Genomic DNA, 144,179 nt, shown 5'->3' on the forward strand with positions numbered 1-144,179 from the left:
AGGAAGAGGAGATGTAGAGGAGCAATAGGAGGAGGAAGAGGGGGAGGAGGAGATGTAGAGGAGCAATAGGAGGAGGAGGAGGAGATGTAGAAGAGCAATAGGAGGTGGAAGAGGAGATGTAGAGGAGCAATAGGAGGAGGAAGAAGAGATGTAGAGGAGCAATAGGAGGAGGAAGAGGAGATGTAGAGGAGCAATAGGAGGTGGAATAGGAGAAGTAGAGGAGCAATAGGAGGAGGAAGAGGAGATGTAGAGGAGCAATAGGAGGTGGAAGAGGAGGAGGAGGAGATGTAGAGGAGCAAAAGGAGGAGGAAGAGGGGGAGGAGTAGATGTAGAGGAGCAATAGGAGGAGGAAGAGGAGATGTAGAGGAGCAATAGGAGGAGGAAGAGGAGATGTAGAGGAGCAATAGGAGGTGGAATAGGAGAGGTAGAGGAGCAATAGGAGGAGGAAGAGGAGATGTAGAGGAGCAATAGGAGGAGGAAGAGGGGGAGGAGGAGATGTAGAGGAGCAATAGGAGGAGGAAGAGGAGATGTAGAGGAGCAATAGGAGGAGGAAGAGGAGGAAGAGGAGATGTAGAGGAGCAATAGGAGGTGGAAGAGGAGGAGGAGGAGATGTAGAGGAGCAATAGGAGGTGGAAGAGGAGGAGGAGGAGATGTAGAGGAGCAATAGGAGGAGGAAGAGGGGGAGGAGGAGATGTAGAGGAGCAATAGGAGGAGGAAGAGGAGATGTAGAGGAGCAATAGGAGGTGGAAGAGGAGGAGGAGGAGGAGATGTAGAGGAGCAATAGGAGGAGGAAGAGGAGGTGTAGAGGAGCAATAGGAGGAGGAGGAGGAGATGTAGAGGAGCAATAGGAGGAGGAAGAGGAGGTGTAGAGGAGCAATAGGAGGAGGAAGAGGAGATATAGAGGAGCAATAGGAGGAGGAAGAGGAGGAGGAGATGTAGAGGAGCAATAGGAGGAGGAAGAGGAGGAGGAGGAGATGTAGAGGAGCAATAGGAGGAGGAAGAGGAGGAAGAGGAGATGTAGAGGAGCAATAGGAGGAGGAAGAGGAGGAAGAGGAGATGTAGAGGAGCAATAGGAGGAGGAAGAGGAGGAGGAGGAGATGTAGAGGAGCAATAGGAGGAGGAAGAGGAGATGTAGAGGAGCAATAGGAGGTGGAATAGGAGAAGTAGAGGAGCAATAGGAGGAGGAAGAGGAGGAAGAGGAGATGTAGAGGAGCAATAGGAGGTGGAAGAGGAGGAAGAGGAGATGTAGAGGAGCAATAGGAGGAGGAAGAGGAGGAAGAGGAGATGTAGAGGAGCAATAGGAGGAGGAAGAGGAGGAAGAGGAGATGTAGAGGAGCAATAGGAGGAGGAAGAGGAGATGTAGAGGAGCAATAGGAGGTGGAAGAGGAGGAGGAGGAGATGTAGAGGAGCAATAGGAGGAGGAAGAGGAGGAAGAGGAGATGTAGAGGAGCAATAGGAGGAGGAAGAGGAGGAGGAGGAGATGTAGAGGAGCAACAGGAGGAGGAAGAGGTGGAAGAGGAGATGTAGAGGAGCAATAGGAGGAGGAAGAGGAGGAGGAGGAGATGTAGAGGAGCAATAGGAGGAGGAAGAGGTGGAAGAGGAGATGTAGAGGAGCAATAGGAGGAGGAAGAGGAGGAGATGTAGAGGAGCAATAGGAGGAGGAAGAGGAGATGTAGAGGAGCAATAGGAGGTGGAAGAGGAGATGTAGAGGAGCAATAGGAGGTGGAAGAGGAGGAAGAGGAGATGTAGAGGAGCAATAGGAGGAGGAAGAGGAGATGTAGAGGAGCAATAGGAGGAGGAAGAGGGGGAGGAGGAGATGTAGAGGAGCAATAGGAGGAGGAAGAGGAGGAAGAGGAGATGTAGAGGAGCAATAGGAGGAGGAAGAGGAGATGTAGAGGAGCAATAGGAGGTGGAATAGGAGAAGTAGAGGAGCAATAGGAGGTGGAAGAGGAGGAGGAGGAGATGTAGAGGAGCAATAGGAGGAGGAAGAGGAGGAAGAGGAGATGTAGAGGAGCAATAGGAGGAGGAAGAGGGGGAGGAGGAGATGTAGAGGAGCAATAGGAGGAGGAGGAGGAGATGTAGAGGAGCAATAGGAGGTGGAAGAGGAGATGTAGAGGAGCAATAGGAGGAGGAAGAGGAGATGTAGAGGAGCAATAGGAGGAGGAAGAGGAGGAAGAGGAGATGTAGAGGAGCAATAGGAGGAGGAAGAGGGGGAGGAGGAGATGTACAGGAGCAAAAGGAGGAGGAAGAGGAGATGTAGAGGAGCAATAGGAGGTGGAATAGGAGAAGTAGAGGAGCAATAGGAGGAGGAAGAGGAGATGTAGAGGAGCAATAGGAGGTGGAAGAGGAGGAGGAGGATATGTAGAGGAGCAATAGGAGGAGGAAGAGGGGGAGGAGGAGATGTAGAGGAGCAATAGGAGGAGGAAGAGGAGATGTAGAGGAGCAATAGGAGGTGGAAAAGGACGATGAGGAGATGTAGAGGAGCAATAGGAGGCGGAAGAGGAGGTGTAGAGGAGCAATAGGAGGTGGAAGAGGAGGAAGAGGAGATATAGAGGAGCAATAGGAGGAGGAAGAGGAGGAGGAGGAGATGTAGAGGAGCAATAGGAGGAGGAAGAGGGGGAGGAGGAGATGTAGAGGAGCAATAGGAGGAGGAGGAGGAGATGTAGAAGAGCAATAGGAGGTGGAAGAGGAGATGTAGAGGAGCAATAGGAGGAGGAAGAGGAGATGTAGAGGAGCAATAGGAGGAGGAAGAGGAGGAAGAGCAGATGTAGAGGAGCAATAGGAGGAGGAAGAGGGGGAGGAGGAGATGTAGAGGAGCAATAGGAGGTGGAATAGGAGAAGTAGAGGAGCAAAAGGAGGAGGAAGAGGGGATGTAGAGGAGCAATAGGAGGAGGAAGAGGAGATGTAGAGGAGCAATAGGAGGAGGAAGAGGAGGAGGAGGAGATGTAGAGGAGCAATAGGAGGAGGAAGAGGAGGAGGAGGAGATGTAGAGGAGCAATAGGAGGAGGAAGAGGAGATGTAGAGGAGCAATAGGAGGTGGAAGAGGAGATGTAGAGGAGCAATAGGAGGTGGAAGAGGAGGAAGAGGAGATGTAGAGGAGCAATAGGAGGAGGAAGAGGAGGAAGAGGAGATGTAGAGGAGCAATAGGAGGTGGAAGAGGAGATGTAGAAGAGCAATAGGAGGTGGAAGAGGAGATGTAGAGGAGCAATATGAGGAGGAAGAGGAGGAGGAGGAGATGTAGAGGAGCAATAGGAGGAGGAAGAGGAGGAGGAGGAGATGTAGAGGAGCAATAGGAGGAGGAAGAGGAGGAGGAGGAGATGTAGAGGAGCAATAGGAGGAGGAAGAGGAGGAGGAGGAGATGTAGAGGAGCAATACGAGGAGGAAGAGGAGGAGGAGGAGATGTAGAGGAGCAATACGATGAGGAAGAGGAGATGTAGAGGAGCAATAGGAGGAGGAAGAGGGGGGAGGAGGAGATGTAGGGGAGCAATAGGAGGAGGAGGAGGAGATGTAGAGGAGCAATAGGAGGAGGAAGAGGAGGAGGAGGAGATGTAGAGGAGCAATAGGAGGAGGAAGAGGAGGAGGAGGAGATGTAGAGGAGCAATAGGAGGAGGAAGAGGAGGAGGAGGAGATGTAGAGGAGCAATAGGAGGAGGAAGAGGAGATGTAGAGGAGCAATAGGAGGTGGAATAGGAGAAGTAGAGGAGCAATAGGAGGTGGAAGAGGAGGAAGAGGAGATGTAGAGGAGCAATAGGAGGAGGAAGAGGAGATGTAGAGGAGCAATAGGAGGAGGAAGAGGGGGAGGAGGAGATGTAGAGGAGCAATAGGAGGAGGAAGAGGGGGAGGAGGAGATGTAGAGGAGCAATAGGAGGAGGAAGAGGGGGAAGAGGAGATGTAGAGGAGCAATAGGAGGTGGAAGAGGAGATGTAGAGGAGCAATAGGAGGAGGAAGAGGGGGAGGAGGAGATGTAGAGGAGCAATAGGAGGAGGAAGAGGAGGAAGAGGAGATGTAGAGGAGCAATAGGAGGTGGAAGAGGAGATGTAGAGGAGCAATACGGAGGAGGAAGAGGAGGAGGAGGGATGTAGAGGAGCAATACGATGAGGAAGAGGAGATGTAGAGGAGCAATAGGAGGAGGAAGAGGAGGAGGAGGAGATGTAGAGGAGCAATAGGAGGAGGAAGAGGGGGGAGGAGGAGATGTAGGGGAGCAATAGGAGGAGGAGGAGGAGATGTAGAGGAGCAATAGGAGGAGGAAGAGGAGGAGGAGGAGATGTAGAGGAGCAATAGGAGGAGGAAGAGGAGGAGGAGGAGATGTAGAGGAGCAATAGGAGGAGGAAGAGGAGGAGGAGGAGATGTAGAGGAGCAATAGGAGGAGGAAGAGGAGATGTAGAGGAGCAATAGGAGGTGGAATAGGAGAAGTAGAGGAGCAATAGGAGGTGGAAGAGGAGGAAGAGGAGATGTAGAGGAGCAATAGGAGGAGGAAGAGGGGGGAGGAGGAGATGTAGGGGAGCAATAGGAGGAGGAGGAGGAGATGTAGAGGAGCAATAGGAGGAGGAAGAGGAGGAGGAGGAGATGTAGAGGAGCAATAGGAGGAGGAAGAGGAGGAGGAGGAGATGTAGAGGAGCAATAGGAGGAGGAAGAGGAGATGTAGAGGAGCAATAGGAGGTGGAATAGGAGAAGTAGAGGAGCAATAGGAGGTGGAAGAGGAGGAAGAGGAGATGTAGAGGAGCAATAGGAGGAGGAAGAGGAGATGTAGAGGAGCAATAGGAGGAGGAAGAGGGGGAGGAGGAGATGTAGAGGAGCAATAGGAGGAGGAAGAGGGGGAGGAGGAGATGTAGAGGAGCAATAGGAGGAGGAAGAGGGGGAAGAGGAGATGTAGAGGAGCAATAGGAGGTGGAAGAGGAGATGTAGAGGAGCAATAGGAGGAGGAAGAGGGGGAGGAGGAGATGTAGAGGAGCAATAGGAGGAGGAAGAGGAGGAAGAGGAGATGTAGAGGAGCAATAGGAGGTGGAAGAGGAGATGTAGAGGAGCAATACGAGGAGGAAGAGGAGGAGGAGGAGATGTAGAGGAGCAATACGATGAGGAAGAGGAGATGTAGAGGAGCAATAGGAGGAGGAAGAGGAGGAGGAGGAGATGTAGAGGAGCAATAGGAGGAGGAAGAGGGGGGAGGAGGAGATGTAGGGGAGCAATAGGAGGAGGAGGAGGAGATGTAGAGGAGCAATAGGAGGAGGAAGAGGAGGAGGAGGAGATGTAGAGGAGCAATAGGAGGAGGAAGAGGAGGAGGAGGAGATGTAGAGGAGCAATAGGAGGAGGAAGAGGAGGAGGAGGAGATGTAGAGGAGCAATAGGAGGAGGAAGAGGAGATGTAGAGGAGCAATAGGAGGTGGAATAGGAGAAGTAGAGGAGCAATAGGAGGTGGAAGAGGAGGAAGAGGAGATGTAGAGGAGCAATAGGAGGAGGAAGAGGAGATGTAGAGGAGCAATAGGAGGAGGAAGAGGGGGAGGAGGAGATGTAGAGGAGCAATAGGAGGAGGAAGAGGGGGAAGAGGAGATGTAGAGGAGCACTAGGAGGAGGAAGAGGAGATGTAGAGGAGCAATAGGAGGTGGAAGAGGAGATGTAGAGGAGCAATAGGAGGTGGAAGAGGAGATGTAGAGGAGCAATAGGAGGTGGAAGAGGAGATGTAGAGGAGCAATAGGAGGAGGAAGAGGAGATGTAGAGGAGCAATAGGAGGTGGAAGAGGAGGAGGAGGAGATGTAGAGGAGCAATAGGAGGTGGAAGAGGAGGAGGAGGAGATGTAGAGGAGCAATAGGAGGAGGAAGAGGAGGAAGAGGAGATGTAGAGGAGCAATAGGAGGAGGAAGAGGAGGAGGAGGAGATGTAGAGGAGCAATAGGAGGAGGAAGAGGAGGAGGAAGAGATGTAGAGGAGCAATACGAGGAGGAAGAGGAGGAAGAGGAGATGTAGAGGAGCGATAGGAGGTGGAAGAGGAGATGTAGAGGAGCAATAGGAGGAGGAAGAGGAGGAGGAGGAGATGTAGAGGAGCAATAGGAGGAGGAAGAGGAGGAGGAGGAGATGTAGAGGAGCAATAGGAGGAGGAAGAGGAGGAGATGTAGAGGAGCAATAGGAGGAGGAAGAGGAGGAGGAAGAGATGTAGAGGAGCAATACGAGGAGGAAGAGGAGGAAGAGGAGATGTAGAGGAGCAATAGGAGGAGGAAGAGGAGGAGGAGGAGATGTAGAAGAGCAATAGGAGGTGGAAGAGGAGATGTAGAGGAGCAATAGGAGGAGGAAGAGGAGGAGGAGGAGATGTAGAGGAGCAATAGGAGGAGGAAGAGGAGGAGGAAGACATGTAGAGGAGCAATACGAGGAGGAAGAGGAGGAGGAGGAGATGTAGAGGAGCAATACGAGGAGGAAGAGGAGATGTAGAGGAGCAATAGGAGGAGGAAGAGGAGGAGGAGGAGATGTAGAGGAGCAATAGGAGGAGGAAGAGGAGATGTAGAGGAGCAATAGGAGGTGGAAGAGGAGGAGGAGGAGATGTAGAGGAGCAATACGAGGAGGAAGAGGAGATGTAGAGGAGCAATAGGAGGAGGAAGAGGAGGAGGAGGAGATGTAGAGGAGCAATACGAGGAGGAAGAGGAGATGTAGAGGAGCAATAGGAGGAGGAAGAGGGGGAGGAGGAGATGTAGAGGAGCAATAGGAGGAGGAAGAGGAGAAGTAGAGGAGCAATAGGAGGAGGAAGAGGAGGAGGAGGAGATGTAGAGGAGCAATACGAGGAGGAAGAGGAGATGTAGAGGAGCAATAGGAGGAGGAAGAGGAGGAGGAGGAGATGTAGAGGAGCAATACGAGGAGGAAGAGGAGATGTAGAGGAGCAATAGGAGGAGGAAGAGGGGGAGGAGGAGATGTAGAGGAGCAATAGGAGGAGGAAGAGGAGATGTAGAGGAGCAATAGGAGGTGGAAGAGGAGGAAGAGGAGATGTAGAGGAGCAATAGGAGGAGGAAGAGGGGGAGGAGGAGATGTAGAGGAGCAATAGGAGGAGGAGTAGGAGATGTAGAAGAGCAATAGGAGGTGGAAGAGGAGATGTAGAGGAGCAATAGGAGGAGGAAGAGGAGATGTAGAGGAGCAATAGGAGGTGGAAGAGGAGGAGGAGGAGATGTAGAGGAGCAATAGGAGGAGGAATAGGAGGTGTAGAGGAGCAATAGGAGGAGGAAGAGGAGATGTAGAGGAGCAATAGGAGGTGGAAGAGGAGGAAGAGGAGATATAGAGGAGCAATAGGAGGAGGAAGAGGAGGAGGAGGACATGTAGAGGAGCAATAGGAGGAGGAAGAGGAGGAAGAGGAGATGTAGAGGAGCAATAGGAGGAGGAAGAGGAGGAGGAGGAGATGTAGAGGAGCAATAGGAGGTGGAATAGGAGAAGTAGAGGAGCAATAGGAGGAGGAAGAGGAGATGTAGAGGAGCAATAGGAGGTGGAAGAGGAGATGTAGAGGAGCAATAGGAGGTGGAAGAGGAGGAAGAGGAGATGTAGAGGAGCAATAGGAGGAGGAAGAGGAGGAGGAGGAGATGTAGAGGAGCAATAGGAGGTGGAAGAGGAGATGTAGAGGAGGAATAGGAGGAGGAAGAGGAGGAGGAGGAGATGTAGAGGAGCAATAGGAGGAGGAAGAGGAGGAGGAGGAGATGTAGAGGAGCAATAGGAGGAGGAAGAGGAGGAGGAGGAGATGTAGAGGAGCAATAGGAGGAGGAAGAGGTGGAGGAAGAGATGTAGAGGAGCAATACGAGGAGGAAGAGGAGGAAGAGGAGATGTAGAGGAGCAATAGGAGGAGGAAGAGGAGGAGGAGGAGATGTAGAAGAACAATAGGAGGTGGAAGAGGAGATGTAGAGGAGCAATAGGAGGAGGAAGAGGAGATGTAGAGGAGCAATAGGAGGTGGAAGAGGAGATGTAGAGGAGCAATAGGAGGTGGAAGAGGAGGAAGAGGAGATGTAGAGGAGCAATAGGAGGAGGAAGAGGAGATGTAGAGGAGCAATAGGAGGATGGAAGAGGGGGAGGAGGAGATGTAGAGGAGCAATAGGAGGAGGAAGAGGAGATGTAGAGGAGCAATAGGAGGAGGAAGAGGAGATGTAGAGGAGCAATAGGAGGTGGAATAGGAGAAGTAGAGGAGCAATAGGAGGTGGAAGAGGAGGAGGAGGAGATGTAGAGGAGCAATAGGAGGAGGAAGAGGAGATGTAGAGGAGCAATAGGAGGAGGAAGAGGGGGAGGAGGAGATGTAGAGGAGCAATAGGAGGAGGAGGAGGAGATGTAGAGGAGCAATAGGAGGAGGAAGAGGAGATGTAGAGGAGCAATAGGAGGAGGAAGAGGGGGAGGAGGAGATGTACAGGAGCAAAAGGAGGAGGAAGAGGAGATGTAGAGGAGCAATAGGAGGTGGAATAGGAGAAGTAGAGGAGCAATAGTAGGAGGAAGAGGAGATGTAGAGGAGCAATAGGAGGTGGAAGAGGAGGAGGAGGAGATGTAGAGGAGCAATAGGAGGAGGAAGAGGGGGAGGAGGAGATGTAGAGGAGCAATAGGAGGAGGAAGAGGAGGAGGAGCAGATGTAGAGGAGCAATAGGAGGAGGAAGAGGGGGAGGAGGAGATGTAGAGGAGCAATAGGAGGAGGAAGAGGAGATGTAGAGGAGCAATAGGAGGTGGAAGAGGAGGAAGAGGAGATGTAGAGGAGCAATAGGAGGAGGAAGAGGAGATGTAGAGGAGCAATAGGAGGATGGAAGAGGGGGAGGAGGAGATGTAGAGGAGCAATAGGAGGAGGAAGAGGAGGAAGAGGAGATGTAGAGGAGCAATAGGAGGAGGAAGAGGAGATGTAGAGGAGCAATAGGAGGTGGAATAGGAGAAGTAGAGGAGCAATAGGAGGTGGAAGAGGAGGAGGAGGAGATGCAAAGGAGCAATAGGAGGAGGAAGAGGAGGAAGAGGAGATGTAGAGGAGCAATAGGAGGAGGAAGAGGGGGAGGAGGAGATGTAGAGGAGCAATAGGAGGAGGAGGAGGAGATGTAGAAGAGCAATAGGAGGTGGAAGAGGAGATGTAGAGGAGCAATAGGAGGAGGAAGAGGAGATGTAGAGGAGCAATAGGAGGAGGAAGAGGGGGAGGAGGAGATGTACAGGAGCAAAAGGAGGAGGAAGAGGAGATGTAGAGGAGCAATAGGAGGTGGAATAGGAGAAGTAGAGGAGCAATAGTAGGAGGAAGAGGAGATGTAGAGGAGCAATAGGAGGTGGAAGAGGAGGAGGAGGAGATGTAGAGGAGCAATAGGAGGAGGAAGAGGGGGAGGAGGAGATGTAGAGGAGCAATAGGAGGAGGAAGAGGAGATGTAGAGGAGCAATAGGAGGTGGAAAAGGACGATGAGGAGATGTAGAGGAGCAATAGGAGGCGGAAGAGGAGGTGTAGAGGAGCAATAGGAGGAGGAAGAGGAGATGTAGAGGAGCAATAGGAGGTGGAAGAGGAGATGTAGAGGAGCAATAGGAGGTGGAAGAGGAGGAAGAGGAGATGTAGAGGAGCAATAGGAGGAGGAAGAGGTGGAAGAGAAGATGTAGAGGAGCAATAGGAGGAGGAAGAGGAGGAAGAGGAGATGTAGAGGAGCAATAGGAGGTGGAAGAGGAGGAGGAGGAGATGTAGAGGAGCAATAGGAGGAGGAAGAGGAGGAAGAGGAGATGTAGAGGAGTATTAGGAGGAGGAAGAGGAGGAGGAGGAGATGTAGAGGAGCAATAGGAGGAGGAAGAGGTGGAAGAGGAGATGTACAGGAGCAATAGGAGGAGGAAGAGGAGGAGGAGGAGATGTAGAGGAGCAATAGGAGGAGGAGGAGGAGATGTAGAGGAGCAATAGGAGGAGGAAAAGGAGGAGGAGGAGATGTAGAGGAGCAATACGAGGAGGAAGAGGAGGAGGAGGAGATGTTGAGGAGCAATACGAGGAGGAAGAGGAGATGTAGAGGAGCAATAGGAGGAGGAAGAGGAGGAGGAGGAGATGTAGAGGAACAATAGGAGGAGGAAGAGGAGGAGGAGGAGATGTAGAGGAGCAATAGGAGGAGGAAGAGGTGGAAGAGGAGATGTAGAGGAGCAATAGGAGGAGGAAGAGGAGGAGGAGGAGATGTAGAGGAGCAATAGGAGGAGGAAGAGGAGGAAGAGGAGATGTAGAGGAGCAATAGGAGGAGGAAGAGGAGGAGGAGGAGATGTAGAGGAGCAATAGGAGGACGAAGAGGAGGAAGAGGAGATGTAGAGGAGCAATAGGAGGAGGAAGAGGAGGAGGAGGAGATGTAGAGGAGCAATAGGAGGAGGAAGAGGTGGAAGAGGAGATGTAGAGGAGCAATAGGAGGAGGAAGAGGAGGAGGAGGAGATGTAGAGGAGCAATAGGAGGAGGAAGAGGAGGAAGAGGAGATGTAGAGGAGCAATAGGAGGAGGAAGAGGTGGAAGAGGAGATGTAGAGGAGCAATAGGAGGAGGAAGAGGAGGAAGAGGAGATGTAGAGGAGCAATAGGAGGTGGAAGAGGAGGAGGAGGAGATGTAGAGGAGCAATAGGAGGAGGAAGAGGAGGTGTAGAGGAGCAATAGGAGGAGGAAGAGGAGATGTAGAGGAGCAATAGGAGGTGGAAGAGGAGGAAGAGGAGATGTAGAGGAGCAATAGGAGGAGGAAGAGGAGATGTAGAGGAGCAATAGGAGGAGGAAGAGGAGGAGGAGGAGATGTAGAGGAGCAATAGGAGGAGGAAGAGGAGGAAGAGGAGATGTAGAGGAGCAATAGGAGGAGGAAGAGGTGGAAGAGGAGATGTAGAGGAGCAATAGGAGGAGGAAGAGGAGATGTAGAGGAGCAATAGGAGGAGGAAGAGGAGGAGGAGGAGATGTAGAGGAGCAATAGGAGGACGAAGAGGAGGAAGAGGAGATGTAGAGGAGCAATAGGAGGAGGAAGAGGAGATGTAGAGGAGTAATAGGAGGAGGAAGAGGTGGAAGAGGAGATGTAGAGGAGCAATAGGAGGAGGAAGAGGAGGAGGAGGAGATGTAGAGGAGCAATAGGAGGAGGAAGAGGTGGAAGAGGAGATGTAGAGGAGCAATAGGAGGAGGAAAAGGAGGAGGAGGAGATTTAGAGGAGCAATAGGAGGAGGAAGAGGTGGAAGAGGAGATGTAGAGGAGCAATAGGAGGAGGAAGAGGAGGAAGAGGAGATGTAGAGGAGCAATAGGAGGAGGAAGAGGAGGAGGAGGAGATGTAGAGGAGCAATAGGAGGAGGAAGAGGTGGAAGAGGAGATGTAGAGGAGCAATAGGAGGAGGAAAAGGAGGAGGAGGAGATTTAGAGGAGCAATAGGAGGAGGAAGAGGTGGAAGAGGAGATGTAGAGGAGCAATAGGAGGAGCAATAGGAGGAGGAGGAGGAGATGTAGAGGAGCAATAGGAGGAGGAAAAGGAGGAGGAGGAGATGTAGAGGAGCAATACGAGGAGGAAGAGGAGGAGGAGGAGATGTAGAGGAGCAATAGGAGGAGGAAGAGGAGGAGGAGGAGATGTAGAGGAGCAATAGGAGGAGGAAGAGGAGATGTAGAGGAGCAATAGGAGGAGGAAGAGGAGGAGGAGGAGATGTAGAGGAGCAATACGAGGAGGAAGAGGAGATGTAGAGGAGCAATAGGAGGAGGAAGAGGAGGAGATGTAGAGGAGCAATAGGAGGAGGAAGAGGAGGAGGAGGAGATGTAGAGGAGCAAGAGGAGAAGGAAGAGGAGATGTAGAGGAGCAATAGGAGGAGGAAGAGGAGGAGGAGGAGATGTAGAGGAGCAATAGGAGGAGGAAGAGGGGGAGGAGGAGATGTAGAGGAGCAATAGGAGGAGGAAGAGGAGGAGGAGGAGATGTAGAGGAGCAATAGGAGGAGTAAAAGGAGGAGGAGGAGATGTAGAGGAGCAATAGGAGGAGGAAGAGGAGGAGGAGGAGATGTAGAGGAGCAATACGAGGAGGAAGAGGAGATGTAGAGGAGCAATAGGAGGAGGAAGAGGAGGAGGAGGAGATGTAGAGGAGCAATAGGAGGAGGAAGAGGGGGAGGAGGAGATGTAGAGGAGCAATAGGAGGAGGAAGAGGGGGAGGAGGAGATGTAGAGGAGCAATAGGAGGAGGAAGAGGAGGAAGAGGAGATGTAGAGGAGCAATAGGAGGAGGAAGAGGAGATGTAGAGGAGCAATAGGAGGTGGAATAGGAGAAGTAGAGGAGCAATAGGAGGAGGAAGAGGAGATGTAGAGGAGCAATAGGAGGTGGAAGAGGAGATGTAGAGGAGCAATAGGAGGTGGAAGAGGAGATGTAGAGGAGCAATAGGAGGAGGAAGAGGAGATGTAGAGGAGCAATAGGAGGTGGAAGAGGAGGAGGAGGAGATGTAGAGGAGCAATAGGAGGTGGAAGAGGAGATGTAGAGGAGCAATAGGAGGAGGAAGAGGAGATGTAGAGGAGCAATAGGAGGAGGAAGAGGAGGAAGAGGAGATGTAGAGGAGCAATAGGAGGTGGAAGAGGAGGAGGAGGAGATGTAGAAGAGCAATAGGAGGTGGAAGAGGAGATGTAGAGGAGCAATAGGAGGAGGAAGAGGAGATGTAGAGGAGCAATAGGAGGAGGAAGAGGAGGAAGAGGAGATGTAGAGGAGCAATAGGAGGAGGAAGAGGAGAAGTAGAGGAGCAATAGGAGGAGGAAGAGGAGATGTAGAGGAGCAATAGGAGGTGGAAGAGGAGGAGGAGGAGATGTAAAGGAGCAATAGGAGGAGGAAGAGGGGGAGGAGGAGATGTAGAGGAGCAATAGGAGGAGGAAGAGGAGGAAGAGGAGATGTAGAGGAGCAATAGGAGGTGGAAGAGGAGGAGGAGGAGATGTACAGGAGCAAAAGGAGGAGGAAGAGGAGATGTAGAGGAGCAATAGGAGGTGGAATAGGAGAAGTAGAGGAGCAATAGGAGGAGGAAGAGGAGATGTAGAGGAGCAATAGGAGGTGGAAGAGGAGGAGGAGGAGATGTAAAGGAGCAATAGGAGGAGGAAGAGGGGGAGGAGGAGATGTAGAGGAGCAATAGGAGGAGGAAGAGGAGGAAGAGGAGATGTAGAGGAGCAATAGGAGGTGGAAGAGGAGGAGGAGGAGATGTAGAGGAGCAATAGGAGGAGGAAGAGGAGGTGTAGAGGAGCAATAGGAGGAGGAAGAGGAGATGTAGAGGAGCAATAGGAGGTGGAAGAGGAGGAAGAGGAGATGTAGAGGAGCAAAAGGAGGAGGAAGAGGAGGAGGAGGAGATGTAGAGGAGCAATAGGAGGAGGAAGAGGAGGAGGAGGAGATGTAGAGGAGCAATAGGAGGAGGAAGAGGAGGAAGAGGAGATGTAGAGGAGCAATAGGAGGAGGAAGAGGAGGAGGAGGAGATGTAGAGGAGCAATAGGAGGAGGAAGAGGAGGAGGAGGAGATGTAGAGGAGCAATAGGAGGAGGAAGAGGAGGAGGAGGAGATGTAGAGGAGCAATACGAGGAGGAAGAGGAGATGTAGAGGAGCAATACGAGGAGGAAGAGGAGATGTAGAGGAGCAATAGGAGGAGGAAGAGGAGGAGGAGGAGATGTAGAGGAGCAATAGGAGGAGGAAGAGGGGGAGGAGGAGATGTAGAGGAGCAATAGGAGGAGGAAGAGGAGATGTAGAGGAGCAATAGGAGGTGGAAGAGGAGATGTAGAGGAGCAATAGGAGGAGGAAGAGTAGGAAGAGGAGATGTAGAGGAGCAATAGGAGGAGGAAGAGGAGATGTAGAAGAGCAATAGGAGGAGGAAGAGGAGATGTAGAGGAACAATAGGAGGAGGAAGAGGAGGAGGAGGAGATGTAGAGGAACAATAGGAGGAGGAAGAGGAGGAGGAGGAGATGTAGAGGAACAATAGGAGGAGGAAGAGGAGGAAGAGGAGATGTAGAGGAGCAATAGGAGGAGGAAGAGGAGATGTAGAGGAGCAATAGGAGGAGGAAGAGGAGATGTAGAGGAGCAATAGGAGGTGGAAGAGGAGAAGTAGAGGAGCAATAGGAGGAGGAAGAGGAGGTGTAGAGGAGCAATAGGAGGAGGAAGAGGAGATGTAGAGGAGCAATAGGAGGAGGAAGAGGAGATGTAGAGGAGCAATAGGAGGTGGAAGAGGGGGAGGAGGAGATGTAGTGGAGCAATAGGAGGAGGAAGAGGAGATGTAGAGGAGCAATAGGAGGTGGAAGAGGAGGAGGAGGAGATGTAGAGGAGCAATAGGAGGAGGAAGAGGAGGTGTAGAGGAGCAATAGGAGGAGGAAGAGGAGATGTAGAGGAGCAATAGGAGGAGGAAGAGGAGGAGGAGGAGATGTAGAGGAGCAATAGGAGGAGGAAGAGGAGGAGGAGGAGATGTAGAGGAGCAATAGGAGGAGGAAGAGGAGGAGGAGGAGATGTAGAGGAGCAATACGAGGAGGAAGAGGAGGAGGAGGAGATGTAGAGGAGCAATAGGAGGAGGAAGAGGAGATGTAGAGGAGCAAAAGGAGGAGGAAGAGGAGGAGGAAGAGGAGGAGATGTAGAGGAGCAATAGGAGGAAGAAGAGGAGGAGGAGGAGATGTAGAGGAGCAATACGAGGAGGAAGAGGAGGAGGAGGAGATGTAGAGGAGCAATAAGAGGAGGAAGAGGAGATGTAGAGGAGCATTAGGAGGAGGAAGAGGAGGAGGAGGAGATGTAGAGGAGCAATAGGAGGAGGAAGAGGAGGAAGAGGAGATGTAGGGGAACAATAGGAGGAGGAAGAGGAGATGTAGAGGAGCAATAGGAGGAGGAGGAGGAGGAAGAGGAGATGTAGAGGAGCAATAGGAGGTGGAAGAGGAGATGTAGAGGAGCAATAGGAGGTGGAAGAGGAGGAAGAGGAGATGTAGAGGAGCAATAGGAGGTGGAAGAGGAGGAAGAGGAGATGTAGAGGAGCAATAGGAGGAGGAAGAGGAGATGTAGAGGAGTAATAGGAGGAGGAAGAGGGGGAGGAGGAGATGTAGAGGAGCAATAGGAGGAGGAAGAGGAGGAAGAGGAGATGTAGAGGAACAATAGGAGGTGGAAGAGGAGAAGTAGAGGAGCAATAGGAGGAGGAAGAGGAGGTGTAGAGGAGCAATAGGAGGAGGAAGAGGAGATGTAGAGGAGCAATAGGAGGTGGAAGAGGAGAAGTAGAGGAGCAATAGGAGGAGGAAGAGGGGGAGGAGGAGATGTAGAGGAGCAATAGGAGGAGGAAGAGGGGGAGGAGGAGGTGTAGAGGAGCAATAGGAGGTGGAAGAGGAGATGTAGAGGAGCAATAGGAGGAGGAAGAGGAGATGTAGAGGAGCAATAGGAGGTGGAAGAGGAGGAGGAGGAGATGTAGAGGAGCAATAGGAGGAGGAAGAGGGGGAGGAGGAGATGTAGAGGAGAAATAGGAGGAGGAAGAGGAGGAGGAGGAGATGTAGAGGAGCAATAGGAGGTGGAAGAGGAGGAGGAGGAGATGTAGATGAGCAATAGGAGGAGGAAAAGGAGGTGTAGAGGAGCAATAGGAGGAGGAAGAGGAGATGTAGAGGAGCAATAGGAGGTGGAAGAGGAGGAAGAGGAGATGTAGAGGAGCAATAGGAGGAGGAAGAGGAGATGTGGAGGAGCAATAGGAGGAGGAAGAGGAGATGTAGAGGAGCAATAGGAGGTGGAAGAGGAGAAGTAGAGGAGCAATAGGAGGAGGAAGAGGAGGAAGAGGAGGTGTAGAGGAGCAATAGGAGGAGGAAGAGGAGATGTAGAGGAGCAATAGGAGGAGGAAGAGGAGGAGGAGGAGATGTAGAGGAGCAATAGGAGGAGGAAGAGGAGGAGGAGGAGATGTAGAGGAGCAATAGGAGGAGGAAGAGGAGGAAGAGGAGATGTAGAGGAGCAATAGGAGGAGGAAGAGGAGGAGGAAGAGGAGGAGATGTAGAGGAGCAATAGGAGGAGGAAGAGGAGGAGGAGGAGATGTAGAGGAGCAATACGAGGAGGAAGAGGAGGAGGAGGAGATGTAGAGGAGCAATAGGAGGAGGAAGAGGAGATGTAGAGGAGCAAAAGGAGGAGGAAGAGGAGGAGATGTAGAGGAGCAATAGGAGGAAGAAGAGGAGGAGGAGGAGATGTAGAGGAGCAATACGAGGAGGAAGAGGAGATGTAGAGGAGCAATAGGAGGAGGAAGAGGAGGAGGAGGAGATGTAGAGGAGCAATAGGAGGAGGAAGAGGGGGAGGAGGAGATGTAGAGGAGCAATAGGAGGAGGAAGAGGAGATGTAGAGGAGCAATAGGAGGTGGAAGAGGAGATGTAGAGGAGCAATAGGAGGTGGAAGAGGAGGAAGAGGAGATGTAGAGGAGCAATAGGAGGAGGAAGAGGAGATGTAGAGGAGCAATAGGAGGAGGAAGAGGAGGAAGAGGAGATGTAGAGGAGCAATAGGAGGAGGAAGAGGAGGAAGAGAAGATGTAGAGGAGCAATAGGAGGAGGAAGAGGAGGAAGAGGAGATGTAGAGGAGCAATAGGAGGAAGAGGAGATGTAGAGGAGCAATAGGAGGTGGAAGAGGAGGAAGAGGAGATGTAGAGGAGCAATAGGAGGAGGAAGAGATGTAGAGGAGCAATAGGAGGAGGAAGAGGAGGAGGAGGAGATGTAGAGGAGCAACAGGAGGAGGAAGAGGAGATGTAGAGGAGCAATAGGAGGTGGAAGAGGAGGAAGAGGAGATGTAGAGGAGCAATAGGAGGAGGAAGAGGAGGAGGAGGAGAAGATGTAAAGGAGCAACAGGAGGAGGAAGAGGAGATGTAGAGGAGCAATAGGAGGTGGAAGAGGAGGAGGAGGAGATGTAGAGGAGCAATAGGAGGTGGAATAGGAGATGTAGAGGAGCAATAGGAGGAGGAAGAGGAGGAAGAGGAGATGTAGAGGAGCAATAGGAGGTGGAAGAGGAGATGTAGAGGAGCAATAGGAGGAGGAAGAGGAGGAGGAGGAGATGTAGAGGAGCAACAGGAGGAGGAAGAGGAGATGTAGAGGAGCAATAGGAGGTGGAAGAGGAGGAGGAGGAGATGTAGAGGAGCAATAGGAGGTGGAATAGGAGATGTAGAGGAGCAATAGGAGGAGGAAGAGGAGATGTAGAGGAGCAATAGGAGGTGGAAGAGGAGATGTAGAGGAGCAATAGGAGGTGGAAGAGGAGGAAGAGGAGATGTAGAGGAGCAATAGGAGGAGGAAGAGGAGATGTAGAGGAGCAATAGGAGGAGGAAGAGGAGATGTAGAGGAGCAATAGGAGGTGGAAGAGGAGAAGTAGAGGAGCAATAGGAGGAGGAAGAGGAGATGTAGAGGAGCAATAGGAGGAGGAAGAGGAGATGTAGAGGAGCAATAGGAGGAGGAAGAGGGGGAGGAGGAGATGTAGAGGAGCAATAGGAGGAGGAAGAGGAGATGTAGAGGAGCAATAGGAGGAGGAAGAGGAGATGTAGAGGAGCAATAGGAGGAGGAAGAGGAGATGTAGAGGAGCAATAGGAGGAGGAAGAGGGGGAGGAGGAGATGTAGAGGAGCAATAGGAGGTGGAAGAGGAGATGTAGAGGCGCAATAGGAGGAGGAAGAGGAGATGTAGAGGCGCAATAGGAGGAGGAAGAGGAGATGTAGAGGAGCAATAGGAGGTGGAAGAGGAGAAGTAGAGGAGCAATAGGAGGAGGAAGAGGGGGAGGAGGAGATGTAGAGGAGCAATAGGAGGTGGAAGAGGAGATGTAGAGGCGCAATAGGAGGAGGAAGAGGAGATGTAGAGGCGCAATAGGAGGAGGAAGAGGAGATGTAGAGGAGCAATAGGAGGTGGAAGAGGAGAAGTAGAGGAGCAATAGGAGGAGGAAGAGGGGGAGGAGGAGATGTAGAGGAGCAATAGGAGGAGGAAGAGGGGGAGGAGGAGATGTAGAGGAGCAATAGGAGGAGGAAGAGGAGATGTAGAGGAGCAATAGGAGGTGGAAGAGGAGGAGGAGGAGATGTAGAGGAGCAATAGGAGGAGGAAGAGGAGGTGTAGAGGAGCAATAGGAGGAGGAAGAGGAGATGTAGAGGAGCAATAGGAGGAGGAAGAGGAGGAGGAGGAGATGTACAGGAGCAATAGGAGGAGGAAGAGGGGGAGGAGGAGATGTAGAGGAGCAATAGGAGGAGGAGGAGGAGATGTAGAGGAGCAATAGGAGGAGGAAGAGGAGATGTAGAGGAGCAATAGGAGGTGGAAGAGGAGAAGTAGAGGAGCAATAGGAGGAGGAAGAGGAGGAAGAGGAGGTGTAGAGTAGCAATAGGAGGAGGAAGAGGAGATGTAGAGGAGTAATAGGAGGTGGAATAGGAGAAGTAGAGGAGCAATAGGAGGTGGAAGAGGAGGAAGAGGAGATGTAGAGGAGCAATAGGAGGTGGAAGAGGAGGAAGAGAAGATGTAGAGGAGCAATAGGAGGAGGAAGAGGAGATGTAGAGGAGCAATAGGAGGAGGAAGAGGAGATGTAGAGGAGCAATAGGAGGAGGAAGAGGAGGAGGAAGAGGAGATGTAGAGTAGCAATAGGAGGAGGAAGAGGAGATGTAGAGGAGCAATAGGAGGAGGAAGAGGAGATGTAGAGGAGCAATACGAGGAGGAGGAAGAGGAGATGTAGAGGAGCAATAGGAGGAGGAAGAGGAGGAGGAGGAGATGTAGAGGAGCAATAGGAGGAGGAAGAGGAGGAAGAGGAGATGTAGAGGAGCAATAGGAGGAGGAAGAGGAGATGTAGAGGAGCAATAGGAGGTGGAAGAGGAGATGTAGAGGAGCAATAGGAGGAGGAAGAGGAGGAAGAGAAGATGTAGAGGAGCAATAGGAGGAGGAAGAGGAGATGTAGAGGAGCAAAAGGAGGAGGAAGAGGAGATGTAGAGGAGCAATAGGAGGAGGAAGAGGAGATGTAGAGGAGCAATAGGAGGAGGAAGAGGAGGAGGAGGAGATGTAGAGGAGCAAAAGGAGGAGGAAGAGGAGGAGGAGGAGATGTAGAGGAGCAATGGGAGGAGGAAGAGGAGATGTAGAGGAGCAATAGGAGGAGGAAGAGTAGATGTAGAGGTGCAATAGGAGGAGGAAGAGGAGGAGGAGGAGATGTAGAGGAGCAATAGGAGGAGGAAGAGGAGGAGGAGGAGATGTAGAGGAGCAATAGGAGGAGGAAGAGGAGATGTAGAGGAGCAATAGGAGGAGGAGGAGATGTAGAGGAGCAATAGGAGGAGGAAGAGGAGGAGGAGGAGATGTAGAGGAGCAATAGGAGGAGGAAGAGGAGGAGGAGGAGATGTAGAGGAGCAATAGGAGGAGGAAGAGGAGGAGGAGGAGATGTAGAGGAGCAATAGGAGGAGGAAGAGGAGATGTAGAGGAGCAATAGGAGGAGGAGGAGATGTAGAGGAGCAATAGGAGGAGGAAGAGGAGGAGGAGGAGATGTAGAGGAGCAATAGGAGGAGGAAGAGGAGATGTAGAGGAGCAATAGGAGGAGGAAGAGGAGGAGGAGGAGATGTAGAGGAGCAATAGGAGGAGGAAGAGGAGATGTAGAGGAGCAATAGGAGGAGGAAGAGGAGATGTAGAGGAGCAATAGGAGGAGGAAGAGGAGGAAGAGGAGATGTAGAGGAGCAATAGGAGGAGGAAGAGGAGGAGGAGGAGATGTAGAGGAGCAATAGGAGGAGGAAGAGGAGGAGATGTAGAGGAGCAATAGGAGGAGGAGGAGGAGATGTAGAGGAGCAATAGGAGGAGGAAGAGGAGATGTAGAGGAGCAATAGGAGATGGAATACGAGGAGGAGGAGATGTAGAGGAGCAATAGGAGGTGGAAGAGGAGGAGGAGGAGATGTAGAGGAGCAATAGGAGGAGGAAGAGGAGGTGTAGAGGAGCAATAGGAGGGGGAGGAGGAGATGTAGAGGAGCAATAGGAGGAGGAAGAGGAGATGTAGAGGAGCAATAGGAGGAGGAAGAGGAGGAGGAGGAGATGTAGAGGAGCAATAGGAGGAGGAGGAGGAGATTGTAGAGGAGCAATAGGAGGAGGAAGAGGAGGAAGAGGAGATGTAGAGGAGCAATAGGAGGAGGAAGAGGAGGAAGAGGAGATGTAGAGGAGCAATAGGAGGAGGAAGAGGAGGAAGAGGAGATGTAGAGGAGCAATAGGAGGAGGAAGAGATGTAGAGGAGCAATAGGAGGAGGAAGAGGAGGAGGAGGAGAAGATGTAGAGGAGCAACAGGAGGAGGAAGAGGAGATGTAGAGGAGCAATAGGAGGTGGAAGAGGAGGAGGAGGAGATGTAGAGGAGCAATAGGAGGTGGAATAGGAGATGTAGAGGAGCAATAGGAGGAGGAAGAGGAGGAAGAGGAGATGTAGAGGAGCAATAGGAGGTGGAAGAGGAGATGTAGAGGAGCAATAGGAGGAGGAAGAGGAGGAGGAGGAGATGTAGAGGAGCAACAGGAGGAGGAAGAGGAGATGTAGAGGAGCAATAGGAGGTGGAAGAGGAGGAGGAGGAGATGTAGAGGAGCAAAAGGAGGAGGAAGAGGAGGAGGAGGAGATGTAGAGGAGCAATGGGAGGAGGAAGAGGAGATGTAGAGGAGCAATAGGAGGAGGAAGAGTAGATGTAGAGGTGCAATAGGAGGAGGAAGAGGAGGAGGAGGAGATGTAGAGGAGCAATAGGAGGAGGAAGAGGAGGAGGAGGAGATGTAGAGGAGCAATAGGAGGAGGAAGAGGAGATGTAGAGGAGCAATAGGAGGAGGAGGAGGAGATGTAGAGGAGCAATAGGAGGAGGAAGAGGAGGAGGAGGAGATGTAGAGGAGCAATAGGAGGAGGAAGAGGAGGAGGAGGAGATGTAGAGGAGCAATAGGAGGAGGAAGAGGAGGAGGAGGAGATGTAGAGGAGCAATAGGAGGAGGAAGAGGAGATGTAGAGGAGCAATAGGAGGAGGAGGAGATGTAGAGGAGCAATAGGAGGAGGAAGAGGAGGAGGAGGAGATGTAGAGGAGCAATAGGAGGAGGAAGAGGAGATGTAGAGGAGCAATAGGAGGAGGAAGAGGAGGAGGAGGAGATGTAGAGGAGCAATAGGAGGAGGAAGAGGAGATGTAGAGGAGCAATAGGAGGAGGAAGAGGAGATGTAGAGGAGCAATAGGAGGAGGAAGAGGAGGAAGAGGAGATGTAGAGGAGCAATAGGAGGAGGAAGAGGAGGAGGAGGAGATGTAGAGGAGCAATAGGAGGAGGAAGAGGAGGAGATGTAGAGGAGCAATAGGAGGAGGAGGAGGAGATGTAGAGGAGCAATAGGAGGAGGAAGAGGAGATGTAGAGGAGCAATAGGAGGTGGAATACGAGGAGGAGGAGATGTAGAGGAGCAATAGGAGGTGGAAGAGGAGGAGGAGGAGATGTAGAGGAGCAATAGGAGGAGGAAGAGGAGGTGTAGAGGAGCAATAGGAGGAGGAGGAGGAGATGTAGAGGAGCAATAGGAGGAGGAAGAGGAGGAAGAGGAGCAATAGGAGGAGGAAGAGGAGGAGGAGGAGATGTAGAGGAGCAATAGGAGGAGGAGGAGGAGATTGTAGAGGAGCAATAGGAGGAGGAAGAGGAGGAAGAGGAGATGTAGAGGAGCAATAGGAGGAGGAAGAGGAGGAAGAGGAGATGTAGAGGAGCAATAGGAGGAGGAAGAGGAGGAAGAGGAGATGTAGAGGAGCAATAGGAGGAGGAAGAGATGTAGAGGAGCAATAGGAGGAGGAAGAGGAGGAGGAGGAGAAGATGTAGAGGAGCAACAGGAGGAGGAAGAGGAGATGTAGAGGAGCAATAGGAGGTGGAAGAGGAGGAGGAGGAGATGTAGAGGAGCAATAGGAGGTGGAATAGGAGATGTAGAGGAGCAATAGGAGGAGGAAGAGGAGGAAGAGGAGATGTAGAGGAGCAATAGGAGGTGGAAGAGGAGATGTAGAGGAGCAATAGGAGGAGGAAGAGGAGGAGGAGGAGATGTAGAGGAGCAACAGGAGGAGGAAGAGGAGATGAAGAGGAGCAATAGGAGGTGGAAGAGGAGGAGGAGGAGATGTAGAGGAGCAATAGGAGGTGGAATAGGAGATGTAGAGGAGCAATAGGAGGAGGAAGAGGAGGAAGAGGAGATGTAGAGGAGCAATAGGAGGTGGAAGAGGAGGAAGAGGAGATGTAGAGGAGCAATAGGAGGAGGAAGAGGAGATGTAGAGGAGCAATAGGAGGAGGAAGAGGAGATGTAGAGGAGCAATAGGAGGTGGAAGAGGAGAAGTAGAGGAGCAATAGGAGGAGGAAGAGGAGATGTAGAGGAGCAATAGGAGGAGGAAGAGGAGATGTAGAGGAGCAATAGGAGGAGGAAGAGGGGGAGGAGGAGATGTAGAGGAGCAATAGGAGGAGGAAGAGGAGATGTAGAGGAGCAATAGGAGGAGGAAGAGGAGATGTAGAGGAGCAATAGGAGGAGGAAGAGGAGATGTAGAGGAGCAATAGGAGGAGGAAGAGGGGGAGGAGGAGATGTAGAGGAGCAATAGGAGGTGGAAGAGGAGAAGTAGAGGAGCAATAGGAGGAGGAAGAGGAGATGTAGAGGCGCAATAGGAGGAGGAAGAGGAGATGTAGAGGAGCAATAGGAGGTGGAAGAGGAGAAGTAGAGGAGCAATAGGAGGAGGAAGAGGGGGAGGAGGAGATGTAGAGGAGCAATAGGAGGAGGAAGAGGAGATGTAGAGGAGCAATAGGAGGTGGAAGAGGAGGAGGAGGAGATGTAGAGGAGCAATAGGAGGTGGAAGAGGAGGTGTAGAGGAGCAATAGGAGGAGGAAGAGGAGGTGTAGAGGAGCAATAGGAGGAGGAAGAGGAGATGTAGAGGAGCAATAGGAGGAGGAAGAGGAGATGTAGAGGAGCAATAGGAGGAGGAAGAGGAGGAGGAGGAGATGTACAGGAGCAATAGGAGGAGGAAGAGGGGGAGGAGGAGATGTAGAGGAGCAATAGGAGGAGGAGGAGGAGATGTAGAGGAGCAATAGGAGGAGGAAGAGGAGATGTAGAGGAGCAATAGGAGGTGGAAGAGGAGAAGTAGAGGAGCAATAGGAGGAGGAAGAGGAGGAAGAGGAGGTGTAGAGTAGCAATAGGAGGAGGAAGAGGAGATGTAGAGGAGCAATAAGTGGAGGAAGAGGAGATGTAGAGGAGTAATAGGAGGTGGAATAGGAGAAGTAGAGGAGCAATAGGAGGTGGAAGAGGAGGAAGAGGAGATGTAGAGGAGCAATAGGAGGTGGAAGAGGAGGAAGAGAAGATGTAGAGGAGCAATAGGAGGAGGAAGAGGAGATGTAGAGGAGCAATAGGAGGAGGAAGAGGAGATGTAGAGGAGCAATAGGAGGAGGAAGAGGAGATGTAGAGGAGCAATAGGAGGAGGAGGAGATGTAGAGGAGCAATACGAGGAGGAGGAAGAGGAGATGTAGAGGAGCAATAGGAGGAGGAAGAGGAGGAAGAGGAGATGTAGAGGAGCAATAGGAGGAGGAAGAGATGTAGAGGAGCAATAGGAGGAGGAAGAGGAGGAGGAGGAGAAGATGTAGAGGAGCAACAGGAGGAGGAAGAGGAGATGTAGAGGAGCAATAGGAGGTGGAAGAGGAGGAGGAGGAGATGTAGAGGAGCAATAGGAGGTGGAATAGGAGATGTAGAGGAGCAATAGGAGGAGGAAGAGGAGGAAGAGGAGATGTAGAGGAGCAATAGGAGGTGGAAGAGGAGATGTAGAGGAGCAATAGGAGGAGGAAGAGGAGGAGGAGGAGATGTAGAGGAGCAACAGGAGGAGGAAGAGGAGATGTAGAGGAGCAATAGGAGGTGGAAGAGGAGGAGGAGGAGATGTAGAGGAGCAATAGGAGGTGGAATAGGAGATGTAGAGGAGCAATAGGAGGAGGAAGAGGAGGAAGAGGAGATGTAGAGGAGCAATAGGAGGTGGAAGAGGAGGAAGAGGAGATGTAGAGGAGCAATAGGAGGAGGAAGAGGAGATGTAGAGGAGCAATAGGAGGAGGAAGAGGAGATGTAGAGGAGCAATAGGAGGTGGAAGAGGAGAAGTAGAGGAGCAATAGGAGGAGGAAGAGGAGATGTAGAGGAGCAATAGGAGGAGGAAGAGGAGATGTAGAGGAGCAATAGGAGGAGGAAGAGGGGGAGGAGGAGATGTAGAGGAGCAATAGGAGGAGGAAGAGGAGATGTAGAGGAGCAATAGGAGGAGGAAGAGGAGATGTAGAGGAGCAATAGGAGGAGGAAGAGGAGATGTAGAGGAGCAATAGGAGGAGGAAGAGGGGGAGGAGGAGATGTAGAGGAGCAATAGGAGGTGGAAGAGGAGAAGTAGAGGAGCAATAGGAGGAGGAAGAGGAGGTGTAGAGGAGCAATAGGAGGAGGAAGAGGAGATGTAGAGGAGCAATAGGAGGAGGAAGAGGAGATGTAGAGGAGCAATAGGAGGAGGAAGAGGAGGAGGAGGAGATGTACAGGAGCAATAGGAGGAGGAAGAGGGGGAGGAGGAGATGTAGAGGAGCAATAGGAGGAGGAGGAGGAGATGTAGAGGAGCAATAGGAGGAGGAAGAGGAGATGTAGAGGAGCAATAGGAGGTGGAAGAGGAGAAGTAGAGGAGCAATAGGAGGAGGAAGAGGAGGAAGAGGAGGTGTAGAGTAGCAATAGGAGGAGGAAGAGGAGATGTAGAGGAGCAATAAGTGGAGGAAGAGGAGATGTAGAGGAGTAATAGGAGGTGGAATAGGAGAAGTAGAGGAGCAATAGGAGGTGGAAGAGGAGGAAGAGGAGATGTAGAGGAGCAATAGGAGGTGGAAGAGGAGGAAGAGAAGATGTAGAGGAGCAATAGGAGGAGGAAGAGGAGATGTAGAGGAGCAATAGGAGGAGGAAGAGGAGATGTAGAGGAGCAATAGGAGGAGGAAGAGGAGATGTAGAGGAGCAATAGGAGGAGGAGGAGATGTAGAGGAGATGTAGAGGAGCAATAGGAGGAGGAAGAGATGTAGAGGAGCAATAGGAGGAGGAAGAGGAGGAGGAGGAGAAGATGTAGAGGAGCAACAGGAGGAGGAAGAGGAGATGTAGAGGAGCAATAGGAGGTGGAAGAGGAGGAGGAGGAGATGTAGAGGAGCAATAGGAGGTGGAATAGGAGATGTAGAGGAGCAATAGGAGGAGGAAGAGGAGATGTAGAGGAGCAATAGGAGGTGGAAGAGGAGGAGGAGGAGATGTAGAGGAGCAATAGGAGGTGGAAGAGGAGAAGTAGAGGAGCAATAGGAGGAGGAAGAGGAGATGTAGAGGAGCAATAGGAGGAGGAAGAGGAGATGTAGAGGAGCAATAGGAGGAGGAAGAGGGGGAGGAGGAGATGTAGAGGAGCAATAGGAGGAGGAAGAGGAGATGTAGAGGAGCAATAGGAGGAGGAAGAGGAGATGTAGAGGAGCAATAGGAGGAGGAAGAGGAGATGTAGAGGAGCAATAGGAGGAGGAAGAGGGGGAGGAGGAGATGTAGAGGAGCAATAGGAGGTGGAAGAGGAGAAGTAGAGGAGCAATAGGAGGAGGAAGAGGAGATGTAGAGGCGCAATAGGAGGAGGAAGAGGAGATGTAGAGGAGCAATAGGAGGTGGAAGAGGAGAAGTAGAGGAGCAATAGGAGGAGGAAGAGGGGGAGGAGGAGATGTAGAGGAGCAATAGGAGGAGGAAGAGGAGATGTAGAGGAGCAATAGGAGGTGGAAGAGGAGGAGATGTAGAGGAGCAATAGGAGGTGGAAGAGGAGGTGTAGAGGAGCAATAGGAGGAGGAAGAGGAGGTGTAGAGGAGCAATAGGAGGAGGAAGAGGAGATGTAGAGGAGCAATAGGAGGAGGAAGAGGAGATGTAGAGGAGCAATAGGAGGAGGAAGAGGAGGAGGAGGAGATGTACAGGAGCAATAGGAGGAGGAAGAGGGGGAGGAGGAGATGTAGAGGAGCAATAGGAGGAGGAGGAGGAGATGTAGAGGAGCAATAGGAGGAGGAAGAGGAGATGTAGAGGAGCAATAGGAGGTGGAAGAGGAGAAGTAGAGGAGCAATAGGAGGAGGAAGAGGAGGAAGAGGAGGTGTAGAGTAGCAATAGGAGGAGGAAGAGGAGATGTAGAGGAGCAATAAGTGGAGGAAGAGGAGATGTAGAGGAGTAATAGGAGGTGGAATAGGAGAAGTAGAGGAGCAATAGGAGGTGGAAGAGGAGGAAGAGGAGATGTAGAGGAGCAATAGGAGGTGGAAGAGGAGGAAGAGAAGATGTAGAGGAGCAATAGGAGGAGGAAGAGGAGATGTAGAGGAGCAATAGGAGGAGGAAGAGGAGATGTAGAGGAGCAATAGGAGGAGGAAGAGGAGATGTAGAGGAGCAATAGGAGGAGGAGGAGATGTAGAGGAGCAATACGAGGAGGAGGAAGAGGAGATGTAGAGGAGCAATAGGAGGAGGAAGAGATGTAGAGGAGCAATAGGAGGAGGAAGAGGAGGAGGAGGAGAAGATGTAGAGGAGCAACAGGAGGAGGAAGAGGAGATGTAGAGGAGCAATAGGAGGTGGAAGAGGAGGAGGAGGAGATGTAGAGGAGCAATAGGAGGTGGAATAGGAGATGTAGAGGAGCAATAGGAGGAGGAAGAGGAGATGTAGAGGAGCAATAGGAGGTGGAAGAGGAGATGTAGAGGAGCAATAGGAGGAGGAAGAGGAGGAGGAGGAGATGTAGAGGAGCAACAGGAGGAGGAAGAGGAGATGTAGAGGAGCAATAGGAGGTGGAAGAGGAGGAGGAGGAGATGTAGAGGAGCAATAGGAGGTGGAATAGGAGATGTAGAGGAGCAATAGGAGGAGGAAGAGGAGGAAGAGGAGATGTAGAGGAGCAATAGGAGGTGGAAGAGGAGGAAGAGGAGATGTAGAGGAGCAATAGGAGGAGGAAGAGGAGATGTAGAGGAGCAATAGGAGGAGGAAGAGGAGATGTAGAGGAGCAATAGGAGGTGGAAGAGGAGAAGTAGAGGAGCAATAGGAGGAGGAAGAGGAGATGTAGAGGAGCAATAGGAGGAGGAAGAGGAGATGTAGAGGAGCAATAGGAGGAGGAAGAGGGGGAGGAGGAGATGTAGAGGAGCAATAGGAGGAGGAAGAGGAGATGTAGAGGAGCAATAGGAGGAGGAAGAGGGGGAGGAGGAGATGTAGAGGAGCAATAGGAGGAGGAAGAGGAGATGTAGAGGAGCAATAGGAGGAGGAAGAGGAGATGTAGAGGAGCAATAGGAGGAGGAAGAGGAGATGTAGAGGAGCAATAGGAGGAGGAAGAGGAGATGTAGAGGAGCAATAGGAGGAGGAAGAGGGGGAGGAGGAGATGTAGAGGAGCAATAGGAGGTGGAAGAGGAGAAGTAGAGGAGCAATAGGAGGAGGAAGAGGAGATGTAGAGGCGCAATAGGAGGAGGAAGAGGAGATGTAGAGGAGCAATAGGAGGTGGAAGAGGAGAAGTAGAGGAGCAATAGGAGGAGGAAGAGGGGGAGGAGGAGATGTAGAGGAGCAATAGGAGGAGGAAGAGGAGATGTAGAGGAGCAATAGGAGGTGGAAGAGGAGGAGGAGGAGATGTAGAGGAGCAATAGGAGGTGGAAGAGGAGGTGTAGAGGAGCAATAGGAGGAGGAAGAGGAGGTGTAGAGGAGCAATAGGAGGAGGAAGAGGAGATGTAGAGGAGCAATAGGAGGAGGAAGAGGAGATGTAGAGGAGCAATAGGAGGAGGAAGAGGAGGAGGAGGAGATGTACAGGAGCAATAGGAGGAGGAAGAGGGGGAGGAGGAGATGTAGAGGAGCAATAGGAGGAGGAGGAGGAGATGTAGAGGAGCAATAGGAGGAGGAAGAGGAGATGTAGAGGAGCAATAGGAGGTGGAAGAGGAGAAGTAGAGGAGCAATAGGAGGAGGAAGAGGAGGAAGAGGAGGTGTAGAGTAGCAATAGGAGGAGGAAGAGGAGATGTAGAGGAGCAATAAGTGGAGGAAGAGGAGATGTAGAGGAGTAATAGGAGGTGGAATAGGAGAAGTAGAGGAGCAATAGGAGGTGGAAGAGGAGGAAGAGGAGATGTAGAGGAGCAATAGGAGGTGGAAGAGGAGGAAGAGAAGATGTAGAGGAGCAATAGGAGGAGGAAGAGGAGATGTAGAGGAGCAATAGGAGGAGGAAGAGGAGATGTAGAGGAGCAATAGGAGGAGGAAGAGGAGATGTAGAGGAGCAATAGGAGGAGGAGGAGATGTAGAGGAGCAATACGAGGAGGAGGAAGAGGAGATGTAGAGGAGCAATAGGAGGAGGAAGAGGAGGAGGAGGAGATGTAGAGGAGCAATAGGAGGAGGAAGAGGAGGAAGAGGAGATGTAGAGGAGCAATAGGAGGAGGAAGAGGAGATGTAGAGGAGCAATAGGAGGAGGAAGAGGAGGAAGAGAAGATGTAGAGGAGCAATAGGAGGAGGAAGAGGAGATGTAGAGGAGCAAAAGGAGGAGGAAGAGGAGATGTAGAGGAGCAATAGGAGGAGGAAGAGGAGATGTAGAGGAGCAATAGGAGGAGGAAGAGGAGGAGGAGGAGATGTAGAGGAGCAATACGAGGAGGAGGAAGAGGAGATGTAGAGGAGCAATAGGAGGAGGAAGAGGAGGAGGAGGAGATGTAGAGGAGCAATAGGAGGAGGAAGAGGAGGAGGAGGAGATGTAGAGGAGCAATAGGAGGAGGAAGAGGAGATGTAGAGGAGCAATAGGAGGAGGAAGAGGAGATGTAGAGGAGCAATAGGAGGAGGAGGAGATGTAGAGGAGCAATAGGAGGAGGAAGAGGAGGAGGAGGAGATGTAGAGGAGCAATAGGAGGAGGAAGAGGTGGAAGAGGAGATGTAGAGGAGCAATAGGAGGAGGAAGAGGAGATGTAGAGGAGCAATAGGAGGAGGAAGAGGAGATGTAGAGGAGCAATAGGAGGAGGAAGAGGAGATGTAGAGGAGCAATAGGAGGAGGAGGAGATGTAGAGGAGCAATAGGAGGAGGAAGAGGAGGAGGAGGAGATGTAGAGGAGCAATAGGAGGAGGAAGAGGAGATGTAGAGGAGCAATAGGAGGAGGAAGAGGAGGAGGAGGAGATGTAGAGGAGCAATAGGAGGAGGAAGAGGAGATGTAGAGGAGCAATAGGAGGAGGAAGAGGAGGAAGAGGAGATGTAGAGGAGCAATAGGAGGAGGAAGAGGAGGAGGAGGAGATGTAGAGGAGCAATAGGAGGAGGAAGAGGAGGAGATGTAGAGGAGCAATAGGAGGAGGAGGAGGAGATGTAGAGGAGCAATAGGAGGAGGAAGAGGAGATGTAGAGGAGCAATAGGAGGTGGAAGAGGAGGAGGAGGAGATGTAGAGGAGCAATAGGAGGAGGAAGAGGAGGTGTAGAGGAGCAATAGGAGGAGGAAGAGGAGGAGGAGGAGATGTAGAGGAGCAATAGGAGGAGGAGGAGGAGGAAGAGGAGGAGTTTGTATTTTCTCCTGTAATGAGGAAAAATGACGAAGATGATTTTTCAGATTTTATTTCTTCGTGAACAAACAGAATCCAGAAAACGTTGCGACTAAATTCCAGATTATTTCTCCCCTCCGGAAACCTCCGGTGGTTTGATTCCCACAGTGACTGTAACCAACGGATCAGCAGGAGTCCTTCCTGTGTGGGATGAAAGGGTTAAAACGCAGCGTCATGCTCCTTACAGAGGACACGCCCAGCCAGGAGGTTGCCGTGACGACAGTTCCCTCTGTACTTCATCGCATTAAAATAAAATGAACCTTCCAGCAGGGGGCGACGTGGAGAAGGCGGAAACCTTTGTCTTCTCACCGTGGCGGCCGGCGCGCCGCCTTCAGGGTCACCGGAGAGGAAGTTTCCGGACGCCGTGTCCAAGTCGCCTCACGGTGCTGTCAGGGTCCGCTGAGCCGTTCCTGAGCCGAGCAGACGGATCGCCGACACCCCCCAGCCAGCAGGGTCACTCGTTACCATGGTGATGCAGCTGGAGATCAAACTAGACCAGTTCTTAGACCAGTCCTCAGACCAGTTCTTAGACCAGTCCTCAGACCAGTCCTTAAACCAGTCCTCAGACCAGTCCTTAAACCAGTCCTCAGACCAGTCCTTAGACCAGTCCTCAGACCAGTCCTTAGACCAGTCCTCAGACCAGTTCTTAGACCAGTCCTCAGACCAGTCCTCAGACCAGTCCTCAGACCAGTCCTCAGACCAGTCCTTAGACCAGTCCTTAGACCAGTCCTCAGACCAGTCCTTAGACCAGTCCTTAAACCAGTCCTTAGACCAGTCCTTAAACCAGTCCTCAGACCAGTTCTTAGACCAGTCCTCAGACCAATCCTTAGACCAGTCCTCAGACCAGTCCTCAGACCAGTTCTTAGACCAGTCCTCAGACCAGTTCTTAGACCATTTCTTAGACCATTTCTTAGACCAGTCCTCAGACCAGTCCTTAAACCAGTCCTTAGACCAGTCCTCAGACCAGTTCTCAGACCAGTTCTTAGACCAGTTCTCAGACCAGTTCTCAGACCAGTCCCTAGACCAGTTCTTAGACCAGTTCTTAGACCAGTCCTCAGACCAGTTCTTAGACCAGTCCTCAGACCAGTTCTCAGACCATTTCTTAGACCAGTCCTCAGACCAGTTCTTAGACCAGTTCTTAGACCAGTCCTCAGACCAGTTCTCAGACCATTTCTTAGACCAGTTCTCAGACCAGTCCCTAGACCAGTTCTTAGACCAGTCCTCAGACCAGTTCTTAGACCAGTCCTCAGACCAGTTCTTAGACCAGTTCTTAGACCAGTCCTCAGACCAGTCCTCAGACCAGTTCTCAGACCAGTCCTCAGACCAGTTCTTAGACCAGTTGTTAGACCAGTCCTCAGACCAGTTCTTAGACCATTTCTTAGACCAGTTCTCAGACCAGTTCTTAGACCAGTTCTTAGACCAGTTCTCAGACCAGTTCTTAGACCAGTCCCACATCAAACTTAGCATAAAGTGCACAACGAGGTGGTTTTTCTCTCACGGCGTCAGACCAGCTGAAGCTCCAGGAAAACCAGAAAGCAAGGAGCAGACGATCAGTCCGGCAGGATTAATGGCTCCCGATCACCACCGGCTCGTAGCCTCCGGCAGACACCCTGAAAGACGCCACAGGAAGTGGTTTACTGCTCGTTTTGTGGTTATTTTCTAAACAAACAGGAAGTGGCGCTGACGAGGTAACGAGGCTCCGTCAGGACAGGCTGCCATGGCAACCACGCCAAACACCGGATTTCTGATCGACACATTGATGGCAGCGAGGGATGCTGTTTTGTCACCTCATTTCTTTTGTTTCTGGTTTTCACATGAAACAAGGAACAATAAAACGGGCGGATATATGTTCGCTCCAACTTCTTTCACACACTGTTCAGGAAAATAAACATAAACTCATGAAGGATTTCATGAAGGAAAAAATAGGAAATAAATACAAACATTATAGTTAAAAAAGGAACATTTTAATGATGTAAATTCCAAAGCAACATCCTAAAATGAGGTAAGATCAAAGTTTTAAGGTGAGTTGCTGGAGTTCTGTGATCATTTGATCGGCTGTTATGTGATTAATTGATAAACAAACGAATGTTGAGCTATAAATCCAAGTTGATGGGTTTTTTTTTATTAAAAAAAAAACATATTTAGTTTAAAAAATGAATGACAAATAAAGTCATGAAAGACTGAAGCGTTTCACGTCTTACCTGCTCCCCAGCCGGATGCCGCTCAGCGCCGTGCTTCCGTCTCTGCTGACAAACAGACGAAGGTTGCTGTCTGAAAAGCAGCAAACAGAGACGGCTTCACATGAGGACGTCCACACTCTGGAAATGTCCAGACTGCCTGCGTGTCGCCTGCAAACGTTTTCAGTTGGAACCGCGGCGAACGAAGCGCTTCGCGCTAAACATAAAGACGAGCCGCCGTTCGCCCAGACGTCTGCAAAACCTCCAGCTGATTTCTAGTAAAGCACAGAAACTCCACCATCCTGCAGGTTTTAGATGTATCCCTGCTCCAACACACTTGAATCGGACGAAGCTCTGCTGAGCAGGACTCTACAGATTCAGGCGTTTTGGACAAGAGATGCAGGATAGCAGATCTCCAGGACTAGATTCAGTCTTCAACCGCATCTACTTAATTACATCTGAGCCAGGTGTGCTTGAGCAGGGAAACACTGAAAAGCTTCAGGAGTGAACAGAGTAGCCCTGGTCTAAGACAACGTCATCTTGTTCTGTTACTGTTTGTCGACGCGGGTGATGAATAAACCCGTTGGATCGGTGACAACCGGTTTCCATGCCGGTGTGTGTTTATGGCTCCAACAGTTAAAGTGAATGAAACTCAGACAACATGGAAACAGAAGTGAACCTCCTACAACGATTAGCTTTCAACTGTAAGCTAACATTAGCATGCTATAGTGAGGCTTTGTTTCCCTGCTGCAACACACCTGTCTCAAATAGAGGTGGTCATCATGATGGAAGAGCTGCTGGGAAAAGGTTTCATTTGAATCAGGTGTGTTGCAGCATCTAACACCTGCTGGATCTGGAGTTGGTGGTCCCAGTTCTAGACCAGGAAACTGGAAACTAGACCATGAAACTGGGTTCTAGACCAGGAGACTGGGTTCTAGACCAGGAGACTGGGTTTTAGACCAGGAGACTGGGTTCTAGACCAGGAAGCTGGGTTCTAGACCAGGAGGCTAGGTTCTTAGACCAGGAGGCTAGGTTCTTAGACCAGGAGGCTGGTTTTTAGACCAGAAGACTGGGTTTTATACCAGGAGACTGGGTTCTAGACCAGGAGACTGGGTTCTAGACCAGGAGACTGGGTTCTTAGACCAGGAGACTGGGTTCTAGACCAGGAGACTGGGTTTTAGACCAGGAAACTGGGTTCTAGACCAGGAGACTGGGTTTTAGACCAGGAAACTGGGTTCTAGACCAGGAGACTGGGTTTTAGACCAGGAAACTGGGTTTTAGACCAGGAAACTGGGTTTTAGACCAGGAAACTGGGTTTTATACCAGGAGACTGGGTTCTAGACCAGGAGACTGGGTTCTAGACCAGGAAACTGGGTTCTAGACCAGGAGACTGGGTTCTAGACCAGGAGACTGGGTTCTTAGACCAGGAGACTGGGTTCTTAGACCAGGAGACTGGGTTCTAGACCAGGAGACTGGGTTCTAGACCAGGAGACTGGGTTCTTAGACCAGGAGACTGGGTTCTAGACCAGGAGACTGGGTTTTAGACCAGGAAACTGGGTTCTAGACCAGGAGACTGGGTTCTTAGACCAGGAGACTGGGTTCTAGACCAGGAGACTGGGTTTTAGACCAGGAAACTGGGTTCTAGACCAGGAGACTGGGTTTTAGACCAGGAAACTGGGTTCTAGACCAGGAGACTGGGTTTTAGACCAGGAAACTGGGTTTTAGACCAGGAAACTGGGTTCTAGACCAGGAAACTGGGTTATAGACTGGAATAAGTTCTGAGTATCACACAGCTGAACTGGAACGTTTTCACTGACCGACCGATGCCACAAGGTGGCGCTGTAAGACATCACGTAGTGGTTTTAGTTAAGCTGTGCAGACCACAAACAGCTGCTGAGGTCAAACCTCATTTCCTCTGAAATCACTTAAGATTCCCGGAGAGGAAAGCGAAGCCGTTTGAATCACATCCATTCCTACAATCTGACAGCCGACAGATTTGCAGCAGGAAGTGCAGTGTGCACGTTCTCTTGTTCACTTTCAGCTGGAACGACGTCCACGCTCTCGCCAGCGAAGCCTTCGCCGTTCCGTGTGATGTAATAACATCCAGCAGGTTTTCACCTTCCGTGTTGTGGATATCTTCAAAGTTTTGGCTTTGGACTATTTTCTCCACTATGTCGTCTGCATCCATGCGGGTGTCGTTTACCCAGGAGGGGTGGTTCTCCACCATCTTTTGCTTCCGCCTGAAAATAGGAACAAACAAATTTGTCAATAAATCTGTGAAACCGTCCCAGAAGCAGCCTCAGATGTGTACCTGGGAGGCCTGTTAGGGGGCAGCACAGGCCGCGGGGGTCGAGGCGGTCTTTCTGGGCGCCCAGCATCCTTGTCGCCTTCGGGAGGTGTGTCAGCAGAGAAAGCCAGGCCTCCTGAGGTGCTGCTCCCCGTGGAGGTGTTCCTGCGATGCGTGAGGTCGGACAGGCTGGAGGAGCGCGAGTGTTCGGTGCTGTAGCCTGCAGGACAGCAGTGATACCACGTCAGCTGACACCTTGCCTCGCTGACACCGAGGCGACTGCAAGGCGACGGCAAGGCAAGGCCGTGAAGAGGCGTTGGATAGGTGACACCAAGGCGACACCGAGGAAATGGAGAGGCGTCGGAGTGGTGACTCATAGGAAATGGAGAGGCGTCAGATAGGCGACACCGAGGAAATGGAGAGGCATCGGAGTGTAGACACCAAGGAAATGGAGAGGCATCGGAGTGTAGACACCGAGGAAATGGAGAGGCATCGGAGTGTAGACACCGAGGAAATGGAGAGGCGTCAGATAGGCGACACCGAGGAAATGGAGAGGCATCGGAGTGTAGACACCGAGGAAATGGAGAGGCGTCGGAGTGGCGACACCAAGGAAATGGAGAGGCGTCAGATAGGCGACACCGAGGAAATGGAGAGGTGTCAGATAGGCGACACCGAGGAAATGGAGAGGTGTCAGATAGGCGACACCGAGGAAATGGAGAGGCGTCAGATAGGCGACACCGAGGAAATGGAGAGGCGTCAGATAGGCGACACCGAGGAAATGGAGAGGTGTCAGATAGGCGACACCGAGGAAATGGAGAGGCGTCAGATAGGCGACACCAAGGAAATGGAGAGGTGTCGGATAGGCGACACCGAGGAAATGGAGAGGCGTCAGATAGGCGACACCGAGGAAATGGAGAGGTGTCGGATAGGCGACACCGAGGAAATGGAGAGGCGTCAGATAGGCGACACCGAGGAAAATGGAGAGGTGTCGGACAGGCGACACCGAGGAAATGGAGAGGCGTCGGAGTGGTGACACCGAGGAAATGGAGAGGTGTCGGAGTGTAGACACCGAGGAAATGGCGAGGCGTCGGAGAGGTGACACCGAGGCGACACCAGAGCGACACTGCTGATGATGGCAGTGCGATACCAGAGTGTCGGCGGCGAAGCGACATGATTCAAACATAAAAGCCAAAGAAAGAAAAGTGTTTCCTCGCCGTCATGTAACAGGAAAACGCCACGTGGACGCAGGATGACACAAACCTGATATCTGGCTGTGCTGGCTGGCGTAGCTGGAGTTACGAGAATGACCCGACTGGAAGGCTTCTGCAGGACCGGACTGGTTCTGTCTCACATCCTGTTCTTCCAGGAGACCTGAAGGAAACACAAGAGAATAGTGTAATGAGCAGCGATGGCGTCTGCCTCCGACAGCTGCACTTCCTTTCAGATCAGTTCAGGTTCAGATAGAAGTCATCATCATGGAAGCTTCATCTTCTCCTCCACCCTCAAGGAAACCAGCCTCCCCCCAGCTCTGAGCGACGTCCAACCCAACCACATGCCTCGTACCCGAGCTGAAGATGGAAGGTCGAGGCTTCGGGGCTCGTCCCAGGGAAACACCTGCAGCTGGCACCGTTCCCTCCCCCTTACAGTCCAGCTGCAGGGTGGGCTCTTGTCCCGGGATGGAGATGGACTTGGCTGTGCTCGGAGGCCTGCAGGGACATTAAAACAAAACCAGATTAACCAGACTAAATCAGATTAAACAAGACTAAACGGGACTAAACACGACTAAACCAGACTAAACGGGACTAAATCAGATTAAACCAGATTAAACAAGACTAAACACGACTGAAAAAGACCAAACCAGACTAAATCAGATTAAACCAGACTAAACGGGACTAAACACAACTAAACCAGACTAAATCAGACTAAACGGGACTAAACAAGACTAAATCACATTAAACCAGACTAAACAAGACTAAACACGACTGAACAAGACTAAACCAGACTAAATCAGATTAAACCAGACTGAACGGGACTAAACACGACAAAACAAGACTAAATCAGATTAAACCAGACTAAACAAGACTAAACACGACTGAACAAGACGAAACTAGACTAAATCAGATTAAACCAGACTAAACGGGACTAAACACAACTAAAGCAAACTAAATCAGACTAAACGGGACTAAACAAGACTAAATCAGATTAAACCAGACTAAACACGACTGAACAAGACTAAACAAGACTAAACAAGACTAAATCAGATTAAACCAGACTAAACATGACTGAACAAGACTAAACCAGACTAAATCAGATTAAACCAGACTAAACAGGACTAAACAAGACTAAACCGGACTAAACCAGACTAACCAGGACTAAAGACTAAATAACACTAAATCAGATAAAACCAGACTAAACAGGACTAAAGACTAAATAAGACTAAACCAGACTAAATCAGATTAAACCAGACTAAACAGGACTAAAGACTAAATAAGAGTAAACCAGACTAAATCAGACTAAACCAGACTAAACAGGACTAAACAAGACTAAACCAGACTAAATCAGATTAAACCAGACTAAACAGGACTAATGACTAAACATGACTAAACAAGACTAAATCAGATTAAACCAGACTAAACCAGACTAAACACGACTGAGCAAGACTAAACCAGACTAAATCAGATAAAACCAGACTAAACAGGACTAATGACTAAACACGACTAAACAAGACTAAATCAGATTAAACCAGACTAAACCAGACTAAACACGACTGAACAAGACTAAACCAGACAAAATCATATTAAACCAGACTAAACAGGACTAAACAAGACTAAACCAGACTAAATCAGATTAAACCAGACTAAACAAGAGTATACCAGACTAAACCAGACCAAACAGGACTAAACAAGACTAAACCAGACTAAATCAGATTAAACCAGACTAAACAGCACTAAACAAGACTAAACCAGACGAAATGAGATTAAACCAGACTAAACAGCTCTAAACAAGACTAAACCAGAATAAACAGGACTAAACGAGAAAAAAAGCCTAAATCAGATTAAACCAGACTAAACCAAACTAAACTGGACTAAGCAAGACCAAACCAGATTAAACAAAACTAAACCAGACTAAACCAACTGAAAAAAGACTAAAACAGACTAAACAAGCTTAAACAAGAGTATACGTGACTAAACAAGACTAAATCGGGCTAAATCAGATGAAACAGGACTAAACAAGACTAAACAAGACTAAATCAGATGAAACAAGACTAAACTGTATTAAACAATACTAAACCAGGACTAAACCAGATTAAACCAGACTATACCAGATTAAACCAGACTAAATCAGCCTAAACCAGATTAAACCAGACTAAATCAGATTAAATAAGACTAAATCAGCCTAAACCAGATTAAACCAGCCTAAACCAGATTAAACAACACTAAACCAGACTAAATCAGACTAAACCAGGCTAAACCAGACTAAACAAGACTGGACCACACTAAACCAAGTTAAACCAGACTAAACAGTACTAAACAAGACTAAACATGACTAAACCAGACTAAACAGGACTAAACCAGACTAAACAGGACTAAACCAGATTAAACCAGACTAAACCAGATTAAACAACACTAAACCAGAATAAATCAGACTAAACCAAATTAAACCAGGCTAAACCAGATCAAACCAGACTAAACCAGACTAAATTAGATTAAACCAGATTAAATAAAACTATATCAGCCTAAACCAGATTAAAACAGACTAGACCAGATTAAACATTAAACCAGACTAAATCCAACTAAACCAGTTTAAACCAGACAAAACCAGATTAAACAACACTAAACAAGACTAAATCAGACTAAACCAGATCAAACAAGACTAAACCAGATCAACAAAGACTAAACCATCTTAAACAAGACTAAACCAGACTAAACAGGACGGAACAAGACTAAACAAGACTAAACCAGACTAAATGAGATTAAACCAGACTAAACAGGACTGAATGAGACAAAACCAGACAAAACCGGATTAAACAACACTAAACCAGATTAAATCAGACTAAACAAGACTAAATCAGATTAAACCAGACTAAACAGGACTAAACAAGAATAAACCAGACTAATCCAGACTAAACAACACTAAATAAGATTAAACCAGACTAACTTGACTAAATCAGGCAAAACCAGATCAAACAAGACTAAACCAGATTAAACTAGACTAAACCAGATTAAACCAGACTAAACAGGACTGAACAAGACTAAAACAGACTAAAGAAGACTAAATGAGATTAAACCAGACTAACCAGGACTAAATGGGACAAAACCAGACAAAACTGGATTAAACGAGACAAAAAAAGACTAAATCAGGCTAAACCAGATCAAACAAGACTAAATCAGATTAAACAGGACTAAACCAGACTAAACTGGACTAAACTAGATTAAACAAAACTAAACAAGACTAAACCAAATGAAAAAAGACAAAACTAGACTAAAACCATCTTAAACAAGAGTGAAGATGAATAAACAAGACTAAATCAGGCTAAATCAGACTAAACAAGACTAAACTGTATTAAACCAGACTAAACAACACTAAACCAGATTAATCCAGACTAAACCAGATTAAACCAGACTAAACCAGATTAAACAAGACTAAACCAGATTAAAGCAAATTAAACCAGACTAAATCAGCCTAAACCAGATTAAACCACATTAAACCAGACTAAACCAGATTAAACCATATTAAATAGGACTAAATCAGCCTAAACCAGATTAAATAAGACTAAACCAGATTAAACAACACTAAACCAGACTAAATCAGACTAAACCAGATTAAACCAGACTAAACCAGATTAACCAACACGAAACCAGACGAAATCAGACTAAACCAGATTAAACCAGACTAAACCAGACTAAATCAGCCTAAACCAGATGAAACAAGACTAAATCAGACTAAGACTAAACCAGCTGAGACAGGAGACATACATGTTAATGATGCAACACTGTTATGGGGGGGGGGGGGGGGGGGGGGGGATGTCCCTCAGCAGTCTAAACCTATAGCAGCATAACTAAGGGATGCTAACCATCCCTAGCTATAGGACTTATCAAAAAGATAAGTCTTCAGCCTAGTCTTAAAGGTGGGGAGGGTGTCTGCTTCCCTAACACTAACTGGGAGCTTATTCCATAAGAGAGGGGCCTGATAACCAAAGGCTCTGCCTCCTGCTCGGCTCTTTGAGACTCTAGGAACCACAAGTAAGCCTGCAGTCTGCGAACGAAGTACTCTACTTGGTATATAAGGAACAATGAGGTCTTTGATATATAGTGGTGCCTGGCTGTGGAGGGCTTCATATGTAAGGAGAAGGATTTTAAATTCTATTCTAGATTCAACAGGCAGCCAATGAAGAGAGGCTAAAACTGGAGAAATATGATCTCTCCTGCTGGTTCTGGTCAGGACTCTGGCTGCAGAATTCTGGATCAGCTGAAGGCTTTTCAGGGCATATTTAGGACAGCCCAGTAATAGAGAGTTACAGTAATCTAGTCTCGAAGTAACAAAAGCGTGAACCAGTTTTTCTGCATCACTCTGAGACAGAATGTCCCTAATTTTGGCTATATTACGTAAATGAAAGAAGGCTGTTTTAGTAACCTGCTTAATATGCGGACCAAAGGACAGGTCAGGGTCAAATATTACTCCAAGGTTTCTCACTGTAGCACTGGAAGCTAAAGTAATGCCATCCAGGTTCATTACAAAACCGGAAAATTTAGCTCTGAGTTTTTCAGATCCAACGAGAATTACTTCAGTCTTATCTGAGTTTAAGAGGAGAAAATTTCTAGACATCCAAGTCTTTATGTCTATGAGACAATTTTGTAGCCTATTGGGCTGATTTGTTTCATCTGGTTTAAAGGATAAGTATAGTTGAGTATCATCTGCATAACAATGAAAGTTTATTCCATGCTGTCTAATAATTTTGCCTAAAGGGAGCATATATAGTGTGAAGAGTATTGGTCCAAGTACAGAACCTTGAGGAACTCCATGACTTACTGTAGTTTGGGAGGAGGACTTGTCATTTACATGAACAAACTGAAGTCTATCAGATAAATATGATTTAAACCAGCTTAACGCTGTACCTGTAATTCCAATCACCTGTTCTAGTCTCTGTAACAGAATGTTATGATCGACTGTATCAAATGCAGCACTAAGATCAAGCAAGATAAGTACGGACACAAGTCCTTTGTCTGAGGCCATAAGAAGGTCATTAGTAACTTTCACCAATGCCGTCTCAGTGCTATGATGAGCTCTAAATCCTGACTGAAACTCTTCAAATAAATTATTTCTGCTCAGGTGGGCATGTAGCTGAGCTGAAACTATTTTCTCCAGAATTTTGGACATAAACGGGAGGTTAGATAGAGGTCTATAATTTGCTATCACCTCTGGATCCAGAGATTGCTTTTTAAGTAAAGGCTTGATTACAGCAGTTTTAAATGATTGTGGTACATATCCTGTCACTAAAGACATATTGATAAGACTTAGTAGTGATGTATTAATTAAAGGGAAAATGTCCTTAAAGAGGCTCGTTGGGAGAGGGTCTAAGATACAGGTGGACGGTTTAGATGAAGCTATTATTTTAGTTAATTCAGAGGGTTGGACAGGACAGAAACTATTTAGACACAAGTCAGATCCTGGTTCTAAGGATGCTTCGGAGACCACAACAGGCTCAACATTATAGGTAGAAGGAAGAATATTGTGGATTTGATCTCTAATAGTGTCAATTTTATTCCTGAAAAAATACATGAAATCATCACAGCTAAGTGAGAAAGGAATACATGGCTCAACAGCGCTCTGACTCCTAGTAAGCCTGGCTACAGTGCTGAAAAGAAACCGAGGGTTGTTTTTGTTTTCCTCTATCAATGATGAATAATAAGCTGTTCTTGCCGTACGTAAGGCTTTTCTGTATACGATTAAACTTTCTTTCCAGGTTAAGTGAGACTCCTCTAGTCCTGATGAACGCCATCTGTTTTCCAAACGCCTTGATGCCTGTTTTAGAGCTCGAAGCTGGGAATTAAACCAGGGAGCCTTCATAATCTTACCTAATTTCTTCTTCTTTAGGGGAGCAACATTATCCAAGGTTGTACGCATTGAAGCTGTTATAGTATCAGCATGTTGATCAATCTGAGCAGGAGTAAGGCTTAAAGGGGGACTCTCGGTTATGCTAACACATGGTAGATGTGAAAAAATTGATTCAATTGATTGTTTAAATTTTGTAATATTATTGTCTGATAAACATCTACTATAGTAGAAATTATTTTTGGTCAGTGAGTAATCAAATAAAGTGAATTCAAAGGTTAATAAGAAGTGATTGGACAAGACAGGGTTTTGAGGAAATACTTTGAGGTTATCAGTCTCAATACCAGATGTTAGAACAAGATCAAGAGTATGACCATGAGAGTGAGCGGCTCCATGGACATTTTGTGAAAACCCAATTGAGTTTAGAATAGAGCTAAAGGAAATGTTTAAACTATCATTTTCATGGTCAACATGAATATTAAAATCACCTAGTACAATGACCTTATCAGTAGTCAGCACTAACTCAGACAAGAGATCAGAGAATTGGGTCAGAAACTCGGAGTAAGGTCCAGGTGGGCGATACACTAATGCTAAAAGGAGCGGTTTCTCTGAATTCCATTTTGGATGAGATAAATTTAATGTCAGGAATTCAAAGGATTTATAATTAGTTTTGTGCTTAGGATTAATTAATAATTCTGACTGAAAAATAGCTGCAACACCTCCTCCTCTGCCTGTAGTTCTAGGAATGTGAAAGTTTAAATAGTTAGCTGTCGTAGCTTCATTAATACTAACATAATCCTCTTGCTGTAACCAGGTTTCCGTAAGACAGAATAAATCAATGTGGTGATCACTTATCAAGTCATTGACTAATAAAGACTTATTTGGGAGGGATCTAATATTCAGTAGGCCACACTTTATTGTCTTATTTTCAGATTTTATTAGATCCATTGTTTTTATTTTTATGAGGTTCTCACGATTAACCCGAGGAGTGTTTTTGTGTTGTTTAATTCTTACTGCTGGGGAGTTGTATAAGGTTGGAAAAAAGACTAAACCAGACTAAACCATCTTAAACAAGAGTGAACATGACTAAACAAGACAAAATCAGGCTAAATCAGATTAAACAGGACTAAACAAGACTGAACCACACTAAACCAGACTAAACACGACTAAACAAGACTAAACAAGACTAAATCAGATTAAACAAGACTAAACCAGACTAAACAGGACTAAACAAGAGTAAACCAGACTAAACCAGATTAAACAACACTAAACCAAACTAAATCAGACAAAACCAGATCAAACTAGACTAAACCAGATTAAACCAGACTAAATCAGATTAAACAAGACTAAATTAGGAAAAGAGATTAAATCAGACTACCCCAGCAGGTCTGCTTGGGGAGATTGTCTTTACTGACCAAAGAGGAAAATGAGTCACTGAGACGACATGAGCGGTGTTTCCATCAGTTTGTCACTAAATGAAAACATTTCTAACATTTCCAAAGGACTGTGACGTCCATGGCGGCGCCTGGAGGGAAATCTGCTGACTGCCAGGATTTCTACTCATTATTTAACTTACGTTTTAAAACACGGATCTCCAGACAGAAGAGTCATTCCGATGATCACCTGAAAGACGAAGAGAGACTATTAATGTCCACTTTGTGTCTGGAGGTCATGTTCCAGCCATTCTACAGCCATGTTCCAGTCATTCTACAGCCATGTTCCAGCCATTCTACAGCCATGTTCCAGCCCCTCTACAGCCATGTTCCAGCCATTCTACAGCCATGTTCCAGCCACTCTACAGCCATGTTCCAGCCATTCTACAGCCATGTTCCAGTCATTCTACAGCCATGTTCCAGTCATTCTACAGCCATGTTCCAGCCATTCTACAGCCATGTTCCAGCCACTCTACAGCCATGTTCCAGTCATTCTACAGCCATGTTCCAGCCATTCTACAGCCATGTTCCAGCCACTCTACAGCCATGTTCCAGCCATTCTACAGCCATGTTCCAGTCATTCTACAGCCATGTTCCAGTCATTCTACAGCCATGTTCCAGCCATTCTACAGCCATGTTCCAGTCATTCTACAGCCATGTTCCAGCCATTCTACAGCCATGTTCCAGTCATTCTACAGCCATGTTCCAGCCATTCTACAGCCATGTTCCAGTCATTCTACAGCCATGTTCCTGCCATTCTACAGCCATGTTCCAGCCACTCTACAGCCATGTTCCAGCCACTCTACAGCCATGTTCCAGTCATTCTACAGCCATGTTCCAGGCATTCTACAGCCATGTTCCAGTCATTCTACAGCCATGTTCCAGTCATTCTACAGCCAGATTCCAGTCATTCTACAGCCATGTTCCAGTCATTCTACAGCCATGTTCCAGCCACTCTACAGCCATGTTCCAGCCATTCTACAGCCATGTTCCAGTCATTCTACAGCCATGTTCCAGTCATTCTACAGCCATGTTCCAGTCATTCTACAGCCATGTTCCAGTCATTCTACAGCCATGTTCCAGCCATTCTACAGCCATGTTCCAGCCATTCTACAGCCATGTTCCAGCCACTCTACAGCCATGTTCCAGCCATTCTACAGCCATGTTCCAGTCATTCTACAGCCATGTTCCAGTCATTCTACAGCCATGTTCCAGCCATTCTACAGCCATGTTCCAGCCACTCTACAGCCATGTTCCAGCCACTCTACAGCCATGTTCCAGTCATTCTACAGCCATGTTCCAGGCATTCTACAGCCATGTTCCAGTCATTCTACAGCCATGTTCCAGTCATTCTACAGCCAGATTCCAGTCATTCTACAGCCATGTTCCAGTCATTCTACAGCCATGTTCCAGCCACTCTACAGCCATGTTCCAGTCATTCTACAGCCATGTTCCAGTCATTCTACAGCCATGTTCCAGGCATTCTACAGCCATGTTCCAGTCATTCTACAGCCATGTTCCAGTCATTCTACAGCCAGATTCCAGTCATTCTACAGCCATGTTCCAGTCATTCTACAGCCATGTTCCAGTCATTCTACAGCCATGTTCCAGCCATTCTACGGCCATGTTCCAGCCATTCTACAGCCAGATTCCAGTCATTCTACAGCCAGATTCCAGCCACTCTACAGCCATGTTCCAGTCATTCTACAGCCATGTTCCAGTCATTCTACAGCCATGTTCCAGCCATTCTACAGCCATGTTCCAGCCACTCTACAGCCATGTTCCAGCCATTCTACAGCCATGTTCCAGTCATTCTACGGCCATGTTCCAGCCATTCTACAGCCAGATTCCAGTCATTCTACAGCCATGTTCCAGCCATTCTACAGCCATGTTCCAGCCATTCTACAGCCATGTTCCAGTCATTCTACAGCCATGTTCCAGCCACTCTACAGCCATGTTCCAGCCATTCTACAGCCATGTTCCAGCCATTCTACAGCCATGTTCCAGTCATTCTACAGCCAGATTCCAGCCATTCTACAGCCATGTTCCAGCCATTCTACAGCCATGTTCCAGTCATTCTACAGCCAGATTCCAGTCATTCTACAGCCAGATTCCAGCCATTCTACAGCCATGTTCCAGCCATTCTACAGCCATGTTCCAGTCATTCTACGGCCATGTTCCAGCCATTCTACAGCCAGATTCCAGTCATTCTACAGCCATGTTCCAGCCATTCTACAGCCATGTTCCAGCCACTCTACAGCCATGTTCCAGCCATTCTACAGCCAGATTCCAGTCATTCTACAGCCATGTTCCAGTCATTCTACAGCCATGTTCCAGCCATTCTACAGCCATGTTCCAGCCATTCTACAGCCATGTTCCAGCCATTCTACAGCCATGTTCCAGCCATTCTACAGCCATGTTCCAGCCATTCTACAGCCAGATTCCAGTCATTCTACAGCCATGTTCCAGTCATTCTACAGCCATGTTCCAGCCATTCTACAGCCATGTTCCAGCCATTCTACAGCCAGATTCCAGTCATTCTACAGCCATGTTCCAGCCATTCTACAGCCATGTTCCAATCATTCTACAGCCATGTTCCAGTCATTCTACAGCCATGTTCCAGTCATTCTACAGCCATGTTCCAGTCATTCTACAGCCATGTTCCAGTCATTCTGCAGCCATGTTCCAGCCACTCTACAGCCATGTTCCAGCCATTCTACAGCCATGTTCCAGCCATTCTACAGCCAGATTCCAGCCATTCTACAGCCATGTTCCAGCCACTCTACAGCCATGTTCCAGCCACTCTACAGCCATGTTCCAGTCATTCTACAGCCATGTTCCAGCCATTCTACAGCCATGTTCCAGCCATTCTACAGCCATGTTCCAGTCATTCTACAGCCATGTTCCAGTCATTCTACAGCCATGTTCCAGTCATTCTGCAGCCATGTTCCAGTCATTCTACAGCCATGTTCCAGTCATTCTGCAGCCATGTTCCAGCCACTCTACAGCCATGTTCCAGCCATTCTACAGCCATGTTCCAGCCATTCTACAGCCATGTTCCAGTCATTCTACAGCCATGTTCCAGCCATTCTACAGCCAGATTCCAGTCATTCTACAGCCATGTTCCAGCCAGTCTACGGCCATGTTCCAGCCATTCTACAGCCATGTTCCAGCCATTCTACGGTCATGTTCCAGTCATTCTACGGCCATGTTCCAGCCATTCTACGGCCATGTTCCAGTCATTCTACGGCCATGTTCCAGCCATTCTACAGCCATGTTCCAGCCATTCTACAGCCATGTTCCAGTCATTCTACGGCCATGTTCCAGCCATTCTACAGCCATGTTCCAGCCATTCTACAGCCAGATTCCAGTCATTCTACAGCCATGTTCCAGCCACTCTACAGCCATGTTCCAGTCATTCTACAGCCATGTTCCAGTCATTCTACAGCCATGTTCCAGTCATTCTACTGACATGTTCCAGTCATTCTACAGCCATGTTCCAGTCATTCTACAGCCATGTTCCAGTCATTCTACAGCCATGTTCCAGTCAGCCATGTTCCAGTCATTCTACAGCCATGTTCCAGGCATTCTACAGCCATGTTCCAGTCATTCTACAGCCATGTTCCAGTCATTCTACAGCCATGTTCCAGGCATTCTACAGCCATGTTCCAGTCATTCTACAGCCATGTTCCAGTCATTCTACAGCCATGTTCCAGCCATTCTACAGCCATGTTCCAGCCATTCTACAGCCATGTTCCACTCATTCTACAGCCATGTTCCAGTCATTCTACAGCCATGTTCCAGTCATTCTACAGCCATGTTTCAGTCATTCTACAGCCAGATTCCAGTCATTCTACAGCCATGTTCCAGCCATTCTACAGCCATGTTCCAGTCATTCTACAGCCATGTTCCAGCCATTCTACAGCCATGTTCCAGTCATTCTACAGCCATGTTCCAGTCATTCTACAGCCATGTTCCAGTCATTCTACAGCCATGTTCCAGCCATTCTACAGCCAGATTCCAGCCATTCTACAGCCATGTTCCAGTCATTCTACAGCCAGATTCCAGTCATTCTACAGCCATGTTCCAGCCATTCTACAGCCAGATTCCAGTCATTCTACAGCCGTGTTCCAGCCATTCTACAGCCAGATTCCAGTCATTCTACAGCCATGTTCCAGCCATTCTACAGCCATGTTCCAGTCATTCTACAGCCAGATTCCAGTCATTCTACGGCCATGTTCCAGCCATTCTACAGCCATGTTCCAGCCATTCTACAGCCAGATTCCAGTCATTCTACAGCCATGTTCCAGTCATTCTACAGCCAGATTCCAGCCATTCTACAGCCAGATTCCAGTCATTCTACAGCCATGTTCCAGCCATTCTACAGCCAGATTCCAGTCATTCTACAGCCAGATTCCAGTCATTCTACAGCCATGTTCCAGCCATTCTACAGCCAGATTCCAGCCATTCTACAGCCAGATTCCAGCCATTCTACAGCCAGATTCCAGTCATTCTACAGCCAGATTCCAGTCATTCTACAGCCATGTTCCAGCCACTCTACAGCCATGTTCCAGTCATTCTACGGCCATGTTCCAGTCATTCTGCAGCCATGTTCCAGTCATTCTGCAGCCATGTTCCAGTCATTCTACAGCCAGATTCCAGTCATTCTACAGCCATGTTCCAGCCATTCTACAGCCATGTTCCAGCCATTCTACAGCCATGTTCCAGTCATTCTACAGCCGTGTTCCAGCCATTCTACGGCCATGTTCCAGGCATTCTACAGCCAGATTCCAGTCATTCTACAGCCATGTTCCAGCCATTCTACAGCCATGTTCCAGTCATTCTACAGCCAGATTCCAGTCATTCTACAGCCAGATTCCAGCCATTCTACAGCCATGTTCCAGCCATTCTACAGCCATGTTCCAGCCATTCTACAGCCATGTTCCAGTCATTCTACAGCCATGTTCCAGTCATTCTACAGCCGTGTTCCAGTCATTCTACAGCCGTGTTCCAGCCATTCTACAGCCATGTTCCAGCCATTCTACAGCCATGTTCCAGCCATTCTACAGCCATGTTCCAGCCATTCTACAGCCATGTTCCAGCCATTCTACAGCCATGTTCCAGCCATTGTACAGCCATGTTCCAGTCATTCTACAGCCATGTTCCAGCCATTGTACAGCCATGTTCCAGCCATTGTACAGCCATGTTCCAGTCATTCTACAGCCATGTTCCAGCCATTCTACAGCCATGTTCCAGCCATTCTACAGCCATGTTCCAGCCATTCTACAGCCATGTTCCAGCCATTCTACAGCCATGTTCCAGCCATTCTACAGCCATGTTCCAGCCATTCTACAGCCATGTTCCAGCCATTCTACAGCCATGTTCCAGCCATTCTACAGCCATGTTCCAGTCATTCTACAGCCATGTTCCAGCCATTCTACAGCCATGTTCCAGTCATTCTACAGCCATGTTCCAGTCATTCTACAGCCATGTTCCAGTCATTCTACAGCCAGATTCCAGTCATTCTACAGCCATGTTCCAGTCATTCTACAGCCATGTTCCAGTCATTCTACAGCCATGTTCCAGTCATTCTACAGCCATGTTCCAGTCATTCTACAGCCATGTTCCAGCCATTCTACAGCCATGTTCCAGCCATTCTACAGCCATGTTCCAGTCATTCTACAGCCGTGTTCCAGCCACTCTACAGCCATGTTCCAGCCATTCTACAGCCATGTTCCAGCCATTCTACAGCCATGTTCCAGTCATTCTACAGCCATGTTCCAGTCATTCTACAGCCAGATTCCAGTCATTCTACAGCCATGTTCCAGACATTCTACAGCCATGTTCCAGCCACTCTACAGCCAGATTCCAGTCATTCTACAGCCATGTTCCAGTCATTCTACAGCCATGTTCCAGTCATTCTACAGCCATGTTCCAGTCATTCTACAGCCATGTTCCAGTCATTCTGCAGCCATGTTCCAGTCATTCTACAGCCAGATTCCAGTCATTCTACAGCCATGTTCCAGCCATTCTACAGCCATGTTCCAGCCATTCTACAGCCATGTTCCAGCCATTCTACAGCCATGTTCCAGCCACTCTACAGCCATGTTCCAGCCATTCTACAGCCATGTTCCAGCCATTCTACAGCCATGTTCCAGTCATTCTACAGCCATGTTCCAGTCATTCTACAGCCAGATTCCAGTCATTCTACAGCCATGTTCCAGTCATTCTACAGCCATGTTCCAGCCACTCTACAGCCAGATTCCAGTCATTCTACAGCCATGTTCCAGTCATTCTACAGCCATGTTCCAGCCATTCTACAGCCATGTTCCAGTCATTCTACAGCCATGTTCCAGCCACTCTACAGCCAGATTCCAGTCATTCTACAGCCATGTTCCAGTCATTCTACAGCCATGTTCCAGCTATTCTACAGCCATGTTCCAGCCATTCTACAGCCATGTTCCAGTCATTCTACAGCCATGTTCCAGCCATTCTACAGCCATGTTCCAGCCATTCTACAGCCATGTTCCAGTCATTCTACAGCCATGTTCCAGTCATTCTACAGCCAGATTCCAGTCATTCTACAGCCATGTTCCAGTCATTCTACAGCCATGTTCCAGCCACTCTACAGCCAGATTCCAGTCATTCTACAGCCATGTTCCAGTCATTCTACAGCCAGATTCCAGTCATTCTACAGCCATGTTCCAGTCATTCTACAGCCATGTTCCAGCCACTCTACAGCCAGATTCCAGTCATTCTACAGCCATGTTCCAGCCACTCTACAGCCAGATTCCAGTCATTCTACAGCCATGTTCCAGTCATTCTACAGCCATGTTCCAGCCACTCTACAGCCAGATTCCAGTCATTCTACAGCCATGTTCCAGTCATTCTACAGCCAGATTCCAGTCATTCTACAGCCATGCTCCAGCCATTCTACAGCCATGTTCCAGCCATTCTACAGCCAGATTCCAGCCATTCTACAGCCAGATTCCAGTCATTCTACAGCCAGATTCCAGTCATTCTACAGCCATGTTCCAGTCATTCTACAGCCATGTTCCAGCCACTCTACAGCCAGATTCCAGTCATTCTACAGCCATGTTCCAGCCACTCTACAGCCAGATTCCAGTCATTCTACAGCCATGTTCCAGTCATTCTACAGCCAGATTCCAGTCATTCTACAGCCATGTTCCAGTCATTCTACAGCCATGTTCCAGTCATTCTACAGCCATGTTCCAGTCATTCTACAGTAATTCTACGGCCATCTTCCAGCCAGATCCCAGTCTGGGTTCAGATCCCAGTCAGAGTTCAGATCAGAGTCTGGGTTCAGATCCCAGTCCTACTCCCTCTCTGCCTTTAAGACCCAGCTGAATACCTCCCTGTGACACATCCCATAGTGGGAGGGGGGGGTTTATCCGTCTCTTAGCAACGCTGACAGGCTCAGACTGCTGAGGAACGTCCCATGATGCTCGTCCTCTTCACTTCTCTTCTCCTCATCCTCCATGTAGAAACATGTGACAGCATCATCAACATGTTTCTCCTCTTTCTGCAGGACTTCCTGGATAAAAGCTGCTTCATGCTGGTCTCTCTCATCTCCTCTCCACCCAGACCGGACCAGACCGATGGCCGTCCTCACTGAGCCGGTTCAGTCTGAGCCGGGTTTTACCTGAGAAGTTTCTGCCTGAGCCCGGTTGTACCTGAGCCGGGTTCTGCCTGAGCCCGGTTTTACCTGAACCGGGTCTGCCTGAGCCCGGTTGTACCTGAGCCGGGTTCTGCCTGAGCCCGGTTTTACCTGAACCGGGTTCTGCCTGAGCTGGGTTGTACCTGAGCCGGGTTCTGCCTGAGCCCGGTTTTACCTGAACCGGGTCTGCCTGAGCCCGGTTGTACCTGAGCCGGGTTCTGCCTGAGCCCGGTTTTACCTGAGCCGGTTCTGTCTGAGGTTTTTCCTTCCCACTGTCGCCTCATGCAGCTCAGAATGGAGGACTGGATCCAAGTCCAGATTCCATGCAGTCTGCTGGTTTTACTGATCTAGACTATTGATTAGGAATTGGCTGGTACTGATTAGGAATTGGCTGGTACTGATTAGGGATTGGCTGGTATTGATTAGGGATTGGCTGGTACTAATTAGGAATTGGTTGGTATTGATTAGGGATTGGCTGGTATTGATTAGGGATTGGCTGGTACTAATTAGGAATTGGTTGGTATTGATTAGGGATTGGCTGGTATTGATGTGTGAAGGCCTGAGACGTGGGATTCCAGCTTGTGCTGTTTTGCCAACATTATTTACAGATTACCAAAAGAAACAATGACAAAGCCAAACTGCTTCCTTTGTTCTCTTCTTTAATGAGAGCCATGTGACACATCTGGACCGTGTTGACTGTAACTGCTGCTTTATTTTCCATTTCATCTGTTGTTCTTGGTAAAACTGGCACCACAAACCATTCAGACACAAACTGAGCCCAGTCTGGGAGGTTTAGAGCTGTTATCAGCTCTAAAAACTGTGTTGACTGAACCAAAACACTAAAGCACAAGCCTCATCATCATCATCATCAGTGGCCAAATTCAAACGTCACGGGTCAAAGTGCAACGTTAATGATAAAACTGGCCTCAAACGCAGCAGGAACCTACAACGGTTTGCCGGATGAAGCTTTCATCGAGCCCTATTTTTGCCTCATTTCTTGCCTTTAGGATGGAGTTGTCCTGCCGCGTGTTCTTGGTGTCGTATCCCTCCAGCAGACAGCATCGCACGGTGGAGCCAGAACCCGCAAACTCCGCCATGTTGAGGTCTGTGAAGCCCAGCTGAGGAGGAAGAGGAGTTAAAACACACTTCATACCAGATTTACTGATGAAAGGCTTCACTGCTGGGTATTTTTGGAGCATGTTTAGAAAAGAGAGACGCCCATCACTAAACGCTACTAACATCAGCAGCTTCTACGGCAGGAGAACTGCAGGTCAGGCCGGATTGTTAAAGTGGCTTGGATGAAGCATTGCTGGTACCTGCTGACACGGTGAGCTTCGGTCACCCTGCCGAGGTTGCATACAGCTGCAGGTCCATTCACCGCTAAGAAATGTTTTAGTATCAGATCACTGGGTTTAACACGAAGCATGATGAGCACAATGTGACTATTTATTCTTTCTTTAGTGGAGGAGCTGCTGAATAAAGACCTGAATGGTCCGGACCAGAATCCATTGAGGATGGTTTGTTATGAACTAAGCAGACGCTCAGCTCATCAGGACCGGACCCACTTCCTGGACTCAGAGTTGGATCTAACCCTGATTCGGCGTACAGACAAACGTCTGATAGTTGGGACTTCACAGCAAGCATGTCTGTCTCCTACTGAACAAAACACGATGAAATCTTAGTTATGTGGTTCCGATCAAGCTGGATGTTTTGTTCTTGCAGAACGTGACTCTTGCAGCAGTCTCTGACCTCTGAAGTGGAGGTCAGGAACGCCATTCCAGCGGCGTTCCCTTCCCTGGTAGTAACAGCGCTTTGTCTTCTGGTAAATAAAGGCAGTGCTTTCTTCCCCAGGCTTCCCTTGCTTCTGTTTTTACAGGTTAGAGGAAAACAACGTGTAGGAGGAAGCAGAGGAGGACTATATTTAGCTTGGGGAAATCTAAATTGAGGACGGGGGAAACAAGAGGAAATGGTTCCTGTCAGGTGACACGGCCGTTTGACCTTGTAGCTTCATTCACGAGACGTGACTCATCCGTCCTGGAGATGTTGCCATGACGGTTCCAGAAGTGGATGTTTTCCAGGAAAGCATGAACACCGGCTGGATGTTAGCACCGAGCGGGAAGCATGCTAATATTTACAAGACGGAGCGTTACGCTTCCCAGAAGCTCATCTGCTAAGGTTGCTGTGGTTACAAGTGACTTCTTACCTTCATATACGCCTTTCCTCCTTTCAGTTCCTGCAAAGAAGACAAGAGGCCAGAGGTCAGACACATATCAGCCTGCAGACCTGGACCCTGCGGACCTGGACCCTACAGACCTAGACGCAACAGACCTGGACCCTGCAGACCTGGACCCTGCAGACCTAGACGCAACAGACCTGGATCCTGCAGACCTGGACCGTATAGACTTAGATGCCACAGACCTGGTCCTTACAGACCTGGACCCTACAGACCTAGACGCAACAGACCTGGACCCTGCAGACCTGGACCGTATAGACTTAGATGCCACAGACCTGGACCCTACAAACCTGGACCCTGCAGACCTGGACCCTACAAACCTGGAGCCTGCAGACCTAGACGCCACAGACCTGGTCCTTACAGACCTGGTCCCACAGATCTGGACCCTGCAGACTTGGTCCTTAAAGACCTTGGTCCTTAAAGACCTACAGATCTGGACCTGTTGGTGGAAAATGGACTAAAGGTTCATAGTTTCAACTAAAATCTTTATTTTCTATTATTACTGATGAATTTGAGGTAAAACAAGAGATTAAAGCCAGTTTAGGTAATGTTGGGGAGCCAGCAACACCCTGTCATGACTCCTCCCCCTGTCGGGCCCCCTCCCCCTACATGGCCCCTCCCCTATCTGAGCTCCTCCCCTTGTCTTGGCCCCTCCCCCTCCGGTTCTGCTCCTTGCGTGATCCGAGGTTTTTTTATCCGCAGCTTTTTCCACCAACGATTTTCTCTTTCTCAGCTGTTTAGCAGGAGGAGGCAAATAAACCGAGCCGGGTCAGGAAATCCTTCCTGCATTTTCTCAGCCATGTTTTCCTTCCGAGTTTCTTCTTCTCTACTTTGTATTTTCATCCTAACATGCTGTTTATATGCAGGGTGTGGCTATCAGGTATGTGCTGCTGGAGGGGGAGGAGGGGAGCCGGGAGAAGAAGCTACGAAATATAAGAAATGAACAACTCCATTTGGGTCAGAACGTTTGGATTGGTCAGAGTTTTTACAGATTTACAGTAAACTGAGAGGTCTAACTATATTTCTTATTGTTCATGATTACAGAATGTATAGACTACTATCAGGACGAGGAACCACTTCCCCCAGTGGAACATGTCTCTGAGCAACATTACCTAGTAGGACTTTAACAGGTAATCTGACTATCAAAGACATTTTTCCAGGTAAAATAATGTTTTCTAACACCAGAAAGGATCAAGTGCATTTTACCTCTGCTGAAGACGTTAGGTGGTTGCTTTGGGTGTGTTTCTAAGCAGTCTGATTAATTTATTTTTCCAAAGAGAAAAGACGCAAAGAGGGTTTTATTCCAGAAGAAAAGATTGTATGATCTTTTACTGTCATGTGATTGACTGAGAAGATAATAATGAAGCTGTCTGGGCAGAGTAACCAACAAACCCAATATTTAAAGATGGTGAACAGCCCAGATAAACACGTTGGTGCCGGTTTGCAGCATTAAGAGGAGCCTTTGGGAGTCGTACCTTCCTGACCGACACCCTGCAGACAGATGGATCCAGGACTCCAGTGTGAGGGTTGGCGCTCATTTTGGACACAAAGGTAAACCTCTTCCTCCAGCGGACACAGTTCTCCTGAACCTCCTCTCTGAAAGAACAAAGAACCAGGAGACAGTCTGAGTGATGGTGTATGAGGTGGTGGACGGTCTGGGTGATGCATGAGGTGAGACACAGTCTGGGTGATGGTGTATGAGGTGAGAGACGGTCTGGGTGATGGTGTATTGGGTGGTGGACATAGGGATAATATTTTTATTTATCCAAAGTACTTGGAAATGGTTTGATTGAATCCAAGCTTAAGCCTCGCTATGCTGCATTAGCCTCGTGCCACAGATTAGCTACAGTTGCTAACTGTTCAGCCGGTGTGATGGAAATGTGTAGGTCTCTCCTGGATATCAGGATTTGCATGTCTTGGGCTCCCTAATGGTCAAATCGCAGTGGAACAAGAATCTAACTGCCTCCACTGTCTGCACACCAGGAAGTTCCAGAGTTCCAGGATTTTCCAGGTTTCCACCTGCTTGACGTGTAGAGGCAGCAGAAAGTTCCTGGCGCAACGTCAGCCATTTCAGCTGGATTCCTTCACGCTGTAAAACACATGCTAGCACAAGGTTGAAGCGGTGAGTCAAATCACTATTTAATTCATGCATCTTGATGTCACACGTGCCAATTCAGTGTCAATTCATAAATGTTCAATACTGATTATTTTTAATAATTAATTGACCGGTCCATCCCCTAAAGTGTCCGGGCAGAAAACAGGAAAAAAAACAGAGATAGCAGGAAGCTAGCAGCAAGCCTTGGAGCCACTGTTACTGAGTGTGAGATTTCCTCATTACAGGGGAACGTTTAAGGACAATATGAAAAGTATGATTTATTTCTGGTTTCCTCATAAATAAATGATGGTGGATAAAATGTGTTGTCATGGAAACTGGACAGAAATAGTTGTATCAAGGAGCCATGGAGTGAGAAATAAAACTCTTGAATGGGAAAAAGAAGCATAAAAATCCTGATAATCATGTAATATTTGAATGACAGGAATGTGAATCTAATGGTGAGGCACATCCTGCAAAGTAGACGCTGGGAGCTACCGTGAAGCTTGCAGTGGAGTTGACAAGTTTCGCCAATCCCTCTTCAGAACCCGAACAATGCTTTTGATTAAGTTAGTCAGCTATAAAACACCTGAAACATGCAGCTATGTGCATTTTATTCTCCAAGGCAGGAAGTTTTAAGTTGCTTTTTAATGCAGAAAATAAAGACTTGAAACTTGTTGAGAACTTATTTTACTACATATATTTAGCATTTTATGTGGCGTATAAATAGATTAGTTTGTAGTCTTGCAGCATCCCTGACACATTACTGGTAAATGTGAGCCTGCATGGGGGTCAACTAATAACACAACCATGCATACTGACACGTAGTAGCTGACGCCAGATGCACTCCGCCGCCACTTTGATGAGTACCTGCACCGGTATCTGGCGCTGCAGCGACTCAGGTTTTTGGCAATGCCGTCTAGATGCTGTGCAGCTGAGTGTGATTAGAAAGGAAATCCTGATATTTCTTTCTATTGATCACCAAAAGAAGAAAAACGTCAGAGATTGTTTCAGCCATTGGGATGGCTAACTGTACGCTGACTTCAGGTAGCATCAGCCATCGGGATGGCTAACTGTACGCTGACTTCAGGTAGCATCTGCCATTGGGATGGCTAACTGTACGCTGACTTCAGGTAGCATCTGCCATTGGGATGGCTAACTGTACGCTGACTTCAGGTAGCATCAGCCATCGGGATGGCTAACAGTACGCCGACCGCAGGTAGCATCAGCCATCGGGATGGCTAACAGTACGCTGACTTCAGGTAGCATCAGCCATCGGGATGGCTAACTGTACGCTGACTTCAGGTAGCATCTGCCATTGGGATGGCAAACTGTACGCCGACCGCAGGTAGCATCTGCCATTGGGATGGCTAACTGTACACCGACCGCAGGTAGCATCAGCCATCGGGATGGCTAACTGTACACCGACCGCAGGTAGCATCAGCCATCGGGATGGCTAACTGTACGCCGACCGCAAGTAGCATCTGCCATCGGGATGGCTAACTGTACGCCGACTTCAGGTAGCATCAGCCATCGGGATGGCTAACTGTACGCCGACTTCAGGTAGCATCAGCCATCAGGATGGCTAACTGTACGCCGACTTCAGGTAGCATCAGCCATCGGGATGGCTAACTGTACGCCGACCGCAGGTAGCATCTGCCATCGGGAAGGCTAACTGTACGCCGACCGCAGGTAGCATCAGCCATTGGGATGGCTAACTGTACGCCGACTTCAGGTAGCATCAGCCATCGGGATGGCTAACTGTACGCCGACCGCAGGTAGCATCAGCCATCGGGAAGGCTAACTGTACGCCGACCGCAGGTAGCATCAGCCATCGGGATGGCTAACTGTACGCCGACCGCAGGTAGCATCAGCCATTGGGATGGCTAACTGTACGCCGACCTCAGGTAGCATCAGCCATCGGGATGGCTAACTGTACGCCGACCGCAGGTAGCATCAGCCATCGGGATGGCTAACTGTACGCCGACCGCAGGTAGCATCTGCCATCGGGAAGGCTAACTGTACGCCGACCGCAGGTAGCATCAGCCATCGGGATGGCTAACTGTACGCCGACTTCAGGTAGCATCAGCCATCGGGATGGCTAACTGTACGCCGACTTCAGGTAGCATCAGCCATCGGGATGGCTAACTGTACGCCGACTTCAGGTAGCATCAGCCATCGGGATGGCTAACTGTACGCCGACTTCAGGTAGCATCAGCCATCGGGATGGCTAACTGTACGCCGACTTCAGGTAGCATCTGCCATCGGGATGGCTAACTGTACGCTGACTTCAGGTAGCATCAGCCATCGGGATGGCTAACTGTACGCTGACTTCAGGTAGCATCAGCCATCGGGATGGCTAACTGTACGCCGAGTTCAGGTAGCATCTGCACTTATCAGGTGGGTTTCAGCGCACATTGGAATTGCTAGCTTTAGCTGCTGCTAACTGAATTTGTTGTCTTGTACAAATATTTCAGAAAATTCAGTGATCAGAGTGAATCTTATTGGACACCTTGTTTGACAACCACACCTGTTAGCATTTAATATGAAAATCTTGCAACAGAGACAGCAGCTGTTAGCGTAGCTTAGCTGTTGGTCGACAACACAAACGTTTCTCATCCTTCAGATAAATCTTGTCGGGTCAATGGGCTGAAACGGCGATAAGCATTGTGCTTTTGAAGCTTTCAGACTTTCTCCTGTGCACGAAGACGAAGGCTTGTCAGTGAAAGTTCGCTGTTGGAAAACGTCTGCAGGGACTCTGTACGGATCGGAACAGCTTAACTTCTTTAACTTCTTGTGGATGAAAAGGAGAATTATCCAGTTTCCTTACGTTGCAACAGCCTCACTGAAGCTGCATTCCGCTCAGAGAGGATCAGAGTTTGGTTCTCGCAGTGAACTGGAGTGTAAGGCGGAATGACAGCATAGTCCTGAAGGGCATAGATACACAACAGCAGCAGCTGCTCGCATTCCCATCCCCCTCCTAACTATTCCCACCACTTCACTCCTTCCCTCCTCTTCGCTTGAGTTTAGCTTCTCTTGCAGCTCCGCAGCGAATGAAAAGAAGGATTTTTAGCTTCCTAGTCAGTGTTGCCAGCGGCCTGTTGCCAAGGAAGACGTATGGAGCTCTAAGTGATGAAGAGTCAGCTGCTGTTATTAGAAACAGCAGAAGTCATCTTCAGCTGAAGACACCAGAAACATTAAGCTGACCTGAAGCGCTGGGAGGCTTCAACCTTTAACAACCAGCGGTTTAACTGGTTGAGGCCTCCCAGTTAAAGTGCTAGGAGGTTAAAATGTCTTCATGTGGGACAAAACGAGCCAGGTTCTTCCAAGCGGAGGAGAAGAGCGAACGGATCTTATCAGGAACCCCTCCTCCTCGGTCCCTGTCAGCGTTCCCACATTCCTGAACCCAGATGGCTTTGTTCTGTCTCCAAGGAAACCTCACCCTGAAACCCAGCGGAGAGCTGACGGCGGAGACGCTCGCACGCCGTTCCACCCGCCGTCTGACCTGAATGGGTCTGATGGAGGGACAGATACTCCCCAGAACCAGGACCTTCTTGTTTGGATCATAATAAAAACGCATATTTTTTAACTTTAAACCTTTAAGCCTGACTGTTCTCCACTGCTCATCACAGGAGCATCACTGGTTTGATGATCCCCTTCATATTCTGGATTATTATTTTATTTCCCCATTTATTTTGCATAATTGTAATACAGAGTTTGTACTGCTGGACGGGACGGGAGAAGATAGAAGAGACATAGAAAGGGAAAGAAGAGGCCTAAGCTATCGACTGTCTGAACTAAATTCATTCTTACTTATGCCACTTTGGCCGTTTCCCTCCACCGAGAACGGCTTTAGGAGGCAGCAGGTTCTGCTGCTTGGAGGAGCTGGAATTTGTGTCTGTAAAGTTACAGGAATAAGATTTGTTCAGCTCAAACTGCCGAGAGCGAGGAGAAGCTGGACCTACAGAACAAAGGCACACTCTCCAGCACCACCAGGCAGCACAAGAAACAAAAACTCAGCCGTCCACAATGTCCAGCCCCCCCCGCGGACTCCCGCACTGGATACGTCAACATGGCATCTGATCTGATCTCTGATTCTAGCGGCCCCTAAAGGCCACGGCCCGGCCGGGCCCCATTCTGGTACAACATGGCCACCTTCATAGCTGCATACATTATTGCATTTAATGGGATCCCTACTGGACGTTTGCACAACGGTCCAGTTCACCTCACAGTTGACACCCAGCTCTGCAGCAGCTGTGATGTCGGGCGGATTGCGTCGCGGACAGCGGGAACTGTCCCAGTAAGGGTCTCAGTCCTACATGGTGGTCTCGGCAGCAGCAAACTGAACTGACCTTCAACACATCCCAGAACCACCGAACTGGCAGGAAGTTCCCTCTGATTACCTGGTCAGACAGCAGCAGAATAATAATCCCAGCCACCCCCCCTCACCTTCCCTCACATCCCAACAAAACGCTAACGGATGGAAAAGTTTGATAAAAACAGGAAACAGCTGCTGGTTCCAGTTGATTTCTGACAAACTGGTTCAGTCGTTGACTCCTTCCTGCATCCTTCCCGTGTCTCAAAGGTCCGTCTAGCACAACACAGAAAACTCGGACACTGATGCAACTGCTGGTACGAAGCGGATCTCAAAAGGCTTTCATGACCCTCAGAAATCAGAAGAAGTGAGTGACTGTCACCATCAGAGGTCTGACCAGAAGAGACAAACCACAACAAGACTCTTTTCCTTGTGTCTGGTCCATCATGGCAGCAGCAGAACGAAGGTCTGGTCGCTGTTCTGCTGAGAACGTTCTGCCAAGAGGAGCTTTATGGATATAATGTTCTCCTTCATATTCTGGATTCTTCTTTTATTTCTCTATTGATTGTGTAGAATTTATTTGTATCACAGAGTTTTCCTGCTGGACCGGACCGGACTGGACTGGACCGGCCCAGACTGGACTGGACCAGACCGGACCAGACTGGACTGGACTGGACTGGAGACCGGACCAGACCATACCATACCATACCATACCATACCATACCAGACCAGACCGGACCGGCCCAGACCATACCATACCATACCATACCAGACCAGACCAGACCGGACCAGACTGGACTGGACTGGACCGGCCCAGACTGGACTGGACCAGACCGGACCAGACTGGACTGGACTGGACTGGAGACCGGACCAGACCATACCATACCATACCAGAGCAGACCAGACCGGACCGGCCCAGACCATACCATACCATACCAGACCAGACCAGACCGGCCCAGACGATACCATACCATACCATACCATACCAGACCAGACCGGCCCAGACCATACCATACCATACCAGACCAGACCAGACCGGCCCAGACCATACCATACCATACCATACCATACCAGACCGGCCCAGACCATACCATACCATACCATACCAGACCAGACCGGCACAGACCATACCATACCATACCATACCAGACCAGACCGGCCCAGACCATACCATACCATACCATACCATACCAGACCAGACCGGCCCATACCATACCAGACCAGACCGGCCCATACCATACCAGACCAGACCGGCCCAGACCATACCATACCATACCATACCAGACCAGACCAGACCAGACCATACCATACCAGACCAGACCAGACCGGCCCAGACCATACCATACCATACCAGACAAGACCAGACCGGCCCAGACCATACCATACCATACCAGCCCAGACCATACCATACCATACCAGACCAGACCGGCCCAGACCATACCATACCATACCAGACCAGACCGGCCCAGACCATACCATACCATACCATACCAGACCAGACCGGCCCAGACCATACCATACCATACCAGACCAGACCGGCCCAGACCATACCATACCATACCATACCAGACCAGACCGGCCCAGACAATACCATACCATACCATACCAGACCAGACCGGCCCAGACCATACCATACCATACCAGACCAGACCAGACCGGCCCAGACCATACCATACCATACCAGACCAGACCAGACCAGACCAGACCGGCCCAGACCATACCATACCATACCATACCATACCATACCATACCAGACCAGACCAGACCGGCCCAGACCATACCATACCATACCAGACCAGACCAGACCGGCCCAGACCATACCATACCATACCATACCATACCAGACCGGCCCAGACCATACCATACCATACCAGACCAGACCGGCCCAGACCAGACCAGACCATACCATACCATACCATACCATACCAGACCAGACCAGACCGGCCCAGACCATACCATACCATACCAGACCAGACCGGCCCAGACCATACCATACCATACCAGACCAGACCAGACCGGCCCAGACCATACCATACCATACCAGACCAGACCGGCCCAGACCATACCATACCATACCATACCATACCAGACCAGACCGGCCCAGACCATACCATACCATACCATACCAGACCAGACCAGACCGGCCCAGACCATACCATACCATACCAGACAAGACCGGACCGGCCCAGACCATACCATACCATACCAGACCAGACCGGACCGGCCCAGACCATACCATACCATATCGGACCGGACTGGCGCCCGCCCACACACTGTGACCCCCCCCCCCCCCCCCCACACACACACACACAATGTGACCCCGCCCACACACACACACACTGTGGCCCCCCCCACACACACACACACACTGTGACCCCCCCCCACACACACACACAATGTGGCCCCGCCCACACAGGGAGGCAAGAAAGAGGCCAGGAGGACCCCTGAGACCCGGGCAGCCGGCAGCCACCCCCAAGCACAGACCCCAACTGCCCCACTCGGGATCCAGCAATGAACCCAGGCTCCGGCAGGCCCAGACCGGCAAGAACCGGCCCCGCCGGGCACCGGTGGTCCAGTCCAGACAGAGTGGGGGCCCCAGGGCCCCAACAGCCCGAAGGCAACCCCCCACCCCTTCCTACTCAACCCCCATTCACACACTCCCTTCTTTATCCACACACATCCCCACCCCTCCTCCAATCACCCAGTCCTCCTGACACACACATCCTCCAACCCACCCTCCAACCCCGCACACGCTCCATCAAACACCCCTTTAACCCACCCCCACTTACATACTCTCCCTTTATTCACGCACACGCCCCACATCATGTACTTCCCCACCCCTCCTCCACTCTACACACACCTCCCTACACCCCCTCCATCCACATTCACACTCCTCCTGATACACAAACACACTTCATCATACCCACGCCATCACGCTCCCCAACATATCCCCCACACACACACCAGCCCGGGGCCCTCGCCCAGCCCCCCTGCAGCGGCAGGCTGCGCGCCACAAAGCCAATATCCCCCCCTCAGCGGCCAAGCTCTTCCCCCTTTATTCTTCCACTGAGGGAAGTTTATCATCTTTCTGTTTTGCAGGAAGTCAGGATTGTTCCAGATGGGTGTGAGCTTACATGGAATAAGCGCAGACTTGGTTACTTTCAGGAATTCCCACCAAGCCGTTAAACTGGAGCTGATGTTAATGCTTTTAAAACACTTATATGACTTGACAGTTGAGCTGATGAATGGTAAATCAGAGATGACTAAATCCTCACACAATGCTTGCTCAACATCCAGCCATGGCTCATCCAAAGAACTTGGATTAAGCCACTTGGAGATGCATTGCAGCCTGTTACATAAGAAATATTGATTAAAATTTGGCAGGTCCAACCCACCTCTGTCTTTGGTCTGTTGTAAAGTTTTTAGACTAATGCGGGATGGCTTGTTTTTCCAGAGAAATCTGGATATGTGGGAGTCTAGTGATTTAAACCAAGTGGAGGATGGTCTGATGGGAACCATTGAGAAAAGCTAATTAACTTTTGGTAAAACCATCATTTTAACGGTGGAAACCCTCCCCATAAGTGATATGGGCAAGCGGTTCTACCTTGAGAGGTCATCCTCTACTGTTTTTATTAGCTGATCATGATTTAACTTTATTAGTTTGGTTAGTCTGGGAGAGATTATTATACCTAAATAACTAATATTTCCTGACTGTATAGTGGTGTTAGATATGTGTTTAAAGTCACAGTTAATGGGCATTGCTGTAGTCTTTAACCAGTTAATAGAAGAGTCTGATATTGAAGAGAATGTATTAATTAGTGTGATTGTTTGAGAAAGTGTTGTTTGTGAGTTGTGAAGGAAAAGTAAAATGTCATCTGCGTAAAGACTAATTTTATGTTCAATATTTTTAGCTTGAATTCCTTTGATTTCTGGGTTTTGTCTTATGGCAGCTGCCAGGGGTTCGATAAAAACGGCAAAGAGTGATGGAGAAAGTGGGCAGCCCTGTCTGGTGCCTCTCTGGAAGCAGAAGTTTGGAGAAGTTTTGTCATTAGTCTTCACACATGCATTTGGGTTGTTGTATAATATTTTTATCCAGTCAATAAATGATGACCCAAACCCAAATTCTTTTAAAGTTGCAAATAAAAGTTTCCAGTTTACACGGTCAAATGCTTTTTCTGCATCTAAAGAAATAACTGTGGACTTCAGATTGTGTAGAGTTGAATAATCTATTGTGTTAATTAATCTGTGCATGTTAGTGTAGGAATGTCTACCTTTTATAAAGCCTGTTTGATCAGCGTGAATAATGGAAGGGGTTATTTTCTCTATCCTTCTGGCTAGAGCTTTGCTGATTATTTTGAGATCTACGTTTATTAATGAAATTGGACGGTAACTGGATGGGAGTGTAGGGTCCTTTCCTGGTTTTAATAGGACTGAAATATTCGCCAAGTTCATATTGGAGGGTATTTTTTGCTTTTCCTGTATTTCTAATACCATGCTGTAAAAGGTTGGAGCCAGTGTGGTCCAGAATTCTTTGTAGAATTCAGCTGGATAACCATCTGGACCCGGTGCTTTATTATTTGGCATACGGTGGAGAGCTTCATGGAGCTCATGAACTGAAATAGGTGAATCTAGAGCCATTTTATTTTCCTGATTTATTTTAGGAAGATGCTGCTAAGAAATTGGTTAATATTCTCATCTGTTGGATTTATTTGTGATGAATATAATGCTTTGTAAAATTCTTTGAAAGTATTGTTTATCATGTCAGGATCATGGCTGATATTTCCTTCTGAATCTTTTATAGAGGAAATTGTTGTTTTCTCCTTATTTGCCTTTAGTTGGTTAGCCAGGAACTTTCCAGATTTATTACCATGTTCAAAATTGTCCAATCGAAGTCTTTGCACCATGAATTGTGTTCTTTTATCTGTTATTTCATTAAGTTCTAATTTGGCTTTTCTAATACCATTCAGTGTGTGTTCTTCTGGGGAGACATGGTAAGCTTCCTCTAGTGATTTAATTCTGAGTTCTAATTCTGATGGTCTCAAAGTTTCCTTCTTTTTCTTATGGGAAGAGAAGGATATTATTTTCCCTCTCATTACTGCTTTTCCTGCTTCCCACAGAACACACGCTGAAGTTTCTGCTCTGTTATTGTTTTCTAGATATGAGGACCATTCTCTTTTAAAGTAACTGATAAACTCAGAATCTGTAAGTAATGATGTATTAAATCTCCAGTTTCTAGTGGCTGGCTTACAGTTTTACTGAAAAGGTTGCTACCATCAGGAATCACTTCTCTGAGCCTGACCAGCTCAGTCCACCACATCCAGCTAGTGGTGCCTCACTTTGCTCTTTCTGCCCTCTGAATGAGGACCAAGTCTCTAAACTTCTAGTCAACTCTAAAGCCACTAGCTGTCCTCTGGATCCGGTCCCTACCGACATCCTGCAGAGCATTTTACCTCCAATCAATCTGCAGTGACCCATATTATCATCTCCTCTCTGGAATCCGCTGTCTTTCCCTCTGTCTTCCAGCAAGCTCGGGTCACCCCGCTGCTGAAGAAACCCACACTCAACCCAGTCCAGGTTGGAAACTACCGGCTGGTCCCACTGGTGCCGTTCATGTCCACACTACTGGAGCGGGTCGTCTTCAGTCTCCCAGTTCCTCCATGATAGAAACCAGTTAGATCCACATCAGTCTGGCTTTAGGCGAGGCCATTCCACTGGAACTGGTCTCCTGTCTGCTACTGGTTCCCTAACACCAGATCCACTGGTCAGTCCTGGTCCTGCTGGACCAGATCCACCTGTCAGTCCTCAGTCCTGGTGCTGCTGGACCAGATCCACTGGTCAATCCTCAGTCCTGATCCTGCTGGACCAGATCCACTGGTCAGTCCTGATCCTGCTGGACCAGATCCACTGGTCAGTCCTCAGTCCTGGTCCTGCTGGACCAGATCCACTGGTCAGTCCTGGTCCTGCTGGAACAGATCCACTGGTCAGTCCTCAGTCCTGGTCCTGCTGGACCAGATCCACTGGTCAGTCCTGGTCCTACTGGACCAGATCCACTGGTCAGTCCTCAGTCCTCAGTCCTGGTCCTGCAGACCAGATCCCCTTGTCAGTCCTGGTCCTGCTGGACCAGATACACTGGTCAGTTCTGGTCCTGCTGGACCAGATCCCCTTGTCAGTCCTGGTCCTGCTGGACCAGATCCACTGGTCAGTCCTGGTCCTGCTGGACCAGATCCACTGGTCAGTTCTGGTCCTGGTCCTGCTGGACCAGATCCACTGGTCAGTCCTCAGTCCTGGTCCTGCTGGACCAGATCCACTGGTCAGTCCTGGTCCTGCTGGACCAGATCCACTGGTCAGTCCTCAGTCCTCAGTCCTGGTCCTGCGGGACCAGATCCACTGGTCAGTCCTGGTCCTGCTGGACCAGATCCACTGGACAGTTCTGGTCCTGCTGGACCACATCCACTGGTCAGTCCTGGTCCTGCTGGACTAGATCCACTGGTCAGTCCTGATCCTGCTGGACCAGATCCACTGGTCAGTCCTCAGTCCTGGTCCTGCTGGACCAGATCCACTGGTCAGTCCTGGTCCTGCTGGACCAGATCCACTGGTCAGTCCTCAGTCCTCAGTCCTGGTCCTGCGGGACCAGATCCACTGGTCAGTCCTGATCCTGCTGGACCAGATCCACTGGTCAGTTCTGGTCCTGGTCCTGCTGGACCAGATCCACTGGTCAGTCCTCAGTCCTGGTCCTGCTGGACCAGATCCACTGGTCAGTCTTGGTCCTGCTGGAGCAGATCCACTGGTCAGTCCTCAGTCCTGGTCCTGCTGGACCAGATCCACTGGTCAGTCCTGGTCCTGCTAGACCAGATCCACTGGTCAGTCCTCAGTCCTGGTCTTGCTGGACCAGATCCCCTTGTCAGTCCTAGTCCTGCTGGACCAGATCCACTGGTCAGTTCTGGTCCTGCTGGACCAGATCCACTGGTCAGTCCTGGTCCTGCTGGACCAGATCCACTGGTCAGTCCTGATCCTGCTGGACCAGATGCACTGGTCAGTTCTGGTCCTGGTCCTGCTGGACCAGATCCACCGGTCAGTCCTCAGTCCTGGTCCTGCTGGACCAGATCCACCGGTCAGTCCTGGTCATGCTGGACCAGATCCACCGGTCAGTCCTGGTCCTGCTGGACCAGATCCACTGGTCAGTCCTGGTCCTGCTGGACCAGATCGACTGGTCAGTTCTGGTCCTGGTCCTGCTAGACTACATCCACTGGTCAGTCCTCAGTCCTGGTCCTGCTGGACTAGATCCACCGGTCAGTCCTGGTCCTGCTGGACCAGATCCACTGGTCAGTCCTGGTCCTGCTGGACCAGATCCACTGGTCAGTCCTCAGTCCTGGTCCTGCTGGACCAGATCCACTGGTCAGTCCTGGTCTTGCTGGACCAGATCCACTTGTCAGTCCTCAGTCCTGGTCTTGCTGGACCAGATCCCCTTGTCAGTCCTGATCCTGCTGGACCAGATCCACTGGTCAGTCCTGATCCTGCTGGACCAGATCCACTGGTCAGTTCTGGTCCTGGTTCTGCTGGACCAGGTCCACTGGTCAGTCCTCAGTCCTGGTCTTGCTGGACCAGATCCACTGGTCAGTCCTCAGTCCTCAGTCCTGGTACTGCGGGACCAGATCCCCTTGTCAGTCCTGATCCTGCTGGACCAGATCCACTGGTCAGTCCTGGTCCTGCTGGACCAGATCCACTGGTCAGTCCTGATCCTGCTGGACCAGATCCACTGGTCAGTCCTCAGTCCTGGTCCTGCGGGACCAGATCCCTTTGTCAGTCCTGATCCTGCTGGACCAGATCCACTGGTCAGTCCTGGTCCTGCTGGACCAGATCCACTGGTCAGTCCTCAGTCCTGGTCCTGCTGGACCAGATCCACTGTTCAGTCCTGGTCCTGCTGGACCAGATCCACTGGTCAGTCCTCAGTCCTGGTCTTGCTGGACCAGATCCCCTTGTCAGTCCTGGTCCTGCTGGACCAGATCCCCTTGTCAGTCCTGGTCCTGCTGGACCAGATACACTGGTCAGTCCTGGTCCTGCTGGACCAGATCCACTGGTCAGTCCTGGTCCTGCTGGACCAGATCCACTGGTCAGTCCTCAGTCCTGGTCCTGCTGGACCAGATCCACTGGTCAGTCCTGGTCCTGCTAGACCAGATCCACTGGTCAGTCCTCAGCCCTGGTCTTGCTGGACAAGATCCCCTTGTCAGTCCTAGTCCTGCTGGACCAGATCCACTGGTCAGTTCTGGTCCTGCTGAACCAGATCCCCTTGTCAGTCCTGGTCCTTCTGGACCAGATCCACTGGTCAGTCCTGATCCTGCTGGACCAGATCCACTGGTCAGTTCTGGTCCTGGTCCTGCTGGACCAGATCCACCGGTCAGTCCTCAGTCCTGGTCCTGCTGGACCAGATCCACCGGTCAGTCCTCAGTCCTGGTCCTGCTGGACCAGATCCACCGGTCAGTCCTGGTCATGCTGGACCAGATCCACTGGTCAGTCCTGGTCCTGCTGGACCAGATCCACTGGTCAGTTCTGGTCCTGGTCCTGCTAGACTAGATCCACTGGTCAGTCCTCAGTCCTGGTCCTGCTGGACTAGATCCACCGGTCAGTCCTGGTCCTGCTGGACCAGATGCACTGGTCAGTCCTCAGTCCTCTGTCCTGCTGGACCAGATCCACTGGTCAGTCCTCAGTCCTGGTCCTGCTGGACCAGATCCACTGGACAGTTCTCAGTCCTGGTCCTGCTGGACCAGATCAATCGGTCAGTCCTGGTCCTGCTGGACCAGATCCACTGGTCAGTCCTCAGTCCTGGTCCTGCTGGACCAGATCCACTGGTCAGTCCTGGTCTTGCTGGACCAGATCCCCTGGTCAGTCCTCAGTCCTGGTCCTGCTGGACCAGATCCACTGGTCAGTCCTGGTCTTGCTGGACCAGATCCCCTGGTCAGTCCTCAGTCCTGGTCTTGCTGGACCAGATCCCCTTGTCAGTCCTGGTCCTGCTGGACCAGATCCACTGGTCAGTCCTGATCCTGCTGGACCAGATCCACTGGTCAGTTCTGGTCCTGGTCCTGCTGGACCAGATCCACTGGTCAGTCCTCAGTCCTGGTCCTGCTGGACTAGATCCACTGGTCAGTCCTCAGTCCTGGTCTTGCTGGACCAGATCCACTGGTCAGTCCTGCTCCTGCTGGACCAGATCCACTGGTCAGTTCTGGTCCTGGTCCTGCTAGACTAGATCCACTGGTCAGTCCTCAGTCCTGGTCCTGCTGGACCAGATCCACTGGTCAGTCCTGGTCCTGCTGGACCAGATCCACTGGTCAGTCCTCAGTCCTGGTCTTGCTGGACCAGATCCCCTTGTCAGTTCTGGTCCTGCTGGACCAGATCCACTGGTCAGTCCTGGTCCTGCTGGACCAGATCCACCGGTCAGTCCTGGTCCTGCTAGACTAGATCCACTGGTCAGTCCTCAGTCCTGGTCCTGCTGGACCAGATCCACTGGAAAGTTCTCAGTCCTGGTCCTGCTGGACCAGATCAATCGGTCAGTCCTGGTCCTGCTGGACCAGATCCACTGGTCATTCCTCAGTCCTGGTCCTGCTGGACCAGATCCACTGGTCAGTCCTGGTCCTGCTGGACCAGATCCACTGGTCAGTCCTCAGTCCTCAGTCCTGGTCCTGAGGGACCAGATCCCTTTGTCAGTCCTGATCCTGCTGGACCAGATCCACTGGTCAGTCCTGGTCCTGCTGGACCAGATCCACTGGTCAGTCCTCAGTCCTGGTCCTGCTGGACCAGATCCACTGTTCAGTCCTGGTCCTGCTGGACCAGATCCACTGGTCAGTCCTCAGTCCTGGTCTTGCTGGACCAGATCCCCTTGTCAGTCCTGGTCCTGCTGGACCAGATCCCCTTGTCAGTCCTGGTCCTGCTGGACCAGATACACTGGTCAGTCCTGGTCCTGCTGGACCAGATCCACTGGTCAGTCCTGGTCCTGCTGGACCAGATCCACTGGTCAGTCCTCAGTCCTGGTCCTGCTGGACCAGATCCACTGGTCAGTCCTGGTCCTGCTAGACCAGATCCACTGGTCAGTCCTCAGCCCTGGTCTTGCTGGACAAGATCCCCTTGTCAGTCCTAGTCCTGCTGGACCAGATCCACTGGTCAGTTCTGGTCCTGCTGAACCAGATCCCCTTGTCAGTCCTGGTCCTTCTGGACCAGATCCACTGGTCAGTCCTGATCCTGCTGGACCAGATCCACTGGTCAGTTCTGGTCCTGGTCCTGCTGGACCAGATCCACCGGTCAGTCCTCAGTCCTGGTCCTGCTGGACCAGATCCACCGGTCAGTCCTCAGTCCTGGTCCTGCTGGACCAGATCCACCGGTCAGTCCTGGTCATGCTGGACCAGATCCACTGGTCAGTCCTGGTCCTGCTGGACCAGATCCACTGGTCAGTTCTGGTCCTGGTCCTGCTAGACTAGATCCACTGGTCAGTCCTCAGTCCTGGTCCTGCTGGACTAGATCCACCGGTCAGTCCTGGTCCTGCTGGACCAGATGCACTGGTCAGTCCTCAGTCCTCTGTCCTGCTGGACCAGATCCACTGGTCAGTCCTCAGTCCTGGTCCTGCTGGACCAGATCCACTGGACAGTTCTCAGTCCTGGTCCTGCTGGACCAGATCAATCGGTCAGTCCTGGTCCTGCTGGACCAGATCCACTGGTCAGTCCTCAGTCCTGGTCCTGCTGGACCAGATCCACTGGTCAGTCCTGGTCTTGCTGGACCAGATCCCCTGGTCAGTCCTCAGTCCTGGTCCTGCTGGACCAGATCCACTGGTCAGTCCTGGTCTTGCTGGACCAGATCCCCTGGTCAGTCCTCAGTCCTGGTCTTGCTGGACCAGATCCCCTTGTCAGTCCTGGTCCTGCTGGACCAGATCCACTGGTCAGTCCTGATCCTGCTGGACCAGATCCACTGGTCAGTTCTGGTCCTGGTCCTGCTGGACCAGATCCACTGGTCAGTCCTCAGTCCTGGTCCTGCTGGACTAGATCCACTGGTCAGTCCTCAGTCCTGGTCTTGCTGGACCAGATCCACTGGTCAGTCCTGCTCCTGCTGGACCAGATCCACTGGTCAGTTCTGGTCCTGGTCCTGCTAGACTAGATCCACTGGTCAGTCCTCAGTCCTGGTCCTGCTGGACCAGATCCACTGGTCAGTCCTGGTCCTGCTGGACCAGATCCACTGGTCAGTCCTCAGTCCTGGTCTTGCTGGACCAGATCCCCTTGTCAGTTCTGGTCCTGCTGGACCAGATCCACTGGTCAGTCCTGGTCCTGCTGGACCAGATCCACCGGTCAGTCCTGGTCCTGCTAGACTAGATCCACTGGTCAGTCCTCAGTCCTGGTCCTGCTGGACCAGATCCACTGGAAAGTTCTCAGTCCTGGTCCTGCTGGACCAGATCAATCGGTCAGTCCTGGTCCTGCTGGACCAGATCCACTGGTCATTCCTCAGTCCTGGTCCTGCTGGACCAGATCCACTGGTCAGTCCTGGTCCTGCTGGACCAGATCCACTGGTCAGTCCTCAGTCCTCAGTCCTGGTCCTGAGGGACCAGATCCCCTTGTCAGTCCTGATCCTGCTGGACCAGATCCACTAGTCAGTCCTGGTCCTGCTGGACCAGATCCACTGGTCAGTCCTGGTCCTGCTGGACCAGATCAATCGGTCAGTCCTGGTCCTGCTGGACCAGATCCACTGGTCAGTCCTGGTCCTGCTGGACTAGATCAATCGGTCAGTCCTGGTCATGCTGGACCAGATCCACTGGTCAGTCCTGATCCTGCTGGACCAGATCCACTGGTCAGTCCTCAGTCCTGGTCTTGCTGGACCAGATCCACTGGTCAGTCCTCAGTCCTCAGTCCTGGTCCTGCGGGACCAGATCCACTGGTCAGTCCCGGTCCTGCTGGACCAGATCCACTGGTCAGTCCTCAGTCCTGGTCCTGCTGGACCAGATCCACTGGTCAGTCCTGGTCCTGCTGGACCAGATCCACTGGTCAGTCCTCAGTCCTGGTCCTGCTGGACCAGATCCACTGGTCAGTCCTGGTTCTGCTGGACCAGATCCACTGGTCAGTCCTCAGTCCTGGTCTTGCTGGACCAGATCCACTGGTCAGTCCTCAGTCCTCAGTCCTGGTCCTGCGGGACCAGATCCCCTTGTCAGTCCTGGTCCTGCTGGACCAGATCCACTGGTCAGTCCTGGTCCTGCTGGACCAGATCCACTGGTCAGTCCTCAGTCCTGGTCCTGCTGGACCAGATCCACTGGTCAGTCCTGGTCCTGCTGGACCAGATCCACTGGTCAGTCCTCAGTCCTGGTCCTGCTGGACCAGATCCACTGTTCAGTCCTCAGTCCTGGTCCTGCTGGACCAGATCCACTGGTCAGTCCTGGTCCTGCTGGACCAGATCCACTGGTCAGTCCTCAGTCCTCAGTCCTGGTCCTGCGGGACCAGATCCACTGGTCAGTCCTCAGTCCTGGTCCTGCTGTACCAGGTCCACTGGTCAGTCCTGGTCCTGCTGGACCAGATCCACTGGTGAGTCCTCAGTCCTGGTCCTGCTGGACCAGATCCACTGGTCAGTCCTCAGTCCTGGTCTTGCTGGACCAGATCCACTGGTCAGTCCTCAGTCCTGGTCCTGCGGGACCAGATCCACTGGTCAGTCCTGGTCCTGCTGGACCAGATCCACTGGTCAGTCCTGGTCCTGCTGGACCAGATCCACTGGTCAGTTCTGGTCCTGCTGGACCAGATCCCCTTGTCAGTCCTGGTCCTACTGGACCAGATCCACTGGTCAGTCCTGGTCCTGCTGGACCAGATCCACTGGTCAGTCCTCAGTCCTGGTCTTGCTGGACCAGATCCCCTTGTCAGTCCTGGTCCTGCTGGACCAGATACACTGGTCAGTTCTGGTCTTGCTGGACCAGATCCCCCTGGTCAGTCCTGGTCCTGCTGGACCAGATCCCCTTGTCAGTCCTGGTCCTGCTGGACCAGATCCACTGGTCAGCCCTGATCCTGCTGGACCAGATCCACTGGTCAGTCCTGGTCCTGCTGGACCAGATCCACCGGTCAGTCCTGAACCTGCTAGACTAGATCCACTGGTCAGTCCTCAGTCCTGGTCCTGCTGGACCAGAACCACCGGTCAGTCCTGGTCCTGCTGGACTAGATCCACCGGTCAGCCCTGGTCATGCTGGACCAGATCCACTGGTCAGTCCTCAGTCCTGGTCCTGCTGGACCAGATCCACTGGACAGTTCTCAGTCCTGGTCCTGCTGGACAAGATCAATCGGTCAGTCCTGGTCCTGCTGGACCAGATCCACTGGTCATTCCTCAGTCCTGGTCCTGCTGGACCAGATCCACCGGTCAGTCCTGGTCCTGCTGGACCAGATCCACTGGTCAGTCCTGATCCTGCTGGACCAGATCCACTGGTCAGTCCTGGTCCTGCTGGACTAGATCAATCGGTCAGTCCTGGTCATGCTGGACCAGATCCACTGGTCAGTCCTGATCCTGCTGGACCAGATCCACTGGTCAGTCCTCAGTCCTGGTCTTGCTGGACCAGATCCACTGGTCAGTCCTCAGTCCTCAGTCCTGGTCCTGCGGGACCAGATCCACTGGTTAGTCCTGGTCCTGCTGGACCAGATCCACTGGTCAGTCCTCAGTCCTGGTCCTGCTGGACAGTATCCACTGGTCAGTCCTGGTCCTGCTGGACCAGATCCACTGGTCAGTCCTGGTTCTGCTGGACTAGATCCACTGGTCAGTCCTCAGTCCTGGTCTTGCTGGACTAGATCCACTGGTCAGTCCTCAGTCCTCAGTCCTGGTCCTGCGGGACCAGATCCCCTTCTCAGTCCTGGTCCTGCTGGACCAGATCCACTGGTCAGTCCTGATCCTGCTGGACCAGATCCACTGGTCAGTCCTCAGTCCTGGTCCTGCTGGACCAGATCCAATGGTCAGTCCTGGTCCTGCTGGACCAGATCCACTGGTCAGTCCTCAGTCCTGGTCCTGCTGGACCAGATCCACTGTTCAGTCCTCAGTCCTGGTCCTGCTGGACCAGATCCACTGGTCAGTCCTGGTCCTGCTGGACCAGATCCACTGGTCAGTCCTCAGTCCTCAGTCCTGGTCCTGCGGGACCAGATCCACTGGTCAGTCCTCAGTCCTGGTCCTGCTGGACCAGGTCCACTGGTCAGTCCTGGTCCTGCTGGACCAGATCCACTGGTCAGTCCTGGTCCTGCTGGACCAGATCCACTGGTGAGTCCTCAGTCCTGGTCCTGCTGGACCAGATCCACTGGTCAGTCCTCAGTCCTGGTCTTGCTGGACCAGATCCACTGGTCAGTCCTGGTCCTGCTGGACCAGATCCACTGGTCAGTCCTCAGTCCTGGTCCTGCTGGACCAGATCCATTGGTCAGTCCTGGTCCTGTTGGACCAGATCCACTGGTCAGTCCTGGTCCTGCTGGACCAGATCCCCTTGTCAGTCCTGGTCCTGCTGGACCAGATCCACTGGTCAGTCCTGGTCCTGCTGGACCAGATCCACTGGTCAGTCCTCAGTCCTGGTCCTGCTGGACCAGATCCACTGGTCAGTCCTCAGTCCTGGTCTTGCTGGACCAGATCCACTGGTCAGTCCTGGTCCTGCTGGACCAGATCCACTGGTCAGTCCTGGTTCTGCTGGACTAGATCCACTGGTCAGTCCTCAGTCCTGGTCTTGCTGGACCAGATCCACTGGTCAGTCCTCAGTCCTGGTCCTGCGGGACCAGATCCCCTTCTCAGTCCTGGTCCTGCTGGACCAGATCCACTGGTCAGTCCTGGTCCTGCTGGACCAGATCCACTGGTCAGTCCTCAGTCCTGGTCCTGCTGGACCAGATCCACTGGTCAGTCCTGGTCCTGCTGGACCAGATCCACTGGTCAGTCCTCAGTCCTGGTCCTGCTGGACCAGATCCACTGGTCAGTCCTGGTCCTGCTGGACCAGATCCACTGGTCAGTCCTGGTCCTGCTGGACCAGATCCACTGGTCAGTCCTCAGTCCTGAGTCCTGGTCCTGCGGGACCAGATCCACTGGTCAGTCCTCAGTCCTGGTCCTGCTGGACCAGATCCACTGGTCAGTCCTGGTCCTGCTGGACAAGGTCCACTGGTCAGTCCTGGTCCTGCTGGACCAGATCCACTGGTCAGTCCTGGTCCTGCTGGACCAGATCCACTGGTGAGTCCTCAGTCCTGGTCCTGCTGGACCAGATCCACTGGTCAGTCCTGGTCCTGCTGGACCAGATCCACTGGTCAGTCCTGGTCCTGCTGGACCAGATCCACTGGTCAGTCCTCAGTCCTGGTCTTGCTGGACCAGATCCACTGGTCAGTCCTGGTCCTGCTGGACCAGATCCACTGGTCAGTCCTCAGTCCTGGTCCTGCTGGATCAGATCCACTGGTCAGTCCTGGTCCTGCTGGACCAGGTCCACTGGTCAGTTCTGGTCCTGCTGGACCAGATCCCCTTGTCAGTTCTGGTCCTGCTGGACCAGATCCCCTTGTCAGTCCTGGTCCTGCTGGACCAGATCCACTGGTCAGTCCTGGTCCTGCTGGACCAGATCCACTGGTCAGTCCTCAGTCCTGGTCTTGCTGGACCAGATCCCCTTGTCAGTCCTGGTCCTGCTGGACCAGATACACTGGTCAGTTCTGGTCTTGCTGGACCAGATCCCCTTGTCAGTCCTGGTCCTGCTGGACCAGATCCACTGGTCAGTCCTGGTCCTGCTGGACCAGATCCACTGGTCAGTTCTGGTCCTGGTCCTGCTGGACCAGATCCACTGGTCAGTCCTCAGTCCTGGTCCTGCTGGACCAGATCCACTGGTCAGTCCTGGTCCTGCTGGACCAGATCCACTGGTCAATCATCGTTTTGCTGGACCAGATCCACTGGTCAGTCCTCAGTCCTCAGTCCTCAGTCCTGGTCCCGCGGGACCAGATCCCCTTGTAAGTCCTGATCCTGCTGGACCAGATCCACTGGTCAGTCCTGGTCCTGCTGGACCAGATCCCCTTGTCAGTCCTGGTCCTGCTGGACCAGATCCACTGGTCAGTCCTGGTCCTGCTGGACCAGATCCACTGGTCAATCCTCGTTTTGCTGGACCAGATCCACTGGTCAGTCCTCAGTCCTGGTCCTGCTGGACCAGATCCACTGTTCAGTCCTCAGTCCTGGTCCTGCTGGACCAGATCCACTGGTCAGTCCTGATCCTGCTGGACCAGATCAACTGGTCAGTCCTGATCCTGCTGGACCAGGTCCACTGGTCAGTCCTGGTCCTGCTGGACCAGATCCACTGGTCAGTCCTGATCCTGCTGGACCAGATCCACTGGTCAGTCCTCAGTCCTGGTCCTGCTGGACCAGATCCACTGGTCAGTCCTGGTCCTGCTGGACCAGATCCACTGGTCAGTCCTCAGTCCTGGTCCTGCTGGACCAGATCCACTGTTCAGTCCTCAGTCCTGGTCCTGCTGGACCAGATCCACTGGTCAGTCCTCAGTCCTCAGTCCTGGTCCTGCGGGACCAGATCCACTGGTCAGTCCTCAGTCCTGGTCCTGCTGGACCAGATCCCCTTGTCAGTCCTGATCCTGCTGGACCAGATCAACTGGTCAGTCCTGATCCTGCTGGACCAGGTCCACTGGTCAGTCCTGGTCCTGCTGGACCAGATCCACTGGTCAGTCCTGGTCCTGCTGGACCAGATCCACTGGTCAGTCCTCAGTCCTGGTCCTGCTGGACCAGATCCACTGGTCAGTCCTGGTCCTGCTGGACCAGATCCACTGGTCAGTCCTCAGTCCTCAGTCCTGGTCCTGCGGGACCAGATCCACTGGTCAGTCCTCAGTCCTGGTCCTGCTGGACCACATCCACTGGTCAGTCCTGGTCCTGCTGGACCAGGTCCACTGGTCAGTCCTGATCCTGCTGGACCAGATCCACTGGTCAGTCCTGGTCCTGCTGGACCAGATCCACTGGTGAGTCCTCAGTCCTGGTCCTGCTGGACCAGATCCACTGGTCAGTCCTGGTCCTGCTGGACAAGATCCACTGGTCAGTCCTCAGTCCTGGTCTTGCTGGACCAGATCCACTGGTCAGTCCTGGTCCTGCTGGACCAGATCCACTGGTCAGTCCTCAGTCCTGGTCCTGCTGGACCAGATCCACTGGTCAGTCCTGGTCCTGCTGGACCAGATCCACTGGTCAGTTCTGGTCCTGCTGGACCAGATCCCCTTGTCAGTCCTGGTCCTGCTGGACCAGATCCACTGGTCAGTCCTGATCCTGCTGGACCAGATCCACTGGTCAGTCCTCAGTCCTGGTCTTGCTGGACCAGATCCCCTTGTCAGTCCTGGTCCTGCTGGACCAGATACACTGGTCAGTTCTGGTCTTGCTGGACCAGATCCCCTGGTCAGTCCTGGTCCTGCTGGACCAGATCCCCTTGTCAGTCCTGGTCCTGCTGGACCAGATCCACTGGTCAGTCCTGGTCCTGCTGGACCAGATCCACTGGTCAGTTCTGGTCCTGGTCCTGCTGGACCAGATCCACTGGTCAGTCCTCAGTCCTGGTCCTGCTGGACCAGATCCACTGGTCAGTCCTGGTCCTGCTGGACCAGATCCACTGGTCAATCCTCGTTTTGCTGGACCAGATCCACTGGTCAGTCCTCAGTCCTCAGTCCTGGTCCTGCTCGACCAGATCCCCTTGTCAGTCCTGATCCTGCTGGACCAGATCCACTGGTCAGTCCTGGTCCTGCTGGACCAGATCCACTGGTCAATCCTCGTTTTGCTGGACCAGATCCACTGGTCAGTCCTCAGTCCTCAGTCCTGGTCCTGCGGGACCAGATCCCCTTGTCAGTCCTGATCCTGCTGGACCAGATCCACTGGTCAGTCCTGGTCCTGCTGGACCAGATCCACTGGTCAGTCCTGGTCCTGCTGGACCAGATCCACTGGTCAGTTCTGGTCCTGCTGGACCAGATCCCTTTGTCAGTCCTGGTCCTGCTGGACCAGATCCACTGGTCAGTCCTGGTCCTGCTGGACCAGATCCACTGGTCAGTTCTGGTCCTGCTGGACCAGATCCCTTTGTCAGTCCTGGTCCTGCTGGACCAGATCCACTGGTCAGTCCTGGTCCTGCTGGACCAGATCCACTGGTCAGTCCTGATCCTGCTGGACCAGATCCACTGGTCAGTCCTTAGTCCTGGTCTTGCTGGACCAGATCCCCTTGTCAGTCCTGGTCCTGCTGGACCAGATACACTGGTGAGTTCTGGTCCTGCTGGACCAGATCCCCTTGTCAGTCCTGGTCCTGCTGGACCAGATCCACTGGTGAGTTCTGGTCCTGCTGGACCAGATCCCCTTGTCAGTCCTGGTCCTGCTGGACCAGGTCCACTGGTCAGTTCTGGTCCTGGTCCTGCTGGACCAGATCCACTGGTCAGTCCTCAGTCCTGGTCCTGCTGGACCAGATCCACTGGTCAGTCCTGGTCCTGCTGGACCAGATCCACTGGTCAGTCCTCAGTCCTGGTCCTGCTGGACCACATCCACTGGTCAGTCCTGGTCCTGCTGGACCAGGTCCACTGGTCAGTCCTGATCCTGCTGGACCAGATCCACTGGTCAGTCCTGGTCCTGCTGGACCAGATCCACTGGTGAGTCCTCAGTCCTGGTCCTGCTGGACCAGATCCACTGGTCAGTCCTGGTCCTGCTGGACCAGATCCACTGGTCAGTCCTCAGTCCTGGTCTTGCTGGACCAGATCCACTGGTCAGTCCTGGTCCTGCTGGACCAGATCCACTGGTCAGTCCTCAGTCCTGGTCCTGCTGGACCAGATCCACTGGTCAGTCCTGGTCCTGCTGGACCAGATCCCCTTGTCAGTCCTGGTCCTGCTGGACCAGATCCACTGGTCAGTCCTGATCCTGCTGGACCAGATCCACTGGTCAGTCCTCAGTCCTGGTCTTGCTGGACCAGATCCCCTTGTCAGTCCTGGTCCTGCTGGACCAGATACACTGGTCAGTTCTGGTCTTGCTGGACCAGATCCCCTGGTCAGTCCTGGTCCTGCTGGACCAGATCCCCTTGTCAGTCCTGGTCCTGCTGGACCAGATCCACTGGTCAGTCCTGGTCCTGCTGGACCAGATCCACTGGTCAGTTCTGGTCCTGGTCCTGCTGGACCAGATCCACTGGTCAGTCCTCAGTCCTGGTCCTGCTGGACCAGATCCACTGGTCAGTCCTGGTCCTGCTGGACCAGATCCACTGGTCAATCCTCGTTTTGCTGGACCAGATCCACTGGTCAGTCCTCAGTCCTCAGTCCTGGTCCTGCTGGACCAGATCCCCTTGTCAGTCCTGATCCTGCTGGACCAGATCCACTGGTCAATCCTGGTCCTGCTGGACCAGATCCACTGGTCAATCCTCGTTTTGCTGGACCAGATCCACTGGTCAGTCCTCAGTCCTCAGTCCTGGTCCTGCAGACCAGATCCCCTTGTCAGTCCTGATCCTGCTGGACCAGATCCACTGGTCAGTCCTGGTCCTGCTGGACCAGATCCACTGGTCAGTTCTGGTCCTGCTGGACCAGATCCCTTTGTCAGTCCTGGTCCTGCTGGACCAGATCCACTGGTCAGTCCTGGTCCTGCTGGACCAGATCCACTGGTCAGTTCTGGTCCTGCTGGACCAGATCCACTGGTCAGTCCTGGTCCTGCTGGACCAGATCCACTGGTCAGTCCTGATCCTGCTGGACCAGATCCACTGGTCAGTCCTCAGTCCTGGTCTTGCTGGACCAGATCCCGTTGTCAGTCCTGGTCCTGCTGGACCAGATACACTGGTGAGTTCTGGTCCTGCTGGACCAGATCCCCTTGTCAGTCCTGGTCCTGCTGGACCAGATCCCCTTGTCAGTCCTGGTCCTGCTGGACCAGATCCACTGGTCAGTTCTGGTCCTGGTCCTGCTGGACCAGATCCACTGGTCAGTCCTCAGTCCTGGTCCTGCTGGACCAGATCCACTGGTCAGTCCTGGTCCTGCTGGACCAGATCCACTGGTCAATCCTCGTTTTGCTGGACCAGATCCACTGGTCAGTCCTCAGTCCTGGTCCTGCTGGACCAGATCCACTGTTCAGTCCTCAGTCCTGGTCCTGCTGGACCAGATCCACTGGTCAGTCCTGGTCCTGCTGGACCAGATCCACTGGTCAGTCCTCAGTCCTCAGTCCTGGTCCTGCTGGACCAGATCCACTGGTCAGTCCTGGTCCTGCTGGACCAGATCCACTGGTCAATCCTGGTCCTGCTGGACCAGATCCACTGGTCAGTCCTCAGTCCTGGTCTTGCGGGACCAGATCCCCTTGTCAGTCCTGGTCCTGCTGGACCAGATCCATTGGTCAGTTCTGGTCCTGGTACTGCTGGACCAGATCCACTGGTCAGTCCTGGTCCTGCTGGACCAGATCCACTGGTCAGTCCTGGTCCTGCTGGACCAGATCCACTGTTCAGTCCTCAGTCCTGGTCCTGCTGGACCAGATCCACTGGTCAGTCCTGGTCCTGCTGGACCAGATCCACTGGTCAGTCCTCAGTCCTCAGTCCTGGTCCTGCGGGACCAGATCCCCTTGTCAGTCCTGATCCTGCTGGACAAGATCAACTGGTCAGTCCTGATCCTGCTGGACCAGGTCCACTGGTCAGTCCTGGTCCTGCTGGACCAGATCCACTGGTCAGTCCTGGTCCTGCTGGACCAGATCCACTGGTCAGTCCTCAGTCCTGGTCCTGCTGGACCAGATCCACTGGTCAGTCCTGGTCCTGCTGGACCAGATCCACTGGTCAGTCCTCAGTCCTGGTCCTGCTGGACCAGATCCACTGTTCAGTCCTCAGTCCTGGTCCTGCTGGACCAGATCCACTGGTCAGTCCTGGTCCTGCTGGACCAGATCCACTGGTCAGTCCTCAGTCCTCAGTCCTGGTCCTGCGGGACCAGATCCACTGGTCAGTCCTCAGTCCTGGTCCTGCTGGACCACATCCACTGGTCAGTCCTGGTCCTGCTGGACCAGGTCCACTGGTCAGTCCTGATCCTGCTGGACCAGATCCACTGGTCAGTCCTGGTCCTGCTGGACCAGATCCACTGGTGAGTCCTCAGTCCTGGTCCTGCTGGACCAGATCCACTGGTCAGTCCTGGTCCTGCTGGACCAGATCCACTGGTCAGTCCTCAGTCCTGGTCTTGCTGGACCAGATCCACTGGTCAGTCCTGGTCCTGCTGGACCAGATCCACTGGTCAGTTCTGGTCCTGCTGGACCAGATCCCCTTGTCAGTCCTGGTCCTGCTGGACCAGATCCACTGGTCAGTCCTGATCCTGCTGGACCAGATCCACTGGTCAGTCCTCAGTCCTGGTCTTGCTGGACCAGATCCCCTTGTCAGTCCTGGTCCTGCTGGACCAGATACACTGGTCAGTTCTGGTCTTGCTGGACCAGATCCCCTGGTCAGTCCTGGTCCTGCTGGACCAGATCCCCTTGTCAGTCCTGGTCCTGCTGGACCAGATCCACTGGTCAGTCCTGGTCCTGCTGGACCAGATCCACTGGTCAGTTCTGGTCCTGGTCCTGCTGGACCAGATCCACTGGTCAGTCCTCAGTCCTGGTCCTGCTGGACCAGATCCACTGGTCAGTCCTGGTCCTGCTGGACCAGATCCACTGGTCAATCCTCGTTTTGCTGGACCAGATCCACTGGTCAGTCCTTAGTCCTGGTCCTGCGGGACCAGATCCCCTTGTCAGTCCTGATCCTGCTGGACCAGATCCACTGGTCAGTCCTGGTCCTGCTGGACCAGATCCACTGGTCAGTTCTGGTCCTGCTGGACCAGATCCCTTTGTCAGTCCTGGTCCTGCTGGACCAGATCCACTGGTCAGTCCTGGTCCTGCTGGACCAGATCCCTTTGTCAGTCCTGGTCCTGCTGGACCAGATCCACTGGTCAGTCCTGGTCCTGCTGGACCAGATCCACTGGTCAGTCCGGATCCTGCTGGACCAGATCCACTGGTCAGTCCTCAGTCCTGGTCTTGCTGGACCAGATCCCCTTGTCAGTCCTGGTCCTGCTGGACCAGATACACTGGTGAGTTCTGGTCCTTCTGGACCAGATCCCCTTGTCAGTCCTGGTCCTGCTGGACCAGATCCACTGGTGAGTTCTGGTCCTGCTGGACCAGATCCCCTTGTCAGTCCTGGTCCTGCTGGACCAGATCCACTGGTCAGTCCTGGTCCTGCTGGACCAGATCCACTGGTCAGTTCTGGTCCTGGTCCTGCTGGACCAGATCCACTGGTCAGTCCTGGTCCTGCTGGACCAGATCCACTGGTCAGTTCTGGTCCTGGTCCTGCTGGACCAGATCCACTGGTCAGTCCTCAGTCCTGGTCCTGCTGGACCAGATCCACCGGTCAGTCCTGGTCCTGCTGGACCAGATCCACTGGTCAATCCTCGTTTTGCTGGACCAGATCCACTGGTCAGTCCTCAGTCCTGGTCCTGCTGGACCAGATCCACTGTTCAGTCCTCAGTCCTGGTCCTGCTGGACCAGATCCACTGGTCAGTCCTCAGTCCTCAGTCCTGTTCCTGCGGGACCAGATCCCCTTGTCAGTCCTGATCCTGCTGGACAAGATCAACTGGTCAGTCCTGATCCTGCTGGACCAGGTCCACTGGTCAGTCCTGGTCCTGCTGGACCAGATCCACTGGTCAGTCCTGGTCCTGCTGGACCAGATCCACTGGTCAGTCCTCAGTCCTGGTCCTGCTGGACCAGATCCACTGGTCAGTCCTGGTCCTGCTGGACCAGATCCACTGGTCAGTCCTCAGTCCTGGTCCTGCTGGACCAGATCCACTGTTCAGTCCTCAGTCCTGGTCCTGCTGGACCAGATCCACTGGTCAGTCCTGGTCCTGCTGGACCAGATCCACTGGTCAGTCCTCAGTCCTCAGTCCTGGTCCTGCGGGACCAGATCCACTGGTCAGTCCTCAGTCCTGGTCCTGCTGGACCACATCCACTGGTCAGTCCTGGTCCTGCTGGACCAGGTCCACTGGTCAGTCCTGATCCTGCTGGACCAGATCCACTGGTCAGTCCTGGTCCTGCTGGACCAGATCCACTGGTGAGTCCTCAGTCCTGGTCCTGCTGGACCAGATCCACTGGTCAGTCCTGGTCCTGCTGGACCAGATACACTGGTCAGTCCTCAGTCCTGGTCTTGCTGGACCAGATCCACTGGTCAGTCCTGGTCCTGCTGGACCAGATCCACTGGTCAGTTCTGGTCCTGCTGGACCAGATCCCCTTGTCAGTCCTGGTCCTGCTGGACCAGATCCACTGGTCAGTCCTGATCCTGCTGGACCAGATCCACTGGTCAGTCCTCAGTCCTGGTCTTGCTGGACGAGATCCCCTTGTCAGTCCTGGTCCTGCTGGACCAGATACACTGGTCAGTTCTGGTCTTGCTGGACCAGATCCCCTGGTCAGTCCTGGTCCTGCTGGACCAGATCCCCTTGTCAGTCCTGGTCCTGCTGGACCAGATCCACTGGTCAGTCCTGGTCCTGCTGGACCAGATCCACTGGTCAGTCCTCAGTCCTGGTCCTGCTGGACCAGATCCACTGGTCAGTCCTGGTCCTGCTGGACCAGATCCACTGGTCAGTCCTGATCCTGCTGGACCAGATCCACTGGTCAGTCCTTAGTCCTGGTCCTGCGGGACCAGATCCCCTTGTCAGTCCTGATCCTGCTGGACCAGATCCACTGGTCAGTCCTGGTCCTGCTGGACCAGATCCACTGGTCAGTTCTGGTCCTGCTGGACCAGATCCCTTTGTCAGTCCTGGTCCTGCTGGACCAGATCCACTGGTCAGTCCTGGTCCTGCTGGACCAGATCCACTGGTCAGTTCTGGTCCTGCTGGACCAGATCCCTTTGTCAGTCCTGGTCCTGCTGGACCAGATCCACTGGTCAGTCCTGGTCCTGCTGGACCAGATCCACTGGTCAGTCCGGATCCTGCTGGACCAGATCCACTGGTCAGTCCTCAGTCCTGGTCTTGCTGGACCAGATCCCCTTGTCAGTCCTGGTCCTGCTGGACCAGATACACTGGTGAGTTCTGGTCCTGCTGGACCAGATCCCCTTGTCAGTCCTGGTCCTGCTGGACCAGATCCACTGGTGAGTTCTGGTCCTGCTGGACCAGATCCCCTTGTCAGTCCTGGTCCTGCTGGACCAGATCCACTGGTCAGTCCTGGTCCTGCTGGACCAGATCCACTGGTCAGTTCTGGTCCTGGTCCTGCTGGACCAGATCCACTGGTCAGTCCTGGTCCTGCTGGACCAGATCCACTGGTCAGTTCTGGTCCTGGTCCTGCTGGACCAGATCCACTGGTCAGTCCTCAGTCCTGGTCCTGCTGGACCAGATCCACCGGTCAGTCCTGGTCCTGCTGGACCAGATCCACTGGTCAATCCTCGTTTTGCTGGACCAGATCCACTGGTCAGTCCTCAGTCCTGGTCCTGCTGGACCAGATCCACTGTTCAGTCCTCAGTCCTGGTCCTGCTGGACCAGATCCACTGGTCAGTCCTGGTCCTGCTGGACCAGATCCACTGGTCAGTTCTGGTCCTGCTGGACCAGATCCCTTTGTCAGTCCTGGTCCTGCTGGACCAGATCCACTGGTCAGTCCTGGTCCTGCTGGACCAGATCCACTGGTCAGTTCTGGTCCTGCTGGACCAGATCCCTTTGTCAGTCCTGGTCCTGCTGGACTAGATCCACTGGTCAGTCCTGGTCCTGCTGGACCAGATCCACTGGTCAGTCCTGATCCTGCTGGACCAGATCCACTGGTCAGTCCTCAGTCCTGGTCTTGCTGGACCAGATCCCCTTGTCAGTCCTGGTCCTGCTGGACCAGATACACTGGTGAGTTCTGGTCCTGCTGGACCAGATCCCCTTGTCAGTCCTGGTCCTGCTGGACCAGATCCACTGGTGAGTTCTGGTCCTGCTGGACCAGATCCCCTTGTCAGTCCTGGTCCTGCTGGACCAGATCCACTGGTCAGTCCTGGTCCTGCTGGACCAGATCCACTGGTCAATCCTCGTTTTGCTGGACCAGATCCACTGGTCAGTCCTCAGTCCTTAGTCCTCAGTCCTGGTCCCGCGGGACCAGATCCCCTTGTCAGTCCTGGTCCCGCGGGACCAGATCCCCTTGTCAGTCCTGATCCTGCTGGACCAGATCCACTGGTCAGTCCTGGTCCTGCTGGACCAGATCCCCTTGTCAGTCCTGGTCCTGCTGGACCAGATCCACTGGTCAGTCCTGGTCCTGCTGGACCAGATCCCCTTGTCAGTCCTGGTCCTGCTGGACCAGATCCACTGGTCAATCCTGGTCCTGCTGGACCAGATCCACTGGTCAGTTCTGGTCCTGGTCCTGCTGGACCAGATCCACTGGTCAGTCCTCAGTCCTGGTCCTGCTGGACCAGATCCACTGGTCAATCCTCGTTTTGCTGGACCAGATCCACTGGTCAGTCCTCAGTCCTGGTCCTGCTGGACCAGATCCACTGTTCAGTCCTCAGTCCTGGTCCTGCTGGACCAGATCCAATGGTCAGTCCTCAGTCCTGGTCCTGCGGGACCAGATCCCCTTGTCAGTCCTGATCCTGCTGGACCAGATCAACTGGTCAGTCCTGATCCTGCTGGACCAGATCAACTGGTCAGTCCTGATCCTGCTGGACCAGGTCCACTGGTCAGTCCTGATCCTGCTGGACCAGGTCCACTGGTCAGTCCTGGTCCTGCTGGACCAGATCCACTGGTCAGTCCTGATCCTGCTGGACCAGATCCACTGGTCAGTCCTCAGTCCTGGTCCTGCTGGACCAGATCCACTGGTCAGTCCTGGTCCTGCTGGACCAGATCCACTGGTCAGTCCTCAGTCCTGGTCCTGCTGGACCAGATCCACTGGTCAGTCCTCAGTCCTCAGTCCTGGTCCTGCGGGACCAGATCCACTGGTCAGTCCTCAGTCCTGGTCCTGCTGGACCACATCCACTGGTCAGTCCTGGTCCTGCTGGACCAGGTCCACTGGTCAGTCCTGATCCTGCTGGACCAGATCCACTGGTCAGTCCTGGTCCTGCTGGACCAGATCCACTGGTCAGTCCTCAGTCCTGGTCCTGCTGGACCAGATCCACTGGTCAGTCCTGGTCCTGCTGGACCAGATCCACTGGTCAGTCCTCAGTCCTGGTCTTGCTGGACCAGATCCACTGGTCAGTCCTGGTCCTGCTGGACCAGATCCACTGGTCAGTCCTCAGTCCTGGTCCTGCTGGACCAGATCCACTGGTCAGTCCTGGTCCTGCTGGACCAGATCCACTGGTCAGTCCTGATCCTGCTGGACCAGATCCACTGGTCAGTCCTCAGTCCTGGTCTTGCTGGACCAGATCCCCTTGTCAGTCCTGGTCCTGCTGGACCAGATACACTGGTCAGTTCTGGTCTTGCTGGACCAGATCCCCTGGTCAGTCCTGGTCCTGCTGGACCAGATCCCCTTGTCAGTCCTGGTCCTGCTGGACCAGATCCACTGGTCAGTCCTGGTCCTGCTGGACCAGATCCACTGGTCAGTTCAGGTCCTGGTCCTGCTGGACCAGATCCACTGGTCAGTCCTCAGTCCTGGTCCTGCTGGACCAGATCCACTGGTCAGTCCTGGTCCTGCTGGACCAGATCCACTGGTCAATCCTCGTTTTGCTGGACCAGATCCACTGGTCAGTCCTCAGTCCTCAGTCCTGGTCCTGCGGGACCAGATCCCCTTGTCAGTCCTGATCCTGCTGGACCAGATCCACTTGTCAGTCCTGGTCCTGCTGGACCAGATCCACTGGTCAGTCCTGGTCCTGCTGGACCAGATCCACTGGTCAGTTCTGGTCCTGCTGGACCAGATCCCTTTGTCAGTCCTGGTCCTGCTGGACCAGATCCACTGGTCAGTCCTGGTCCTGCTGGACCAGATCCACTGGTCAGTCCTGATCCTGCTGGACCAGATCCACTGGTCAGTCCTCAGTCCTGGTCTTGCTGGACCAGATCCCCTTGTCAGTCCTGGTCCTGCTGGACCAGATACACTGTTGAGTTCTGGTCCTGCTGGACCAGATCCCCTTGTCAGTCCTGGTCCTGCTGGACCAGATCCACTGGCCAGTCCTGGTCCTGCTGGACCAGATCCACTGGCCAGTTCTGGTCCTGGTCCTGCTGGACCAGATCCACTGGTCAGTCCTCAGTCCTGGTCCTGCTGGACCAGTTCCACTGGTCAGTCCTGGTCCTGCTGGACCAGATCCACTGGTCAATCCTCGTTTTGCTGGACCAGATCCACTGGTCAGTTCTGGTCCTGGTCCTGCTGGACCAGATCCACTGGTCAGTCCTCAGTCCTGGTCCTGCTGGACCAGATCCACTGTTCAGTCCTCAGTCCTGGTCCTGCTGGACCAGATCCACTGGTCAGTCCTGGTCCTGCTGGACCAGATCCACTGGTCAGTCCTCAGTCCTCAGTCCTGGTCCTGCTGGACCAGATCCACTGGTCAGTCCTGGTCCTGCTGGACCAGATCCACTGGTCAATCCTGGTCCTGCTGGACCAGATCCACTGGTCAGTCCTCAGTCCTCAGTCCTGGTCCTGCCGGACCAGATCCCCTTGTCAGTCCTGGTCCTGCTGGACCAGATCCACTGGTCAGTCCTCAGTCCTGGTCCTGCTGGACCAGATCCACTGGTCAATCCTGGTCCTGCTGGACCAGATCCACTGGTCAGTCCTCAGTCCTCAGTCCTGGTCCTGCGGGACCAGATCCCCTTGTCAGTCCTGGTCCTGCTGGACCAGATCCACTGGTCAGTTCTGGTCCTGGTACTGCTGGACCAGATCCACTGGTCAGTCCTGGTCCTGCTGGACCAGATCCACTGGTCAGTCCTCAGTCCTGGTCCCGCTGGACCAGATCCACTGTTCAGTCCTCAGTCCTGGTCCTGCTGGACCAGATCCACTGGTCAGTCCTGGTCCTGCAGGACCAGATCCACTGGTCAGTCCTCAGTCCTGGTCCTGCGGGACCAGATCCCCTTGTCAGTCCTGATCCTGCTGGACCAGATCCACTGGTCAGTCCTGGTCCTGCTGGACCAGATCCACTGGTCAGTCCTGATCCTGCTGGACCAGATCCACTGGTCAGTCCTGATTCTGCTGGACCAGATCCACTGGTCAGTCCTGGTCCTGCTGGACCAGATCCACTATCCACCTCCTCACTCGGTGCAGTTAGAAGCTCTTACAGCTTCTCCTACCACTACTATGCAGATGACACTCAGCTTTTCCTTTCCTTCCCACCAGACGACACAACGTTTCTCTGAGAATATCAGCTTGCCTTGCTGATATCTCTGCATGGATGAAGGATCGCCACCTCAATCTGTCCAAGACAGAGCTCATTGTCTGTCCAGCTGATCCTTCCTTACATCCGCAATTAAGTGTGAAGCTCCACTCTATCACACTTGTTCCTACGTCTGCTGCCTGGAATCTGGGTGTCATGATGGATGACCGGCTGACCTTTAAGGTCCATGTTGCCTTGGTTGCCCGTACCTGCTGATATGCTCTCTACAACATCAAGAGAATCAGACGTACCTGACAGAACACACGACTCAGCTTCTGGTTCAGGTTCTGGTCATCTCACACATCGATTACTGCAGTTCCCTACTGGCAGGTCTGCCTGCATGCTGGTTAAACCTCTGCAGATGATCCAGAACCAGCAGCGCGTCTGGTTTTCAACCAACCCAAACGAGCTCATATCACTCCGCTGCTAATCGCTCTTCACTGGCTTCTGGTCGCACCACGCATCAAATTCAAAGCCTTGCTTCTGGTTTACAAACGTGTTTATTTCTGCTGTAAACGTGTTTATTCCTGTTGTAAACATGTTTATTTCTGCTGTAAACATGTTTATTCCTGCTGTAAACATGTTTATTTCTGCTGTAAACATGTTTATTCCTGCTGTAAATGTGTTTATTCCTGCTGTAAACATGTTTATTTCTGCTGTGAAGTTGGTCTTTTTAACATGGGAGTCTATGGGGATTTGCTCTGGTTCTGAGGCCCTAGTGGATGAAGGGGCAACTGCAGGGTTTGGCTTCGCAGCTTGGACATGGTGGTCCTCTGAAGTCCCAAACCGAATGAACTGGATTGGTCAGGATGAGCACCCGGTGTAAATTGTGTCAACCCAGAGCAATGATTCACTGAGGCGCAGTTGAGGGGACATCCCCCCCGAAAACAAAACTGCAGGTTCTTTAACATCATATAATTTATAATAATATGTATTTGTTGGGTCATCACTTTATTCATCATTTTAAAAATATCTTGATCTCATTTATATTTTTACTCATTGATATATTTAATCCTTTTTAAAGACATTTCATAATTCAGTCGTGAATATTTTGTCCTGCAGGAAAGATAAAGATGCATCTTCAACCCATCATTACAGTCTCATCTGTAAACCTCCAACAGCCATGTCAAGGTCAGGGTTAGGGTTAGGTAAGGCTGTTTCTGCATTGTGTTTTTTCTGACTGTTTTCCGACGGTATGTTCAGCCTGTTTCCTCCTGTATGTTCAGCCTGTTTCCTACTGTATGTTCAGCCTGTTTCCGACTGTATGTTCAGCCTGTTTCCGACTGTATGTTCAGCCTGTTTCCGACTGTATGTTCAGCCTGTTTCCGACTGTATGTTCAGCCTGTTTCCGAATGTATGTTCAGCCTGTTTTCCGACTGTATGTTCAGCCTGTTTCCGACGGTATGTTCAGCCTGTTTCCGACTGTATGTTCAGCCTGTTTCCGACTGTATGTTCAGCCTGTTTCCGACTGTATGTTCAGCCTGTTTCCGACGGTATGTTCAGCCTGTTTAGTCCTGTATGTTCAGCCTGTTTAGTCCTGTATGTTCAGCCTGTTTCCGACTGTATGTTCAGCCTGTTTCCTCTTGTATGTTCAGCCTGTTTCCTCTTGTATGTTCAGCCTGTTTCCGACTGTATGTTCAGCCTGTTTCCGACTGTATGTTCAGCCTGTTTCCGACGGTATGTTCAGCCTGTTTAGTCCTGTATGTTCAGCCTGTTTAGTCCTGTATGTTCAGCCTGTTTCCGACTGTATGTTCAGCCTGTTTTCGACTGTATGTTCAGGCTGTTTCCGACTGTATGTTCAGGCTGTTTCCGACTGTATGTTCAGCCTGTTTCCGACTGTATGTTCAGGCTGTTTCCGACTGTATGTTCAGCCTGTTTTCCGACTGTATGTTCAGCCTGTTTCCGACTGTATGTTCAGCCTGTTTCCGACTGTATGTTCAGCCTGTTTCCGACTGTATGTTCAGCCTGTTTCCGACTGTATGTTCAGCCTGTTTCCGACTGTATGTTCAGCCTGTTTTCCTACTGTATGTTCAGCCTCTTTCCTCCTGTATGTTCAGCCTGTTTCCTCCTGTATGTTCAGCCTGTTTCCTCCTGTATGTTCAGCCTGTTTTCCTACTGTATGTTCAGCCTGTTTCTGACTGTATGTTCAGCCTGTTTTCCTCCTGTATGTTCAGCCTGTTTTCCTCCTGTATGTTCAGCCTGTTTTCCGACTGTATGTTCAGCCTGTTTCTTACTGTATGTTCAGCCTGTTTCCTCCTGTATGTTCAGCCTGTTTCCTCCTGTATGTTCAGCCTGTTTTCCTACTGTATGTTCAGCCTGTTTCCGACTGTATGTTCAGCCTGTTTCCGACGGTATGTTCAGCCTGTTTCCGACGGTATGTTCAGCCTGTTTCCGACTGTATGTTCAGCCTGTTTCCGACGGTATGTTTAGCCTGTTTCCGACGGTATGTTCAGCCTGTTTAGTCCTGTATGTTCAGCCTGTTTCCGACTGTATGTTCAGCCTGTTTCCGACTGTATGTTCAGCCTGTTTCCGACTATGTTCAGCCTGTTTCCGACTGTATGTTCAGCCTGTTTCCGACTGTATGTTCAGCCTGTTTCCTCCTGTATGTTCAGCCTGTTTTCCGACTGTATGTTCAGCCTGTTTCCGACTGTATGTTCAGGCTGTTTCCGACTGTATGTTCAGCCTGTTTCCGACTGTATGTTCAGCCTGTTTCCGACTGTATGTTCAGCCTGTTTATGACTATGTTCAGCCTGTTTATGACTATGTTCAGCCTGTTTCCTCCTGTATGTTCAGCCTGTTTCCTCCTGTATGTTCAGCCTGTTTCCTCCTGTATGTTCAGCCTGTTTCCTCCTGTATGTTCAGCCTGTTTTCCGACTGTATGTTCAGCCTGTTTCTTACTGTATGTTCAGCCTGTTTCCTCCTGTATGTTCAGCCTGTTTTCCGACTGTATGTTCAGCCTGTTTCCGACTGTATGTTCAGGCTGTTTCCGACTGTATGTTCAGCCTGTTTCCGACTGTATGTTCAGCCTGTTTCCGACTGTATGTTCAGCCTGTTTCCGACTGTATGTTCAGCCTGTTTCCGACTATGTTCAGCCTGTTTCCGACTGTATGTTCAGCCTGTTTCCGACTGTATGTTCAGCCTGTTTCCTCCTGTATGTTCAGCCTGTTTTCCGACTGTATGTTCAGCCTGTTTCCGACTGTATGTTCAGCCTGTTTCCGACTGTATGTTCAGCCTGTTTATGACTATGTTCAGCCTGTTTATGACTATGTTCAGCCTGTTTCCGACGGTATGTTCAGCCTGTTTCCGACGGTATGTTCAGCCTGTTTCCCGACTGTATGTTCAGCCTGTTTTCCGACTGTATGTTCAGCCTGTTTCCGACGGTATGTTCAGCCTGTTTCCGACTGTATGTTCAGCCTGTTTCCGACTGTATGTTCAGCCTGTTTTCCGACTGTATGTTCAGCCTGTTTTCCGACTGTATGTTCAGCCTGTTTCCGACTGTATGTTCAGGCTGTTTCCGACTGTATGTTCAGCCTGTTTTCCTACTGTATGTTCAGCCTGTTTCCGACGGTATGTTCAGCCTGTTTCCGACGGTATGTTCAGCCTGTTTCCGACGGTATGTTCAGCCTGTTTCCGACTGTATGTTCAGCCTGTTTCCGACTGTATGTTCAGCCTGTTTCCGACTGTATGTTCAGCCTGTTTCCGACGGTATGTTTAGCCTGTTTCCGACTGTATGTTCAGCCTGTTTAGTCCTGTATGTTCAGCCTGTTTCCTACTGTATGTTCAGCCTGTTTTCCTACTGTATGTTCAGCCTGTTTTCCTACTGTATGTTCAGCCTGTTTTCCTACTGTATGTTCAGCCTGTTTCCGACTGTATGTTCAGCCTGTTTCCGACTGTATGTTCAGCCTGTTTCCGACTGTATGTTCAGCCTGTTTCCGACTGTATGTTCAGCCTGTTTTCCGACTGTATGTTCAGCCTGTTTCCGACTGTATGTTCAGCCTGTTTCCGACTGTATGTTCAGCCTGTTTCCGACTATGTTCAGCCTGTTTCCTCCTGTATGTTCAGCCTGTTTCCTCCTGTATGTTCAGCCTGTTTTCCTACTGTATGTTCAGCCTGTTTCCGACTGTATGTTCAGCCTGTTTCCGACTGTATGTTCAGCCTGTTTCCGACGGTATGTTCAGCCTGTTTCCGACGGTATGTTCAGCCTGTTTTCCTCCTGTATGTTCAGCCTGTTTTCCTACTGTATGTTCAGGCTGTTTCCGACTGTATGTTCAGCCTGTTTCCGACTGTATGTTCAGCCTGTTTCCGACTGTATGTTCAGCCTGTTTCCGACGGTATGTTCAGCCTGTTTAGTCCTGTATGTTCAGCCTGTTTAGTCCTGTATGTTCAGCCTGTTTCCGACTGTATGTTCAGCCTGTTTTCGACTGTATGTTCAGGCTGTTTCCGACTGTATGTTCAGGCTGTTTCCGACTGTATGTTCAGCCTGTTTCCGACTGTATGTTCAGGCTGTTTCCGACTGTATGTTCAGCCTGTTTTCCGACTGTATGTTCAGCCTGTTTCCGACTGTATGTTCAGCCTGTTTCCGACTGTATGTTCAGCCTGTTTCCGACTGTATGTTCAGCCTGTTTCCGACTGTATGTTCAGCCTGTTTTCCTACTGTATGTTCAGCCTCTTTCCTCCTGTATGTTCAGCCTGTTTCCTCCTGTATGTTCAGCCTGTTTCCTCCTGTATGTTCAGCCTGTTTTCCTACTGTATGTTCAGCCTGTTTCTGACTGTATGTTCAGCCTGTTTTCCTCCTGTATGTTCAGCCTGTTTTCCTCCTGTATGTTAAGCCTGTTTTCCGACTGTATGTTCAGCCTGTTTCTTACTGTATGTTCAGCCTGTTTCCTCCTGTATGTTCAGCCTGTTTCCTCCTGTATGTTCAGCCTGTTTTCCTACTGTATGTTCAGCCTGTTTCCGACTGTATGTTCAGCCTGTTTCCGACGGTATGTTCAGCCTGTTTCCGACGGTATGTTCAGCCTGTTTCCGACGGTATGTTCAGCCTGTTTCCGACGGTATGTTCAGCCTGTTTCCGACGGTATGTTCAGCCTGTTTCCGACAGTATGTTCAGCCTGTTTCCGACTGTATGTTCAGCCTGTTTCCGACTGTATGTTCAGCCTGTTTCCGACTATGTTCAGCCTGTTTCCGACTGTATGTTCAGCCTGTTTCCGACTGTATGTTCAGCCTGTTTCCTCCTGTATGTTCAGCCTGTTTTCCGACTGTATGTTCAGCCTGTTTCCGACTGTATGTTCAGCCTGTTTCCGACTGTATGTTCAGCCTGTTTCCGACTGTATGTTCAGCCTGTTTATGACTATGTTCAGCCTGTTTCCTCCTGTATGTTCAGCCTGTTTCCTCCTGTATGTTCAGCCTGTTTCCTCCTGTATGTTCAGCCTGTTTCCTCCTGTATGTTCAGCCTGTTTCCTCCTGTATGTTCAGCCTGTTTCTGACTGTATGTTCAGCCTGTTTCCGACTGTATGTTCAGCCTGTTTCCGACTGTATGTTCAGCCTGTTTATGACTATGTTCAGCCTGTTTTCGACGGTATGTTCAGCCTGTTTCCGACGGTATGTTCAGCCTGTTTTCCTCCTGTATGTTCAGCCTGTTTTCCTACTGTATGTTCAGCCTCTTTCCTCCTGTATGTTCAGCCTGTTTCCTCCTGTATGTTCAGCCTGTTTCCTCCTGTATGTTCAGCCTGTTTTCCTACTGTATGTTCAGCCTGTTTCTGACTGTATGTTCAGCCTGTTTTCCTCCTGTATGTTCAGCCTGTTTTCCTCCTGTATGTTAAGCCTGTTTTCCGACTGTATGTTCAGCCTGTTTCTTACGGTATGTTCAGCCTGTTTCCTCCTGTATGTTCAGCCTGTTTCCTCCTGTATGTTCAGCCTGTTTTCCTACTGTATGTTCAGCCTGTTTCCGACTGTATGTTCAGCCTGTTTCCGACGGTATGTTCAGCCTGTTTCCGACGGTATGTTCAGCCTGTTTCCGACGGTATGTTCAGCCTGTTTCCGACGGTATGTTCAGCCTGTTTCCGACAGTATGTTCAGCCTGTTTCCGACTGTATGTTCAGCCTGTTTCCGACTGTATGTTCAGCCTGTTTCCGACTATGTTCAGCCTGTTTCCGACTGTATGTTCAGCCTGTTTCCGACTGTATGTTCAGCCTGTTTCCTCCTGTATGTTCAGCCTGTTTTCCGACTGTATGTTCAGCCTGTTTCCGACTGTATGTTCAGCCTGTTTCCGACTGTATGTTCAGCCTGTTTCCGACTGTATGTTCAGCCTGTTTCCGACTGTATGTTCAGCCTGTTTATGACTATGTTCAGCCTGTTTCCTCCTGTATGTTCAGCCTGTTTCCTCCTGTATGTTCAGCCTGTTTCCTCCTGTATGTTCAGCCTGTTTCCTCCTGTATGTTCAGCCTGTTTCCTCCTGTATGTTCAGCCTGTTTCTGACTGTATGTTCAGCCTGTTTCTGACTGTATGTTCAGCCTGTTTAGTCCTGTATGTTCAGCCTGTTTCCTACTGTATGTTCAGCCTGTTTCCTACTGTATGTTCAGCCTGTTTTCCTCCTGTATGTTCAGCCTGTTTTCCAACTGTATGTTCAGCCTGTTTTCCTCCTGTATGTTCAGCCTGTTTTCCTCCTGTATGTTCAGCCTGTTTCCGACTGTATGTTAAGCCTGTTTCTTACTGTATGTTCAGCCTGTTTCCGACAGTATGTTCAGCCTGTTTCCTCCTGTATGTTCAGCCTGTTTCCGACGGTATGTTTAGCCTGTTTCCGACGGTATGTTCAGCCTGTTTAGTCCTGTATGTTCAGCCTGTTTCCTACTGTATGTTCAGCCTGTTTTCCTACTGTATGTTCAGCCTGTTTTCCTACTGTATGTTCAGCCTGTTTCCGACTGTATGTTCAGCCTGTTTCCGACGGTATGTTCAGCCTGTTTCCGACGGTATGTTCAGCCTGTTTCCGACGGTATGTTCAGCCTGTTTCCCGACTGTATGTTCAGCCTGTTTTCCTACTGTATGTTCAGCCTGTTTCCGACTGTATGTTCAGCCTGTTTCCGACTGTATGTTCAGCCTGTTTCCGACTGTATGTTCAGCCTGTTTCCGACTGTATGTTCAGCCTGTTTCCGACTGTATGTTCAGCCTGTTTCCGACTGTATGTTCAGCCTGTTTTCCGACTGTATGTTCAGCCTGTTTTCCGACTGTATGTTCAGCCTGTTTTCAGACTGTATGTTCAGCCTGTTTTCCGACTGTATGTTCAGCCTGTTTCCGACTGTATGTTCAGGCTGTTTCCGACTGTATGTTCAGCCTGTTTTCCTACTGTATGTTCAGCCTGTTTCCGACGGTATGTTCAGCCTGTTTCCGACTGTATGTTCAGCCTGTTTCCGACGGTATGTTCAGCCTGTTTCCGACTGTATGTTCAGCCTGTTTCCGACTGTATGTTCAGCCTGTTTCCGACGGTATGTTTAGCCTGTTTCCGACGGTATGTTCAGCCTGTTTAGTCCTGTATGTTCAGCCTGTTTCCTACTGTATGTTCAGCCTGTTTTCCTACTGTATGTTCAGCCTGTTTTCCTACTGTATGTTCAGCCTGTTTTCCTACTGTATGTTCAGCCTGTTTCCGACGGTATGTTCAGCCTGTTTCCGACGGTATGTTCAGCCTGTTTCCGACGGTATGTTCAGCCTGTTTCCGACGGTATGTTCAGCCTGTTTCCCGACTGTATGTTCAGCCTGTTTTCCTACTGTATGTTCAGCCTGTTTCCGACTGTATGTTCAGCCTGTTTCCGACTGTATGTTCAGCCTGTTTCCGACTGTATGTTCAGCCTGTTTCCGACTGTATGTTCAGCCTGTTTCCGACTGTATGTTCAGCCTGTTTTCCGACTGTATGTTCAGCCTGTTTTCCGACTGTATGTTCAGCCTGTTTTCAGACTGTATGTTCAGCCTGTTTTCCGACTGTATGTTCAGCCTGTTTCCGACTGTATGTTCAGGCTGTTTCCGACTGTATGTTCAGCCTGTTTTCCTACTGTATGTTCAGCCTGTTTCCGACGGTATGTTCAGCCTGTTTCCGACGGTATGTTCAGCCTGTTTCCGACGGTATGTTCAGCCTGTTTCCGACGGTATGTTCAGCCTGTTTCCGACTGTATGTTCAGCCTGTTTCCGACTGTATGTTCAGCCTGTTTCCGACGGTATGTTTAGCCTGTTTCCGACGGTATGTTCAGCCTGTTTAGTCCTTTATGTTCAGCCTGTTTCCTACTGTATGTTCAGCCTGTTTTCCTACTGTATGTTCAGCCTGTTTTCCTACTGTATGTTCAGCCTGTTTCCGACTGTATGTTCAGCCTGTTTCCGACTGTATGTTCAGCCTGTTTCCGACTGTATGTTCAGCCTGTTTTCCGACTGTATGTTCAGCCTGTTTCCGACTGTATGTTCAGCCTGTTTCCGACTGTATGTTCAGCCTGTTTCCTCCTGTATGTTCAGCCTGTTTCCTCCTGTATGTTCAGCCTGTTTCCGACTGTATGTTCAGCCTGTTTCCGACTGTATGTTCAGCCTGTTTCCGACTGTATGTTCAGCCTGTTTCCGACTGTATGTTCAGCCTGTTTTCCTACTGTATGTTCAGCCTGTTTCCGACTGTATGTTCAGCCTGTTTCCGACTGTATGTTCAGCCTGTTTATGACTATGTTCAGCCTGTTTCCGACGGTATGTTCAGCCTGTTTCCGACGGTATGTTCAGCCTGTTTCCCGACTGTATGTTCAGCCTGTTTTCCGACTGTATGTTCAGCCTGTTTCCGACTGTATGTTCAGCCTGTTTAGTCCTGTATGTTCAGCCTGTTTCCTACTGTATCTTCAGCCTGTTTCAGACTGTATGTTCAGCCTGTTTCCGACTGTACGTTCAGCCTGTTTCCTACTGTATGTTCAGCCTGTTTTCCGACTGTATGTTCAGCCTGTTTTCCGACTGTATGTTCAGCCTGTTTCCTACTGTATGTTCAGCCTGTTTCCTACTGTATGTTCAGCCTGTTTCCTACTGTATGTTCAGCCTGTTTCCGACTGTACGTTCAGCCTGTTTCCTACTGTATGTTCAGCCTGTTTTCCGACTGTATGTTCAGCCTGTTTCCTACTGTATGTTAAGCCTGTTTCCGACTGTATGTTCAGCCTGTTTCCGACTGTATGTTCAGCCTGTTTCCTCCTGTATGTTCAGCCTGTTTTCCGACTGTATGTTCAGCCTGTTTCCGACTGTATGTTCAGCCTGTTTCCGACTATGTTCAGGCTGATTCCGACTATGTTCAGCCTGTTTCCGACTGTATGTTCAGCCTGTTTCCGACTGTATGTTCAGCCTGTTTCCGACTGTATGTTCAGCCTGTTTCCGACTGTATGTTCAGCCTGTTTCCGACTGTATGTTCAGCCTGTTTAGTCCTGTATGTTCAGCCTGTTTCCTACTGTACGTTCAGCCTGTTTTCCTACTGTATGTTCAGCCTGTTTCCGACTGTATGTTCAGCCTGTTTTCCGACTGTATGTTCAGCCTGTTTCCTACTGTATGTTCAGCCTGTTTTGTCCTGTATGTTCAGCCTGTTTCTGACTGTATGTTCAGCCTGTTTCTGACTGTATGTTCAGCCTGTTTCTGACTGTATGTTCAGACTGTTTAGTCCTGTATGTTCAGCCTGTTTCCTACTGTACGTTCAGCCTGTTTTCCTACTGTATGTTCAGCCTGTTTCCGACTGTATGTTCAGCCTGTTTAGTCCTGTATGTTCAGCCTGTTTCCTGACTGTATGTTCAGCCTGTTTCCTACTGTATGTTCAGCCTGTTTTCCGACTGTATGTTCAGCCTGTTTTCCGACTGTATGTTCAGCCTGTTTCCTACTGTATGTTCAGCCTGTTTTCCGACTGTATGTTCAGCCTGTTTCTGACTGTATGTTCAGCCTGTTTCCGACTGTATGTTCAGCCTGTTTAGTCCTGTATGTTCAGCCTGTTTTCCGACTGTATGTTCAGCCTGTTTCCTACTGTATGTTCAGCCTGTTTCCGACTGTATGTTCAGCCTGTTTTCCGACTGTATGTTCAGCCTGTTTAGTCTTGTATGTTCAGCCTGTTTTCCGACTGTATGTTCAGCCTGTTTTCCGACTGTATGTTCAGCCTGTTTCCTACTGTATGTTCAGCCTGTTTCTGACTGTATGTTCAGACTGTTTAGTCCTGTATGTTCAGCCTGTTTCCTACTGTATGTTAAGCCTGTTTTCCGACTGTATGTTCAGCCTGTTTAGTCTTGTATGTTCAGCCTGTTTTCCGACTGTATGTTCAGCCTGTTTTCCGACTGTATGTTCAGCCTGTTTCCTACTGTATGTTCAGCCTGTTTCTGACTGTATGTTCAGACTGTTTAGTCCTGTATGTTCAGCCTGTTTCCTACTGTATGTTAAGCCTGTTTTCCTACTGTATGTTCAGCCTGTTTCCGACTGTATGTTATGCCTGTTTTGTCCTGTATGTTCAGCCTGTTTTCCGACTGTATGTTCAGCCTGTTTCCTACTGTATGTTCAGCCTGTTTCTGACTGTATGTTCAGCCTGTTTTCCGACTGTATGTTCAGCCTGTTTTGTCCTGTATGTTCAGCCTGTTTGACTGTATGTTCAGCCTGTTTCCGACTGTATGTTCAGCCTGTTTCCGACTGTATGTTCAGCCTGTTTAGTCCTGTATGTTCAGCCTGTTTCCTACTGTATGTTCAGCCTGTTTCCGACTGTATGTTCAGCCTGTTTCCGACTGTATGTTCAGCCTGTTTCCGACTGTATGTTCAGCCTGTTTCCGACTGTATGTTCAGCCTGTTTCCGACTGTATGTTCAGCCTGTTTAGTCCTGTATGTTCAGCCTGTTTCCGACTGTATGTTCAGCCTGTTTCCGACTGTATGTTCAGCCTGTTTCCGACTGTATGTTCAGCCTGTTTCCGACTGTATGTTCAGCCTGTTTTCCGACTGTATGTTCAGCCTGTTTTCCGACTGTATGTTCAGCCTGTTTCCGACTGTATGTTCAGCCTGTTTCCTACTGTATGTTCAGCCTGTTTCCGACGGTATGTTCAGCCTGTTTCCGACTGTATGTTCAGCCTGTTTCCGACTGTATGTTCAGCCTGTTTCTTACTGTATGTTCAGCCTGTTTCTTACTGTATGTTCAGCCTGTTTCTTACTGTATGTTCAGCCTGTTTCCGACTATGTTCAGCCCGTTTTCCTACTGTATGTTCAGCCCGTTTCCGACGGTATGTTCAGCCCGTTTCCGACTGTATGTTCAGCCTGTTTCCGACTGTATGTTCAGCCTGTTTCCGACTGTATGTTCAGCCTGTTTCCGACTATGTTCAGCCCGTTTTCCTACTGTATGTTCAGCCTGTTTCCGACTGTATGTTCAGCCTGTTTCCGACTGTATGTTCAGCCTGTTTCCGACTGTATGTTCAGCCTGTGTCCTACTGTATGTTCAGCCTGTTTCTGTCCTGTATGTTCAGCCTGTTTCTGACTGTATGTTCAGCCTGTTTTCCTCCTGTATGTTCAGCCTGTTTAGTCCTGTATGTTCAGCCTGTTTAGTCCTGTATGTTCAGCCTGTTTCCTACTGTACGTTCAGCCTGTTTCCTACTGTACGTTCAGCCTGGTTTCCGACTGTACGTTCAGCCTGTTTCCGACTGTATGTTCAGCCTGTTTCCGACTGTATGTTCAGCCTGTTTCCGACTGTATGTTCAGCCTGTTTCCGACTGTATGTTCAGCCTGTTTCTTACTGTATGTTCAGCCTGTTTCCGACTGTATGTTCAGCCTGTTTCTTACTGTATGTTCAGCCTGTTTCCGACTGTATGTTCAGCCTGTTTAGTCCTGTATGTTCAGCCTGTTTCCGACTGTATGTTCAGCCTGTTTCCGACTGTATGTTCAGCCTGTTTCCGACTGTATGTTCAGCCTGTTTCTGACTGTATGTTCAGCCTGTTTCTGACTGTATGTTCAGCCTGTTTTCCGACTGTATGTTCAGCCTGTTTTGTCCTGCATGTTCAGCCTGTTTTCCGACTGTATGTTCAGCCTGTTTCCGACTGTATGTTCAGCCTGTTTTGTCCTGCATGTTCAGCCTGTTTTCCGACTGTATGGTCAGCCTGTTTCCTACTGTATGTTCAGCCTGTTTTGTCCTGCATGTTCAGCCTGTTTTCCGACTGTATGTTCAGCCTGTTTCCTACTGTATGTTCAGCCTGTTTCCTACTGTACGTTCAGCCTGTTTTCCGACTGTACGTTCAGCCTGTTTCCGACTGTATGTTCAGCCTGTTTCCGACTGTATGTTCAGCCTGTTTAGTCCTGTATGTTCAGCCTGTTTTCCGACTGTATGTTCAGCCTGTTTTCCGACTGTATGTTCAGCCTGTTTCCTACTGTATGTTCAGCCTGTTTCCTACTGTATGTTCAGCCTGTTTCCTACTGTATGTTCAGCCTGTTTAGTCCTGTATGTTCAGCCTGTTTCCGACTGTACGTTCAGCCTGGTTTCCGACTGTACGTTCAGCCTGTTTCCGACTGTATGTTCAGCCTGTTTCCGACTGTATGTTCAGCCTGTTTTCCGACTGTATGTTCAGCCTGTTTCCGACTGTATGTTCAGCCTGTTTCCGACTGTATGTTCAGGCTGTTTCCGACTGTATGTTCAGCCTGTTTCTTACTGTATGTTCAGCCTGTTTCTTACTGTATGTTCAGCCTGTTTCTTACTGTATGTTCAGCCTGTTTCCGACTGTATGTTCAGCCTGTTTCCGACTGTATGTTCAGCCTGTTTCCGACTGTATGTTCAGCCTGTTTCCGACTGTATGTTCAGCCTGTTTCTTACTGTATGTTCAGCCTGTTTCTTACTGTATGTTCAGCCTGTTTCTTACTGTATGTTCAGCCTGTTTCCGACTATGTTCAGCCCGTTTTCCTACTGTATGTTCAGCCCGTTTCCGACGGTATGTTCAGCCTGTTTCCGACTATGTTCAGCTTGTTTCCGACTGTATGTTCAGCCTGTTTCCGACTGTATGTTCAGCCTGTTTTGTCCTGCATGTTCAGCCTGTTTTCCGACTGTATGTTCAGCCTGTTTCCTACTGTATGTTCAGCCTGTTTTGTCCTGCATGTTCAGCCTGTTTTCCGACTGTATGTTCAGCCTGTTTCCGACTGTATGTTCAGCCTGTTTTGTCCTGCATGTTCAGCCTGTTTTCCGACTGTATGTTCAGCCTGTTTCCTACTGTATGTTCAGCCTGTTTCCTACTGTATGTTCAGCCTGTTTTCCTACTGTATGTTCAGCCTGTTTCCGACTGTATGTTCAGCCTGTTTCCGACTGTATGTTCAGCCTGTTTAGTCCTGTATGTTCAGCCTGTTTTCCGACTGTATGTTCAGCCTGTTTCCTACTGTATGTTCAGCCTGTTTCTGACTGTATGTTCAGCCTGTTTTCCGACTGTATGTTCAGCCTGTTTCCTACTGTATGTTCAGCCTGTTTCCTACTGTATGTTCAGCCTGTTTCCTACTGTATGTTCAGCCTGTTTCCTACTGTATGTTCAGCCTGTTTCTGACTGTATGTTCAGCCTGTTTCCGACTGTATGTTCAGCCTGTTTAGTCCTGTATGTTCAGCCTGTTTAGTCCTGTATGTTCAGCCTGTTTAGTCCTGTATGTTCAGCCTGTTTCCTACTGTACGTTCAGCCTGGTTTCCGACTGTACGTTCAGCCTGTTTCCGACTGTATGTTCAGCCTGTTTCCGACTATGTTCAGCCTGTTTCCGACTGTATGTTCAGCCTGTTTCCGACTGTATGTTCAGCCTGTTTCTTACTGTATGTTCAGCCTGTTTCCGACTGTATGTTCAGCCTGTTTCCGACTGTATGTTCAGCCTGTTTCCGACTGTATGTTCAGCCTGTTTCCGACTGTATGTTCAGCCTGTTTAGTCCTGTATGTTCAGCCTGTTTAGTCCTGTATGTTCAGCCTGTTTCCTACTGTATGTTCAGCCTGTTTCCGACTGTATGTTCAGCCTGTTTCTGACTGTATGTTCAGCCTGTTTTCCTACTGTATGTTCAGCCTGTTTCCGACTGTATGTTCAGCCTGTTTCCGACTGTATGTTCAGCCTGTTTCCGACTGTATGTTCAGCCTGTTTCCTACTGTATGTTCAGCCTGTTTTGTCCTTTATGTTCAGCCTGTTTCCTACTGTATGTTCAGCCTGTTTCCGACGGTATGTTCAGCCTGTTTCCGACTGTATGTTCAGCCTGTTTCTTACTGTATGTTCAGCCTGTTTCTTACTGTATGTTCAGCCTGTTTCCGACTGTATGTTCAGCCTGTTTCCGACTATGTTCAGCCCGTTTTCCTACTGTATGTTCAGCCTGTTTCCGACTGTATGTTCAGCCTGTTTCCGACTGTATGTTCAGCCTGTTTCCTACTGTATGTTCAGCCTGTTTTGTCCTTTATGTTCAGCCTGTTTCCTACTGTATGTTCAGCCTGTTTCCTACTGTATGTTCAGCCTGTTTCCGACGGTATGTTCAGCCTGTTTCCGACGGTATGTTCAGCCTGTTTCTTACTGTATGTTCAGCCTGTTTCCGACGGTATGTTCAGCCTGTTTCCGACTGTATGTTCAGCCTGTTTCCGACTGTATGTTCAGCCTGTTTCCGACTGTATGTTCAGCCTGTTTTCCGACTGTATGTTCAGCCTGTTTCCTACTGTATGTTCAGCCTGTTTTCCGACTGTATGTTCAGCCTGTTTCCTACTGTATGTTCAGCCTGTTTTCCGACTGTATGTTCAGCCTGTTTCCGACTATGTTCAGCCTGTTTTCCTACTGTATGTTCAGCCTGTTTCCGACGGTATGTTCAGCCTGTTTCCTACTGTATGTTCAGCCTGTTTCCTACTGTATGTTAAGCCTGTTTCCGACGGTATGTTCAGCCTGTTTTGTCCTGTATGTTCAGCCTGTTTCTGACTGTATGTTCAGCCTGTTTCCGACTGTATGTTCAGCCTGGTTTCCGACTGTACGTTCAGCCTGGTTTCCGACTGTACGTTCAGCCCGTTTCCGACTGTATGTTCAGCCTGTTTCCGACTGTATGTTCAGCCTGTTTCCGACTGTATGTTCAGCCTGTTTCCGACTATGTTCAGCCTGTTTCTTACTGTATGTTCAGCCTGTTTCCGACTGTATGTTCAGCCTGTTTCCGACTGTATGTTCAGCCTGTTTCTTACTGTATGTTCAGCCTGTTTCCGACTGTATGTTCAGCCTGTTTAGTCCTGTATGTTCAGCCTGTTTCCTACTGTATGTTCAGCCTGTTTCCGACTGTATGTTCAGCCTGTTTCTGACTGTATGTTCAGCCTGTTTTCCTACTGTATGTTCAGCCTGTTTCCTACTGTATGTTCAGCCTGTTTACGACTGTATGTTCAGCCTGTTTCCTACTGTATGTTCAGCCTGTTTTGTCCTTTATGTTCAGCCTGTTTCCTACTGTATGTTCAGCCTGTTTCCGACGGTATGTTCAGCCTGTTTCCGACTGTATGTTCAGCCTGTTTCTTACTGTATGTTCAGCCTTTTTCCGACTGTATGTTCAGCCTGTTTCCGACTATGTTCAGCCCGTTTTCCTACTGTATGTTCAGCCTGTTTCCGACTGTATGTTCAGCCTGTTTCCGACTGTATGTTCAGCCTGTTTCCTACTGTATGTTCAGCCTGTTTTGTCCTTTATGTTCAGCCTGTTTCCTACTGTATGTTCAGCCTGTTTCCGACGGTATGTTCAGCCTGTTTCCGACTGTATGTTCAGCCTGTTTCTTACTGTATGTTCAGCCTGTTTCCGACGGTATGTTCAGCCTGTTTCCGACTGTATGTTCAGCCTGTTTCCGACTGTATGTTCAGCCTGTTTCCGACTGTATGTTCAGCCTGTTTTGTCCTGCATGTTCAGCCTGTTTTGTCCTGCATGTTCAGCCTGTTTTCCGACTGTATGTTCAGCCTGTTTCCTACTGTATGTTCAGCCTGTTTTGTCCTGCATGTTCAGCCTGTTTTCCGACTGTATGTTCAGCCTGTTTCCTACTGTATGTTCAGCCTGTTTCCGACTATGTTCAGCCTGTTTCCGACTATGTTCAGCCTGTTTTCCTACTGTATGTTCAGCCTGTTTCCGACTGTATGTTCAGCCTGTTTAGTCCTGTATGTTCAGCCTGTTTAGTCCTGTATGTTCAGCCTGTTTAGTCCTGTATGTTCAGCCTGTTTCCTACTGTACGTTCAGCCTGGTTTCCGACTGTACGTTCAGCCTGTTTCCGACTGTATGTTCAGCCTGTTTCCGACTGTATGTTCAGCCTGTTTCCGACTGTATGTTCAGCCTGTTTCCGACTGTATGTTCGGCCTGTTTAGTCCTGTATGTTCAGCCTGTTTCCTACTGTATGTTCAGCCTGTTTCCGACTGTATGTTCAGCCTGTTTCTGACTGTATGTTCAGCCTGTTTTCCTACTGTATGTTCAGCCTGTTTCCTACTGTATGTTCAGCCTGTTTCCGACTGTATGTTCAGCCTGTTTCCGACTGTATGTTCAGCCTGTTTCCTACTGTATGTTCAGCCTGTTTTGTCCTTTATGTTCAGCCTGTTTCCTACTGTATGTTCAGCCTGTTTCCGACGGTATGTTCAGCCTGTTTCCGACTGTATGTTCAGCCTGTTTCTTACTGTATGTTCAGCCTGTTTCCGACGGTATGTTCAGCCTGTTTCCGACTGTATGTTCAGCCTGTTTCCGACGGTATGTTCAGCCTGTTTCCGACGGTATGTTCAGCCTGTTTCCGACGGTATGTTCAGCCTGTTTCCGACTATGTTCAGCCTGTTTCCTACTGTATGTTCAGCCTGTTTCCGACGGTATGTTCAGCCTGTTTCCGACTGTATGTTCAGGCTGTTTCCGACTGTATGTTCAGGCTGTTTCCTACTGTATGTTCAGGCTGTTTTGTCCTGTATGTTCAGCCTGTTTCCTACTGTATGTTCAGCCTGTTTCCTACTGTATGTTCAGCCTGTTTCCGACTGTATGTTCAGCCTGTTTCCTACTGTATGTTCAGCCTGTTTTGTCCTTTATGTTCAGCCTGTTTCCTACTGTATGTTCAGCCTGTTTCCGACGGTATGTTCAGCCTGTTTCCGACGGTATGTTCAGCCTGTTTCTTACTGTATGTTCAGCCTGTTTCCGACTGTATGTTCAGCCTGTTTCCGACTGTATGTTCAGCCTGTTTCCGACGGTATGTTCAGCCTGTTTTCCGACTGTATGTTCAGCCTGTTTCCGACGGTATGTTCAGCCTGTTTTGTCCTGCATGTTCAGCCTGTTTTCCGACTGTATGTTCAGCCTGTTTACTAATGTATGTTCAGCCTGTTTTCCGACTGTATGTTCAGCCTGTTTCCGACTATGTTCAGCCTGTTTTCCTACTGTATGTTCAGCCTGTTTCCGACGGTATGTTCAGCCTGTTTCCGACTGTATGTTCAGCCTGTTTCCGACTGTATGTTCAGCCTGTTTCCGAATGTATGTTCAGCCTGTTTCCTACTGTATGTTCAGCCTGTTTCCGACGGTATGTTCAGCCTGTTTCCGACGGTATGTTCAGCCTGTTTCCGACTGTATGTTCAGCCTGTTTCCGACTGTATGTTCAGCCTGTTTCCGACTGTATGTTCAGGCTGTTTCCGACTGTATGTTCAGGCTGTTTCTGACTGTATGTTCAGCCTGTTTTCCTACTGTATGTTCAGCCTGTTTCCTACTGTATGTTCAGCCTGTTTCCGACTGTATGTTCAGCCTGTTTCCGACTGTATGTTCAGCCTGTTTCCTACTGTATGTTCAGCCTGTTTTGTCCTTTATGTTCAGCCTGTTTCCTACTGTATGTTCAGCCTGTTTCCGACGGTATGTTCAGCCTGTTTCCGACTGTATGTTCAGCCTGTTTCTTACTGTATGTTCAGCCTGTTTCTTACTGTATGTTCAGCCGGTTTCCGACTGTATGTTCAGCCTGTTTCCGACTATGTTCAGCCCGTTTTCCTACTGTATGTTCAGCCTGTTTCCGACTGTATGTTCAGCCTGTTTCCGACTGTATGTTCAGCCTGTTTCCTACTGTATGTTCAGCCTGTTTCCGACTGTATGTTCAGCCTGTTTCTTACTGTATGTTCAGCCTGTTTCCGACGGTATGTTCAGCCTGTTTCCGACTGTATGTTCAGCCTGTTTCCGACTGTATGTTCAGCCTGTTTCCGACTGTATGTTCAGCCTGTTTTGTCCTGCATGTTCAGCCTGTTTTGTCCTGCATGTTCAGCCTGTTTTCCGACTGTATGTTCAGCCTGTTTCCTACTGTATGTTCAGCCTGTTTTCCGACTGTATGTTCAGCCTGTTTCCGACTATGTTCAGCCTGTTTTCCTACTGTATGTTCAGCCTGTTTCCGACGGTATGTTCAGCCTCTTTTCCGACTGTATGTTCAGCCTGTTTCCGACGGTATGTTCAGCCTGTTTCCGACGGTATGTTCAGCCTGTTTCCGACGGTATGTTCAGCCTGTTTCCGACTGTATGTTCAGCCTGTTTCCGACTGTATGTTCAGGCTGTTTCCGACTGTATGTTCAGGCTGTTTCCTACTGTATGTTCAGGCTGTTTTGTCCTGTATGTTCAGGCTGTTTTGTCCTGTATGTTCAGCCTGTTTCCTACTGTATGTTCAGCCTGTTTCCGACTGTATGTTCAGCCTGTTTCCTACTGTATGTTCAGCCTGTTTCCTACTGTATGTTCAGCCTGTTTTGTCCTTTATGTTCAGCCTGTTTCCTACTGTATGTTCAGCCTGTTTCCTACTGTATGTTCAGCCTGTTTCCGACGGTATGTTCAGCCTGTTTCTTACTGTATGTTCAGCCTGTTTCCGACTGTATGTTCAGCCTGTTTCCGACGGTATGTTCAGCCTGTTTTCCGACTGTATGTTCAGCCTGTTTCCTACTGTATGTTCAGCCTGTTTTGTCCTGCATGTTCAGCCTGTTTCCGACTGTATGTTCAGCCTGTTTCCGACTGTATGTTCAGCCTGTTTCCGACTGTATGTTCAGCCTGTTTCCGACTGTATGTTCAGCCTGTTTCCTACTGTATGTTCAGCCTGTTTCCGACGGTATGTTCAGCCTGTTTCCGACGGTATGTTCAGCCTGTTTCCGACTGTATGTTCAGCCTGTTTCCGACTGTATGTTCAGCCTGTTTCCGACTGTATGTTCAGGCTGTTTCCGACTGTATGTTCAGGCTGTTTCCGACTGTATGTTCAGGCTGTTTTGTCCTGTATGTTCAGGCTGTTTCCTACTGTATGTTCAGGCTGTTTCCTACTGTATGTTCAGCCTTTCCTACTGTATGTTCAGCCTGTTTCCGACTGTATGTTCAGCCTGTTTCCGACTGTATGTTCAGCCTGTTTCCTACTGTATGTTCAGCCTGTTTCCTACTGTATGTTCAGCCTGTTTTGTCCTTTATGTTCAGCCTGTTTCCTACTGTATGTTCAGCCTGTTTCCTACTGTATGTTCAGCCTGTTTCCGACTGTATGTTCAGCCTGTTTCTTACTGTATGTTCAGCCTGTTTCCGACTGTATGTTCAGCCTGTTTCCGACGGTATGTTCAGCCTGTTTTCCGACTGTATGTTCAGCCTGTTTCCTACTGTATGTTCAGCCTGTTTTGTCCTGCATGTTCAGCCTGTTTCCGACTGTATGTTCAGCCTGTTTCCGACTGTATGTTCAGCCTGTTTCCGACTGTATGTTCAGCCTGTTTCCGACTGTATGTTCAGCCTGTTTCCTACTGTATGTTCAGCCTGTTTCCGACGGTATGTTCAGCCTGTTTCCGACGGTATGTTCAGCCTGTTTCCGACTGTATGTTCAGCCTGTTTCCGACTGTATGTTCAGCCTGTTTCCTACTGTATGTTCAGCCTGTTTCCGACGGTATGTTCAGCCTGTTTCCGACTGTATGTTCAGCCTGTTTCCGACTGTATGTTCAGCCTGTTTCCGACTGTATGTTCAGCCTGTTTCCGACTGTATGTTCAGGCTGTTTCCGACTGTATGTTCAGGCTGTTTCCGACTGTATGTTCAGGCTGTTTTGTCCTGTATGTTCAGGCTGTTTCCTACTGTATGTTCAGGCTGTTTCCTACTGTATGTTCAGCCTTTCCTACTGTATGTTCAGCCTGTTTCCGACTGTATGTTCAGCCTGTTTCCGACTGTATGTTCAGCCTGTTTCTTACTGTATGTTCAGCCTGTTTCTGACTGTTTTCATGAGTTTTACCTGGAAGAAGTAGCCAGAAAGTCTCCATCCAGCAGCCGGACTTTGCAAAACAGAACTCCGTTGACAAAAGGCACCGCCGTCAGCTCCTGCAGCGTCAGCTGCGTCTGGAACTTAAACTTCTTCTTTTTCATGAAGAAAGCCATCATGCATCAGACTAACAGAAGGTCTGAATGTTGAGCCGTGATGAAGAAAAGCGGAGCGTCTCTGCTGCGCGTCATTCTGCGCAGAAATCTGCAACAAAACACAAGATTTCGGTAAAAAACGCGAAGAAGGTGTTGACCAGGCATCTGGGAGAAGGAGACTCACCTGGACACATCCCGGCTCTTCTGCGTCTCACCAGCGACTTAGAGTCTCTTTTCTCTGCGGCGCGGAGGAACTTCAGGAGCAGAGAAGCAGTCAGCTGCTGGACTGACTTCCGGTTCGGCTCTGTCACGCGCATCACGCACAACCCAACGCACACACGCGCTTCTATTTCTCACTATTGTCCTTTAGTTTTTCATCTCTTCATCTTCATAAGTATAGATACTCTACTGGTCCCACTATACACACTTTACTGGTCCCACTATAGACACTTTACTGGTCCGACGATAGATGCTCTACTGGTCCCACTATAGATACTCTACTGGTCGGACAATAGACAATTTACTGGTCCCAATATAGATACTCTACTGGTTCGACTATAAACACTTGACAGGTCCCACTATAGATACTCTACTGGTCCCACTATAGACACTTTACTGGTCCCACTATAGATACTCTACTGGTCCCACGATAGACACTTTACTGGTCCCACAATAGATAATCTACTGGTCCAAATATAGAGACTCTACTGGTCCCACTAAAGATACTCTACTGGTCCCACTATAGACACTCTACTGGTCCCACTATAGATACTCTACTGGTCCCACTATAGACACTTTACTGGTCCCACTATAGACACTCTAATGGTCCCACTATAGACACTTTACTGGTCCTTCTATAGACACTCTACTGGTCCCACTATAGACACTCTACTGGTCCCACTATAGATACTCTACTGGTCCCACGATAGACACTCTAATGGTCCCACTATAGACACTCCAATAGTCCCACTATAGATACTCTACTCGTCCCACTAAAGACACTCTACTGGTCCCACTATAGATACTCTAATGGTCCCACTATGGACACTTTACTGGTCCTTCTATAGACACTCTACTGGTCCCACTATAGACACTCTACTGGTCCCACTATAGACATTTTACTGGACCCACTATAGATACTCTACTGGTCCAACGATGCACACTTCACTGGCCCTACTATAGACACTCCACTGGTCCCACTATAGATACTCTACTGGTCAGACTAGGGACACTTCACTGGTCCCACTATAGACACTCTAATGGTCCCACTAAAGACACTTTACTGGTCCCACTATAGACACTCTACTGGTCCCACGATAGATACTCTACTGGTCCCACCATAGATACTCTACTGGTGCCACTATAGACACTTTACTGGTCCCACTATAGATACTCTACTGGACCAACGATGCACACTTCACTGGTCCTACTATAGATACTCCAATAGTCCCACTATAAATACTCTACTCATCCCACTAAAGACACTCCACTGGTCCCACTATAGATACTCTACTGGTCAGACTATGGACACTTTACTGGTCCCACTATAGACACTCCAATAGTCCCACTATAGATACTCTACTCATCCCACTAAAGACACTCCACTGGTCCCACTTTATATACTCGACTGGTCAGACTATGGACACTTTACTGGTCCCACTATAGACACTCTACTGGTCCCACGATACATACTCTACTGGTCCCACTATAGATACTCTACTGGTGCCACTATAGACACTCTCCTGGTCCCACTATAGAAAGTCTACTGGTCCCACTATAGATACTCTACTGGTCAGTATATGGACACATTACTGGTCCCACTATAGACACTCTAATGGTCCCACTATAGACACTTCACTGGTCCTACTATAGACACTCCAATAGTCCCACTATAGATACTCTACTCGTCCCACTAAAGACACTCTAATGGTCCCACTATAGACACTTTACTGGTCCCACGATAGACACTCCACTGGTCCCACTATAGATACTCTACTGGTTCGACTATAGACACTTTACTGGTCCCACTATAGACACTCTAATGGTCCCACTATAGACACTTCACTGGTCCTACTATAGACACTCCAATAGTCCCACTATAGATACTCTACTCGTCCCACTAAAGACACTCTAATGGTCCCACTATAGACACTTTACTGGTCCCACGATAGACACTCCACTGGTCCCACTATAGATACTCTACTGGTTCGACTATAGACACTTTACTGGTCCCACTATAGATACTCTACTGGTCCCACTATAGATACCTTACTGGTCGCACGATACATACTCTACTAGTCCCACTATAGAAACTCTACTGGTCCCACTATAGACACTTTACTGGTCCCACTATAGATACTCTACTGGTCCCACAATAGATACTTTACTGGTCCCACTATAGATACTCTACTGGTCCCACTATACACATTTTACTGGTCCAACTAAAGATACTCTAGTGGTCCCACTATAGATATTCTACTGGTCCCACTATAGATACTCTACTGTTCCCACTATAAACACTTTATTGGTCCCACTATAGATACTCTACTGGTTCCACTAAATATACTCTACTGGTCCCACTATAGATACTCTACTGTTCCCACTATAGACACTTTACTGGTCCCACTATAGATACTCTACTGGTCCCACTAAATATACTCTACTGGTCCCACTATAGACACTTTACTGGTCGCACTAAAGATACTCTACTGGTCCCACTATAGACACTTTACTGGTCCCACGATAGACACTTTACTGGTCCCACGATAGACACTCCACTGGTCCCACTATAGATACTCTACTGGTTCGACTATAGACACTTTACTGGTCCCACTATAGATACTCTACTGGTCCCACTATAGATACCTTACTGGTCGCACGATACATACTCTACTGGTCCCACTATAGATACTCTACTGGTACCACTATAGACACTTTACTGGTCCCACTATAGATACTCTACTGGTCCCACGATAGACACTTTACTGGTCCCACAATAGATAATCTACTGGTCCAAATATAGAGACTCTACTGGTCCCACTATAGATACTCTACTGGTCAGACTAGGGACACTTCACTGGTCCCACTATAGACACTCTAATGGTCCCACTAAAGACACTTTACTGGTCCCACTATAGACACTCTACTGGTCCCACGATAGATACTCTACTGGTCCCACCATAGATACTCTACTGGTGCCACTATAGACACTTTACTGGTCCCACTATAGATACTCTACTGGACCAACGATGCACACTTCACTGGTCCTTCTATAGACACTCTACTGGTCCCACTATAGACACTCTACTGGTCGGACAATAGACAATTTACTGGTCCCAATATAGATACTCTACTGGTTCGACTATAAACACTTGACAGGTCCCACTATAGATACTCTACTGGTCCCAATATAGAGACTCTACTAATCCCACTAAAGATGCTCTACTGGTCCCACTGTAGACACTTTACTGGTCCCACTATAGATACTCTACTGGTCCCACTATAGACAATTTACTGGTCCAACTAAAGATACTCTAGTGGTCCCACTATAGATATTCTACTGGTCCCACTATAGATACTCTACTAGTCCCACTATAGATACTCTACTGGTTCGACTATAGACAATTTACTGGTCCCACTATAGATACTCTACTGGTCTCACTATAGATACTTTACTTGTCCCACTATACATACTCCACTGGTCCCACTATAGACACTTTACTGGTCCCACTATAGATACTCTACTGGTCCCACTATAGATACTTTACTGGTCCCACTATAGATACTTTACTGGTCCCACTATAGATACTCTACTGGACCCACTATAGACACTTTACTGGTCCCACTATAGATACTCTACTGGTCCCACTATAGACACTTTACTGGTCCCACTATAGATACTCTACTGGTCCCACTATAGATACTTTACTGGTCCCACTATAGATACTCTACTGGTCCCACTATAGATACTCTACTGGTCTCACTATAGATACTTTACTTGTCCCACTATACATACTCCACTGGTCCCACTATAGACACTTTACTGGTCCAACTATAGATATTCTACTAGTCTCACTATAGATACTCTACTGGTTCGACTATAGACAATTTACTGGTCCCACTATAGATACTCTACTGGTCCCACTATAGATACTTTACTGGTCCCACTATAGATACTCTACTGGACACACGATAGACACATTACTGGTCCCACTATAGATACTCCACTGGTCCCACTAAATATACTCTACTGGTCCCACTATAGATACTCTACTGTTCCCACTATAAACACTTTATTGGTCCCACTATAGATACTCTACTGGTCCCACTATAGATACTCTACTGTTCCCACTATAGACACTTTACTGGTCCCACTATAGATACTCTACTGGTCCCACTAAATATACTCTACTGGTCCCACTATAGACACTTTACTGGTCGCACTAAAGATACTCTACTGGTCCCACTATAGACACTTTACTGGTCCCACGATAGACACTCCACTGGTCCCACTATAGATACTCTACTGGTTCGACTATAGACACTTTACTGGTCCCACTATAGATACTCTACTGGTCCCACTATAGATACCTTACTGGTCGCACGATACATACTCTACTGGTCCCACTATAGATACTCTACTGGTACCACTATAGACACTTTACTGGTCCCACTATAGATACTCTACTGGTCCCACGATAGACACTTTACTGGTCCCACAATAGATAATCTACTGGTCCAAATATAGAGACTCTACTGGTCCCACTAAAGATACTCTACTGGTCCCACTATAGACACTCTCCTGGTCCCACTATAGATACTCTACTGGTCCCACTATAGACACTTTACTGGTCCCACTATAGACACTCTAATGGTCCCACTATAGACACTTTACTGGTCCTTCTATAGACACTCTACTGGTCCCACTATAGACACTCTACTGGTCCCACTATAGATACTCTACTGGTCCCACGATAGACACTCTAATGGTCCCACTATAGACACTCCAATAGTCCCACTATAGATACTCTACTCGTCCCACTAAAGACACTCTACTGGTCCCACTATAGATACTCTAATGGTCCCACTATGGACACTTTACTGGTCCTTCTATAGACACTCTACTGGTCCCACTATAGACACTCTACTGGTCCCACTATAGACATTTTACTGGACCCACTATAGATACTCTACTGGTCCAACGATGCACACTTCACTGGCCCTACTATAGACACTCCACTGGTCCCACTATAGATACTCTACTGGTCAGACTAGGGACACTTCACTGGTCCCACTATAGACACTCTAATGGTCCCACTAAAGACACTTTACTGGTCCCACTATAGACACTCTACTGGTCCCACGATAGATACTCTACTGGTCCCACCATAGATACTCTACTGGTGCCACTATAGACACTTTACTGGTCCCACTATAGATACTCTACTGGACCAACGATGCACACTTCACTGGTCCTACTATAGATACTCCAATAGTCCCACTATAAATACTCTACTCATCCCACTAAAGACACTCCACTGGTCCCACTATAGATACTCTACTGGTCAGACTATGGACACTTTACTGGTCCCACTATAGACACTCCAATAGTCCCACTATAGATACTCTACTCATCCCACTAAAGACACTCCACTGGTCCCACTTTATATACTCGACTGGTCAGACTATGGACACTTTACTGGTCCCACTATAGACACTCTACTGGTCCCACGATACATACTCTACTGGTCCCACTATAGATACTCTACTGGTGCCACTATAGACACTCTCCTGGTCCCACTATAGAAAGTCTACTGGTCCCACTATAGATACTCTACTGGTCAGTATATGGACACATTACTGGTCCCACTATAGACACTCTAATGGTCCCACTATAGACACTTCACTGGTCCTACTATAGACACTCCAATAGTCCCACTATAGATACTCTACTCGTCCCACTAAAGACACTCTAATGGTCCCACTATAGACACTTTACTGGTCCCACGATAGACACTCCACTGGTCCCACTATAGATACTCTACTGGTTCGACTATAGACACTTTACTGGTCCCACTATAGACACTCTAATGGTCCCACTATAGACACTTCACTGGTCCTACTATAGACACTCCAATAGTCCCACTATAGATACTCTACTCGTCCCACTAAAGACACTCTAATGGTCCCACTATAGACACTTTACTGGTCCCACGATAGACACTCCACTGGTCCCACTATAGATACTCTACTGGTTCGACTATAGACACTTTACTGGTCCCACTATAGATACTCTACTGGTCCCACTATAGATACCTTACTGGTCGCACGATACATACTCTACTAGTCCCACTATAGAAACTCTACTGGTCCCACTATAGACACTTTACTGGTCCCACTATAGATACTCTACTGGTCCCACTATAGATACTTCACTGGTCCCACTATAGATACTCTACTGGTCCCACTATACACATTTTACTGGTCCAACTAAAGATACTCTAGTGGTCCCACTATAGATATTCTACTGGTCCCACTATAGATACTCTACTGTTCCCACTATAAACACTTTATTGGTCCCACTATAGATACTCTACTGGTTCCACTAAATATACTCTACTGGTCCCACTATAGATACTCTACTGTTCCCACTATAGACACTTTACTGGTCCCACTATAGATACTCTACTGGTCCCACTAAATATACTCTACTGGTCCCACTATAGACACTTTACTGGTCGCACTAAAGATACTCTACTGGTTCGACTATAGACACTTTACTGGTCCCACTATAGATACTCTACTGGTCCCACTATAGATACCTTACTGGTCGCACGATACATACTCTACTGGTCCCACTATAGATACTCTACTGGTACCACTATAGACACTTTACTGGTCCCACTATAGATACTCTACTGGTCCCACGATAGACACTTTACTGGTCCCACAATAGATAATCTACTGGTCCAAATATAGAGACTCTACTGGTCCCACTATAGATACTCTACTGGTCAGACTAGGGACACTTCACTGGTCCCACTATAGACACTCTAATGGTCCCACTAAAGACACTTTAGTGGTCCCACTATAGACACTCTACTGGTCCCACGATAGATACTCTACTGGTCCCACCATAGATACTCTACTGGTGCCACTATAGACACTTTACTGGTCCCACTATAGATACTCTACTGGACCAACGATGCACACTTCACTGGTCCTTCTATAGACACTCTACTGGTCCCACTATAGACACTCTACTGGTCGGACAATAGACAATTTACTGGTCCCAATATAGATACTCTACTGGTTCGACTATAAACACTTGACAGGTCCCACTATAGATACTCTACTGGTCCCACTATAGATACTCTACTGGTCCCAATATAGAGACTCTACTAGTCCCACTAAAGATGCTCTACTGGTCCCACTGTAGACACTTTACTGGTCCCACTATAGATACTCTACTGGTCCCACTATAGACAATTTACTGGTCCAACTAAAGATACTCTAGTGGTCCCACTATAGATATTCTACTGGTCCCACTATAGATACTCTACTAGTCCCACTATAGATACTCTACTGGTTCGACTATAGACAATTTACTGGTCCCACTATAGATACTCTACTGGTCTCACTATAGATACTCTACTGGTCCCACTATAGACACTTTACTGGTCCCACTATAGATACTCTACTGGTCCCACTATAGACACTTTACTGGTCCCACTATAGATACTCTACTGGTCCCACTATAGATACTTTACTGGTCCCACTATAGATACTCTACTGGTCCCACTATAGATACTCTACTGGTCTCACTATAGATACTTTACTTGTCCCACTATACATACTCCACTGGTCCCACTATAGACACTTTACTGGTCCAACTATAGATATTCTACTAGTCTCACTATAGATACTCTACTGGTTCGACTATAGACAATTTACTGGTCCCACTATAGATACTCTACTGGTCCCACTATAGATACTTTACTGGTCCCACTATAGATACTCTACTGGACACACGATAGACACATTACTGGTCCCACTATAGATACTCCACTGGTCCCACTATAGACACTTTACTGGTCCCACTATAGGTACTCTACTGGTCCCACTATAGACACTTTACTGGTCCCACTATAGATACTCTACTGGACCCACGATAGACACATTACTGGTCCCACTATAGATACTCCACTGGTCCCACTAAATATACTCTACTGGTCCCACTATAGACAATTTACTGGTCCAACTAAAGATACTCTAGTGGTCCCACTATAGATATTCTACTGGTCCCACTATAGATACTCTACTAGTCCCACTATAGATACTCTACTGGTTCGACTATAGACAATTTACTGGTCCCACTATAGATACTCTACTGGTCTCACTATAGATACTCTACTGGTCCCACTATAGACACTTTACTGGTCCCACTATAGATACTCTACTGGTCCCACTATAGACACTTTACTGGTCCCACTATAGATACTCTACTGGTCCCACTATAGATACTTTACTGGTCCCACTATAGATACTCTACTGGTCCCACTATAGATACTCTACTGGTCTCACTATAGATACTTTACTTGTCCCACTATACATACTCCACTGGTCCCACTATAGACACTTTACTGGTCCAACTATAGATATTCTACTAGTCTCACTATAGATACTCTACTGGTTCGACTATAGACAATTTACTGGTCCCACTATAGATACTCTACTGGTCCCACTATAGATACTTTACTGGTCCCACTATAGATACTCTACTGGACACACGATAGACACATTACTGGTCCCACTATAGATACTCCACTGGTCCCACTATAGACACTTTACTGGTCCCACTATAGGTACTCTACTGGTCCCACTATAGACACTTTACTGGTCCCACTATAGATACTCTACTGGACCCACGATAGACACATTACTGGTCCCACTATAGATACTCCACTGGTCCCACTAAATATACTCTACTGGTCCCACTATAGATACTCTACTGTTCCCACTATAAACACTTTATTGGTCCCACTATAGATACTCTACTGGTCCCACTATAGATACTCTACTGTTCCCACTATAGACACTTTACTGGTCCCACTATAGATACTCTACTGGTCCCACTAAATATACTCTACTGGTCCCACTATAGACACTTTACTGGTCGCACTAAAGATACTCTACTGGTCCCACTATAGACACTTTACTGGTCCCACGATAGACACTCCACTGGTCCCACTATAGATACTCTACTGGTTCGACTATAGACACTTTACTGGTCCCACTATAGATACTCTACTGGTCCCACTATAGATACCTTACTGGTCGCACGATACATACTCTACTGGTCCCACTATAGATACTCTACTGGTACCACTATAGACACTTTACTGGTCCCACTATAGATACTCTACTGGTCCCACGATAGACACTTTACTGGTCCCACAATAGATAATCTACTGGTCCAAATATAGAGACTCTACTGGTCCCACTAAAGATACTCTACTGGTCCCACTATAGACACTCTACTGGTCCCACTATAGATACTCTACTGGTCCCACTATAGACACTTTACTGGTCCCACTATAGACACTCTAATGGTCCCACTATAGACACTTTACTGGTCCTTCTATAGACACTCTACTGGTCCCACTATAGACACTCTACTGGTCCCACTATAGATACTCTACTGGTCCCACGATAGACACTCTAATGGTCCCACTATAGACACTCCAATAGTCCCACTATAGATACTCTACTCGTCCCACTAAAGACACTCTACTGGTCCCACTATAGATACTCTAATGGTCCCACTATGGACACTTTACTGGTCCTTCTATAGACACTCTACTGGTCCCACTATAGACACTCTACTGGTCCCACTATAGACATTTTACTGGACCCACTATAGATACTCTACTGGTCCAACGATGCACACTTCACTGGCCCTACTATAGACACTCCACTGGTCCCACTATAGATACTCTACTGGTCAGACTAGGGACACTTCACTGGTCCCACTATAGACACTCTAATGGTCCCACTAAAGACACTTTACTGGTCCCACTATAGACACTCTACTGGTCCCACGATAGATACTCTACTGGTCCCACCATAGATACTCTACTGGTGCCACTATAGACACTTTACTGGTCCCACTATAGATACTCTACTGGACCAACGATGCACACTTCACTGGTCCTACTATAGATACTCCAATAGTCCCACTATAAATACTCTACTCATCCCACTAAAGACACTCCACTGGTCCCACTATAGATACTCTACTGGTCAGACTATGGACACTTTACTGGTCCCACTATAGACACTCCAATAGTCCCACTATAGATACTCTACTCATCCCACTAAAGACACTCCACTGGTCCCACTTTATATACTCGACTGGTCAGACTATGGACACTTTACTGGTCCCACTATAGACACTCTACTGGTCCCACGATACATACTCTACTGGTCCCACTATAGATACTCTACTGGTGCCACTATAGACACTCTCCTGGTCCCACTATAGAAAGTCTACTGGTCCCACTATAGATACTCTACTGGTCAGTATATGGACACATTACTGGTCCCACTATAGACACTCTAATGGTCCCACTATAGACACTTCACTGGTCCTACTATAGACACTCCAATAGTCCCACTATAGATACTCTACTCGTCCCACTAAAGACACTCTAATGGTCCCACTATAGACACTTTACTGGTCCCACGATAGACACTCCACTGGTCCCACTATAGATACTCTACTGGTTCGACTATAGACACTTTACTGGTCCCACTATAGACACTCTAATGGTCCCACTATAGACACTTCACTGGTCCTACTATAGACACTCCAATAGTCCCACTATAGATACTCTACTCGTCCCACTAAAGACACTCTAATGGTCCCACTATAGACACTTTACTGGTCCCACGATAGACACTCCACTGGTCCCACTATAGATACTCTACTGGTTCGACTATAGACACTTTACTGGTCCCACTATAGATACTCTACTGGTCCCACTATAGATACCTTACTGGTCGCACGATACATACTCTACTAGTCCCACTATAGAAACTCTACTGGTCCCACTATAGACACTTTACTGGTCCCACTATAGATACTCTACTGGTCCCACAATAGATACTTTACTGGTCCCACTATAGATACTCTACTGGTCCCACTATACACATTTTACTGGTCCAACTAAAGATACTCTAGTGGTCCCACTATAGATATTCTACTGGTCCCACTATAGATACTCTACTGTTCCCACTATAAACACTTTATTGGTCCCACTATAGATACTCTACTGGTTCCACTAAATATACTCTACTGGTCCCACTATAGATACTCTACTGTTCCCACTATAGACACTTTACTGGTCCCACTATAGATACTCTACTGGTCCCACTAAATATACTCTACTGGTCCCACTATAGACACTTTACTGGTCGCACTAAAGATACTCTACTGGTCCCACTATAGACACTTTACTGGTCCCACGATAGACACTTTACTGGTCCCACGATAGACACTCCACTGGTCCCACTATAGATACTCTACTGGTTCGACTATAGACACTTTACTGGTCCCACTATAGATACTCTACTGGTCCCACTATAGATACCTTACTGGTCGCACGATACATACTCTACTGGTCCCACTATAGATACTCTACTGGTACCACTATAGACACTTTACTGGTCCCACTATAGATACTCTACTGGTCCCACGATAGACACTTTACTGGTCCCACAATAGATAATCTACTGGTCCAAATATAGAGACTCTACTGGTCCCACTATAGATACTCTACTGGTCAGACTAGGGACACTTCACTGGTCCCACTATAGACACTCTAATGGTCCCACTAAAGACACTTTACTGGTCCCACTATAGACACTCTACTGGTCCCACGATAGATACTCTACTGGTCCCACCATAGATACTCTACTGGTGCCACTATAGACACTTTACTGGTCCCACTATAGATACTCTACTGGACCAACGATGCACACTTCACTGGTCCTTCTATAGACACTCTACTGGTCCCACTATAGACACTCTACTGGTCGGACAATAGACAATTTACTGGTCCCAATATAGATACTCTACTGGTTCGACTATAAACACTTGACAGGTCCCACTATAGATACTCTACTGGTCCCAATATAGAGACTCTACTAATCCCACTAAAGATGCTCTACTGGTCCCACTGTAGACACTTTACTGGTCCCACTATAGATACTCTACTGGTCCCACTATAGACAATTTACTGGTCCAACTAAAGATACTCTAGTGGTCCCACTATAGATATTCTACTGGTCCCACTATAGATACTCTACTAGTCCCACTATAGATACTCTACTGGTTCGACTATAGACAATTTACTGGTCCCACTATAGATACTCTACTGGTCTCACTATAGATACTTTACTTGTCCCACTATACATACTCCACTGGTCCCACTATAGACACTTTACTGGTCCCACTATAGATACTCTACTGGTCCCACTATAGATACTTTACTGGTCCCACTATAGATACTTTACTGGTCCCACTATAGATACTCTACTGGACCCACGATAGACACATTACTGGTCCCACTATAGATACTCCACTGGTCCCACTATAGATACTCTACTGTTCCCACTATAGACACTTTACTGGTCCCACTATAGATACTCTACTGGTGCCACTATAGACACTTTACTGGTCCCACTATAGACACTTTACTGGTCCCACTATAGATACTCTACTGGTCCCACTATAGATACTCTACTGGTCCCACTATAGATACTCTACTGGTCTCACTATAGATACTTTACTTGTCCCACTATACATACTCCACTGGTCCCACTATAGACACTTTACTGGTCCAACTATAGATATTCTACTAGTCTCACTATAGATACTCTACTGGTTCGACTATAGACAATTTACTGGTCCCACTATAGATACTCTACTGGTCCCACTATAGATACTTTACTGGTCCCACTATAGATACTCTACTGGACACACGATAGACACATTACTGGTCCCACTATAGATACTCCACTGGTCCCACTATAGACACTTTACTGGTCCCACTATAGGTACTCTACTGGTCCCACTATAGACACTTTACTGGTCCCACTATAGATACTCTACTGGACCCACGATAGACACATTACTGGTCCCACTATAGATACTCCACTGGTCCCACTAAATATACTCTACTGGTCCCACTATAGATACTCTACTGTTCCCACTATAAACACTTTATTGGTCCCACTATAGATACTCTACTGGTCCCACTATAGATACTCTACTGTTCCCACTATAGACACTTTACTGGTCCCACTATAGATACTCTACTGGTCCCACTAAATATACTCTACTGGTCCCACTATAGACACTTTACTGGTCGCACTAAAGATACTCTACTGGTCCCACTATAGACACTTTACTGGTCCCACGATAGACACTCCACTGGTCCCACTATAGATACTCTACTGGTTCGACTATAGACACTTTACTGGTCCCACTATAGATACTCTACTGGTCCCACTATAGATACCTTACTGGTCGCACGATACATACTCTACTGGTCCCACTATAGATACTCTACTGGTACCACTATAGACACTTTACTGGTCCCACTATAGATACTCTACTGGTCCCACGATAGACACTTTACTGGTCCCACAATAGATAATCTACTGGTCCAAATATAGAGACTCTACTGGTCCCACTAAAGATACTCTACTGGTCCCACTATAGACACTCTCCTGGTCCCACTATAGATACTCTACTGGTCCCACTATAGACACTTTACTGGTCCCACTATAGACACTCTAATGGTCCCACTATAGACACTTTACTGGTCCTTCTATAGACACTCTACTGGTCCCACTATAGACACTCTACTGGTCCCACTATAGATACTCTACTGGTCCCACGATAGACACTCTAATGGTCCCACTATAGACACTCCAATAGTCCCACTATAGATACTCTACTCGTCCCACTAAAGACACTCTACTGGTCCCACTATAGATACTCTAATGGTCCCACTATGGACACTTTACTGGTCCCACTATAGATACTCTACTGGTCCCACTATACACATTTTACTGGTCCAACTAAAGATACTCTAGTGGTCCCACTATAGATATTCTACTGGTCCCACTATAGATACTCTACTGTTCCCACTATAAACACTTTATTGGTCCCACTATAGATACTCTACTGGTTCCACTAAATATACTCTACTGGTCCCACTATAGATACTCTACTGTTCCCACTATAGACACTTTACTGGTCCCACTATAGATACTCTACTGGTCCCACTAAATATACTCTACTGGTCCCACTATAGACACTTTACTGGTCGCACTAAAGATACTCTACTGGTCCCACTATAGACACTTACTGGTCCCACGATAGACACTTTACTGGTCCCACGATAGACACTCCACTGGTCCCACTATAGATACTCTACTGGTTCGACTATAGACACTTTACTGGTCCCACTATAGATACTCTACTGGTCCCACTATAGATACCTTACTGGTCGCACGATACATACTCTACTGGTCCCACTATAGATACTCTACTGGTACCACTATAGACACTTCACTGGTCCCACTATAGATACTCTACTGGTCCCACGATAGACACTTTACTGGTCCCACAATAGATAATCTACTGGTCCAAATATAGAGACTCTACTGGTCCCACTATAGATACTCTACTGGTCAGACTAGGGACACTTCACTGGTCCCACTATAGACACTCTAATGGTCCCACTAAAGACACTTTACTGGTCCCACTATAGACACTCTACTGGTCCCACGATAGAAACTCTACTGGTCCCACCATAGATACTCTACTGGTGCCACTATAGACACTTTACTGGTCCCACTATAGATACTCTACTGGACCAACGATGCACACTTCACTGGTCCTTCTATAGACACTCTACTGGTCCCACTATAGACACTCTACTGGTCGGACAATAGACAATTTACTGGTCCCAATATAGATACTCTACTGGTTCGACTATAAACACTTGACAGGTCCCACTATAGATACTCTACTGGTCCCACTATAGATACTCTACTGGTCCCAATATAGAGACTCTACTAGTCCCACTAAAGATGCTCTACTGGTCCCACTGTAGACACTTTACTGGTCCCACTATAGATACTCTACTGGTCCCACTATAGACAATTTACTGGTCCAACTAAAGATACTCTAGTGGTCCCACTATAGATATTCTACTGGTCCCACTATAGATACTCTACTAGTCCCACTATAGATACTCTACTGGTTCGACTATAGACAATTTACTGGTCCCACTATAGATACTCTACTGGTCTCACTATAGATACTTTACTTGTCCCACTATACATACTCCACTGGTCCCACTATAGACACTTTACTGGTCCCACTATAGATACTCTACTGGTCCCACTATAGATACTTTACTGGTCCCACTATAGATACTTTACTGGTCCCACTATAGATACTCTACTGGACCCACGATAGACACATTACTGGTCCCACTATAGATACTCCACTGGTCCCACTATAGATACTCTACTGTTCCCACTATAGACACTTTACTGGTCCCACTATAGATACTCTACTGGTCCCACTATAGACACTTTACTGGTCCCACTATAGATACTCTACTGGTCCCACTATAGATACTTTACTGGTCCCACTATAGATACTCTACTGGTCCCACTATAGATACTCTACTGGTCTCACTATAGATACTTTACTTGTCCCACTATACATACTCCACTGGTCCCACTATAGACACTTTACTGGTCCAACTATAGATATTCTACTAGTCTCACTATAGATACTCTACTGGTTCGACTATAGACAATTTACTGGTCCCACTATAGATACTCTACTGGTCCCACTATAGATACTTTACTGGTCCCACTATAGATACTCTACTGGACACACGATAGACACATTACTGGTCCCACTATAGATACTCCACTGGTCCCACTATAGACACTTTACTGGTCCCACTATAGGTACTCTACAGGTCCCACTATAGACACTTTACTGGTCCCACTATAGATACTCTACTGGACCCACGATAGACACATTACTGGTCCCACTATAGATACTCCACTGGTCCCACTAAATATACTCTACTGGTCCCACTATAGATACTCTACTGTTCCCACTATAAACACTTTATTGGTCCCACTATAGATACTCTACTGGTCCCACTATAGATACTCTACTGTTCCCACTATAGACACTTTACTGGTCCCACTATAGATACTCTACTGGTCCCACTAAATATACTCTACTGGTCCCACTATAGACACTTTACTGGTCGCACTAAAGATACTCTACTGGTCCCACTATAGACACTTTACTGGTCCCACGATAGACACTCCACTGGTCCCACTATAGATACTCTACTGGTTCGACTATAGACACTTTACTGGTCCCACTATAGATACTCTACTGGTCCCACTATAGATACCTTACTGGTCGCACGATACATACTCTACTGGTCCCACTATAGATACTCTACTGGTACCACTATAGACACTTTACTGGTCCCACTATAGATACTCTACTGGTCCCACGATAGACACTTTACTGGTCCCACAATAGATAATCTACTGGTCCAAATATAGAGACTCTACTGGTCCCACTAAAGATACTCTACTGGTCCCACTATAGACACTCTCCTGGTCCCACTATAGATACTCTACTGGTCCCACTATAGACACTTTACTGGTCCCACTATAGACACTCTAATGGTCCCACTATAGACACTTTACTGGTCCTTCTATAGACACTCTACTGGTCCCACTATAGACACTCTACTGGTCCCACTATAGATACTCTACTGGTCCCACGATAGACACTCTAATGGTCCCACTATAGACACTCCAATAGTCCCACTATAGATACTCTACTCGTCCCACTAAAGACACTCTACTGGTCCCACTATAGATACTCTAATGGTCCCACTATGGACACTTTACTGGTCCTTCTATAGACACTCTACTGGTCCCACTATAGACACTCTACTGGTCCCACTATAGACATTTTACTGGACCCACTATAGATACTCTACTGGTCCAACGATGCACACTTCACTGGCCCTACTATAGACACTCCACTGGTCCCACTATAGATACTCTACTGGTCAGACTAGGGACACTTCACTGGTCCCACTATAGACACTCTAATGGTCCCACTAAAGACACTTTACTGGTCCCACTATAGACACTCTACTGGTCCCACGATAGATACTCTACTGGTCCCACCATAGATACTCTACTGGTGCCACTATAGACACTTTACTGGTCCCACTATAGATACTCTACTGGACCAACGATGCACACTTCACTGGTCCTACTATAGACACTCCAATAGTCCCACTATAGATACTCTACTCATCCCACTAAAGACACTCCACTGGTCCCACTATAGATACTCTACTGGTCAGACTATGGACACTTTACTGGTCCCACTATAGACACTCCAATAGTCCCACTATAGATACTCTACTCATCCCACTAAAGACACTCCACTGGTCCCACTTTATATACTCGACTGGTCAGACTATGGACACTTTACTGGTCCCACTATAGACACTCTACTGGTCCCACGATACATACTCTACTGGTCCCACTATAGATACTCTACTGGTGCCACTATAGACACTCTCCTGGTCCCACTATAGAAAGTCTACTGGTCCCACTATAGATACTCTACTGGTCAGTATATGGACACATTACTGGTCCCACTATAGACACTCTAATGGTCCCACTATAGACACTTCACTGGTCCTACTATAGACACTCCAATAGTCCCACTATAGATACTCTACTCGTCCCACTAAAGACACTCTAATGGTCCCACTATAGACACGTTACTGGTCCCACGATAGACACTCCACTGGTCCCACTATAGATACTCTACTGGTTCGACTATAGACACTTTACTGGTCCCACTATAGATACTCTACTGGTCCCACTATAGATACCTTACTGGTCGCACGATACATACTCTACTAGTCCCACTATAGATACTCTACTGGTCCCACTATAGACACTTTACTGGTCCCACTATAGATACTCTACTGGTCCCACTATAGATACTTTACTGGTCCCACTATAGATACTCTACTGGTCCCACTATACACATTTTACTGGTCCAACTAAAGATACTCTAGTGGCCCACTTTAGATATTCTACTGGTCCCAGTATAGACACTTTACTGGTCCCAGTATAGACACTCTACTGGTCCCACTATAGACACTGTACTGGTCCCACTATAGACACTTTACTATTCCCACTATATACACTTTACTGGTTTCACTATGGATACCCTACCGGTCCCACTATAGACACTCTAATGGTCCCACTAATGACACTGTAGTGGTCCCACTATTGACACTCTACTGGTCCCCCTATAGACACTCGACTGGTCCCACTACAGACACTTTGCTGGTCCCACTATAGATCCTCTACTGATCCCACTATAGACACTTTACTGGTCCCACTATAGACACTCTACTGGTCCGACTATAGATACTTTACTGGTCCCACTATAGACACTCTACTGGTCCCACGATAGATACTCTACTGGTCCCACCATAGATACTCTACTGGTGCCACTATAGACACTTTACTGGTCCCACTATAGATACTCTACTGGACCAACGATGCACACTTCACTGGTCCTTCTATAGACACTCTACTGGTCCCACTATAGACACTCTACTGGTCGGACAATAGACAATTTACTGGTCCCAATATAGATACTCTACTGGTTCGACTATAAACACTTGACAGGTCCCACTATAGACACTCTCCTGGTCCCACTATAGATACTCTACTGGTCCCACTATAGACACTTTACTGGTCCCACTATAGACACTCTAATGGTCCCACTATAGACACTTTACTGGTCCTTCTATAGACACTCTACTGGTCCCACTATAGACACTCTACTGGTCCCACTATAGATACTCTACAGGTCCCACGATAGACACTCTAATGGTCCCACTATAGACACTCCAATAGTCCCACTATAGACACTTTACTGGTCCCACTATAGACACTCTAATGGTCCCACTATAGACACTTTACTGGTCCTTCTATAGACACTCTACTGGTCCCACTATAGACACTCTACTGGTCCCACTAAAGACACTCTACTGGTCCCACTATAGATGCTCTAATGGTCCCACTATAGACACTTTACTGGTCCTTCTATAGACACTCTACTGGTCCCACTATAGACACTCTACTGGTCCCACTATAGACATTTTACTGGACCCACTATAGATACTCTACTGGTCCAACGATGCACACTTCACTGGCCCTACTATAGACACTCCACTGGTCCCACTATAGATACTCTACTGGTCAGACTAGGGACACTTCACTGGTCCCACTATAGACACTCTAATGGTCCCACTAAAGACACTTTACTGGTCCCACTATAGAGACTCTACTGGTCCCACGATAGATACTCTACTGGTCCCACCATAGATACTCTACTGGTGCAACTATAGACACTTTACTGGTCCCACTATAGATACTCTACTGGTCCAACGATGCACACTTCACTGGTCCTACTATAGACACTCCAATAGTCCCACTATAGATACTCTACTCATCCCACTAAAGACACTCCACTGGTCCCACTATAGATACTCTACTGGTCAGACTATGGACACTTTACTGGTCCCACTATAGACACTCCAATAGTGCCACTATAGATACTCTACTCATCCCACTAAAGACACTCCACTGGTCCCACTTTAGATACTCTACTGGTCAGACTATGGACACTTTACTGGTCCCACTATAGACACTCCACTGGTCCCACGATAGACACTGTACTGGTCCCACTATTGACACTCTACTGGTCCCACTATAGATACTCTACTGGTGCCATTATAGACACTCTCCTGGTCCCACTATAGAAAGTCTACTGGTCCCACTATAGATACTCTACTGGTCAGTATATGGACACATTACTGGTCCCACTATAGACACTCTAATGGTCCCACTATAGACACTTCACTGGTCCTACTATAGACACTCCAATAGTCCCACTATAGATACTCTACTCGTCCCACTAAAGACACTCTAATGGTCCCACTATAGACACTTTACTGGTCCCACGATAGACACTCCACTGGTCCCACTATAGATACTCTACTGGTTCGACTATAGACACTTTACTGGTCCCACTATAGATACTCTACTGGTCCCACTATAGATACCTTACTGGTCGCACGATACATACTCTACTAGTCCCACTATAGATACTCTACTGGTCCCACTATAGATACTTTACTGGTCCCACTATAGATACTCTACTGGTCCCACTATACACATTTTACTGGTCCAACTAAAGATACTCTAGTGGTCCCACTATAGATATTCTACTGGTCCCACTATAGATACTCTACTAGTCCCACTATAGATACTCTACTGGTTCGACTATAGACAATTTACTGGTCCCACTATAGACACTTTACTGGTCCCGCTATAGAAACTGTACTGGTCCCACTATAGACACTCTACTGGTCCCACTATAGACACTCTAATGGTCCCACTAAAGACACTGTAGTTGTCCCACTATCGACACTCTACTGGTCCCACTATAGATACTTTACTGGTCCCACTATAGATACTTTCCTGGTCCCACTATAGACACTCTACTGGTCCCACTATAGACACTTTACTGGTCCCACTAAACACAGTTTACTGGTCCCGCTAAAGATACTCTACTGGTCCCACTATAGACACTTTACTGGTCCCACTATAGACACTTTAATGTTCCCACTATAGACACTTTACTGGTCCCGCTATAGACACTGTACTGGTCCCACTATAGATACTTTACTGGTCCCACTATAGATACTCTACTGGTCCCACGATAGACACTTTACTGGTCACACAATAGATAATCTACTGGTCCAAATATAGAGACTCTACTGGTCCCACTAAAGATACTCTACTGGTCCCACTATAGACACTCTCCTGGTCCCACTATAGATACTCTACTGGTCCCACTATAGACACTTTACTGGTCCCACTATAGACACTCTAATTGTCCCACTATAGACACTTTACTGGTCCTTCTATAGACACTCTACTGGTCCCACTATAGACACTCTACTGGTCCCACTATAGATACTCTACTGGTCCCACGATAGACACTCTAATGGTCCCACTATAGACACTCCAATACTCCCACTATAGATACTCTACTCGTCCCACTAAAGACACTCTACTGGTCCCACTATAGATACTCTAATGGTCCCACTATAGACACTTTACTGGTCCTTCTATAGACACTCTACTGGTCCCACTATAGACACTCTACTGGTCCCACTATAGACATTTTACTGGACCCACTATAGATACTCTACTGGTCCAACGATGCACACTTCACTGGCCCTACTATAGACACTCCACTGGTCCCACTATAGATACTCTACTCGTCCCACTAAAGACACTCTAATGGTCCCACTATAGACACTTTACTGGTCCCACGATAGACACTCCACTGGTCCCACTATAGATACTCTACTGGTTCGACTATAGACACTTTACTGGTCCCACTATAGATACTCTACTGGTCCCACTATAGATACCTTACTGGTCGCACGATACATACTCTACTAGTCCCACTATAGATACTCTACTGGTCCCACTATAGACACTTTACTGGTCCCACTATAGATACTCTACTGGTCCCACTATAGATACTTTACTGGTCCCACTATAGATACTCTACTGGTCCCACTATACACATTTTACTGGTCCAACTAAAGATACTCTAGTGGCCCACTTTAGATATTCTACTGGTCCCAGTATAGACACTTTACTGGTCCCAGTATAGACACTCTACTGGTCCCACTATAGACACTCTACTGGTCCCACTATAGACACTCTACTGGTCCCACTATAGACACTCTAATGGTCCCACTAAAGACACTGTAGTTGTCCCACTATCGACACTCTACTGGTCCCACGATAGATACTTTACTGGTCCCACTATAGATACTTTCCTGGTCCCACTATAGACACTCTACTGGTCCCACTATAGACACTTTACTGGTCCCACTAAACACAGTTTACTGGTCCCGCTAAAGATACTCTACTGGTCCCACTATAGACACTTTACTGGTCCCACTATAGACACTTTAATGTTCCCACTATAGACACTTTACTGGTCCCGCTATAGACACTGTACTGGTCCCACTATAGATACTTTACTGGTCCCACTATAGATACTCTACTGGTCCCACGATAGACACTTTACTGGTCACACAATAGATAATCTACTGGTCCAAATATAGAGACTCTACTGGTCCCACTAAAGATACTCTACTGGTCCCACTATAGACACTCTCCTGGTCCCACTATAGATACTCTACTGGTCCCACTATAGACACTTTACTGGTCCCACTATAGACACTCTAATTGTCCCACTATAGACACTTTACTGGTCCTTCTATAGACACTCTACTGGTCCCACTATAGACACTCTACTGGTCCCACTATAGATACTCTACTGGTCCCACGATAGACACTCTAATGGTCCCACTATAGACACTTTAATGTTCCCACTATAGATACTCTACTGGTCCCACTATAGACACTTTACTGGTCCCACTATAGACACTCCAATAGTCCCACTATAGATACTCTACTCGTCCCACTAAAGACACTCTACTGGTCCCACTATAGATACTCTAATGGTCCCACTATAGACACTTTACTGGTCCTTCTATAGACACTCTACTGGTCCCACTATAGACACTCTACTGGTCCCACTACAGACATTTTACTGGACCCACTATAGATACTCTACTGGTCCAACGATGCACACTTCACTGGCCCTACTATAGACACTCCACTGGTCCCACTATAGATACTCTACTCGTCCCACTAAAGACACTCTAATGGTCCCACTATAGACACTTTACTGGTCCCACGATAGACACTCCACTGGTCCCACTATAGATACTCTACTGGTTCGACTATAGACACTTTACTGGTCCCACTATAGATACTCTACTGGTCCCACTATAGATACCTTACTGGTCGCACGATACATACTCTACTAGTCCCACTATAGATACTCTACTGGTCCCACTATAGACACTTTACTGGTCCCACTATAGATACTCTACTGGTCCCACTATAGATACTTTACTGGTCCCACTATAGATACTCTACTGGTCCCACTATACACATTTTACTGGTCCAACTAAAGATACTCTAGTGGCCCACTTTAGATATTCTACTGGTCCCAGTATAGACACTTTACTGGTCCCAGTATAGACAGTCTACTGGTCCCACTATAGACACTCTACTGGTCCCACTATAGACACTTTACTATTCCCACTATAGACACTTTACTGGTTTCACTATGGATACCCTACCGGTCCCACTATAGACACTCTAATGGTCCCACTAATGACACTGTAGTGGTCCCACTATTGACACTCTACTGGTCCCCCTATAGACACTCGACTGGTCCCACTACAGACACTTTGCTGGTCCCACTATAGATCCTCTACTGATCCCACTATAGACACTTTACTGGTCCCACTATAGATACTCTACTGGTCCGACTATAGATACTTTACTGGTCCCACTATAGACACTCTACTGGTCCCACGATAGATACTCTACTGGTCCCACCATAGATACTCTACTGGTGCCACTATAGACACTTTACTGGTCCCACTATAGATACTCTACTGGACCAACGATGCACACTTCACTGGTCCTTCTATAGACACTCTACTGGTCCCACTATAGACACTCTACTGGTCGGACAATAGACAATTTACTGGTCCCAATATAGATACTCTACTGGTTCGACTATAAACACTTGACAGGTCCCACTATAGACACTCTCCTGGTCCCACTATAGATACTCTACTGGTCCCACTATAGACACTTTACTGGTCCCACTATAGACACTCTAATGGTCCCACTATAGACACTTTACTGGTCCTTCTATAGACACTCTACTGGTCCCACTATAGACACTCTACTGGTCCCACTATAGATACTCTACAGGTCCCACGATAGACACTCTAATGGTCCCACTATAGACACTCCAATAGTCCCACTATAGACACTTTACTGGTCCCACTATAGACACTCTAATGGTCCCACTATAGACACTTTACTGGTCCTTCTATAGACACTCTACTGGTCCCACTATAGATACTCTACTGGTCAGACTATGGACACTTTACTGGTCCCACTATAGACACTCCAATAGTGCCACTATAGATACTCTACTCATCCCACTAAAGACACTCCACTGGTCCCACTTTAGATACTCTACTGGTCAGACTATGGACACTTTACTGGTCCCACTATAGACACTCCACTGGTCCCACGATAGACACTGTACTGGTCCCACTATTGACACTCTACTGGTCCCACTATAGATACTCTACTGGTGCCATTATAGACACTCTCCTGGTCCCACTATAGAAAGTCTACTGGTCCCACTATAGATACTCTACTGGTCAGTATATGGACACATTACTGGTCCCACTATAGACACTCTAATGGTCCCACTATAGACACTTCACTGGTCCTACTATAGACACTCCAATAGTCCCACTATAGATACTCTACTCGTCCCACTAAAGACACTCTAATGGTCCCACTATAGACACTTTACTGGTCCCACGATAGACACTCCACTGGTCCCACTATAGATACTCTACTGGTTCGACTATAGACACTTTACTGGTCCCACTATAGATACTCTACTGGTCCCACTATAGATACCTTACTGGTCGCACGATACATACTCTACTAGTCCCACTATAGATACTCTACTGGTCCCACTATAGATACTTTACTGGTCCCACTATAGATACTCTACTGGTCCCACTATACACATTTTACTGGTCCAACTAAAGATACTCTAGTGGTCCCACTATAGATATTCTACTGGTCCCACTATAGATACTCTACTAGTCCCACTATAGATACTCTACTGGTTCGACTATAGACAATTTACTGGTCCCACTATAGACACTTTACTGGTCCCGCTATAGAAACTGTACTGGTCCCACTATAGACACTCTACTGGTCCCACTATAGACACTCTAATGGTCCCACTAAAGACACTGTAGTTGTCCCACTATCGACACTCTACTGGTCCCACTATAGATACTTTACTGGTCCCACTATAGATACTTTCCTGGTCCCACTATAGACACTCTACTGGTCCCACTATAGACACTTTACTGGTCCCACTAAACACAGTTTACTGGTCCCGCTAAAGATACTCTACTGGTTCCACTATAGACACTTTACTGGTCCCACTATAGACACTTTAATGTTCCCACTATAGACACTTTACTGGTCCCGCTATAGACACTGTACTGGTCCCACTATAGATACTTTACTGGTCCCACTATAGATACTCTACTGGTCCCACGATAGACACTTTACTGGTCACACAATAGATAATCTACTGGTCCAAATATAGAGACTCTACTGGTCCCACTAAAGATACTCTACTGGTCCCACTATAGACACTCTCCTGGTCCCACTATAGATACTCTACTGGTCCCACTATAGACACTTTACTGGTCCCACTATAGACACTCTAATTGTCCCACTATAGACACTTTACTGGTCCTTCTATAGACACTCTACTGGTCCCACTATAGACACTCTACTGGTCCCACTATAGATACTCTACTGGTCCCACGATAGACACTCTAATGGTCCCACTATAGACACTCCAATACTCCCACTATAGATACTCTACTCGTCCCACTAAAGACACTCTACTGGTCCCACTATAGATACTCTAATGGTCCCACTATAGACACTTTACTGGTCCTTCTATAGACACTCTACTGGTCCCACTATAGACACTCTACTGGTCCCACTATAGACATTTTACTGGACCCACTATAGATACTCTACTGGTCCAACGATGCACACTTCACTGGCCCTACTATAGACACTCCACTGGTCCCACTATAGATACTCTACTCGTCCCACTAAAGACACTCTAATGGTCCCACTATAGACACTTTACTGGTCCCACGATAGACACTCCACTGGTCCCACTATAGATACTCTACTGGTTCGACTATAGACACTTTACTGGTCCCACTATAGATACTCTACTGGTCCCACTATAGATACCTTACTGGTCGCACGATACATACTCTACTAGTCCCACTATAGATACTCTACTGGTCCCACTATAGACACTTTACTGGTCCCACTATAGATACTCTACTGGTCCCACTATAGATACTTTACTGGTCCCACTATAGATACTCTACTGGTCCCACTATACACATTTTACTGGTCCAACTAAAGATACTCTAGTGGCCCACTTTAGATATTCTACTGGTCCCAGTATAGACACTTTACTGGTCCCAGTATAGACACTCTACTGGTCCCACTATAGACACTCTACTGGTCCCACTATAGACACTCTACTGGTCCCACTATAGACACTCTAATGGTCCCACTAAAGACACTGTAGTTGTCCCACTATCGACACTCTACTGGTCCCACTATAGATACTTTACTGGTCCCACTATAGATACTTTCCTGGTCCCACTATAGACACTCTACTGGTCCCACTATAGACACTTTACTGGTCCCACTAAACACAGTTTACTGGTCCCGCTAAAGATACTCTACTGGTCCCACTATAGACACTTTACTGGTCCCACTATAGACACTTTAATGTTCCCACTATAGACACTTTACTGGTCCCGCTATAGACACTGTACTGGTCCCACTATAGATACTTTACTGGTCCCACTATAGATACTCTACTGGTCCCACGATAGACACTTTACTGGTCACACAATAGATAATCTACTGGTCCAAATATAGAGACTCTACTGGTCCCACTAAAGATACTCTACTGGTCCCACTATAGACACTCTCCTGGTCCCACTATAGATACTCTACTGGTCCCACTATAGACACTTTACTGGTCCCACTATAGACACTCTAATTGTCCCACTATAGACACTTTACTGGTCCTTCTATAGACACTCTACTGGTCCCACTATAGACACTCTACTGGTCCCACTATAGATACTCTACTGGTCCCACGATAGACACTCTAATGGTCCCACTATAGACACTCCAATAGTCCCACTATAGATACTCTACTCGTCCCACTAAAGACACTCTACTGGTCCCACTATAGATACTCTAATGGTCCCACTATAGACACTTTACTGGTCCTTCTATAGACACTCTACTGGTCCCACTATAGACACTCTACTGGTCCCACTACAGACATTTTACTGGACCCACTATAGATACTCTACTGGTCCAACGATGCACACTTCACTGGCCCTACTATAGACACTCCACTGGTCCCACTATAGATACTCTACTCGTCCCACTAAAGACACTCTAATGGTCCCACTATAGACACTTTACTGGTCCCACGATTGACACTCCACTGGTCCCACTATAGATACTCTACTGGTTCGACTATAGACACTTTACTGGTCCCACTATAGATACTCTACTGGTCCCACTATAGATACCTTACTGGTCGCACGATACATACTCTACTAGTCCCACTATAGATACTCTACTGGTCCCACTATAGACACTTTACTGGTCCCACTATAGATACTCTACTGGTCCCACTATAGATACTTTACTGGTCCCACTATAGATACTCTACTGGTCCCACTATACACATTTTACTGGTCCAACTAAAGATACTCTAGTGGCCCACTTTAGATATTCTACTGGTCCCAGTATAGACACTTTACTGGTCCCAGTATAGACACTCTACTGGTCCCACTATAGACACTCTACTGGTCCCACTATAGACACTTTACTATTCCCACTATAGACACTTTACTGGTTTCACTATGGATACCCTACCGGTCCCACTATAGACACTCTAATGGTCCCACTAATGACACTGTAGTGGTCCCACTATTGACACTCTACTGGTCCCCCTATAGACACTCGACTGGTCCCACTACAGACACTTTGCTGGTCCCACTATAGATCCTCTACTGATCCCACTATAGACACTTTACTGGTCCCACTATAGATACTCTACTGGTCCGACTATAGATACTTTACTGGTCCCACTATAGACACTCTACTGGTCCCACGATAGATACTCTACTGGTCCCACCATAGATACTCTACTGGTGCCACTATAGACACTTTACTGGTCCCACTATAGATACTCTACTGGACCAACGATGCACACTTCACTGGTCCTTCTATAGACACTCTACTGGTCCCACTATAGACACTCTACTGGTCGGACAATAGACAATTTACTGGTCCCAATATAGATACTCTACTGGTTCGACTATAAACACTTGACAGGTCCCACTATAGACACTCTCCTGGTCCCACTATAGATACTCTACTGGTCCCACTATAGACACTTTACTGGTCCCACTATAGACACTCTAATGGTCCCACTATAGACACTTTACTGGTCCTTCTATAGACACTCTACTGGTCCCACTATAGACACTCTACTGGTCCCACTATAGATACTCTACAGGTCCCACGATAGACACTCTAATGGTCCCACTATAGACACTCCAATAGTCCCACTATAGACACTTTACTGGTCCCACTATAGACACTCTAATGGTCCCACTATAGACACTTTACTGGTCCTTCTATAGACACTCTACTGGTCCCACTATAGACACTCTACTGGTCCCACTAAAGACACTCTACTGGTCCCACTATAGATGCTCTAATGGTCCCACTATAGACACTTTACTGGTCCTTCTATAGACACTCTACTGGTCCCACTATAGACACTCTACTGGTCCCACTATAGACATTTTACTGGACCCACTATAGATACTCTACTGGTCCAACGATGCACACTTCACTGGCCCTACTATAGACACTCCACTGGTCCCACTATAGATACTCTACTGGTCAGACTAGGGACACTTCACTGGTCCCACTATAGACACTCTAATGGTCCCACTAAAGACACTTTACTGGTCCCACTATAGAGACTCTACTGGTCCCACGATAGATACTCTACTGGTCCCACCATAGATACTCTACTGGTGCAACTATAGACACTTTACTGGTCCCACTATAGATACTCTACTGGTCCAACGATGCACACTTCACTGGTCCTACTATAGACACTCCAATAGTCCCACTATAGATACTCTACTCATCCCACTAAAGACACTCCACTGGTCCCACTATAGATACTCTACTGGTCAGACTATGGACACTTTACTGGTCCCACTATAGACACTCCAATAGTGCCACTATAGATACTCTACTCATCCCACTAAAGACACTCCACTGGTCCCACTTTAGATACTCTACTGGTCAGACTATGGACACTTTACTGGTCCCACTATAGACACTCCACTGGTCCCACGATAGACACTGTACTGGTCCCACTATTGACACTCTACTGGTCCCACTATAGATACTCTACTGGTGCCATTATAGACACTCTCCTGGTCCCACTATAGAAAGTCTACTGGTCCCACTATAGATACTCTACTGGTCAGTATATGGACACATTACTGGTCCCACTATAGACACTCTAATGGTCCCACTATAGACACTTCACTGGTCCTACTATAGACACTCCAATAGTCCCACTATAGATACTCTACTCGTCCCACTAAAGACACTCTAATGGTCCCACTATAGACACTTTACTGGTCCCACGATAGACACTCCACTGGTCCCACTATAGATACTCTACTGGTTCGACTATAGACACTTTACTGGTCCCACTATAGATACTCTACTGGTCCCACTATAGATACCTTACTGGTCGCACGATACATACTCTACTAGTCCCACTATAGATACTCTACTGGTCCCACTATAGATACTTTACTGGTCCCACTATAGATACTCTACTGGTCCCACTATACACATTTTACTGGTCCAACTAAAGATACTCTAGTGGTCCCACTATAGATATTCTACTGGTCCCACTATAGATACTCTACTAGTCCCACTATAGATACTCTACTGGTTCGACTATAGACAATTTACTGGTCCCACTATAGACACTTTACTGGTCCCGCTATAGAAACTGTACTGGTCCCACTATAGACACTCTACTGGTCCCACTATAGACACTCTAATGGTCCCACTAAAGACACTGTAGTTGTCCCACTATCGACACTCTACTGGTCCCACTATAGATACTTTACTGGTCCCACTATAGATACTTTCCTGGTCCCACTATAGACACTCTACTGGTCCCACTATAGACACTTTACTGGTCCCACTAAACACAGTTTACTGGTCCCGCTAAAGATACTCTACTGGTCCCACTATAGACACTTTACTGGTCCCACTATAGACACTTTAATGTTCCCACTATAGACACTTTACTGGTCCCGCTATAGACACTGTACTGGTCCCACTATAGATACTTTACTGGTCCCACTATAGATACTCTACTGGTCCCACGATAGACACTTTACTGGTCACACAATAGATAATCTACTGGTCCAAATATAGAGACTCTACTGGTCCCACTAAAGATACTCTACTGGTCCCACTATAGACACTCTCCTGGTCCCACTATAGATACTCTACTGGTCCCACTATAGACACTTTACTGGTCCTTCTATAGACACTTTACTGGCCCTACTATAGACACTCCACTGGTCCCACTATAGATACTCTACTCGTCCCACTAAAGACACTCTAATGGTCCCACTATAGACACTTTACTGGTCCCACGATAGACACTCCACTGGTCCCACTATAGATACTCTACTGGTTCGACTATAGACACTTTACTGGTCCCACTATAGATACTCTACTGGTCCCACTATAGATACCTTACTGGTCGCACGATACATACTCTACTAGTCCCACTATAGATACTCTACTGGTCCCACTATAGACACTTTACTGGTCCCACTATAGATACTCTACTGGTCCCACTATAGATACTTTACTGGTCCCACTATAGATACTCTACTGGTCCCACTATACACATTTTACTGGTCCAACTAAAGATACTCTAGTGGCCCACTTTAGATATTCTACTGGTCCCAGTATAGACACTTTACTGGTCCCAGTATAGACACTCTACTGGTCCCACTATAGACACTCTACTGGTCCCACTATAGACACTTTACTATTCCCACTATAGACACTTTACTGGTTTCACTATGGATACCCTACCGGTCCCACTATAGACACTCTAATGGTCCCACTAATGACACTGTAGTGGTCCCACTATTGACACTCTACTGGTCCCCCTATAGACACTCGACTGGTCCCACTACAGACACTTTGCTGGTCCCACTATAGATCCTCTACTGATCCCACTATAGACACTTTACTGGTCCCACTATAGATACTCTACTGGTCCAACTATAGATACTTTACTGGTCCCACTATAGACACTCTAAAAGTCCCACTATAGATACTTTCCTGGTCCCACTATAGACACTCTACTGGTCCCACTTTAGACACTTTACTGGTCCCACTAAACACAGTTTACTGGTCCCGCTAAAGATACTCTACTGGTCCCACTATAGACACTTTACTGGTCCCACTATAGACACTTTACTGTTCCCACTATAGACACTTTACTGGTCCCGTTATAGACACTGTACTGGTCCCACTATAGATACTTTACTGGTCCCACTATATATACTCTACTGGTCCCAGTATAGACACTCTACTGGTCCCAGTATAGACACTCTACTGGTCCCACTATAGACACTCTACTGGTCCCACTATAGACACTTTACTATTCCCACTATAGACACTCTACTGGTCCCACTATAGACACTTTACTATTCCCACTATAGACACTTTACTGGTTTCACTATGGATACCCTACCGGTCATACTATAGACACTTAACTGATCCCACTATACACACTCTACTGGTCCCACTATAGACACTCTAATGGTCCCACTATAGACACTCTAATGGTCCCACTATAGACACTGTAGTGGTCCCACTATCGACACTCTACTGGTCCCACTATAGACACTCGACTGGTCCCACTACAGACACTTTACTGGTCCCACTACAGATCCTCTACTGATCCCACTATAGACACTTTACTGGTCCCACTATAGATACTTTACTGTTCCCTATATAGATACTCTACTGGTCCCACTATAGACACTTTACTGTTCCCACTATAGATACTCTACTGGTCCAACTAGAGACACTTTACTGGTCCCGCTATAGAAACTGTACTGGTCCCACTATAGACACTCTACTGGACCCACTATAGACACTCTAATGGTCCCACTAAAGACACTGTAGTGGTCCCACTATCGATACTCTACTGGTCCCACTATAGACACTCGACTGGTCCCACTATAGACACTCGACTGGTCCCACTACAGACACTTTACTGGTCCCACTATAGATCCTCTACTGGTCCCACTATAGATACTTTACTGTTCCCTATATAGATACTCTACTGGTCCCACTATAGACACTTTACTGTTCCCACTATAGATACTCTACTGGTCCAACTAGAGAGACTGTACTGGTCCCACTATAGACACTTTACTGGTCCCGCTATAGAAACTGTACTGGTCCCACTATAGATACTCTACTGGACCAACGATGCACACTTCACTGGTCCTTCTATAGACACTCTACTGGTCCCACTATAGACACTCTACTGGTCGGACAATAGACAATTTACTGGTCCCAATATAGATACTCTACTGGTTCGACTATAAACACTTGACAGGTCCCACTATAGACACTCTCCTGGTCCCACTATAGATACTCTACTGGTCCCACTATAGACACTTTACTGGTCCCACTATAGACACTCTAATGGTCCCACTATAGACACTTTACTGGTCCTTCTATAGACACTCTACTGGTCCCACTATAGACACTCTACTGGTCCCACTATAGATACTCTACAGGTCCCACGATAGACACTCTAATGGTCCCACTATAGACACTCCAATAGTCCCACTATAGACACTTTACTGGTCCCACTATAGACACTCTAATGGTCCCACTATAGACACTTTACTGGTCCTTCTATAGACACTCTACTGGTCCCACTATAGACACTCTACTGGTCCCACTAAAGACACTCTACTGGTCCCACTATAGATGCTCTAATGGTCCCACTATAGACACTTTACTGGTCCTTCTATAGACACTCTACTGGTCCCACTATAGACACTCTACTGGTCCCACTATAGACATTTTACTGGACCCACTATAGATACTCTACTGGTCCAACGATGCACACTTCACTGGCCCTACTATAGACACTCCACTGGTCCCACTATAGATACTCTACTGGTCAGACTAGGGACACTTCACTGGTCCCACTATAGACACTCTAATGGTCCCACTAAAGACACTTTACTGGTCCCACTATAGAGACTCTACTGGTCCCACGATAGATACTCTACTGGTCCCACCATAGATACTCTACTGGTGCAACTATAGACACTTTACTGGTCCCACTATAGATACTCTACTGGTCCAACGATGCACACTTCACTGGTCCTACTATAGACACTCCAATAGTCCCACTATAGATACTCTACTCATCCCACTAAAGACACTCCACTGGTCCCACTATAGATACTCTACTGGTCAGACTATGGACACTTTACTGGTCCCACTATAGACACTCCAATAGTGCCACTATAGATACTCTACTCATCCCACTAAAGACACTCCACTGGTCCCACTTTAGATACTCTACTGGTCAGACTATGGACACTTTACTGGTCCCACTATAGACACTTTACTGTTCCCACTATAGACACTTTACTGGTCCCGTTATAGACACTGTACTGGTCCCACTATAGATACTTTACTGGTCCCACTATATATACTCTACTGGTCCCAGTATAGACACTCTACTGGTCCCAGTATAGACACTCTACTGGTCCCACTATAGACACTCTACTGGTCCCACTATAGACACTTTACTATTCCCACTATAGACACTCTACTGGTCCCACTATAGACACTTTACTATTCCCACTATAGACACTTTACTGGTTTCACTATGGATACCCTACCGGTCATACTATAGACACTTAACTGATCCCACTATACACACTCTACTGGTCCCACTATAGACACTCTAATGGTCCCACTATAGACACTCTAATGGTCCCACTATAGACACTGTAGTGGTCCCACTATCGACACTCTACTGGTCCCACTATAGACACTCGACTGGTCCCACTACAGACACTTTACTGGTCCCACTACAGATCCTCTACTGATCCCACTATAGACACTTTACTGGTCCCACTATAGATACTTTACTGTTCCCTATATAGATACTCTACTGGTCCCACTATAGACACTTTACTGTTCCCACTATAGATACTCTACTGGTCCAACTAGAGACACTTTACTGGTCCCGCTATAGAAACTGTACTGGTCCCACTATAGACACTCTACTGGACCCACTATAGACACTCTAATGGTCCCACTAAAGACACTGTAGTGGTCCCACTATCGATACTCTACTGGTCCCACTATAGACACTCGACTGGTCCCACTATAGACACTCGACTGGTCCCACTACAGACACTTTACTGGTCCCACTATAGATCCTCTACTGGTCCCACTATAGATACTTTACTGTTCCCTATATAGATACTCTACTGGTCCCACTATAGACACTTTACTGTTCCCACTATAGATACTCTACTGGTCCAACTAGAGAGACTGTACTGGTCCCACTATAGACACTTTACTGGTCCCGCTATAGAAACTGTACTGGTCCCACTATAGATACTCTACTGGACCAACGATGCACACTTCACTGGTCCTTCTATAGACACTCTACTGGTCCCACTATAGACACTCTACTGGTCGGACAATAGACAATTTACTGGTCCCAATATAGATACTCTACTGGTTCGACTATAAACACTTGACAGGTCCCACTATAGACACTCTCCTGGTCCCACTATAGATACTCTACTGGTCCCACTATAGACACTTTACTGGTCCCACTATAGACACTCTAATGGTCCCACTATAGACACTTTACTGGTCCTTCTATAGACACTCTACTGGTCCCACTATAGACACTCTACTGGTCCCACTATAGATACTCTACAGGTCCCACGATAGACACTCTAATGGTCCCACTATAGACACTCCAATAGTCCCACTATAGACACTTTACTGGTCCCACTATAGACACTCTAATGGTCCCACTATAGACACTTTACTGGTCCTTCTATAGACACTCTACTGGTCCCACTATAGACACTCTACTGGTCCCACTAAAGACACTCTACTGGTCCCACTATAGATGCTCTAATGGTCCCACTATAGACACTTTACTGGTCCTTCTATAGACACTCTACTGGTCCCACTATAGACACTCTACTGGTCCCACTATAGACATTTTACTGGACCCACTATAGATACTCTACTGGTCCAACGATGCACACTTCACTGGCCCTACTATAGACACTCCACTGGTCCCACTATAGATACTCTACTGGTCAGACTAGGGACACTTCACTGGTCCCACTATAGACACTCTAATGGTCCCACTAAAGACACTTTACTGGTCCCACTATAGAGACTCTACTGGTCCCACGATAGATACTCTACTGGTCCCACCATAGATACTCTACTGGTGCAACTATAGACACTTTACTGGTCCCACTATAGATACTCTACTGGTCCAACGATGCACACTTCACTGGTCCTACTATAGACACTCCAATAGTCCCACTATAGATACTCTACTCATCCCACTAAAGACACTCCACTGGTCCCACTATAGATACTCTACTGGTCAGACTATGGACACTTTACTGGTCCCACTATAGACACTCCAATAGTGCCACTATAGATACTCTACTCATCCCACTAAAGACACTCCACTGGTCCCACTTTAGATACTCTACTGGTCAGACTATGGACACTTTACTGGTCCCACTATAGACACTCCACTGGTCCCACGATAGACACTGTACTGGTCCCACTATTGACACTCTACTGGTCCCACTATAGATACTCTACTGGTGCCATTATAGACACTCTCCTGGTCCCACTATAGAAAGTCTACTGGTCCCACTATAGATACTCTACTGGTCAGTATATGGACACATTACTGGTCCCACTATAGACACTCTAATGGTCCCACTATAGACACTTCACTGGTCCTACTATAGACACTCCAATAGTCCCACTATAGATACTCTACTCGTCCCACTAAAGACACTCTAATGGTCCCACTATAGACACTTTACTGGTCCCACGATAGACACTCCACTGGTCCCACTATAGATACTCTACTGGTTCGACTATAGACACTTTACTGGTCCCACTATAGATACTCTACTGGTCCCACTATAGATACCTTACTGGTCGCACGATACATACTCTACTAGTCCCACTATAGATACTCTACTGGTCCCACTATAGATACTTTACTGGTCCCACTATAGATACTCTACTGGTCCCACTATACACATTTTACTGGTCCAACTAAAGATACTCTAGTGGTCCCACTATAGATATTCTACTGGTCCCACTATAGATACTCTACTAGTCCCACTATAGATACTCTACTGGTTCGACTATAGACAATTTACTGGTCCCACTATAGACACTTTACTGGTCCCGCTATAGAAACTGTACTGGTCCCACTATAGACACTCTACTGGTCCCACTATAGACACTCTAATGGTCCAACTAAAGACACTGTAGTTGTCCCACTATCGACACTCTACTGGTCCCACTATAGATACTTTACTGGTCCCACTATAGATACTTTCCTGGTCCCACTATAGACACTCTACTGGTCCCACTATAGACACTTTACTGGTCCCACTAAACACAGTTTACTGGTCCCGCTAAAGATACTCTACTGGTCCCACTATAGACACTTTACTGGTCCCACTATAGACACTTTAATGTTCCCACTATAGACACTTTACTGGTCCCGCTATAGACACTGTACTGGTCCCACTATAGATACTTTACTGGTCCCACTATAGATACTCTACT

The 144,179-nt window shown here is 48.8% G+C and overlaps 1 protein-coding gene across 1 annotated transcript; it reads right to left on the minus strand.

Moving 5' to 3' along the window:
- Positions 1–30,823: 30,823 nt before the first annotated feature.
- eeig1a (estrogen-induced osteoclastogenesis regulator 1a) lies at positions 30,824–107,220 on the minus strand. The gene is made up of 11 exons (XM_079250946.1): positions 106,993–107,220; positions 53,683–53,803; positions 52,178–52,207; positions 50,976–51,092; positions 42,440–42,486; positions 35,374–35,516; positions 35,071–35,181; positions 33,835–34,030; positions 33,642–33,763; positions 31,548–31,617; positions 30,824–30,956 (listed from the first exon to the last, which is right to left on the minus strand). Exons 1-11 carry the CDS (start codon positions 107,136–107,138, stop codon positions 30,911–30,913), a joined length of 1,149 nt encoding a protein of 382 aa, XP_079107072.1. The 5' UTR covers positions 107,139–107,220; the 3' UTR covers positions 30,824–30,910.
- Between the last annotated feature and the right edge of the window lie 36,959 nt (positions 107,221–144,179).

Source organism: Telmatherina bonti (genome assembly GCF_933228915.1).
Source record: "Telmatherina bonti genome assembly, chromosome: 13".
In the NCBI taxonomy this organism is placed as follows: domain Eukaryota; kingdom Metazoa; phylum Chordata; class Actinopteri; order Atheriniformes; family Telmatherinidae; genus Telmatherina; species Telmatherina bonti.

Excerpts from the sequence above, each read along its gene's own strand:
- eeig1a (XM_079250946.1), bottom strand. The coding sequence starts at position 107,138 with ATGATGGCTTTCTTCATGAAAAAGAAGAAGTTTAAGTTCCAGACGCAG. Across the intron at positions 35,517-42,439 it reads GGAGATCCGTGTTTTAAAAC|GCCTCCGAGCACAGCCAAGT; the intron begins GTAAGTTAAATA and ends ATGTCCCTGCAG. Across the intron at positions 33,764-33,834 it reads CCCCCTAACAGGCCTCCCAG|GCGGAAGCAAAAGATGGTGG; the intron begins GTACACATCTGA and ends TCCTATTTTCAG.